General features: G+C 46.8%; 2 protein-coding genes and 1 non-coding gene across 4 annotated transcripts; 2 read left to right on the top strand and 1 right to left on the bottom strand.

The window, feature by feature from the left end:
- The first annotated feature begins 33880 nt into the window (after positions 1–33880).
- Positions 33881–43606, top strand: OSER1 (oxidative stress responsive serine rich 1). Of its 2 annotated transcripts, none has more exons than XM_061437656.1 (4): positions 33881–33966; positions 37708–37824; positions 40682–40795; positions 42780–43606. In XM_061437656.1, the coding sequence occupies exons 2-4, from the start codon at positions 37748–37750 to the stop codon at positions 43462–43464; spliced, it is 876 nt and encodes a 291-aa protein (XP_061293640.1). In that variant the 5' UTR covers positions 33881–33966; positions 37708–37747; the 3' UTR covers positions 43465–43606. The 2 variants fall into 2 exon arrangements, with proteins under 2 accessions (XP_061293640.1, XP_061293641.1); XM_061437657.1 differs by lacking the exon at positions 33881–33966 and adding an exon at positions 35867–35958.
- Positions 43607–53873: 10267 nt separating this feature from the next.
- On the top strand, positions 53874–128472 carry JPH2 (junctophilin 2). Its single transcript, XM_061437646.1, has 6 exons — positions 53874–54753; positions 79418–80198; positions 121326–121444; positions 123358–124088; positions 124799–124892; positions 126681–128472. Exons 1-5 carry the CDS (start codon positions 54375–54377, stop codon positions 124877–124879), a joined length of 2091 nt encoding a protein of 696 aa, XP_061293630.1. The 5' UTR covers positions 53874–54374; the 3' UTR covers positions 124880–124892; positions 126681–128472.
- On the bottom strand, positions 65538–65610 carry TRNAE-CUC (transfer RNA glutamic acid (anticodon CUC)). Its single transcript has one exon. It is a non-coding gene; the product is annotated as a tRNA-Glu (tRNA).
- Positions 128473–137042: the final 8570 nt, after the last annotated feature.

Here is a 137042-nt window from a genome sequence, read left to right as displayed (position 1 = left end):
CATTGTTAAAATTTTACATTTGTTTAATTGGGGGGGGGTGCAGTGAGGACTTGAAGTATTTTGAAATAAATTATATGATATTTTGAAATAAATTGTATAATATTTCATTCATTAAATATTTCAGCATTACTTTGTATCTAACCTAGGTCATTTTTAAACATCATTTTCACATTTAAAAAGTTAAAAATAACATCCTAATATCTAGCTTAGACAGTAAGTCCCTTACATATGAATGAGTTCCGTTCCAAGAGCATGTTCATAAATCCAGTTTGTAAGTCTAACAAAGTTAGCCTAGGTACTCTATTAACACAATCGGCTATATACTACTACACTGTAACAGGTTTATAGTATCTTTCACATATAAATAACACATAAACAAACAGAAAATGAAGAAAACATTTTTAATCTTACAGTACAGTGCCTTGAAAAGTCATAGTACAGTACCGGGCTGTAGTACAGTAGTACAGTACAGCATCTGGCATTTGGGGCTGGCATCAAGTGTATGGTCAAGAAGCATTACTGACCAGAGGAAAGAAAGCAGGTGGGAGATGGTAGAACTGAGGGATCAAAACAATAGGAGACGGAGGGCAAGCTGCAGTTTCACTCAGGCCTGAGGTCAATGACACAGGTTCTGGTTCTTCGCTGGGTTCAATTCTACCTACCTTTCTGAAAAAAGGATCCAGCGATGTCTGGGTAGGAGCTCTCTTTTTGTCATCAGAGATGACACAGTAGCACCGGACTGCATTGTAAACAGCGGTTGCAACCTTCACATCCCATTCTACATTCAGGTCCTATATCTCAAAAACTAACAGTGCCTCCTCGAGTAAAGAAAATCCTCTTGCCATTTCCTGCATTGTGGATCTCTTTGACTCTTCAGTGACTTCTTCCTCTTGTCTCTCTGCGTCCTTTCTTTGGGCCTCCAATTCCATCAGGTCTTGATTGGTAAGTTCCTCCTGGTGCACGGCAAGGGGTTCAGTGCAGCTGTCCCCTTGCAAATGTAGTTTGAAATAAAGATATTGTACTACTGTACTCTACAATACTGTACAGTAGAGTACGCAAAAGCACAACCACTTGTAGAAGATTTACACGTGTCACAGTGTACACCAGACATATGAACTAGCTAGCGTGATTGGACATGTGAATGCATGTTCGAATAAACTTTGAAAGTTCACAGCTTGAAGGTTCGTATGTAGGGGACTCACTGTATTTGAATTTCTCCAGCTGTACCAGGATGTCTTTATTCAGTTCAGTTCAGTTGCTCAGTCATGTCCGACTCTTTTCGACCCCATGAATCGCAGCACGCCAGGCCTCCCTGTCCATTACCAACTCCTGGAATTCACTCAGACTCACGTCCATCGAGTCAGTGATGCCATCCAGCCATCTCATCCTCTGTTGTCCCCTTCTCCTCCTGCCCCCTAACCCTCCCAGCATCAGAGTCTTTTCCAATGAGTCAACTCTTCGCATGAGGTGGCCAAAGTACTGGAGTTTTCAGCCTCAGCATCATTCCTTCCAAAAAAATCCCAGGGCTGATCTCCTTCAGAATGGATTGGTTGGATCTGTTTGCAGTCCAAGGGACTCTTAAGAGTCTTCTCCAGCACCACAGTTCAAAAGCATCAATTCTTCGGTGCTCAGCTTTCTTCACAGTCCAACTCTCACATGTCTTTATAGCTGCTTTCAATCAAGGATCATGCAAAACAAGTTCTGTTCTAATTCTGTTAGATCTCTTAAGTCTCTGAATCTAGAATGGTTCTCACCACTCTCCTCCAACATTGACTCATGAAGAGACTGGACTGGTTGTCTTGTACAATGTCCCACTTTGGGATTTGCCTGATTGCAGGATTCTTTAACTTTTGGTGCGCCCCCACTTGCCCTGCCCCCTGTATTTCTTTAAACTAGTCCTTAGGTCTAAAGGATAGATTAGATTGAGGTTAAACTTTTTGACGTCAAGAATTTAATCAACACATCATGGGTGTTGCTGTTTGCTTTATCCTGTCTCTCACCAGGAGGTCCATGATGTCTTGCTGTCCCATTATTAATGATGCCAAGTCTGATTCAAGGGTAAGGTGGTGATCATGTCTCTCCCCAAATGTCTATTTTTCTTCTTCCATCAGAACCTGGAGTATCCAGTTTCTCATCCATGGATGGTCCTTGACTGAGTCAATAATTGGAGGTTGAACCGTGATTTTCTAATTTTGTCCTTTCAGTAGCATTTCTCAGCTGGCATTCTTCATTTGAATTTCATTAATTATGACTGGAGTTGACCATCCTCTCAAATGTTTAAAAGCCGTTTAGATTTCTCTCCCAGTGAATTACCTGTGTTTCCATGGGGACCTGGGCAATTATGGCACAGCGTGATGAGGGCTATGACCAAGATAGGAACATGGGGTTCAGATACAGCTGGGAAGGGACCATGGATCTGCCCCACCTAGATTCTGGACATGCCAGGGAAGGCTCTCAGGAGATGGAGGCTCCTGGTATGGGTTCCTCCAAAGCAGACCTTGAGACAAGAATTGAAGGAGAAGCAATTGATTTGGGAAATGAAGGAAATCCTGGAGGCAAGGGCAGGAAATGAGACAGGAAATCAGCCAAAGAAGGCGAGTTATCAAGTAACTTAGCACTGTGAATGTCTAGAGCTTAGTTGCCATGGGCAAATTCTAAGACCATTGTAAAGTATCTTGGCATTATCTGCTAAAGGAAGAGAACTCTTGTAATTGTACACCAAGTCCAGTTTGTCATTGGTTAAACGTTTGTCCTTGGGGGAGTGTTAATTTCCCAGCATTTCAGGCCTGCCTTGAAGTTGGCAGAGTGGATTCTAGTGACCACAAAAGCCCTTAGGCAACAAATGTGGGTGCTGCTAGCTGGGGTCAGCCAGCATGCACTGAAATGGTAAAAGTGAAGACATTAGGGCACCACCGGCATCTGCAGGGACCTCTAAGCAGAGACTTAAAGGATGCGGAGACAGGAGCCTGTTGAAGAGAAGATGGGGAACGGGATGTGTGCTCCAGGCAGAGAGAGCAGCAGATGCCAGAGCCCAGAGGTGAGAGTTTAGGTGAGCCTGAGGGACCAACGGACTTTCATGTGGCTGAGGGCAGAGGTGAGAGGTGAGGCCAAGTCAGACCTGTTCAGCCACTTTTAGGACTTGTCACGTCATGCCGTCATGCCGTAGGCACTGGGGAGTCACTGGAGAGTTGGTTTTTAAATTTATTTTTGGCTGCTCTGGGATTTTGTTGCTGCACACAGGCTTCCTCTAGTTGGAGAGAGCAGGGCTGCTCTCTAGTTGCGGTTCGCAGGCTTCTCCTTGCAGTGATTTCGCTTGTTGGCAGAGCACAGGCTCTGGGGCCTGCAGGCCCTCCGTAGTTGCGGCACGTGGGCTCCAGAGCCCAGCTCAGTAGTTGCGGCGCACGGGCTTAGTTGCCTCATGGCATGTGGGATCCTCCCAGACCAGGGATTGAACCCATGTCCCCTGCATTGGCAAGCGGATTCTTAACCACTGGACCACCAGGGAAGCCCACCTGGAGAGTTGTAAGCAGGGAAGTAACATCAGTTTAGGTACCAGAAACGTGCATACTGTCATGCCAATGGACTAATTCACATTGGAGGCTAGATGTTCCTTCCTCACTAGTGATGGGACTCCTGTCCTTCTTCCATGACAAGTAGGGATGGACTGGGCTTGAATGTGAGCTCAGGGCACAGTGAGATGGAGAGTCTTAGGGAAACATTTCACTTGGCCCCACTACTGGCAGATTTTAATGTATAATATATGTTTTGTACTAACAGCTCTGAGGGTTTCCCACGTGCCAGACACTGTGCTAAGCTCCGTACAGTCATTGTCTCAGTCGAGGTGACATTTTTACCATTCTGATAACACAGATGAGGAAATTGCTGCTCAGGTGGATGGAGTCATTATTAGGTCAAAGCCAGCAGCTAACAAACACCCAAGTCCATAGAAAATGGAATTATGATTGTCTAGACAATTGAGGGTTAAATATATGAGTAAATCCTTACAAGGGGACAATTTATATTCATTATAGGAGGAAGGTTACAGTTAAAAATGAGTTACAATGATATAAGTTACTATAAATTTTCTATGTAGCTTAGATTACCATAAATGTAAAAAGAAAATAAAAAGCAGGTTACCAAAAAAGTAAGTGGAATTCAATTTAAATTTTAAAAATATATGAATCAGGGAAGGATAGTCAATAAAAGTGGTTCTGTGGTTAGACTGAGGTGGGTGGAGACAGAGGTAAGAAGAAATGATGAATGATTTTTTTCCTTCTTAATTGGATTTGCTGGTTTTCCTACCATTATTGTCTGAATTTTGCATCACCACAAAAATTCATATGTTGAAGCCCTAAGCCCTAGTGTGACTGTATTTGGAGGTGGGGTGTTTATGGAAATAATCAAGATACCTAATAGGACTGGTGTCTTTTAAGAGGAAGAAACACCAGATCTCTCTCTCTCTCTCCCTTTTCGAGCACCACAGAAAGGCCATCTGGGGACATAGTGAGGAGGTGACCTTCGACAAGCCACAAGAGAGATCTCCCCAGAAACCAACTGTAGCAGGACTTTGATCTTGGACTTTCAGCTCCCAGAACTGTGAGAAAGTACATTTCTGTTTTTTAAGCCACCAATTTGTGATGCTTTGTTAAGGCAGCCAGAACAAGATTAATACGCCTACAACAGAAATGCATAATTTAAATATTTTCAAAAGAATTCAAAGTTGATTTTAAAAAAAAGATACTGCTGGATTTCCCTTTACTCCTGGAAGCAAAGCTGGTTTTGGTTCCCACACTACAGGCTTCAAAGAGGGAGGAATTAGCGTGGTTTGTGTCTGACTCTCTGCAACCCTATGGACTGTAGCCTGCCAGGCTCCTCTGTCCATGTGATTTTTCTGGCAAAAATACTGGAACGAGTTGCCATTTCATACTCCAGAGGATCCTCCCCACCCAGGGATCGAACTCGCATCTCCTGCATCTCCTGCATTGGCAGTCGGAGTCTTTACCACTGAGGCATCTGGAAGCTGCTCTGTGTCCTATTGCCAGACCCTTTACAGAAATCCCACAAGAAGAGTACTAATGTCCACACTTGACATGGTAAAACAGGCTCAGCAAATATGAAATGCCTAATCTCACATCACTATGTAGGGACCAGCCGAGCTCATGCTGGGCTCCAGGTCTACCGGATCCCCAGATACACCTGAGTTCTCTTCTCCTCCTACCACAGTCTGCATGGAGCAGGTGCTGAAATGGTCACAGACATGGGTGGTGTGGATGTGGCCGACATCCTTCGGCCAGTAAGCATCAGTCAGGAGATTTTCCTTCCAAGTTCTGGGTAGGATGAATGGTTCTCCTGAAAGTTATTAATAGAAGTCACCTGAAGGAATTCACTGGGGAAAATCCTAACAGCAAATGCACCTAATGGCTACATTTATTACATCAGGAGCCACTGACTCGGGAAGCTACAGGGATCAGGGAAATGCCATAAATGCCGTAAATATGAGGTTAACCAGGTATGAACCCACAGGGCGGGGTGGAGGCTGTGGCAAGTCATAGACCACAAGTCCCACCCTATGGGGCCAGACGCTTCCTATACTGCCTTATGGGAAAGCAACCCCAGTTGCCAGTTATTCTGGGTTTTCAAGAACTTGGAAATGCAGAGGTTTGTGGGAAATTGTTCAATTAAAATTTTTTTTTGTAGATCAAAAAAAAAGCCACAGGACAAGCATAACAAAACGACTTGTGAGTCAGAGTTAAACTCTCATACAGTTAGTTTGAAGCCTCTATTTTTGATAATTTAATTTTTCCATAATCCTGGAGGCAGTGTGTTAGTTAATGTAGCACTAGCCACTGTAACAGCTAAACTGCCAAGTCATAGTGACTTTACGCAGTTGAGGTTTATTTTTTCACTCATATTGTTCCAGTTAGCAGAAGGTGAGGAGAGAGGCAGGGAGTGCAGTCAATCTGCCTCTGTGGCTTCAAAGATCACCCAGGCATTGACATCCAATGGGCATTGATCACTAACGGGCAGATGGTGAAGAGAGAAAACTGAAGACCAGATGAGCACTCCTTACTCTGACCACCTACTGTTGGACAGAACGCTGTGGCCACCTCACTTGAACACAGATCAGAGCTGGGTATGTAAGTCCCTGGCCTGTGGCAGCCACTTTCCAACAACTCTATTCTGCAGACTCATCCACAGATCTTATCCATCCCTGCCTCAGGCAGTTATTATCATCTCTGGTTTATCAGTGGAGATCCAAATCCCAGAGAGGCAAATCGACCCATGAGAAGTCACATAGCCAGGAGCACTGTCTTTCCAATCGAGGAATCATTTTTCTATCTTAACCTTTCCCAAACTTGCCATCTCGTGAGCATATACAGATTGTTAATATACAGATTCCTAGCCCTCATCCCAGACCCTGAACTGAATGTCTTGGGGGAGAATGTGGTAACCTGTACTTTCACTGAGAATCCCAGGATGCACCCTGAAATTGTCTGGGGAACTTTGTGAAATGCTAATCTCTGGGTTCTAACGCCTAGAAACTCTGATTCAGTTGGTCCATAGGGAGGGTCCCTGACATGGACCTGTTGTCAAGCTCTCAGGTGACTCTGATGTGCAGCCAAGACTCAGAAACACTGCCTCTGGTCCCCAGTCTAATGGGGCTGGGGGAGATTTACAAACTAAAGCAGCAAGAGAGAGGAAAGAAGGAAGGGAAGCAATGAGGGAGGAAGAAAGGGAGGGATACCACATGATTCTCAATCTTCAGAATCAGCATTAAAAAAAACAACAACTTTTGGCCACACCACATGTGAGATCTTAGTTCCCCAAACAGGGGATCGAACCCATACCCTCTGAGGTGGAAACATGGAGTCTTAACCACTGGACTGCCAGGGAAGTCCCAGAATCAGCATTAAAAAAAAAACTCTTCAAATGATTCTAACATGCAATCCATGTTGAGACCTACTGAATAAATGGACCAGAAGATTCTGATTCAGTAGGTTTGGGGTGAGCCAAACTTTCCTTATTTTTAAAGTGGAGACTGTGATTCCACTGCTCTAGAGCTTTGCTACTCAAAGTCCGAGCTGAAGTATCAGTGCATCACTGGGAACTTGTAAGAAGTGCAGACTCTCAGGCCCTACCCTCGACCTGCTAAATTAAACCCACAATTCAACAAGACCCCGAGGAGACGAGCACATACATGAATGGGAGAGGCACTGCTCTCAGGCTCACAAACTTTTTGTCGAGAGGACAGCAGTTTAGTCCTTCGATCAGGGCCGGTCCAGCTTCTCTCCCATCTCCACTCACCCCCTTTTGAGGCTGCAGAACCTTTTCTAGTGTCACCAGCATAGTCTATCCTCAAAAGGTAGACTATTCTTAAAGGTCTGCTGCCCCCATACCATGGGCATCTGCTCTTGGACACTTTGTTAGAAGGTCTGGGCATGCGCACTGGTTGATGACTCAACAGGGGGCTTGCAGATCCCTCCTCCCAGGGCAGGACATCACAGATGTGAGACATTGACTTGAGGACCAGATCGTGGTTGCTTCACAGGAAGATCTCTTTATGGACTCCCCTGGTCTTCCAGGGGCTAAGAGTCCACACTTCCAATGCAGGAAGCCTGAAGTTCGATCCCTGGTCAGGGAACTAGACCCCACATGCGGAAACTAAGAGTTCATATGCCACGGCTAAAGATCCTGAGTGCTGAAACTAAGACCTGGTGCGTGTAAATTAATTAAATAAATATTTTTTAGAAAGAGGAAGACGATCTCTTTAGATCTGCAGGTTGGAGAAGGCAGACTTGTTTTGTGAGGTTCTGGGGCCAATCAGAGGAAGTCATAGGGATGGAGGTTGCGGTTAAATAGAAGGAAAAGTTTCAAACGAGCAGGAAGGGACTGAGTCAAGCAGAGGGAGCCTCTTGTTCTTGGAAGTTGAATGGCCTTCGTTCAGAGGCAGCTGGATGCAACCTCTGGATTGGATGTGAGCTTGGGGGAGACCCCTGCTTGAGGCTGAAACATATAGCCTTCCCTCCCCGGAAGGCAGGGAGGCTCGGTCAGGAAGTGAGAGGACCAAGATAATTCAGGGTTCCACTGTGCCCGTCAATCGTGAAGGCCATTTGGCTAAATACACACTATTTTTGGTGCATGAAATAATTTCGCTGTGCGTCTCCACTAGTTTGAAAGCTCAGTGAGGACAGTGGCTGGGCCGCTGGTGGGGTCCACAGCACCTGACATAGAGTCTGGCATGTGAGAGCATCTGCCCAGAAAATGTTTGTTGATGTAAATGTAAAGTGGCTGAAAGTGAAAAGTGAAAATGTTAAAATGGCTGAAAATAAGATTTAATCTTTTCTGTCTGTGAATGATAATTTTTGTGCACTCCTTTTGTGTCCTTTAAAGCGTTTTTTGTCAGGTGTTCAGACTGAATTTTTCTTGTTTTCTCATTAAGTTCTAATTTTTTTTCATCTAGCCTCTCTCTACATGGTGAGAGAGGCCACCGGAATGGAGAAACAACTGAAATATCCTAAATGGCCCATGAGAGGGAGTTTGCTAAATCATTGGTGGGGGGCAGGGAACTTCCTTATCCATCCCAGGGTTAAAACTCCACACTGCTAATGCAGAGGGGCTTGGGTTTGATCCCTGGTCAGAGAACTAGATCTCCCATACCGAAAGTAAATATCTGGCATGCTACAAAGAAGACTGAAGATCCCACATGCTGCAACTAAGACCCAGCACAGCAATATTAAAAAAAATTATTCCTGAACTCTCTTCCCCCAAAGGCTATTCACCAATATATATTAAAAACTTCGTAGCTGGAAGGAGCCCAACAAGACATCAACAGCATGGTCTCTGGGTGTATGGTAGTATGAGTGTTCTCCAGGAATTTTCTATATGCTAGTTTTTGCTTGGCTCTATCTTCTGACTTTTTCTGTTCTGAGCATCTATTACTTTTGAGTAAGAAAAACTAGCCAACAGGAGCTGGACCTGTTCTAAACTTGATTTTCAATCTCTCATTTATTTTAGCCAGCTTTATCTAATTGACTGTATATTGTCACCTTGCTTATTTAACTTATATGCAGACTATATCATGAGAAATGCTGAACTGGATGAAGCACAAGCTGAAATCAAGATTGCCGGGAGGAAGATCTATAACCTCAGATATGCAGATGAAACCACTCTTATGGCAGGAAGCGAACAAGAACTAAAGAGCCTCTTGATGAAAGTGAAAGAGGAGAGTGAAAAAGTTGGCTTAAAACTCAACATTCAGAAAGCTAAGATCATGGCATCTGGTTCCATCACTTCATGCAAATAGGTGGGGAAACAGTGGAAACAGTGACAGACTTTATTTTTTGGACTCCAAAATCACTGCAGATGGTACTTCAGCCATGAAATTAAAAGATGCTTGCTCCTTGGGAGAAAAGCTATGACCAACCTAGACAGCATATTAAAAAACAGAGACATTACTTTGCCAACAAAGGTCCGTCTAGTCAAAGCTATGCTTTTTCCAGTGGTCATGTATGGATGTGAGTTGGACTGTAAAGAAAGCTGAGCGCCGAAGAACTGATGCTTTTGAACTGTGGTGTTGGAGAACACTCTTAAGAGTCCCTTGGACTGCAAGGAGATCCAACCAGCCCATCCTAAAGGAAATCAGTTCTGAATATTCATTGGAAGCTGAAACTCCAATACTTTGGCCACGTGATGCAAAGGACTGACTCATTTGAAAAGACCCTGACGCTGGGAAAGATTTAAGGCAGGTGGAAGCCTGGCATGATGCAGTCCATGGGGTCCCAAAGAGTCAGACATGACCGAGTGACTGAACTGAACTGATCTAATTGACAATGTTTTTATTTGTGAAAATTTCACATTGGAAAAAAAAAGTTAATGTTACCAATAACCAATGAGCAAGGAAGCTGATAGCCAAAGAAGTAAAGGGCTTTCTGTGTCCCAGAGAAGCAGCCGGTCAGGGGCAGAACGCAGGCCCTGACTTGCTGATGGGCACTCTTTCCCTCACCGCGCTCCTTTCCCTGCCCTCTGGGAGCCTCCGACAGCGCGCTCTCTCTTCTTGTCTTCCTCCCTCTCTCTTTCATTAAGTCACAATTCAGGAGTGTTTCAGATATCCATCATCCATGGCTTCACAGGCTGGCCATTCTGCTGTGTGGGGTCTGTGTGGATTCCAGACACCAGACAGAGTCCTTAGCCCAGGCAGCCTCTTTCATCTGCCCTTTGCTGTGCTGTGCTGTGCTTAGTCTCTCAGTCGTGTCCGACTCTTTGTGACCCTATGGACTGTAGCCCGCCAGGCTCCTCTGTCCATGGGGATTCTCTAGGCAAGAATATTGTAATGGGTACAATACCTAGAAACTGAACCCGGTTTCCTGCATTGCAGGCAGACTCTTTATCAGCTGAGCTACCGGGGAAGCACTCATCTGCCATTACTTCCTGTAAAACCACAGCAGGCTGCAGAGCAAATGCACCGAACTGCTGACGGAAGTCCTGCCCACCCATCTAGCCCTAGGACAGGAGCTGTCTGCCCACTTCATAAAGCTTTTTAAAAATGTGTTTATTTTGGCCACTGTGCACAGCATGCAGGATCTCAGTTCCCAGACCAGGGATGGAACTGGTGCCCCTGCATGGGAAGCCAGATTCCTAACCACTGGACCACCTGTCTGCCCACATTTAAAGTCTGCTTTGGGAGCTCTGCAAAGGCTGAAGGCAGGCCTATGTATTTCTGCCACCCGGGATGTTACCTGGGAGGATCCAGGTAATACTGACAAATCCTCCACAGGCACTTCCTCTAGGCTGGCTGTGGCTTGCCCTGAGCCAAGTAAAAGGAATGGGGCTCTTCTTCCTTGGCATTTTGGGTTGGGCTTGGGTTGGGCTTGGGATGGGGCTGTAGCCCTTTTTTCATTTGGATAAGGCCCAGTGGAGGTCAAAGCTAATCAAAGCTATGGTTTTTCCAGTAGTCATGGATGAGAGAATAGGACCATAAGGAGATCAAATCAGTCAACCCTAAAGGAGATCAACCCTGAATATTCATTGGAAGGACTGATGCTGAAGCAGAAGGTCCAATACCTGATGTGAAGAGCTAACTTACTGGAAAAGACCCTGATGCTGGGAAAGATTGAAGGCAAAAGGAAAAGGGGGTGACAGAGGATGAGATGGTTAGATAGCATCACTGATTCAATGGACATGAGTTTGAGCAAACTCTTGGAGTTAGTGAAGGACAGGGAAGCCTAGTATGCTGCAGTCCATGGGATCACAAATAGTCGGATATTACCTAGCAACTGGAAAACGACGACAGTGGCGGGAACGTGAGAGTGTCCCTGCTGCTCCAGAGCCCATGCCAGCAGCCCCAGGCTCTGCAGAAGCCCAGTAAAGGCTGACCATGCTGCCTGGGAGATGCATGGGTGAGTGGATCTCAGGTTTCACAGCTGAGAAAGGCGCCTGAGGATTTTTTTTTTTTTCCTGGCTTCTGGGCAGATGAGTGCATGGCAGGTGTTCCGGGGGCCCTAAGGTCAGCCTGGGGATACATTTTGTCCTGGAGCCCTGGTCTGTGGTGAGGCATGTCTCTGGGCTAAAATGATTCTCGGAGGTGGCTCCTGGACCTGGGTGTCTGCTGGGAGAAGGTGCTTTGGAAGAGCAATCAAGAAATTCTGAAGGCAGAGGATGGGGGACTTGAACCTGAAATACTGGCAGCTTTTCTGTTCTGAGCATCTATTCTTTTTGAATAAGAAAAACTAACCAATAGGCACTGGACCTGTTCTAAACTCTATTTTCAATTTCTCATTTGTTTTAGCCAGCTTTATCTAATTGACCATATTTTTATTTGAGAAAATTGTACCCATGGGAAAATGGACCAGGCAGGAAGCAAGTTAACACAGACATACAAACCCCATCTAGGGTTTGTGGGACACCTCAGTTAATTTATTAACGTTATAAAAGGTAATGTATGTGGAAGTACCTTGGGCAGGAAACCATCTCCCACCAACTCAGAGAAATGTGTTAAATAAAAGTGACCTTATAAAAGGAAGGGCAGCCACAACAGACAGACTTAAACACACTCATCTCACTGATAGAGAGGGTGTAGGGAGGTGGGCCTGAGTGTGTAAATGGGCGATAATCTTTCATTCAGGCAACTTATCAGTGTGTTGCCGGAGACTTTAAACAGTTCATACCTTCTCACTCAAGTGTCCCAGGTATAAAATTCTACTCTAAACAAATAATCATTCTTACATACATATAGACACACACGCGTTTTTATGTGTGTGCATGTGTGTGTGCCAAGTTTCTTCAGTCGTGTCCAACTCTGTGCCATCCTGTGGACTGTAGCCCACTGGGCTCCTCTGTCCATAGGATTCTCATGCCCTCATCCAGGGGATCTTCCCGACACAGGGACTAAACCCATGACTCTTATGTCTCCTGCAGTGCCATCTGGGAAGCCCTTTGATGTGTGTGTGTGTGTGTGTGTGTGTGTGTATGTTAGTAGCTCAGTCGTATCCGACTCTTTGCAACTGCATGGACTATAGCCCGCCAGGCTCCTCCGTCCATGGAATTCTCCAAGCAAGAATACTGGAGAGGGTTGCCATTTCTTTCTCCAGGGGATCTTCCCAAACCAGGGATTGAACCTGGGTCTCCTGCATTGCAGGCAGACTCTTTACCATCTGACTCACCAGGGAAGCCCCCTTTTATGTGTATATGCACACAAACAAGGGTTTTTCAGCTCAGAGTTCTTCTCATTTTTATTGTTGTTTTTATCGAAGTATAATATACATACAAAAAAAAATGCACATGTCCTAAGAGTACAGTTTGATGAATTTTCATAACTAGGAAGGCCAATGGACCCAGCACCCAGATCGAGAAACTGTATGTTATGAGCATCCCAGACAGCCCCTCTGCTCCACTCTTCCAATCACTTCTGCCCCCACCCCCACCATGTAACCTTGACCCTGACTTCTTTTTTCTGACTTTTAAGAGCATTGATTAGTTCTATTTTTTGCTTTTTATATAAATGGAATATAAATGGTATGTGCTCTTTTTCAGAGTTCTTTATTATGAAAACTCACACACATACATCACACACACACACACAACTGTCTGAAAAATAAAGCAATGGTTAACTACAGAAGAAATTATATTTAAGTAATGGACTAGAATTCAGTCATTAAAATTAAAATTAAAGTCATTAAACTTAAAGTCATAAAGTCATTAACATTTTGGGGAATATTTTGTGCCTTGTAAGATGCTTCCAATAGTTAACAGGAAAAAAAGCAGAATATAAAACTGTATATAAGTTTATCGGCAATTAAAATAGATACACTAATAATAATAATAATAACAGCAGCTGACATTTGTTGGACACTCACCAGGAACCAGGCAATGTCCTCTTACATCACTCACTCAGTTCTGCCAAGTCCTCTGAGGTGGAGCCGCTATCATTAGCCCCATTTTTCAGAGCAGTAAATGGAGGTACCAGGCTTGGGCAGCATGCCAAGGCCACACAGAGGGGTAGATGTGGTGAAGTCAGACTTCTAACAGGGCCAGCCTGGCTCTTAGGCACATCACAACACTGTGACAAAATGCAGATGGGGGTCATCCCCGGGTACTGGCACTGGGGGAAAAAGTCTGCCGATGGCCACAGAGCCTCCCAGGGCTTCTCTCCTCAGAACCTGAATCCTGTGCAGAGGGACACTGGGGGAGGGTGTCACAAATGCGTGGCATCTGATGACCGTGCCCCAGAGAGGCTGCCTGCAAATTCCTGGCACCTGGGAAAGGCTCTGTCCCCAGCCTGATGAGGTGTGGCCGATTCAGCGTTTTCTTCTGTTGAGTGAGCTGACCGCCTTGCAGTCAATTCCTTTTCCACTCAAGCAAATCAGAGTGGATTCCTGTATGCTCTGACACAGGTTCATCCAAGGCAGTGAAGGGGAGGTAAGAAGCGTGGTGCGGGCAGGCCCCGGCACGGCAGAAGGGCGGAATAGGAGCCTGGGGAGGAGACACAACAGGAGAAGCAGCGAGGTTGGCCCTGGATGTAGGGACCACAGAAACTGGGAGGGGACTGAGTTAAGGAGGCCACGTCCAGTGTCGGAAGGTGCACAGAACTCGAGCAATGTTAAGAACTGAGAAAGGGGCTGCTGGATTCAGCAGCAAGGAAGCCTCTCCTGCCCTTGGCCACAAGCACTTCAGTGCGGATGGAAGTCTGGTTGATGAATGAGAATCAAAGAGGAAGAGACATTGACTGTGGTTCTAAAGTGGAGATAAGGACAGGTGTTTAAGGGAAATCCAGGTAGAAGGGGGCTCTGTGGGTTTGGGTTTTGTGGGTTGTTTTTTGTTTTCATTTTTTTTTTTTAATATAGGAGAAGACACATGGTGTGTTTACATGTACAGAAAAAATAGTGTGAGTTTCCCGAGAAGGTACGAGAGACAGGCACCAGAGTGACACTATGCTGGGGGCTGGTCTCGGAGGGAAGACCCTCTGAGGAGGAGGAAGGGGAAGAGAATGGCTGCAGAGACAGGCAAAGACGAAAGGACGAAGGACAAGATCTCCATTGGCGTCTGAGGACACATAAAAAAAAAAGGTGCACTTGTTTTCGTGTGAAACATTTTCCTTTTCCCTCAAGTAGAATAAGACGCTCATGAATTATAGGTAAATGTCAACACTTGAGAGGGCAGACTGGGTTAGAGCACAGGCAGGGCAAGGAAAGGATTCTCAGGAGTCAAGGCTGAGCCAGGAAACCTTGACACAGCAGCTCAAATTTATCAACAGAGTAAGCTGATGACTCTTTATTGAGACACAGCTTCATTCAAATTAAAAAAACAAACAAACAAAAAACAACAACAACAAAAAAACCGCCCTTGTGAAGTTGGTAGCTAAGTATGAGAGCCTCGAGGCTTTAGCTCAACAGCTTCAGAGCAGGACTTTTTAAATTTGCTGCTCTTGTTTTGCGTAGGTAAGACAGGGACAGGATTCAAAAATCAGAACACAAGGTCCAGGCAAAGAAGTCTGGCTGCCCCCACCCCACCCTTCTCTGACTTGCTTCTCTTGCTGTCCTGCACGTATTTTCATTCTTTATTCAGACATGAGTAACACAAATAAATATTCTTAGCTTGCATCTTTTTCCCTTCCTTCCTCCCTGTTTCTCCATTTCTCTTTTTCCTTTCCTTCCTTCCTTCCTTTCCCTTTTTCTTTTTACTGCCTGTATCTCGGAGGGCTCTCCTAAGTCCATGGAGAGCTTCCCATTTCCAGCTACCTACACTCCTGCACGCGGCTGCACCACAGTTTGGGTGTCTAGTCTGTACAGATGGACACCTGGGTTGTTTCCATACTTTTGCTCTTACAACCAATGCTGCAATAGCTAACATTTACACAAGTCATCGCATAGACGTACAGATGTCATCTGCAGGGTGGGGTTGCTAGACTTGTCACTTTAATACTGTAATCATGCAATCCCTCCAGCAATATCTGAGTTGCTTACTGCCCCCATGGCCTACCTCCAACCCCACCCGATGTGCAGTCAAACTTTGGGATTGCTGCCAACCAGAGGTTAAAATTGGTGTCTCTGTGCACTTTTAATAAGCATTCATCTTTTGCAAATTAAAACTGAGCATCTTTTCATGTTTGTCACTTGAATTTCTTTTTCTGTGAACTATCTGTTTACATCCTTGACTCCTTTTCTCTGTTTTGCTGCTGCAGAAGTTCTTAACCAGGGTTTTTTTTCAGAGGGTCTTGTGACTCAGATAAGGCTAAGAACTAAGGGATAAAAAGAACAATCACCCTAATCCAATACATATCTTGTGTTATACATAAGAGGATTTTTTTTAAGTTTTAAAAACATTTATTGAAATTTAATACATATACAGAAAAATGTAATTATACTATGTCACAGCTTGATGAATCTTCACAAACTGAACACACTCCTATAATCGACATGAGATCAAGAAACAGAATTACCAGCACGCCAGGAAATAAGTAATCCTCAATAAATAATCCCTCTGGTCCTCACCATTTACAGACTCTTTTCTTCTGTAGTTCTATTGCTTGATTCTATTTCTTGACCTTAATACCTTCCTGATGTCATCATTCAGTTTCCATGACAAAGCTGAACGAAACTTGAGCAAGAAGGCAAGTGATTCACAACTCTCAGTCTTCAACAGTTTTGAAAACCCACTCTACTCTGTAAAAGGGTTTTATCACAATTACAGAAGGGACGATCTTAGGGCTCCCCCTGCTGGTGACCAGTTCAGTTCAGTTCAGTCCATTCGCTCAGTCGTGTCCGACTCTTTGAGACCCCATGAATCACAGCATGCCAGGCCTCCCTGTCCATCACCAACTCCCGGAGTTCACCCAAACTCATGTGCATCAAGTCGGTGATGCCATCCAGCCATCTCATCCTCTGTCGTCCCCTTCTCCTCTTGCCCCAATCCCTGCCAGCATCAGGGTCTTTTCCAGTGAGTCAACTCTTCACACGAGGTGGCCAAAGTATTGGAGTTTCAGCCTCAGCATCAGTCCTTCCAATGAACACCCAGGACTGGTCTCCTTTTAGAATGGACTGGTTGGATCTCTTTGCAGTCCAACGGACTCTCAAGAGTCTTCTCCAGCACCACAGTTTAAAAGCATCAGTTCTTCGGCACTCAGCTTTCTTCACAGTCCAACTCTCACATCCATACATGACCACTGGAAAAAGCATAGCCTTGACTAGATGGACCTTTGTTGGCAAAGTAATATCTCTGTTTTTTAATATGCTATCTAGGTTGCTCATAACTTCCCTTTCAAGGAGTAATTTTATTTTTAAAATTTAAAATTTTTAATTTCATGGCTGCAATCACCATGTGCAGTGATTTTAGAGCCCCCCAAAATAAAGTTTGACACTGTTTCCATTGTTTCCCCATCTATTTCCCATGAAGTGATGGGACCAGATCTCATGATCTTCGTTTTCTGAATGTTGAGCTTTAAGCCAACTTTTTCACTCTCCACTTTCACTTTCATCAAAAAGCTTTTTAGTTCTTCACTTTCTTCCATAAGAGTGGTGTCATCTGCATATCTGAGGTTATTGATATTTCTCCCGGCAATCTTGATTCCAGCTTGTGCTTCTTCCAGTCCAGCGTTTCCCATGATCTACTCTGCATATAAGTTAAATAAGCAGGGTGACAATATACAGCCTTGATGTACTCCTTTTCCTATTTGGAACCAGTCTGTTGTTTCATGTCCAATTCTAACTGTTGCTTCCTGACCTGCAAATAGGTTTCTCAAGAGGCAGGTCAGGTGGTCTGGTATTCCCATCTCTTTCAGAATTTTCCACAGTTTCTTGTGATCCACACAGTCAAAGGCTTTGGCATAGTCAATAAAGCAGAAATAGATGTTTTTCTGGAACTCTCTTGGTTTTTCCATGATCCAGCTGGTGACCAGTAGTTACCAGGAAAAGCCTCCCATCTCCTCTCCAGGCTCTTGAGGATGCAGTTTGGGACTCGAGTCGCTGTAGACTTTCTGTGAACCAGTGCACAGGGGTGTCAAGTACAAATTGCCACTTACCTCTACAAGGATTAAATCATCTGCTGTTGCTGCTGCTGATTTTCAACACCCCCTGAAAGGAGTTCAGGGTGGAGAGCAGAAATGGGGCACTCTGCTCTGGGAAAAAATGGCAGAACAGGTCTTCAGATAGTTGGACACTTTGAGGAGCCCACTTTATGAGCCCAATTCCTGTATCTCTTCAAATCTAGAAAAGCACTAAAATCCTTCATGGTGACAACTACTCCTCATGATTAGCAGAAACTCTGCAAAAAGTATGTACTCGATTGCATGTACACCAAAATCACATATTTACTAACCTTCCCCCTGCCTCTTTGAGCCCTTTATCAGAGCTGTCTGAAATGCTGTCTCCTGGGCTGTAGTCCTCATTTTGCTCCAAATAAAACTTAGCTCACAGCTCTCCTGTTCTGCATTTTTTAAGTCAGCAGAGGGATACAGTGAGGTCACTTAGCAAGGCAACCAGAAATCCCCTTTCCCTTCCCATTCCCTCAGTCAACATCTGAGGAAGGCAATGATAACTAATGGACCATAACAGCTTTGGGGGCTAAGAACAGAATGATAAGAAAGTGCAGTTAATCTTTGCTTCCCCACCTCTTGCCTCAGTTCAGTTCAGTCGCTGTCGTGTCTGACTCTTTGTGACCCCATAAATCGTAGCATGCCAGGCCTCCCTGTCCATCACCAACTCCCAGAGTCCACTCAAACCCATGTCCATTGAGTCGATAATGCCATCCAACCATCTCATCCTCTGTCGCCCCCTTCTCCTCCTGCCCTCAACCTTTCCCAGCATCAGGGTCTTTTTCAATGAGTCAGCTCTTTGCATCAGGTGGCCAAAGTATTGGAGTTTCAGCTTCAACATCAAGTCCTTCCAATGAACACCCAGGACCGACCTCCTTTAGAACGGACTGGTTGGATTTCCTTGCAGTCCAAGGGACTCTCAAGAGTCTTCTCCAACACCACAGTTCAAAAGCATCAATTCTTTAGCGCTCAGCTTTCTTTATAGTCCAACTCTCAAATCCATACATGACCACAGGAAAAACCATAGCCTTGACTAGACTGACCTTTGTTGGCAAAGTTAATATCTCTGCTTTTTAATATGCTATCTAGGTTGGTCATAACTTTCAAGGAGCAAGCGTCTTTTAATTTCATGGCTGCAGTCACCATCTGCAGTGATTTTGGAGCCCCCCAAAATAAAGTCTGACACTGTTTCCCTATCTATCTGCCATGAAGTGATGGGACTGGATGCCATGATCTTAGTTTTTTGAATGTTGAGCTTTAAGCCAACTTTTTCACTCTCCTCTTTCACTTTCATCAAGAGGCTCTTTATAGTTCTTCTTCACTTTCTGCCATAAGGGTGGTGTCATCTGCATATCTGAGGTTATTGATATTTCTCCCGTCAATCTTGATTCCAGCCTGTGCTTCTTCCAGCCCAGAGTTTCTCATGATGTACTCTACATATAAGTTAAATAAGCAGGGTGACCTCTTGCCTATTCTTCCCCAAACAAGGGACTGTTGTGAAGGGCCCTGCTGACTAATATTAACTTGTCAAAGGAGCCAACAGCCCAAGTTATGGGTCTCAAAAGCCAGCAGGCAAATAATTATTTACTGAGCAAGATGATGGATTGATCAATTGGCGGGCTCTCACTCACGCGGTAGATTCTGTAGCATACTCTGTGCCAGGTACCCTGGTCACATGATGCAATGCCACCGACGATGGGGAAATGTGAGGGCCAGGGGAGCACCAGGTATAGGGACATTCAACCCTGCAGGGGAAATAGAGGTTGGGGTGGGGCGGGAATCGGGGAAAGCTGGAAGAAATATGCTTCTTGCTCTCTGGAAGCTTAGAATCTAGTTAGAGACACAAGAAATGTATGAATAAAAGGCTAAAAAAAACTAACTTGAGGCGGTGCCTGGAGTTGAGAAATGTCACTTGGGACTCCAGGCACCTCACTTTGGAGCCCTGGAGATGGAGAGGGGCCCTGGGCTGACAAAGCTGAGAAGGGGTAGACAGAAGAGCTGGAAGCCCTTTAGTTGCTGTGAAGAATCGAAAAAAAAAAAGATGTCTAGGAAGCCATCAGGCCACTAAGTGGGATCTCAGGGAGGAAAGAGCTGGGAGGGTCATCGCCACCCAGGATATGTCCTTAGGGCTGTGGGTCCAAGAACTCTGCCGTGTCAGGGGCCCCAGATCTGAACAAATTCAAGGACATGGACTCAATGAATATTGGCTGGTGACCTAGAGATCTGATGCCAGTTTATTCATGTACAAAGGAAAGGTACCTTCCCCACAACTGGAATGCTTACTGCTTGCCTCCCAGGGTTCCTCCCACCTTTTAAAAAAAATATTTGGCAAAATATGAATGGCAACCCACTCCAGTGTTCTTGCCTGGAGAATCCCGTGGACAGGGGAGCCTGGTGGGCTGCAGTCCATGGGTCACAAGAGTAGGACATGACTTAGTGTCTAAACCACCACCACCATGAAGTCTTAGCTACTGGAACTCCAAGGAAGTAACCCCCAGCCCCACTTGTTTCTTTCCTCCTGATAGTTCCCACCTCTCCAGCGGAGGGGGGAGGGCCTTACCCTCCCTATGGCTTCATCGGCCACCTGTGTGCTGACTCCACAATCTCTTTCCAGTCCAAATCTCTCACTTGAACTTCAGACCCATGTCTCTTCCTGATCCTTGGACACCTCCATGTGGCTGCCCCCAGAATCTCTCAAGGTCAATGTGTCTAAACTGAGCTCATCATTTAGAAGTATTCTATCACAGGAAGGTACAGCCCATGTGAGAGCAGACTCTAGCCTGAGCACCTCTGTTAAAATTCCAAATCCACCACTCAGCAGCTGTGTGACCTTAGGCACACAAGTTACTTAGCTTCTCTTGGCTTCAGTTTCCTCATCTGGAAAATGAAGATGATCCTTATTGCCAAATTCAGACTTAAATTGAAGAAAGCAGGGAAAACCACTAGACCATTCAGGTATGACCTAAATCAAATCCCTTATGATTATACAGTGGAAGTGAGAAATAGATTTAAGGGCCTAGATCTGATAGAGTGCCTGATGAACTATGGAATGAGGTTCGTGACATTGTACAGGAGACAGGGATCAAAACCATCCCCATGGAAAAGAAATGCAAAAAAGCAAAATGGCTGTCTGGGGAGGCCTTACAAATAGCTGTGAAAAGAAGAGAAGCGAAAAGCAAAGGACAAAAGGAAAGATACAAGCATTTGAATGCAGTATTCCAAAGAACAGCAAGAAGAGACAAGAAAGGCTTCTTCAGTGATCAATGCAAAGAAATAGAGGAAAACAACAGAATGGGAAAGACTAGAGATCTCTTCAAGAAAATCAGAGATACCAAAGGAACATTTCATGCAAAGATGGGCTCAATAAAGGACAGAAATGGTATGGACCTAACAGAAGCAGAAGATATTAAGAAGAGATGGCAAGAATACACAGAACTGTACAAAAAAGAGCTTCACGACCCAGATAATCATGATGGTGTGATCACTGACCTAGAGCCAGACATCCTGGAATGTGAAGTCAAGTGGGCCTTAGAAAGCATCACTATGAACAAAGCTAGTGGAGGTGATAGAATTCCAGTTGAGCTATTCCAAATCCTGAAAGATGATGCTGTGAAAGTGCTGCACTCAATATGCCAGCAAATTTGGAAAACTCAGCAGTGGCCCCAGGACTGGAAAAGGTCAGTTTTCATTCCAATCCCAAAGAAAGGCAATGCCAAAGAATGCTCAAACTACCGCACAATTGCACTCATCTCACACGCTAGTAAAGTAATGCTCAAAATTCTCCAAGCCAGGCTTCAGCAATATGTGAACCGTGAACTTCCTGATGTGCAAGCTGGTGTTAGAAAAGGCAGAGGAACCAGAGATCAAATTGCCAACATCTGCTGGATCATGGAAAAAGCAAGAGAGTTCCAGAAAAACATCTATTTCTGCTTTATTGACTATGCCAAAGCCTTTGACTGTGTGGATCACAAGAAACTGTGGAAAATTCTGAAAGAGATGGGAATACCAGACCACCTGAACTGCCTCTTGAGAAACCTATATGCAGGTCAGGAAGCAACAGTTCGAACTGGACATGGAACAACAGACTGGTTCCAAATAGGAAAAGGAGTACGTCAAGGCTGTATATTGTCACCCTGTTTATTTAACTTATATGCAGAGTACATAAGAAAACGCTGGACTGGAAGAAACACAAGCTGGAATCAAGATTGCCAGGAGAAATATCAACAACCTCAGATATGCAGATGACACGACCCTTATGACAGAAAGTGAAGAGGAACTAAAAAGCCTCTTGATGAAAGTGAAAGTGGAGAGTGAAAAAGTTGGCTTAAAGCTCAACATTCAGAAAATGAAGATCATGGCATCTGGTCCCATCACTTCATGGGAAATAGATGGGCAAACAGTGGAAACAGTGTCAGACTTTATTTTGGGGGGCTCCAAAATCACTGCAGATGGTGACTGCAGCCATGAAATTAAAAGACGCTTACTCCTTGGAAGGAAAGTTATGACCAACCTAGATAGCATATTCAAAAGCAGAGACATTACTTTGCCAGCAAAGGTCCATCTAGTCAAGGCTATGGTTTTTCCTATGGTCATGTATGGATGTGAGAGGTGGGCTGTGAAGGCTGAGCGCCGAGGAATTGATGCTTTTGAACTGTGGTGTTGGAGAAGACTCTTGAGAGTCCCTTGGACTGCAAGGAGATCCAACCAGTCCATTCTGAAGGAGATCAGCCCTGGGATTTCTTTGGAAGGAATGATGCTGAAGCTGAAACTCCAGTACTTTGGCCACCTCATGCAAAGAGTTGACTCATTGGAAAAGACTCTGATGCTGGGAGGGATTGGGGGCAGGAGGAGAAGGGGACGACAGAGGGTGAGATGGCTGGATGGCATCACCGACTCGATGGACGTGAGTCTGAGTGAACTACGGGAGTTGGTGATGGACAGGGAGGCCTGGCGTGCTGCGATTCACGGGGTCGCAAAGAGTCGGACACGACTGAGTGACTGATCTGATCTGAAGGATAATCACATGGGCCCATTGTGAGAATTAAAATGAGTCTTCTGAAAAGCTAAAGGAAAAGCATAGGATAAGCTAAAGAAGTATTAGCTTTTGTTGTGATATTGCACTTAATTGTGGTTCTTCGTCTGTCCTTTGTCAACTGGATTCGACACTGACATTAGAAACAGGCAACAGAAACTTCCCAGGAAGTACAGTGGTTAAGACATCACACTTCCAGGAGGAGCTAAGATGGTGGAGGAGTAGGACAGGGAGAACACTTTCTCCCCCACAAACTCATCAAAAGAACATTTGAACGCCGAGTAAATTCTGCAAAACAACTTTCGAATGCCGGCAGAGGACATCAGACACCCAGAAAAGCAACCCAAGTCTTCGAAAGGAGGTAGGAAAAAATATAAAACACAAAAAAAGGGACAAAAGTGGGAGGGACGGAGTTCCATCCCAGGAAGGGAGTCTTAAAAGAGAGAAGTTTCCAAACACCAGGAAACCTTCTCACTGCCGAATCTGTGCTGAGCCTTGGAAGCACAGAGGGCAACATAACAGGGAGGAAAAATAAATAAACAATTAAAACCAGCACATTGCGAGCCCTACGGTAACTCCCCCAGCAGAGAAGCAGCGCAGACGCCTGCACCCGCCATTAGCAAGTGGGGGCTGGGCAGGGAGGCGTGGCGCGGGCTGCATTGCAAGAATCTGGCCTAAATACCCCAAGCGCTATCTGAGCGAAATAATTTGGGCTACCAAACCAGATTGTGGGATATCTACCACGCGAAAAGCCAGCCCTAACCTATGACATCGCCAGGCCCGCGCATGGAACAAAGGACTGAACAGAGATAGCCGGCGGCAGACCATCCCCCTCCGGTGATAGGCAGCCAGAGCCGGAAGGGGACAATCGCAGCCCCAGAGAGACATTATCTATAAAACTGTAAGCAGGCTTCTTTGCTAACTAAAACTTCTTGGGGGTCTGGACGGTCAACATCTGCCTGAGAAGGTGTGCCGGTGCACACCTAGATAACCGAGCAGCAGGGAGGTGATAAGTCGCAGCAATCGCGCGCGCCAAACACCTCATCACCTGAGCTGCTCGGATCTGGGAAGGGCACAAAACGCAGGCCCAACTGAGAGTCTGCACCTCTGAGGACTACCCGAGTGCCTGAACCTGAGCGGCTTGGACCTGGGAAGTACAGGCAGCCCAGGGCCGGCCGCGGATGGTTCCCGGCAGAGCAACCTAGAGCCTGAGCAGCGTGGGCAGAGAGACTACAGGCGCCGTGAACGGGGGGCAGACCCAGTGTGGCTGAGGTGCTGCGAGCACACGCCAGTGTTATTTGTTTGCAGCATCCCTCCCTACCTCCCCTCAGCGCGACTGAACAAGTGAGCCTTAAAAAAAAAAAAAAAAAGTGTCCTCCACCATCCCCTTTGTATCAGAGCAGAAACCAGACACTGAAGAGACCAGCAAACAGAAGAAGCTATAACAGAGGGAACCGCATTGGAAACTACAGGCAATAGATTAAAACCATGTGGTTACTACCAACTACATAGGAAGGGGCCTATAGATCTTGAGAAATATAAGTCGGACCAAGGAACTAGCCAAAAATGAACTGAACCCAAAATACTCACAACAAAACTGGAGAAAGTCCTAGATATATTTTTACTATTTGTATGATCATTCTTTCTTTTTTTTTTTCAATTATTTTAATTAAAAATTTTTTTAAAGTCCTCTATTATTCCTTTAATTTCCACTTTTATAACCGATTACTTTGCAAAAAAAAAAAAAAGACCCTATTTTTTTTTAAGCAAACTTCATATATATATATATATATTTTTATAATTTTTTGACCTTCCCCCCCCTTTTTTTTTCTTTCCTTCTTTTCTTTAACATTGTATTTTTGAAATTCCAAACTCTACTCTAGATTTTTAACTTTTGCTTTTTGGTATTAGTTATCAATTTTGTACCTATATTTTCTTTATAATTTTTGCGACCTTGTTTGTGTTTGTTCATTTTTTCTCTTTCTTTTCCTTCTTCTTTTCTTTAACATCGTATTTTTGAAATTCCAAACTCTACTCTAGATTTTTAATTTTTGCTTTTATGTATTTGTTACCAATTTTGTACCTTTAAGAACCCAATCTTCAGTACCCATTTTTCACTAGGGAGCGAGATTACTGGCTTAACTGCTCTCTCTCCCTTTGGACTCTCCTTTTTCTCCACCAGGTCGCCTGTGTCTCCTCCCTAACCCCTCTCTACTCTACCCAACTCTGTGAATTTCTGTGTGTTCCAGACGGTGGAGAATACTTAGGGAACTGATTACTGGCTGGATCTGTCTTCCTCCTTTTCATTCCCCCCATTTATCCTCCTGGCCACCTCTGCCACCTTCCTCCTTCTTCTCTTCTATGTATAACTCTGTGAACAACTCTGAGCGGTCCAGTTGTGGAATGCACGTAAGGAAGAGATTACTGAATAGCCCACTCTCTCCTCTATTGATTCCACCTCATCTCATTCGGGTCACCTTTAACTCCCTCCTCACTCTTCTCTTCTCCATATAACGCTGTAAACCTCTCTGGGTGAAACAAGTTTCAGGGCAAGACGTACCAAGCAAATTCTACAGCAGCAAGGAACACAGCCCTGAGCTCCAAGATACAGGCAGCCCAAAGTCACCCCAAAACCACAGACATCCCATAACTCATTACTGGACATTTCATTGCACTTACAGCTCCACCCACCAGAACACCAACACAAGCTTCCCTAACCAAGAAACCTTGACAAGCCACCTGTACAAACCCACACAGAGCGAGGAAACGCCACAATAAAGAGAACTCCACAAACTGCCAGAATACAGAAAGGACACCCCAAACTCAGCAATTTAAACAAGATGAAGAGACAGAGGAATACCCAGCAAATAAAGAAACAGGATAAATGCCCACCAAACCAAACGAAAGAGGAAGAGATAGGGAATCTACCTGATAAAGAATTCCGAATAATGATAGTGAAATTGATCCAAAATCTTGAAATCAAAATGGAATCACAGATAAATAGCTTGGAGACAAAGATTGAGAAGATGCAAGAAAGGTTTAACAAGGACCTAGAAGAAATAAAAGAGAGTCAATATATAATGAATAATGCAATAAATGAAATTAAAAACACTCTGGAGGCAACAAATAGTAGAATAACAGAGGCAGAAGATAGGATTAGTGAATTAGAAGATAGAATGGTAGAAATAAATGAATCAGAGAGGATAAAAGAAAAACGAATTAAAAGAAATGAGGACAATCTCAGAGACCTCCAGGACAATATTAAACGCTACAACATTCGAATCATAGGGGTCCCAGAAGAAGAAGACAAAAAGAAAGACCATGAGAAAATACTTGAAGAGATAATAGTTGAAAACTTCCCTAAAATGGGGAAGGAAATAATCACCCAAGTCCAAGAAACCCAGCGAGTCCCAAATAGGATAAACCCAAGGCAAAACACCCCAAGACACATATTAATCAAATTAACAAAGATCAAACACAAAGAACAAATATTAAAAGCAGCAAGGGAAAAACAACAAATAACACACAAGGGAATTCCCATAAGGATAACAGCTGATCTTTCAATAGAAACGCTTCAAGCCAGGAGGCAATGGCAAGACATACTTAAAGTGATGAAAGAAAATAACCTACAGCCCAGATTATTGTACCCAGCAAGGATCTCATTCAAATATGAAGGAGAAATCAAAAGGTTCTCAGACAAGCAAAAGCTGAGAGAATTCAGCACCACCAAACCAGCTCTCCAACAAATACTACAGGATATTCTCTAGACAGGAAACACAAAAACGGTGTATAAACTCGAACCCAAAACAATAAAGTAAATGGCAACGGGATCATACTTATCAGTAATTACCTTAAACGTAAATGGGTTGAATGCCCCAACCAAAAGACAAAGACTGGCTGAATGGATACAAAAACAAGACCCCTACATATGTTGTCTACAAGAGACCCACCTTAAAACAGGGGACACATACAGACTGAAAGTGAAGGGCTGGAAAAAGATTTTCCATGCAAATAGGGACCAAAAGAAAGCAGGAGTAGCAATACTTATATCAGATAAAGTAGACTTTAAAACAAAGGCTGTGAAAAGAGACAAAGATGGTCACTACATAATGATCAAAGGATCAATCCAAGAAGAAGATATAACAATTATAAATATATATGCACCCAACACGGGAGCACCGCAATATGTAAGACAAATGCTAACAAGTATGAAAGGAGAAATTAACAATAACACAATAATAGTGGGAGACTTTAATACCTCACTCACACCTATGGATAGATCAACTAAACAGAAAATTAACAAGGAAACACAAACGTTAAATGATACAATAGACCAGTTAGACCTAATTGATATCTATAGGACATTCCATCCCAAAACAATGAATTTCACCTTTTTCTCAAGCGCACATGGAAACTTCTCCAGAATAGATCACATCCTGGGCCATAAATCTAGCCTTGGTAAATTCAAAAAAATAGAAATCATTCCAAGCATCTTTTCTGACCACAATGCAGTAAGATTAGATCTCAATTACAGGAGAAAAACTATTAAAAATTCCAACATATGGAGGCTGAACAACACGCTGCTGAATAACCAACATATCACAGAAGAAATCAAAAAAGAAATAAAAATTTGCATAGAATCGAATGAAAATGAAAACACAACAACCCAAAACCTGTGGGACACTTTAAAAGCAGTCCTAAGGGGAAAGTTCATAGCAATACAGGCATACCTCAAGAAACAAGAAAAAAGTCAAATAAATAACCTAACCCTACACCTAAAGCAACTAGAAAAGGAAGAAATGAAGAACCCCAGGGTTAGTAGAAGGAAATAAATCTTAAAAATTAGAGCAGAAATAAATGCAAAAGAAACAAAAGAGACCATAGCAAAAATCAACAAAGCCAAAAGCTGGTTCTTTGAAAGAATAAATAAAATTGACAAACCATTAGCCAGACTCATCAAGAAACAAAGGGAGAAAAATCAAATCAATAAAGTTAGAAATGAAAATGGAGAGATCACAACAGACAACACAGAAATACAAAGGATCATAAGAGACTACTATCAACAATTATATGCCAATAAAATGGACAACGTGGAAGAAATGGACAAATTCTTAGAAAAGTACAACTTTCCAAAACTGGACCAGGAAGAAATAGAAAATCTTAACAGACCCATCACAAGCACGGAAATTGAAACTGTAATCAAAAATCTTCCAGCAAACAAAAGCCCAGGTCCAGATGGCTTCACAGCTGAATTCTACCAAAAATTTAGAGAAGAGCTAACACCTATCCTGCTCAAACTCTTCCAGAAAATTGCAGAGGAAGGTAAACTTCCAAACTCATTCTATGAGGCCACCATCACCCTAATACCAAAACCTGACAAAGATCCCACAAAAATAGAAAACTACAGGCCAATATCACTGATGAACATAGATGCAAAAATCCTTAACAAAATTCTAGCAATCAGAATCCAACAACACATTAAAAAGATCATACACCATGACCAAGTGGGCTTTATCCCAGGGATGCAAGGATTCTTCAATATCCGCAAATCAATCAATGTAATACACCACATTAACAAATTGAAAAATAAAAACCATATGATTATCTCAATAGATGCAGAAAAAGCCTTTGACAAAATTCAACATCCATTTATGATAAGAACTCTCCAGAAAGCAGGAATAGAAGGAACATACCTCAACATAATAAAAGCTATATATGACAAACCCACAGCAAACATTATCCTCAATGGTGAAAAATTGAAAGCATTTCCTCTAAAGTCAGGAACAACACAAGGGTGCCCACTTTCACCATTACTATTCAACATAGTTTTGGAAGTTTTGGCCACAGCAATCAGAGCAGAAAAAGAAATAAAAGGAATCCAAATTGGAAAAGAAGTAAAACTCTCACTATTTGCAGATGACATGATCCTCTACATAGAAAACCCTAAAGACTCCACCAGAAAATTACTAGAACTAATCAATGATTATAGTAAAGTTGCAGGATATAAAATCAACACACAGAAATCCCTTGCATTCCTATACACTAATAATGAGAAAACTGAAAGAGAAATTAAGGAAACAATTCCATTCACCATTGCAATGGAAAGAATAAAATACTTAGGAATATATCTACCTAAAGAAACTAAAGACCTATATATAGAAAACTATAAAACACTGGTGAAAGAAATCAAAGAGGACACTAATAGATGGAGAAATATACCATGTTCATGGATTGGAAGAATCAATATAGTGAAAATGAGTATACTACCCAAAGCAATTTATAGATTCAATGCAATCCCTATCAAGCTATCAACGGTATTCTTCACAGAGCTAGAACAAATAATTTCACAATTTGTATGGAAATACAAAAAACCTCAAATAGCCAAAGCTATCTTGAGAAAGAAGAATGGAACTGGAGGAATCAACCTACCTGACTTCAGGCTCTATTACAAAGCCACGGTTATCAAGACAGTATGGTACTGGCACAAAGACAGAAATATTGATCAATGGAACAAAATAGAAAGCCCAGAGATACATCCATGCACATATGGACACCTTATCTTTGACAAAGGAGGCAAGAATATACAATGGATTAAAGACAATCTCTTTAACAAGTGGTGCTGGGAAAACTGGTCAATGACTTGTAAAAGAATCAAACTAGAACACTTTCTAACACCATACACAAAAATAAACTCAAAATGGATTAAAGATCTCAATGTAAGACCAGAAACTATAAAACTCCTAGAGGAGAACATAGGCAAAACACTCTCCGACATACATCACAGCAGGATCCTCTATGACCCACCTCCCAGAATATTGGAAATAAAAGCAAAAATAAACAAATGGGACCTAATTAACCTTAAAAGCTTCTGCACAACAAAGGAAACTATTAGCAAGGTGAAAAGGCAGCCTTCAGAATGGGAGAAAATAATAGCAAATGAAGCAACTGACAAACAACTAATCTCAAAAATATACAAGCAACTCCTACAGCTCAACTCCAGAAAAATAAATGACCCAATCAAAAAATGGGCCAAAGAACTAAATAGGCATTTCTCCAAAGAAGACATACAGATGGCTAACAAACACATGAAAAGATGCTCAACATCACTCATTATCAGAGAAATGCAAATCAAAACCACTATGAGGTACCATTTCACGCCAGTCAGAATGGCTGCAATCCATAAGTCTACAAGCAATAAATGCTGGAGAGGGTGTGGAGAAAAGGGAACCCTCTTACACTGTTGGTGGGAATGCAAACTAGTACAGCCACTATGGAGAACAGTGTGGAGATTCCTTAAAAAACTGGAAACAGAACTGCCTTATGATCCAGCAATCCCACTGCTGGGCATACACACTGAGGAAACCAGAAGGGAAAGAGACACGTGTACCCCAGTGTTCATTGCAGCACTGTTTATAATAGCCAGGACATGGAAACAACCTAGATGTCCATCAGCAGATGAGTGGATAAGAAAGCTGTGGTACATATACACAATGGAGTATTACTCAGCCATTAAAAAGAATACATTTGAATCAGTTCTAATGAGGTGGATGAAACTGGAACCTATTATACAGAGTGAATTAAGCCAGAAAGAAAAACACCAATACAGTATACTAACACATATATATGGAATTTAGAAAGATGGTAACAATAACCCTGTATACGATAGCAAAAGAGACACTGATGTACAGATCAGTCTTATGGACTCTGTGGGAGAGGGAGAGGGTAGGGAGATTTGGGAGAATGGCATTGAAACATGTATAATATCATGTATGAAACGAGTCGCCAGTCCAGGTTCGATGCACAATACTGGATGCTTGGGGCTGGTGCACTGGGATGACCCAGAGGGAGGGTATGGGGAGGGAGGAGGGAGGAGGGAGGAGGGTTCAGGAGGGGGAGCACGGGTATACCTGTGGCGGATTCATTTCGATGTTTGGCAAAACTAATACAATATTGTAAAATTTTAAAATAAAATAAAATTAAAATTAAATAAATAAGCAACACAGATATAATGTAAAACACAGGGAAATATAACCATTATTTTGCAATAACTTTAAGTGGAGCTTAATCTATAAAAATACTTAATTGCTATGTTGTACACCTGACACTAATACAATATTGTATACCAACTAATCTTTAGTTTAAATTTTTAGAAATAAAAATAAGACTTCTTAAAAAAAAAAAAAAAAAGACATCACACTTCCAATGCAGAGATGAGGGCATGTGGACTTGATCCCTGGTCAAGGAACTAAGATCCCATATTCTGTGCTGTGTGGTGTGGCCAAAAAAAAAAAAAAGAGAGAGAGAAATAGGCAACAATACCCATTCAGTCGCTCAAACTAGAAAGCAAATTGTTATTGTTGACTTCCTCTCCCTGCCCCTACTATTCACATGCAACTTCTGATTTTTTGAAAATCAAAAGCTTTGCTTTTAAAATAAATTTATTTTCAATCAAAAGTCATCTTCCTATATAAATTATTTCTGCAGTATAATTTGATGGAGTTAAGTCTCCTCTATTCAATCACTTTCCTGGAGAAGGAAATGGCAACCCACTCTAGTATATGTGCCAGGATAACCCCATGGACAGAGGAGCCTGGTTGGCTAGAGTCCATGTGGTTGCAAAGAGCTGGACACACTGAGCAACTGAGCACGCATTCAATCACTTATAAGATTCATGTAACAAGAAGGAAATACACTGTTGATGAAATTTTACAGCTACCTTAGCTTTCTGATGGGCTTCCCTAGTGGCTCAAACAGTGAACAATCTGCCCACAATGCAGGAGACATGGGTTCAATCCCTGGATTGAGAAGATGCCCTGGAGAAGGAAACGGCTACCCACTCCAGCACTCTTGCCTGGAGAATTCCCTGGACAGAGGAGCCAGGCGTGCTACACAGTCCACGGGGTTGCAGAGTTGGACATGACTGAGCAAATAACTTTCATTTCATAGATTCTGATTAGATGGCATTACTGTGTGCCTTAATACCAAGTCAATTTCCTGAACAGAAAGTCTCCACGTAAGTTCAGGGCCTTTTCTATGGCTAGAAAGATCCTGTGTTGCTGATGTAAGCGACAGACTGGGATTCTGGTTCCCTCAGGTCATGTGGTTTGTGGCTTCTCCGTCATTCTAAGTCAGGAGGTACCACACAGTGAGTCAGGCCTGTATCTAATGACTTGAAATTTCAGGCCACATCACTGAGGTATGAGTTAACAGACTTTTGTAGAGGCTCTCACCTTCCAAATACTCCCCGAGAAGTGAGCCACATCCTCAGAAAGTATCCAACTTTATGATGGAAACATGCTTACCTAAAATGAAGCATTTAAAACCACTTTTTAATATTTTAATGCCATATGGGTATAAATAAGATAAAATGAAGAATTCATCAAAACTGTATGGAGCACCTACTAACTTCCAGGATCTGTCTTAAGCTTTGGGAATTCAACTCATCTAGATACAGTCCTTGCCCTCAAGAATGTGTGGTTTTATCTGAAGCAATATTTTCAAACAGCTTAAGAACACATCTTTGGTCATGATGAAATTCACTCGGGAAATTCACTGAGGGGAAAAAAATGCATCATATTTTCCTGTTTCTTTTTTTTTTTTTTTTAATAATTTTGGCCATGTGAGGCAACTAGAGGGATTTCAGTTTCCTGACCAAGGACTAAACCCTAGCCATAGCAGTGAAAGTGCCAAATCCTAACCACTAGACCACCAGGGATACTTTCCTGTTTCTTAATCTTTTCTAAGAGATGTTGAGAGATGGGCAGCAGTGGATGGCCAGGCTTTTGAGACTGTTTCAATCCTTATTTTGTCACTTTCTAGCACTGTATGACACAGGAAAATGGGCGACAGAACAAGTTATCTGAGTCCCAGTTATCCTCATCTGTAAAATGTGCAAAAACCACAGGAATATTAAATGTGCAAACATGTGCATGGCTGTTGCATAATGGAGGACAGCCATTATTAGCATTATTAGGCTTGATGTTGGAAGTTCGCAATTAACAGGTTTTTTTCATCCGCTGTCAGTTACTGAGCCTCTCCCACTAACAAGGAGATTTAGAATGTTTTACCCAGCGCCCATGGCATGCTTTAACAACCTTATCCAGTGACCTGTACATAGGTCAGGCCTTCCAAGATCTAGCTGTAGGTAGGTTAAATATATATTTTCAGCAGCCTATCTAGCTAGGTGATTATAGCTAAGGTATTGGGGAGTGGGAGGGTCCTGTTTTGGTTCTGGTGACAACTTCACATAAAGGTTGGGCCAGGACCAACTTTAGCTCATTCTATTGAGGAAAGCCATCTTTTCCCATACAGCGCTGATAGGTGCTCCGAGAGCTGCAGACGGGAGCTTGGGTGCGGTGAGGAGACATACAGCGAACTCCGAACTCCGCAGAACCACTCCTCCTGATGGAGGGAGTGGCAGCTGAAGGGAAGCCCACACCTTCTCAGCCTGTCATGAGTCATACAAATAGACAAGATACCTAAAAATCACCTACTTAGGTGACCTGCCTAAACCTTTTCGCAAAATTTAGTATGCATGTGCGTCTCTCTGTCGAAATGGTCTACAGTTCTCCCCAGATTCTCAAAGGAGTCCATGGCTGGAACAAAACAAAACAAAACAAAAACAGAGATTCGCTGAAATAGTCCGAATGGAGAAACTGAGGCCCAGAGATAAAAAAGTGAGTTGCCTCAAGTCAAACAACAGGGGTATAGTAAAGGCATTTCAGTTCCGATCCCGGTGTCACGTTCACGGTTCTGACCGTGTCGAATACCTCCTTGATTTCTCTGCAGCCCTGGAAGATCCTTGGGAGGCGAGGGCTCTCGTCGGAGCTCTGGAGATGTCGCAGCAAGTCCAATTCGGGCGTAGAGGGGGCTCTCGCCAATCGCTCAGACGGGGTCCATTGCCGTGGATTCCCCCATCATGGCCTCACCCGGAGGAATCCCGCAGCCTTGTCAATTCCAGGCACCAAACACCAGGAGACCCGCAGAAGTGCAGGCGGCTGGCTGGTGAAGCACGCCCACTCGCTCACCTGACCAAGCTGAAGAAGCGGGCAAGCCCCAAAATCCCATCCCCAGCGAACCCTTCGCGGAGGGAGGAGCCAGGGAAGAGAATAACAGGAAATGACGTCAGGCGCACGTGTTTCACGAGGGGCTGGCGCCAGGCTTTTGAGACGCGCGGCCACGACCTCGCGCCTGCGCAGCCGCTGCCCTCCCCCGTCGCCGATTTCCCCGAGATGGGAGGAGAATGAGAAGGGGGCGGGGCGCGTGCCTGGGTGACGCAGGCGCAGTGCGACTTCGGAGGCGCTGGTCGTCCCTCCGCGGATTTGGATCCGGGTCAGTCAGGCTCCGCGATCCGGGAAAGACGTTCTAAACTGACCGGACTGGCTTACCGGAGCGCCCCTGCTGCGAGAAGGTGAGTACCCTGACGTGACGCGGACGCGCCGCGTCACCGCGTCTGGGCCTCCCGGCCCGGCCTGGCCACGGGCGGCTTCCTTTGGCCCTCCCGCCGCACGTCGAGCCGCGTCGCCCGCCGACGCTGGCCGCCTGGGCCGGGCCGTCCGGGCCGGGCCTGCGCCTCTCCGCGCCCCCTCGGCCACTGCGGCCTGGCCCTGCCAGAGGCTCTTCTCTCTCGCCCCTTCCCGCCTCCGCGGCCCCCGCGCCGTGCCTCCGCCCTCTCCCGCCGGTCCATAGCTTCCCCTTTTCGCCCTCCTCGGCCGCCCTTTGCCCCTTCCCGCCCTTTCTCGCTGGTTCCCGAGCCCCAGTCTCGTTGGCTGCCTCTTCGGCTCTGTTCCCGCCTCCTTCTGGATCCCTCACCCCTTTGGCCCGACGCAGGCCTCTCATCTTGGCCGGGGGAGTATCCTCAAGGGGAAACTTTGCAGCGGGAGAGCCCGGGCGGGTTCGGGCGCCAGACAGATCCCCACTTTCCGAACCGCCCCCCCAGGCCCTGACCTTTCCCCACCCCATCTTGTTTAACCTCGACCGACCCGGTTTCTGGGTGAAAAGAATTAACTTTGTGCTCTAGCAAAGCACAAAGCTCTTCTACACCGAGGGTGTAGAAGTTGAGTGGGTAGAGAGAGACATGAACGTGTTTTGTCTCCGGGGCCGATTGTTGCAACTTCGTCTTGTTCGCGTCTTCCAGAGTTGCTGGACAGGATTTTCTTTTCCCGGACTCCATGCTTTCTGCTGGGCTGGGAAATTTTCTAAAAGCTTTATTTAACATTGTGATGACACGCTTACGCGCGGATCCTTTATTGATCGTTCTCAGGTCTTTTCAGGGTCCGGGAAATTTGGACCTAGGCTTGTGGTTGTTAGGTGGGCTTGGTTAAAATTGCAAGATATAAATAATATTGTGAGACTTACTCTTCGTTTGAAGTCAGAGAAAAGTCAGGAATTTGCCCTTTTGATGGATGAACTTAGAAGAATTTTGTGTTTTTGTTTTGGTTTTTTGAAAGGTTAAGGGAAACTCCGAATCCCCGTGTGATTTGACTTAAAGTAACTTTAAAAGTTTGACCTTTGCGGGGATTGTTCAATTTCAAGAAGATAGTGCAGTAAAAATCGTCAAGAACGCCTCCCATAAACTTAATGAAGATAAATCAAGTGTAAGATCCCCGGAGTTGGTTGTGCAGCTCTCGATTTGAGTGAATGGGAAGAGGGAGGAGCATGGTAAAGCCTTTTAAAGTTACAGACACGCTACTGTTTAGCTGTTAAGGTCATACCTGAGATTCACCTTTGCTCTGGGTTAATTTAACTGAGGGAAAAGATGAGTAATCAAAACGCTCGAAGTCTGAAAATAGTTTAAATGGAACTTCATTCCTAGAGTTTTAGTCGGTAGCCAGTCTTATTCTGGCCTGTTTTGGTTTGTAAATGATGGCTCTTTTAGTGTGCCAGTAAGAATGTTAGTGGAGTTTGTATTAACATCTGGAGGTCACTTACAGTATATAAATTAGCCCTGTATAATTAAAAGTTCCATATCTGAGTGCAAAACATCTTAGCACAGTGTTAGGGCAGGAGTGGGGTTCATAGTCCTGAGTTCACACCTACATGCCTTAGCATCCGGACTAGTGCTAAAAGCACAGCGTAGGGATTCTGTCAGTATTTGCGGAAGGAGTGGATTCCTGCCTGTAGAATTCAGCAATGCATGTGTAGATGTGATGTGTGCTGATTTCTAGAGAGGCCCGGAGAGGGATTGTGTGGGGTCCAGAGGAGTGGGGAGACTGGCTCATATGATGTTCCTCTGTGAGGGCCAGCGTTTGGTCATAAAGTAATTGAGGAAAACTAATAAAAACTTTATTTTAGTTCTGCCAGCAGGAGGAATTTGTTTACAGCCTACAGACAGCACCGTTTTAGATGCTGTGGAGCTTCAAAAATAAGAGAATATCTGATCTTTGGCCATCCCTCTCCCCAGGTATAAATATATATATATATATATATATATATATATATATATAGAAGACGTTATTGTGTATCTGGGAGAGGATCCTCCTCTAAATCTAGAACTGAATTAGTAGCCAGTGAAATACGGAATTGATATTGTTTCTTCACAGTGACGTACTGGTTAAATAAACCAGCAAAAATATCTGTGGGGAGTGTATTTCAATATTTTAAGAAGTTGAGGTGAAAACTAGATAAATTCTTTTGAGACTGTTTTCAGTGTTCTCAGAGAAGTCTGCCTAAAATACCTTCTACACATAAATAAAACAAATAGTCTTGATTACTTGCTTCCTAATTCTGTCTCTGGTACTGCGTGGTTACATTAACAAACGTATTATGACACTCTGACCTTTAGAATATTAGAGGTCTCACAATAACATCAAACCCACCCCTGAGAAATGAGCAGATATAAAATCAAAGAGGCTCCAAGGATCCAGGCACTATTCACTGGGAGAGTGCCCAGGGCGGGGTGGGGGTCGGGGGGATGGGGTAGCAGGTTAGAAATAGAGAAGGTGAAGTGAATGCTTAAAAAATTCCTCATTTTCTTATTTTTTTGTTTTACTTTTTTCTTTCTGATTTCCAGTAATATGTTTATAGAAACCATTTTCATTCTGGATTTGGTATCAGGAAATTTTTTACCCCAGAAGTAAAAAAAATGGAGAGATTAGAGTCAATGAATTGATTAACTTCTCTATTGTATCTCTTGTTGTTTTGGTTGGTCTGGGGCCCCCCCGCCCCTCCCCCCCACCTTTTTGGTTTAAATATAAAAATCAGGGTGGGAGAAATGGAGAACTTTGGTTAATCAAGCTAGTTGATTAGGTAGATATCATTTAAAGGCATATCTGTAGAACAATTTTAGTTTTTTTCCTTTATTTCCTGTCTCTTCAGCTACCTTTAAGATTTTGAGTTACAAGTGTAGTTCATCTATTTTTGTGAGAGAGTATTAGAAGCTAAAGAAAGCAAAGGTATCAACCTTATAGATAGTGTGTGGAGTAAGTATCATTGAAACAAGTTTGTAATCCTGCCTTGACAGTGGTAACAACTTGATATCTATCTGTATGATTATTAGGATGAGTATAAATACTCATATCTGCATCAGGATTGCTTTAGAGAAATGCTGTCATGTGTCATGTAGTTATTCTTACCTGAAATGTTTAGAGTTAGATGAGACAAATACTCAGTAGTGGGTTTTTTTGTTGTTCAAAAATTTTTGTTGAAGTATATATAGTTGATTTATAATATTGTATTAGTTTCAAATACACAGGAAAGTGAATGTTTGCATATACATATATACACTTTTTAAGTAGCATTTTAAAGATCAGAATCTTGTAGACTAAGCTTTTCCCTTTTATTTCCAATGCAATGATCATCTTTTCTGTAGGTTTCTAGACTTCTACAACTGGAAGGATTTCCCTTCCTGTTAAAAAGTATACAGAAACACAGATTTTAGGTAATGTGATCTAATTTCCAAAACTGTGAAACAAGATGTTGTCTTCAAGTATTTGGACAGTTTAAATACCATCATAATAAACACATGTTTTCTGTATCATTTCATTTGTCTCCTCTTAAGAAATAAAACCTGCAGTTTCCTAATCATTGAAACTTCCTTTTAGAAATAGAAATTTGCACTCTATCCCACTAAGAAGCAATGGTAGTATCAGGAATACAGATTTTAACCTGTTTTCACTTTGCTCATTTAATTTTTCTTTTCTTTTTTTTTTAGTATTAACGGGAACATCCATAATAGTGTAAAAACTTTCACAATGAAATCGGAAGCCAAGGATGGAGAGGAGGAGAGTCTACAAACTGCTTTCAAGAAACTAAGAGTGGATGCATCAGGGTAATTAAATATGAAGTATATTATTGGGGAATTGTTTACTAGATTTAAGTAGACATTTCCTCAGGGGAGCTCTTTCTCTTCTAAAGTTTCTTTTTATTTGTAGGAAGTATAAATGTTAATAGTGTGATATTTTACCAAATTCTGTATAACATTGTTATAAAAGAAACTCTTCTGTTAAATTTTGAGAAGTAGCTGCTCATTTGTATTCCAAGGTTGGGAATTATCCTTAACTTTAGTAGAGTACCGCTTTCCCTGCCCCCTGCCTCTTTTTAATCACACATTAGCAGTCAGTGTCCCATCAGAGAGTTCCTCCTACACCTCTAGGGAATCACAGTATTTTTCACTGAAAGTGAGTTGGTTCAATAGGAATCTCTGCAGACATTGTCAATTTCATGGGCTCTGATCGCTGAGCCTATCACTATGGAAACCTCTATTCATTAGGGTTCTGTCACTGAGATCAATAGTCTTGGACCCTTTGGTCAAACTAATTAGAGCACCTGCAGACCAGCTGCTGTCTGAATGTTAATATTTTCACCCTTTGCAAAATGTTCTATGCAGGACTCTTTTCATCCCCATTCTTTGCCCCAGGCCAGAAGATATCTTAAATTTTAATGGATATAACAATATTTCATTTCATGAACGGAAACCCAACTCAGCAAGGAGCAGTAATGACTGTTAAAATTTATTACTTATTTTACTATGCCCTCAATACTGAAGTACTCTGTACATATCATCTAATCCTCACTACCAACTTAGAAGATAGACAGTACAGAGTATACTGTATAGTTTACAGAGGAGCTACAGATGAATTGTCTTATAAAAGGTCACATTGGTAAGACGTGGTAGAGCCAGAATTTGAACCCAGATAATTTTTCTCCAGAACCTCTGCTCTTAACCATTTTTGTGAAGACAACATGAAGAAACACATTCAGTGCCTGGTGCATAGTAAAATTAAATAGATGTTAGTTGTTACAGCTGCCTGCCTATTGCTAATCCTGTTTTTGACCTACCAGATGAGAAAATTTATACTCATAGATTTGCACAGCAGCTGTTACAGGTGCTGACATTGTTTCCATGATACAGCAAGTAAGTAGCTTCTAGTGATTTTGCCAATATGATCATCTTGCCATTAGAATTGATTAGTACTTGCTATTTTGGGAAGCAGAAACAAAGCAGAGAAACACATAGTTCCAGACTCTAGTCATAGTGTAATTTTCTGTGATTTCTGGTATAGACTATGCAAATCTATGCAATTTTTTAATCAGGAAAATACTTACAAATGCACAGGTATATGTAAATCCCTTAGTGTATAAATTTACTTAACTCTTGATACACAGACTTTTTTCCTGGTATTTTCATTGGAACATAAAATTAAGCTATTTCTGTGCCCCTAAAAATTACTTGGAACATAAAATCTTTTAAAATACTCTGTACAGTTTACGGTCCGATACTGTGTATTTGTAGCCTGCAGTCTACTGTGTGTGAAATTATAAAGAGGAGGAGCAGTGGAGAGCATTTCAGAAAACCAAGTAAGAGTGCAAGGGGTGAGTCATTACTGTGACTAGGCAGAATAAGACTTGTGTAGTGTGTCATGCAGTTCTAGTTGGTTGTTTGGAATTGTTGCTGATTTACAAATGGAACATGTGAGGTACTGACTCATAGGCTAACCAAGCCTTGCCAAGGAATTCAGCATGATCCTGTTGAACAGGTTTTGGTTCCTAATGGTATTTGTCTTATCAGGATAGACTCTATATATTTAATTGCAAAACAATATAGTTCTTTTTTTCAGACTATATATATATATGTTTAGCATAATACATGCTTATTTATAAATCATAAAATGGATAAAAAAGTAAAAATCACACCTTACCATTACCACTGTTAGTATCTAAATCATCTGTAATATCACTGTTTTTACACAGTTGAAATCATAATACATGTACAGGTATTCATCCATGCTGTTTTCCCTTAATATTATAAGCATTCTCCCATGTCATTAAAGTTCTTTGTACGCTTAATTTTTAATAAATTCCTAATATCCCATTGTGTACCAGACACCACTAATTTTATATAGTATGGTATTTTCTGTTATTAGACATTTAGTTATTGCCAGCTTTTAAATTATGTTTCAGTGAGTGAGCATCTTGTTACTTAGTAGACTGTCTCTTTCTATAGGATACTACAGTGCTGCAGCATGTATAGTAGGAGCCCTGTGTGTGTGTGTATATTGAAAAGGTCCAGAAGAATTTGATGTTAAATGTTAATGTTGATTTCTGGATTGTGAAATTAGAGTTGATTCTTTTCTCTTTTAAATTTTTTCATCTTCTTTACTGAGAACCCACGTTACTTGTGTAGTTTTAAACTGTAGAGATTTAACTGAGTAATATTTCAGGTTTATTGGTTGTAAAAATCAGAATATTTTTGTATAAGTCGTATACTATTTGAAAAAGGATTCATTTAGATTGAGTCTCCCAGAGTTAGATTGAGTCTCCTAAAGTTTATCCTCCTGAACTTAGTCTCCACAGCTCTGGTTTGCCCACATAAAGTAAGCGGTCAGTGTCATTAGCATTCTCCCTGGACATACGGCCGATCTGCCCCAGATAAACAGTCTATTTATATCCCGCTGCTGGTTATACTTAAGAATCATTCTTTGGCTTACAGTTTTGCAACTGTGGGCTCTTAGGGATCCTCCAAATTTGGTTTTGAAGGACAGTTTACAGTGAAAGCTGAGCAATTCTTGAGAAAAGCAAACTGAAAAGGCAATAAAGGTATTAACACAAGTTGCATTTGGGTTGGTGAGAGCAGTGTGTTCTTCTTGCGTGGTTTTCTAAGCAGTAAACTCTGTTCTTGTCTTCAGGTCCATAGCATCTCTGTCTGTTGGAGAAGGCGCAAGTGTCAGAGCGTCGGTCAGAGCAGCAGTAGAGGATGCCAAGCCTAAGTCCGCATGTGCGTCTAAAGACAGTTGGCATGGGTAAGAACTTCTCACTGCACATGGTTTTTATCCCAGCACCTTAACGTGGTACTGGATTTTCTTTGCTGAAAATTCAAAAGAGAATGTCTTATGATACAGAACCCAAGATGCACCAATTAAAGAAGAGTCTTTCTTCTCATTGTGAATTTGCTGAGACTTGCTGTCTGGCCTGGTTCGTAGTCAGTTTTTATAAATGTTCTATGTGTGTTTGAGAAGAATGGCTCTCCTCTAATCATTTTTAGGTTTTATAAATGTCCATTAAAGTAAGCTTTTAAATGTCTTATTTATAGGATCTTTTTTCAAATAATTTTGTTGGTGGTGTTAGCTTGGCCTATTAATAATTGAGGGGCTTGTTGAAGTCTCCCCCAGTGGAGTACATTCGTTTATTTTCCCTGTAAGTTGTATATCTTTGCTTTATCGTTTTGAAGCTGTTTTGTTTATAGCCTAGGTTCATGCCAGTTTAGAATGTTTTCTTCCTGATGAATTGAGACTTTTACTGTATTTAGTGACCTTCTTAATCCCCCATAATGGCTTTTGTCTTAAAGTCTGTTTTGTCTGGAGTTAAACTTACATTTATTTTGATTATTGATATATTTGGATTTGTTCTGCTCTTTTATGCTGTTTGTCCTGCTTTTTCTTTTTTATTTCTTTTGTTCCCACCTTCCCTGTCCTCCCCATTTGAAAAATTGTTTGAAATGTGTTTGTTTTTCTCCATACCAGTTTTCCTTTCATTGGTTTGGAAATTACATACTTTGTTTCTCTTAGCCCTCCTCCTCAGAACTGTTTTGCTCCAGTCCCCTCCCAATGGATGGCCTGGTACTTTAGTTCTGTCAGTTATTTTTGTCTCACCAGTTCAGTTTTATTTACCCTACTTCATTGTATTTAATTAGAGAGTGTTGGTTTAGATTCATCTCATGTATACTTCCTTTACTCTCACCATTGTGGCATCAGACCTTCCGTATAGGGTCACTTTCTTCCTAAAGAAGTCTGTTATTTAGTTAAAAAGGCGCAGTGGGGGTGTTTGCTCTCTGTTAGTTGTCCATATAGAATGTTTCTCTGAAAATGTCTTTATTTCATCCTTTTTCTTGAAAGTTATCCCTGCTTTAGTGAACCTGAAATCGTGGTCCTAGGTGGCAGTTGTTTTCTCTTAGCACTTGAAGGTATTGTCTTCTGGCTTCCATGTTGTTGTTGAAAAGCCTACTTTCAGACTTAATTTTTCTTCTTTTGGCAATAATCCATCTAGTCTCTAGCTGGTTTTAAGATGTTCCTGTTGTTTTTGGTTTTCTCCAATTAGTTGTCCTGCTTGTGTGCTTCTTGTGTTTGTATTCTCTTGCATCAGTTCAGAAAATTGCTCGGCCATTATCTCTTTCAAGTTTGCTTGGCAATTTTGAACTTTTTTCTCTTTGCACAATTCTTATTAAATATTTTTTATAAAAATTACATAATGTGCCTGATAATTCCCAGTATCTGAAAACTTGAGAGTGTCTAAATCTGTTGTTCAGCTGTTTCCAGTGATAGAAATGAATTCTAAATCTGTCATTCTGTTGAACGAGTGATTATTTGTAGCATTAGCTACCCCCCCCCCCCCGCCCCGCCCCGTGGTGGTACTGAAACTGCCTTGTTCAGAGCATGGAGCCCAGCATTGAGGTTTTTCTAAGTTGTCTGTGCAGGGTGCTTCCCCAAACCACTGGTCAGAGGTTCCTAAGACAAGGGTTGGGACAGGGCAGACAGGTCTTCTGCACCAAATGTTTGGTCTGAGAAACGTGACTTAAAACTACCCTTCACCTCTCCTATAGTAAGGGGGTGTTGGAGTTTTTGAGATGCACAGGCTCGGGCAGCTTGACAATGGAGGTGGGCACACGTCTTTGTGGAGAACTTATTTCCACTCATTCACCAGAGAGGTGGCAATTTCCCAACCATCTTAAAAGATCTCTTTAGAAGAACACTGTATCCCAACATCCTCTTGTGTGTTTTTTCCTCTTAGGTCTACAAGGAAGTCTTCACGAGGAGCAGTGAGAACCCAGCGTCGCCGCCGTTCCAAGTCTCCTGTCCTTCATCCTCCAAAGTTCATACATTGCAGTACAATAGCTTCTTCCAGCAGCCAGCTCAAGCACAAAAGCCAGACTGACTCCCCTGATGGCAGCAGTGGGCTGGGAATTTCAACCCCTAAAGAGTTCAATGCAGGAGAATGCTCATCTTCTCTCGATACTAATCACACAGGGGCGGTTGCTGAGCCTTTGAGAACTTCGGTTCCAAGGCTCCCATCAGAGAGTAAGGAGGAAGATTCCTCTGATGCTCCCCAAGTCTCCCAAGCAAGTCTCCAGGCCAATGATCTCTCTGACTTTCAATCGGTTTCCAAGCTAAACCTGGGCAAGCCATGTGTATGCATAGGCAAGGAGTGCCAGTGTAAGAGGTGGCATGACATGGAGGTATATTCCTTTTCAGGCCTGCAGAATGTCCCCCCCTTGGCCCCAGAACGAAGATCCACACTTGAGGACTACTCTCAGTCGCTTCACACGAGAACTCTGTCTGGCTCTCCCCGTTCCTGTTCTGAGCAGGCTCGTGTCTACGTGGATGACGTGACCATTGAGGACCTGTCGGGCTACATGGAATATTACTTGTATATCCCCAAGAAAATGTCCCACATGGCAGAAATGATGTACACCTGAGAGCAAGAAGCTCCTTACTGTGCTTTAACCAATGAAGGGTTGTCAGAGAGTTAGTTAACAGCAGACCTTGCAGCTACTTTGTGTGAGAAGACATCTCCTTCTGCTCACTGTGCTTGCAATAAAAACTTTTCTTGGCATCTCAGTCAGTTAATCTTCGTTCTTTAAACTTAACTTTCTGAGTTCTTACATACCCACCAAGGTGAGCAGATCATTTAGAAATGTCCCTGGGGGTGAACAAACGGTCATTGCTTGACTGGTAGCAGCATGTTTATGGTGAAAGCCTTTGAAAAAACAGTGCATTTTTCAGATCTGTGTTAAGATTTGGGTGCCAAGGAAAATGAAATGTGGTTTTGTAACTGGACTGAACATTTGTCATGCTGTAATTGCCAGCCCAGCGGTATTAGAAGTTACATGACAGGTTTAAACCATCTCTGATTTACCTAAGATTTATTGTGTCTTTAAAGGTTTCCTATGTTATTGTTAAGTCAGAGATCTAAGGTTTAGATTCAATATAAATAAACTGGCTGGCCTGCCCTATATTGTTTGAGAGAATCATTAACCATCACCAAGCAAACCCCTGCTGGTGCTCTTCGCCCTGAGACACGTCACATAAGGTTTCTTCCGTGAGAAGCAGCTTGGAGTGGGCTGCTGCTTTTCGGGAGAGGGGTGTGATGTTGGACACTGCCATGTATCTGCTCCATCTCGCATTCTGGTATATATGGCATGTTTCAGTCACTTGCAGTATAGCTCTCATACCTCAGTTTCAAATGTTCTGGATGGATATCTCTTTGTACTGCCCTCCTACCCCAGCAGGCCCCAAAGAGAATTTTATCCATGCCGTGTCCTGTAATTAAAGGCCGACCAGGCCACAGCTCCCTCTAAAGTTTCGAACAAAAGTCTGTCCACAGTTTCCACTGGAGGAAGAACCCTCTCTTGTCTGGGTGGTTCCAAAGTGACATGCTGCCATATAAGGGAAGGGTACTAGTTTGCCATTCTCTTCTCTGATTGAATATATCCAATGAATATACTCCAATGTTCATTGGAAGGACTGATGCTGAAGCTGAAACTCCAATACTTTGGCCACCTGGTAACAAAAAACTTTTATTGGAAAAGACCCTGATGCTGGGAAAGATAAAAGGCAGGAGGAGAGAAGGGGACAACAGAGGTTGAGATGATTGGATGGCATCACCGACTTGATAGACATAAGTTTGAGCAAGCTCCAGGAGTTGGTGATGGGACAGGGAAGCCTGGTGTGCTGGAGTCCACAGGGTTGCAAAGAGTTGGACACGACTGAGCAAGTGAACTGAATCTAGGCCATTAGGGCTTCTGGTTATAAGGGCACCTATGGCCCCTCCCCCCACCCATTCCCCAACACAGCTAGTGTTTTGCTTTACCTTTTTTACTAGAAAGAAGTGGAGTAAATTGAGCTGAACATGTTACTTGAACTAAAATAGTTCTAAGTCTGTTAAGTCTTTTAAGGTTTTAGTTTGCTTTTCAAAGCAGCAGTCCAATTATTAATTCTGTATATTAACAGAACAGTCACAGGAGAAAGGTGAGTGAGGCCCGTTTTTTATTCAGAGTTGTTAGGAGGAGAGTCATAACTGAAAAGGACCAAGTTCCAATGGCTGAGTAACCTGTTGGAGAAATCCACACTTGGACAAAAACTTGGGAACTCCAGATTTGCAGGAATGAGGTGTAAGATTTACATCTCAGTCAGAATCTTCCTTTAAACGTGAATCTTGGAAGTCCAAGATCACTCAAACCCAGTTGGGCCAGCTTTAATATGTGTTCCTAATTGGAACAGTTGACCATTTGTGAGTCCAACTTAGGGGACCAATGTTTGTTTGTCAGATGCATCCTGGAAAACAGATTCAAATTGTGGTTTGAGGGATTTTTACTCTGATGTTTTGGAAAGTAGCATCCTGATGTGTAACTTCATTGAACATATCTTCACTGAGTGCTGTCAACACAGTCATGCTATACCAGGTGCTGGGAATAGGACATCATATCCTTGGTGGAGAAAATGCTATGGAGAGGAGGATTAGGAGAGAGCAAGGGCTAGGGCAGTGGGAGGAGTTGCTGTTTCATTTGGGGTGGTCAGAGAAGCTTCCGTGAGGAGGTGACATCTGAGCTGAGACCTGAAGATAATGAGTGAGCCATGTGGATATTTGGGGGAAGAGCATTCCTGGCAGCATTCCTTGAAGCAGGTGAGGTCACAGAAGCATGGGTGACGGGCAGATCATGGAGACCCTCGGGTCGTTTTAAAGGCTTTGGTTTGTGAGGAGACAGGGAGCCTTTGAGGGGGTCTGGAGGACAGGAGAGACATCAGACTTGTCTTTTATAAAGACCACTGGCTGCTCTGTAGACTTAAGAGGGGAGCTAGGAAAAGGAAAGGAAGGAGGCAGGCAGGAGGCTACTGCAGTGAATCAGACAATGATTTCAAGTGGCTCAGACCTTGGCAGTGCAGGAGAGAAGACCTATTCTGGAATTATTTTGAAGGTCGAGCTAAAGGGATTTACTGATGGATATAAGTGATGGATATAAGGATATGGGCTTCTCGGGGGGTGCTCGTGGTAAAGAGTGAGTGAAAGTCGCTCAGTCATGTCCGACTCTTTGCAACCCCCTTGTCTGTAGCCCGCGAGGCTCCTCTGTCCATGGGGATTCTCCAGGCAAGAATACTGGAGTGGGTTGCTGTTCCCTTCTCCAGGGGATCTTCCCAACCCAGAATCGAACTCAGGTCTCCCGCATTGCAGGCGGATCCTTTACCATCTGAGCCACCAGGGAAGTTCAGTGGTAAAGAACTCACCTGCCAATGCAGGAGACATAAGAGACATGGGTTTGATCCCTAAGTCAGGAAGATCCCCTGGAGGAGGGCATGGCAACCCATTCCAGTATTCTTGTCTGGAGAATCCCATGGATTCTCTGCCATGAAGCCTGGCAGACTTCAGTCCATAGGGTCTCAAAGAGTCAGACACGACAAGCAATTTAGCATGTGTGCACATAAGGTATGAGAGAAGGATTGAAATTAAGGATGATTCCCAAGGTTTAATACAGTGGGAGTTGGCTGGAGGAGCAGATTTGGGAGGAGACTTTGGGAGTTTGGTTTTGATATCATGTAGAGATGCTGAGTCGGTGGTTGGATATGCAACTGAAGATCAGGGGTGGGACAGGCTGGAGATCCAAAGTTAGGAGCCATCAGGGTGTGGGTGTTACTGAAAACTCTGCTGGCAAAGGAGATCACCTAGAGAGTAAATGTGGATTCTCAGTAAGAGGACCAAGCTCTGGGTCATTTCCAAAGTCTAGAGCTCAGGGCAATGCGGAGGAACCTGCAGAAGACTTGTGTGGGAGCAGCTAATGAGGCAGGACAGAACCGAGAGACAAGCCCTAGGAGTAGAGTGAAAAAGCATCTCAGCTGCCAAATAAGAAGGAAAGATGAGGGCACGTAGTTTGTGAGGGTGCTGGGCACAAAAAGATGAGCTGGAGTGCCAGGCAGGCACTTAGGAGGTATTCTGGCTTCTTTTTTTTTTTGGAATGAAGATAATCTTTGCTTCAGACAGCTCATAGGTGGGGGAAGGAGTCAGCGTGTCGGAAGGCATGTAACCCAGCCAGATAACTTGTCTGGGAAGGTGAGGCTTCTTTAACTAAGTCTTCAGTGCTGAGAAGGAACGTGAGACCCGAGTAGATTTCTGTGTGCATTCCTCTCTGTTTTGGATTTTCAGTCCCTTCCTCTCCTCCCTCCCTAGGAAGCAGTCACGCTAGAGAAATTGAGGAGACAAGGGAAGCAAGTGACTGCACCTTCTGACCCAAGAACAACACTGTGGAGTGAGAAAAACCTGCGAAAAAGAGAGAATGGGATAGCTACCTTTTAAAGCAATTTAAAATTCGTTCCAAGTTTAGTATATACGTTTCAAATGTAGAACTTGGTTTTTCTAAGAAAAATCTGTTGTAATGCACATGTGGCCACAAGGGGTCTCCCTTTCCCTGAAACTCACTGGTTTAAAGGGAGAGGCAAAGAAGTGATGGCTGGTCAGGTAAGGCCGGTACCAAATTGACCGGAAAAAAATTGACCGAAACTTCTGGCTGTGCTGCACGGCCTGTGGGATCTTAGTTTCCCAACCAGGGATTGATCCCGTGCCCCCTGCGTTGGAAGCGCAGCATCTTAACTACTGGACCGCCAGAGAACGCGTCACTTAAACGGTCAAGAAATCAGTGTCCCTTTGCCAATAATATAATTTATTAGTTTGAAAAGGGGAAAACCACACAGGGTAATGTTGAGTAAATACACATTGGGAAAAGTAAGGAGTGCTTCAGTGTTAAGGTACTTAATATTTAAGGGGTGACTCTTCCCTTAAGCTTCCCTGGTGGCTCAGAGGTTAACGCATCTGCCTGGAATGCGAGAGACCCAGGTTCGATCCCTGGGTCGGGAAGATCCCCTGGGGAAGGAAATGGCAACCCACTTCAGTACTCTTGCTTGGAGAATCCCATGGAGGGAGGAGCCTGGTGCGGTACAGTCCATGGGGTCACAAAGAGTTGGACATGACTGAGCGACTTCACTTTCACTTTCTTCCCTTTGGTAATAATTTTATTAAGCATGATAGTGTGAAAAGCTACTTATTTTTTAAAAATTTATTTTATTTTATTCAAGTATAGTTGATTTACAACAGTGTGTTAATTTCTGCCATATAGCGCAGTGATTCAGTTATATGTACACATGCATTCTTTTTCATATTCTTTTCCATTATGGTCCATCACAGAATATTGAATATAGTTCCCTATGCCACAGTAGGACCTTGTTGTTTATCCACTCTATATACAATAGTTTGCATCTGCTGATCGCAAACTCCCCCCACATCCCTCCCTCACCCTGCCTGCTGCCTTGACAACGGTGAGTTTATTCTCTACGTCTGTGAGTCTGTTTCTGTTTCATGGATAACTTTATTTTTTGTCATATTTTAGATTCCACACATAAGTGATATCATATGGTATTTGTCTTTCTCTTTCTGACTTACTTCAGTTCAGTTCAGTTCAGTTCAGTCACTCAGTTGTGTCCGACTCTTTGCAACCCCATAAATTGCAGCATGCCAGGCCTCTCTGTCCATCACCATCTCACGGAGTTCACTCAGACTCAAGTCCATCGAGTCAGTGATGCCATCCAGCCATCTCATCCTCTGTCATCCCCTTCTCCTCCTGCCCCCAACCCCTCCCAGCATCAGAGGAGTCTTTTCCAATGAGTCAAGTCTTCACATGAGGTGGCCAAAGTATTGGAGTTTCAGCTTTAGCATCATTCCTTCCAAAGAACACCCAGGGCTGATCTCCTTCAGAATGGACTGGTTGGATCTCCTTGCAGGCCAAGGGACTCTCAAGAGTCTTCTCCAACACCACAGTTCAAAACCATCAATTCTTCGGCGCTCAGCTTTCTTCACAGTCCAACTCTCACATCCATACATGACCACTGGAAAAACCATAGCCTTGACTAGACGAACCTTTGTTGGCAAAGTAATATCTCTGCTTTTGAATATGCTATCTAGGTTGGTCATAACTTTCCTTCCAAGAAGTAAGCATCTTTTAATTTCCTGGCTGCAATCACCATCTGCAGTGATTTTAGAGCCCCCCAAAATAAAGTTTGACACTGTTTCTACTCTTTCCCCATCTATTTCCTATGAAGTGATGGGACCAGCTGCCACTTACGGAGTGATAATTTCTAGCTTCATCAATGTTGCCTCAAATGACATTATTTCATTCTTTTTATGGCTGAGTAGTATTTCCTTGTGCATATGTACCACATCTTCTTTATCCATTCATTTGTCGATGGACATTTAGGTTGTGAAAAGCAACCTATCTTGTGAGGATAATATTAATAACAGCAAACATTTGTTAGGTATTTAGTGTCTTCTGAGCCATTTTACAGGCTTCCCCAGGTGGTGCTAGTGGTTAAGAACCTGCTTGCCAATGCACATAGAGGTAACAGACCCAATGCAGACTTCCCTGGGTTGGGAAGACCCCCTGGAGGTGGACACGGCAACCCGCTCCAGTGTTCTTGCCTGGAGAATCCCATGGACAGAGGAGCCTGGTGGGCTATGGTCCATAGGATCACAAAGAGTCAGACATGACTGAAGTGACTTAGCATGCATGCACAAGTCTTTTTACACCATTAACTCACTTAATCCTCATCCAGCCATATAAGGTAGATACTATTATCCTTGAAACTGAGAATCCTTGGGAGGGATATTCAAGAGGGAGGGGACATATGTATACCTATGGTGATCCATGTTGATATTTGGCAGAAAACAACAAAATTCTGTAAATCAATTATCCTTCAATTAAAAAATAAATAAATTAGAAAAAAACCCTGAGAATCCTTTGAGATAGGTGCTTTTACAGACAAAGAATTTGTGACTTAGAGAAATTAACAGATAGTCCAAAGCCACACAACTTGTGAGGGTCAGACCTAGGATCTGAACACAAATCTAATTCCATAACTATCTACCCTACACAGTGAAGGCATGGATCTGTACATTATTATGAAACTGTTTCTTAATTTGAAAACCTACAGTGGTTCTTTACTGGGAATGAGAGTCAGATTTGTCCGAGGAGATTTTAAAAAGAATGCAAGTGCTGGAGCCTCCTCCCAGGACAATCTGGTAGGTTGGGGAGGGGGTGGGATTCCGGAATCTGTTCCCATTTTTACGTGTCACAGGTGATTTTTACGTGTACCAGCCCTTGGGAGGAACCACTGTAGGGAGGCGTATGGATGAACAGTTGCTACACTTGGAACAGCTTGCTAGGACACAGCAGCCAGCCGCCCAGCCTTAGAACAGGATTATGCCGATTTGTTGGGCATTTAAACTACAAAGGGTTTTGAACTCAGAGTCCTCTGGCTTCCAGTTGGAGATGCTCTTTCCTCTCCCCTGGAGAGCAGAGGTGGAAAGAAACACGTGGTTTTCCAGGGTTGGTCAGAAGTGGCAGCAGCAGAGTTCTACAGGGGCAGCATTGAGATGGTCTCAGCAGTGAACTGGGCGACCAGGCTGTCAGGCAACCTGCGGGGCAGGGGGCTGGGGTGAGTCAAAACCCAGATGAGACAGTCTTTATCTGCTGCTTTTTGCTGCATGTCTGCTTGGCAAAGAGCTCCGAGGCTGGGTGTTTCTATCCGGGGGTAAAATGTGGGCCGAGAAGGGTTCTTTAAGGCAGGGGACTGTGAAGAAGGAAGGAACCAAGTGGTAATAAGAACCAGGATCAGCTAAGGGTGAAGGGATAGAGGCTTGTCTGTCCATTTCTTAAACAAGGACACATCTTTGGTGGTGACTTGGTCTTCACAACCCAGATAATCACAATGATGTGATCACTGACCTAGAGCCAGACATCCTGGAATGTGAAGTCAAGTGGGCCTTGGAAAGCATCACTACGAACAAAGCTAGTGGAGGTGATGGAATTCCAGTTGAGCTATTCCAAATCCTGAAAGATGATGCTGTGAAAGTGCTGCACTCAATATGCCAGCAAATTTGGAAAACTCAGCAGTGGCCACAGGACTGGAAAAGGTCAGTTTTCATTCCAATCCCAAAGACAGGCAATGCCAAAGAATGCTCAAAGTACCGCACAATTGCACTCATCTCACACGCTAGTAAAGTAATGCTCAAAATTCTCCAAGCCAGGCTTCAGCAATATGTGAACCGTGAACTTCCTGATGTTCAAGCTGGTTTTAGAAAAGGCAGAGGAACCAGAGATCAAATTGCCAACATCCGCTGGATCATGGAAAAAGCAAGAGAGTTCCAGAAAAACATCTATTTCTGCTTTATTGACTATGCCAAAGCCTTTGACTGTGTGGATCACAAGAAACTGTGGGAAATTCTGAAAGAGATGGGAATACCAGACCACCTGAACTGCCTCTTGAGAAATTTGTATGCAGGTCAGGAAGCAACAGTTAGAACTGGACATGGACCAACAGACTGGTTCCAAATAGGAAAAGGAGTACGTCAAGGCTGTATATTGTCACCCTGTTTATTTAATTTATATGCAGAGTACATCATGAGAAACGCTGGGCCAGAAGAAGCACAAGCTGGAATCAAGATTGCTGGGAGAAATATCAATAACCTCAGATATGCAGATGACACCACCCTTATGGCAGAAAGTGAAGAGGAAATAAAAAGCCTTTTGATGAAAGTGAAAGTGGAGAGTGAAAAGTTTGGCTTAAAGCTCAACATTCAGAAAACAAAGATCATGACATCTGGTCCCATCACTTCATGGGAAATAGATGGGGAAACAGTGGAAACAGTGTCAGACGTTATTTGGGGGGGCTCTAAAATCACTGCAGATGGTGACTGCAGCCATGAAATTAAGAGACGCTTACTCCTTGGAAGGAAAGTTATGACCAACCTAGATAGCATATTCAAAAGCAGAGACATTACTTTGCCAACAAAGGTTCGTTTAGTCAAGGCTATGGTTTTTCCTATGGTCATGTATGGATGTGAGAGTTGGACCGTGAAGAAGGCTGAGCGCCGAAGAATTGATGGTTTTGAACTGTGGTGTTGGAGAAGACTCTTGAGAGTCCCTTGGCCTGCAAGGAGATCCAACCAGTCCATTATGAAGGAGATCAGAACTGGGATTTCTTTGGAAGGAATGATGCTAAAGCTGAAACTCCAGTATTTTGGCCACCTCATGTGAAGAGTTGACTCATTGGAAAAGACTCTGATGCTGGGAGGGATTGGGGGCAAGAGGAGAAGGGGACGACAGAGGATGAGATGGCTGGATGGCATTACTGACTTGATGGACGTGAGTCTGAGTGAACTCCGGGATTTGGTGATGGACAGGGAGGCCTGGCGTGCCTCCATGCGACCCTTCATGGGGTCGCAAAGAGTCGGACACGACTGAGCGACTGATCTGATCTGATCTGATCTGAAGTGGCCTAAGTCATCGTGGATTTCAGAGTATGACAGATAAGTTTGGAGTCAGATAATAATAGTTGAATGTTCTCAAATGCCTTCTGGGCTTTTTTTTTTGGTGATTTCTATCCTCCTCACTGCCACCCCCACTCCCCCATCTCTCACACACACAGACACACATACGCACAGCTTCCTGTGCTTGCTGGCTCCTCTCTTTCACAGAATTACTGTGCTCCTATTAACCCTGGGTTCAGCTGGGATTTCCATTTTTAAAAAATAAAACCCTAAATCTGTTATTTATTTATTAGTTTTGGCTGCACTGGGTCTTTGTCACTGCTTGAGGGCTTTTCCCTAGTTGCGGTGAACGGGCTTCTCATTGCGGTGGCTTCTCTTGTTGCGGACCGTGGGCTCTAGGCGCTCAGGCCCAGTAGCTATGGTGCATGGGCTTAGTTGCTCCAGGGCATGTGGGATCTTCCAGAACCAGGGATCAAACCTGTGTCTCCTGCGCTGGCAGGCGGATTCTTAACCACTGGACCACCAGGGAAATCTGAAATTTCCATCCCTAGGTCTCGGCCACTGTCTCTCATCATGGAGATTTATTTGTCCCTCTTCCTGGAGTTCGGTGGGAACCTGAGGGCTGGTCAGTCCCTCTGCTGTTGACCTTGCCCTAGGAGCTTTCTGAAATCTGGCCTCCCAGGCTCTCAGGAGAGCACAGCAAGAGAGAGCTTGGAAAGAGAATTAAAAAAAACAAAAACATGATCGTTGAGTATTTCTAAGACGATCTCCTGGCGATACAACCAGTCCTGCTGTGTCTTGGAACTAGAGAGCAGAGGGTGGGCTCCTCGCCCTTGAGAAGAGAGAAACGGAGTGATCCAGATGATGCTTCTTGAACCGGGCTCTTCCCAGGGGTTTTCCCAGGGTGCGGGGGCAGGGCGGGAATTGGGTTGTGTCAGACTTAGATTCACTTTTATCTAACCCTACTCTGTTTGCAGAACTTCACCTTTCTTCCCGAGTTCCCTCCTCCGCTTTCAAAAGCATATGTGACCCCATGCCCGTTCCTTTCTCTTTAGGTCACCAGATTCCTTTATGGGGTTGGCAGCGATGCTCTGATAGCCCCGGGTCCTGTCGGGGCATGTGAGTGGCGCTGGGGCTGAGGTTCGCCAGCTTCTACACTCAGGGGGATTTGAATGTGTTTCAGGACTGGGTCTTCCTCTCCCCTCCCTGCTGGACACTCCAGGGACCGGGAAGGTGGAAGGGAGCTCTTCTTTACCCAAGAGAAGAAAAGCCGCCCGATCCGCCCTCCACGGCTACCCACACTTGGTTTCAGCTTCCCTTCCTCATCCCTCCAGCCACTCCCCGAGTCTGAAGCGCCAGCCCAGTTTGAAACACCCCTCCCGCTTTGAAGGAGGCTGGGCCGGCCGGGGGGTTATTTTGGGAGCAGCCTCTGAGATCCAATGGCCTTGTTAGGGCAACACTGACCTTTCCATCCCAGGAGGAGGGTAGGATTGGAGGGGGGCGGGACAGGGCGCGGAATCACAGCCCGGCACACCCAGGGGGGTGGAGGAGAAGGGGGCCAGCCGGCTGCCGGGAATTCAGCCTCTGGGCTGGGGGCTGTCACAGAGGAAAAGTTCTCCTTTTTGAAGACAGACTGGGGACCCCTCCACCCCACCCTTCCCATTGCACTTCTTAAAGAGATCACAGTACTTTTTCCTTTGACTCCATGGGAGCCAGGTTGGGGACACTCCGTGGAGACTTCAAACCTTTCCTTTCCACTTCCTCCTCGGCTGGCAGCCTTCCTCTGGCCGACTGAGTGGGGGCCTCCCAGGCATGGCACTGACCGCCCGACCCAGTGCTGACTTGGCTCCTGGGTTCCTGCAGCCTCGGGTGGCATCTCGCTTCCCTCCTCCCGGGGCGCGGTGAGTCAGGGGGGCGCCCAGCCCTGAGCTGCTTGGAGAGAGTTGCTGGCACCCCCTCTCCCCATCACCTTCTCCCCCAAAGCTGGAGAACGGTGAGGAGGTCCGGGGCTACGATGAGATGAGCGGGGGTCGCTTTGACTTTGATGATGGCGGGGCATACTGTGGGGGCTGGGAGGGGGGCAAGGCCCACGGGCACGGCCTGTGCACGGGCCCCAAGGGCCAGGGGGAATACTCGGGCTCCTGGAACTTTGGCTTTGAAGTGGCGGGTGTCTACACCTGGCCCAGCGGAAACACCTTCGAGGGATACTGGAGCCAGGGCAAACGGCATGGGCTGGGCATAGAGACCAAGGGACGCTGGCTCTACAAGGGCGAGTGGACACACGGCTTCAAGGGCCGCTACGGGACCCGGCAGAGCAGCAGCAGCGGTGCCAAGTATGAGGGCACTTGGAACAACGGCCTGCAGGACGGCTATGGCACTGAGACCTACGCGGATGGAGGTGAGCCCGGCCTGCAGCCTGCAGACCTGGGGAGGGGCCAGATGGGGTGAGGAAGGTGGCGCAGAGTGGGGCAGGAGGAGCCAGGATATGATTTGCTGTGTGGCATTGGGCAAGCAGCTCCACCTCTCTCTGCATCCATTTCATTGACAGGAAAAGTGAGGCTAATAACGGAGCTGTCGAGAAAATTGGCAGACATGCTTGGTACAAGGCCTGCCATAGAAACACACGTTCAAGACACATTCAATAAGACACCACTGCGACTGTGGCAGGCTAGGTGTACAAAGAGCTCTGGAATATGCTCCAGAAGAACTGGTGTCTAATGTCAATTTTGCTATGAAAATTATTTTCAGCCAGTAGATCATGAAGTGTTCGTTCATTCATTCATCAATCCACCCCCGCACCCACTCATGCATTTACCCATCCATCCATCCACCCACTCAGCCATCCATCCACTCATCCATCCATCCATTCACTCATCCATTCATCCATCTATCCATCCATCTACTCATCCATCCATCCATCTATCCACCCAAGCATACTTTTGTTCAGTGAATATTTCTGTAGTACCACATTCACCAGGCATTGTAAAAAGGGTTAGAGGTAGAGAGAAGTAGGGTAGAGTCCATGGGTTCAAAGATATGCTTGCAGACAAACACTTATATGCAAGTACTCATAGTGTGCCGTGGCAGTAAAGGGAAGTTAGGTCTGAGGAGGTCATTGGAGGCTTTAGAGGAGGTGACATCGGAACTGCATCTTGATGGGAAGATTGTGTTTGTGAGGCTTGTAGACAGTGGTCTCAGGTATAGGACAAGCTCCTGACTGGGTTACCTACTGCTGGCTATCTGGTGAGGGCTCAACCTCCAATGTACCTGGATGTTAATAGGTTGTTAACAGAGTTTTCGTGGCACAACGGCTGGCTGGAATTGGACTAAATCTGGCTTCACATTTCCTAATTTGGTGACCTTGAGCTGTTTGCGGAACCTCTGCAATTCAGTGCGATTCAGGTGTTTATACTGGTCACTGCACAGAGCACTGGGGGTGAGCAGAGAGCAAACCTCACATGTTCCAGTTACCAAGTGGAGATGGTCCCCGCAGGCTTGCTGGGCATCAATGAGCCAGGCAAAGTGGTGCAAATATGCATGTGCAGAAAGTTCCTCCCCTTCCCTACCCTATTCCTCCTCCCCACACAGTGTGTGTTTGTGTGTGGGGAGCATGGATATGAGTCACAGGGGCAAGCAATATTTCTGGGAAACTACAGGCTGATGTCCCAGTATGTCTAAAATAGGGAAAACCCATTCATTCCTTCATAGAGTACCAATGATGTGTCAGGCGCCCTCCCGCAGCAAGTCCCAGGGTCCGAGGCAGTGAGCAAGCAAAGTCCTCAGGAAGCTCCCTGTCTAGTGAAGAAAACAGAAATAAACAGGAAAACAAACACAGATGCAATTTCCAAAAGTTACCTGTGTTACGGAAAAACTAGCAGAGAGGGAAGAGGGTAATTTTTTTTTTTTTTGGAGGGCGGGTGTCTGAGTACTAAGGTAGGGAGGACGGGAGAAGGAAGGAAAACCCCAGGCAGAGGGAATGAGATTGAAGAGGCTCTGAGGCGGGACTGGGCTTGGCACGTACGAGGAACAGCAAGAATGCCGGGGCAGTGGGAGAGGCGTGAATGAGGGGCACAGGCTGGGCTGCCGGGGCTGCTGCTGGAGATGTGGGCGGGCCAGGGCACGAAGGTTTGCAGGGCCCTGGGTTTTAGCCTAGGTGTGTCCAGGAGCCCTCCAGGCTAGGTCATCGGGAGGTCTGCCCCTCTGGTTTGTCAGAAGCCCATATTCTCCTCTCGAAAGAGACAGCCCCACATCCAGGGGGTCTGGAAACCTCAGAGATCCTCTCCCCCAAGCACAACCCTCCAAAATTAGACGTGGCCACTGCTTCGGAAAATCTCTTTAATCAACCTGTCATCAGTTTTCCCAGGGGTTGTTAAGGACCTGCCCTTTGCCCCATCCTGGGTAGCACTGAGGGGAATGTGGACAAATAAGATCCTGGGATTAGGGACGGCTGGGAGCCGGGCAGCCTTGGATCACCACCCTGCCCCTATCGTATTCTCTTGTCTCTTGGAGCTTCAGTTTCCTCATCCCTAAGATGGATTTATGCTAACCTCTCCTAAGCTTTCTCATGGGATGAATGTGCAGTTGCCATTATTACTATTAACTATCACTAATTCATCCAGTAAATATTTATTGAGTGATTATTAGGAAGCCAGCACTGGGTGGGCGGTGGCGGGGGATGGGGAGAGTGTAGAACTGAACAGGATGGGAGAGGTCACCCCGCCTTCCAGGGAATGTAACAAAAAATTGTGTTGGGTGCCAAGCAGGGACATGCTGGGGGCTAAGCGAGCAAGAAGCGGGTGGCTAATGAGACTGAGGCACTCAGGGAGGCCTTCTGGAGGAGGTGACAAGTGGGGTTCTGAAGTACAAAGTCAGCCAGGTGACAGCGGTGAGGACGCTTGCCCCGGGTGGTGAGAACACTGTACAAAGACTGAAGTCCAAAGCTTGCTGTCCAGCGGAGATCAAGCGGAGATTTGTGTCTCATTCTCAGTTTTGAGAAGCATTGATCCAAGTGATAACACGTCTGCTTTCCTCCATTCCCTGGCTTACCTTGCGGTCTGGTGTTACAGGTGTCTGCCTGCTCCAAACCAAAGAGTAGCTTTCCAAACTGGAGCTGTCCACCCATTTGGCCAAATCAACTTAGTGGGTCATGACCTGCATTTTAAAAGAAAGGAAAGTATAGAACAGAACAGAATAGAAAATATCAGAGTGTTTCATAGAGAATGAGATTAAAGTATTGATTCCTGAAATGTTTGTTCAGTTGGAGATTATATATCTATATTTTGTGTATCGAAACATCTGTTTATGTGTATATCATGATTCAAATGTATTTTTTGTTGCAGATCACAGTCAAAAAATAGGAATATTACTTTTGTAAAGTGACTTGACCTGACATCTTCATGGCTGCCCCAGTCATTCCTAAACGCACAGACCTTCCCTCTGCCCCTCTGCTTGTTGCTTTGGCTGGAAGTTCCAATGCTCTGGTAGGAAGGGGAAGGTAGTCCAGGCAGAGGAGTCTTCCAAACCCTGCCCTAAGCCTCCTGGCACCCCTCCCCCATCTATAGCCCCACATTCCTCCCCTGGCCATATATAGCAAAGCTAAAAATAGCTGCTGACTTAAAGCCCAAAGCCAGCACACCCAGCCCTTAAGTAGTAATCCACAGCTGCATGGCTGCCTGGCGGTTCCCACCCGAGACCCACAGACTCTAGGACTTGAAGGGCCACTAGTGATCTTGGTTTTCCTCTGATCTTGACCTGGGCCTGAGCCTAGGATTCCAAGGCCCACGAATGGCCTGAAACTGCAGGACTCTGTGCGTGGACTCTCTGTGTTTTTCTGGGAGATATTTCCTGCAAGAGCCATCAGATTCTACAAGTAATCTGGTGCTCAAATAAATTCCAGGACCATGGATCTAATTCAATAATCCCCTCCCCAAAATGTGCAGCAGGAAAAACAAGCCCAAGGTTGACTTTTTTTTCCTCCTAAAGCTAATAATAGTTAACATTTTTGGAGTATGAACGATGTGCTTGGTCCTCATCTGGGCACATGGCAAGCATTGTGTTACTTAAACTTTCACTATAACCCTTACAGGGAAGTATTATTATTATTACCCCTATTTTATAGACAAGGACACTGAGATCGACAGTCCTCTAACTGATAAGAGGCCGAGATGGAATTTGATCATCATAAGTGACAATTAAATATTTTATACTGTAAATCAGCATTTTAACAAATGATAAACAACTACACAAAATAATCAAGACTGGCTACATAGTTTAGGGACACGGTGCACAACAAAAATGCGGGGCCCCTTTTTCAAAATTAAGAATTTCAAGATGGTGACATCAGAGCCTTAAACCAAGGTCAGGGCCCTTCTGAGCTCAGAGTCTTGTGTGAGTGTACAGGTTGAATGCCCATGAAGTTGGCCTTATTAAGACCAAGTAGCAACAACTGTCTTCTCCACTATTTGTTGAATCTTTACCAGTTTTTATTTTTTGGCTCCATTGGGTCTTAGTTGTGGCACTCAGGCTTAGTTGCCCCAAGGCTTGTGGGTTCTTAGTTCCCCAACCAGGGATAGAACCTGTGTCTCCTGCATTGGGAGGTGGATTCGTAACCACTGGACCACCAGGGAAGTCCCGAATCTCTATTAGTTTTTACCAGACTCCGTGACAGTAGTAATAACCATCTCTACCATTTATGGAGTCTTTACTAGTCTTTATCAGACTATGTGCTAAGAATCATACATGTCTTATATTATTGAGGCTTCTTAATTCTCTCTTCTACTACACTGCTGCTGCTAAGTCGCTTCAGTTGTGTCCGACTCGGTGCGACCCCATAGAAGGCAGCCCACCAGGCTCCCCTGTCCCTGGGATTCTCCAGGCAACAACACTGGAGTGGGTTGCCATTTCCTTCTCCAATGCAGGAAAGTGAAGAGTGAAAGTGAAGTCACTCAGTCATGTCTGACTTTTAGTGACCCCATGGGCTGCAGCCCACCAGGCTCCTCTGTCCATGAGATTTTCCAGGCAAGAGTACTGGAGTGGGGTGCCATTGCCTTCTCAGTGGCTTTCAAATTTTTATAATTATAACCCACTTTAACATATGTATTTTCTATTATAATTCAATGCATACATATAAAAATGTAAAACTGAAACAAGTCATTATGAAGTAATATTTCTCTCCCTGTATGCTATACTTGCTATTTTCTTGTATGTGATCTTATTGATAGAATTGGGCTTCCCTGGTGGCTCAGCTGGTAAAGAATCCACCTGCAATGTGCGAGACCTGGGTTTGATCCCTGGGTTGGGAAGATCCCCTGGAGAAGAGAAAGGGTACCCACTTCAGTAATTCTGGCCTAGAGAATTCCATGGACTGGATAGTCCATGGGATCACAAAGAGGCATCATGACTGAGCGACTTTCAATTGATAGAAATGTTATTTTCTCTTTTTGAGAGAATTAAATGATGCATTGTTATACATTAAATACTTAGAACAGAATTAGGCCTGTGGTTAGTGCTTTGATTATTACATGCTGAAGTGATGATATTTTTATGTGTAAGTATGACAACTGGGTCAAAAAGGGAACCTTCTATGCTCTGGGTACAGATTTCTTTGTTTTTCCCAATGCTGACGGCTTCAGCTTATTTTAGCCTAAGTGAACACGGGAGCTAAATGAACTTTCCAAGCTAGAGCCCTAAGCAGCTCAGCTGGTAAAGAATCCGATGCAATGCAGGAGACCTGGCTTCAATCTCTGGGTGGAGAAGATCCCCTGGAGGAGGGCATGGTAACCCACTCCAGTATTCCTGCCTGGAGAATCCCCATGGACAGAGGAGCCTGGTGGGTTACAGTCCATGGGGTCGCAAAGAGTCAGACACGGCTGAATGACTAAGCACAGCACAGAGCCCTGAGTAATATCTGCTGTCACATGACCTGGGTCTGTGACATGTGTTCCTTGAAGAAACTTAACTTTCATATTTCTTTCTATATTCGCTCCCCAAAGGAATATCATTTTTATTGATCTAGGTGTCTATCTTTGTGCCGATATCATGATAGCATGGTTACTGGAACTTTAAAATAAGTTTTTATTTATTTTTGTTGTAAATTTTTTTTTGGGTATAGTTGATTTACAAAGTTGTGTTAGTTTCAGGCGTACAGCAAAGTGAATCTGTTATACACCCACTCTCTTCTAGATTCTCTTCCCACACAGGCATAGAGTATTGAGCAGAGTTCCCTGTGCGATGCAGTAGGCCTCTCTTAGTTATCTGTTTTGTATTCAGTAGTGCATATGTGTCAATCCCAATCTCCCATAAAACAAGTTTTTCAATCAGAGTAAATCCTCCGACTTCTCTTGTTCAAGACTTTTCAGGTTATTCTAGATTATTTCCATTTCTGCGTACATTATAAAATCAGCTTGTCAATTTCTACCAAAAAGGCCTGATGGAAATTTGATTAAAAACACATTTGATGGATCGTGAGGAAGTATATTCAGCACAACGTCACAAGAACCAAAGGCAATTTGTAAAGAAGTTATTATGTTAACTTTTCACTAGAGAATTTGAGAGACTCATCCATACAGATCTGTGCAAACTGTTGATCTTGTTGCTTTTTTTAAAAAACTATTTAATTATTATTTTTGGCTATGCTGGGTCTTCGTTGCTGCGCATAGGCTTTCTCTAGTTGTGGCGAGTGGGGGCTACTCTTTGTTGCAGTGCCTGGATTCTCAGGGCTTCTCATTGTGGTGCCTTCTCTTGTTGCGAAGCACGGGCTCTAGACGTGCGGGCTTCAGTAGCTGCAGCTCGTGAGCTCTAAAGCATTGGCTCCGTAGTTGTGGCACCCAGGCTTAGTTACTCCAAGGCAGCTGGGATCTTCCTGGACCAGGGATCAAACCCATGTTCCCTGCATTGGCAGACAGACTGATAACCACTAGATCACCAGGGAAGTCTTTTGTTGCTTTTAAATTCTTTTTTTCTATTTTTTGGATCCTAGTTAATTTTCTGACAATTGGATGCATTGTTCATACTGATGCATTCATTACATTCCTTTTATTCTGTCAGTTCAGTTCAGTTTATTCCCTCAGTCGTGTCTGAGTCTTTGCGACCCCATGGACTGCAGCACGCCAGGCCTCCCTGTCCATCACCAACTCCTGGAGTTTACTCAAACTCATGTCCATTGAGTTAGTGATGCCATCCAACCATCTCATCCTCTGTTGTGGCCTTCTCCTCCTGCCCTCAATCTTTCCCAGCATCAGGGTCTTTTCAAATGAGTCAGCTCTTCGAATCAGGTGGCCAAAGTATTGGAGTTTCAGCTTCAACATCAGTCCTTCCAATGAACACCCAGGACTGATCTCTTTTAGGATGGACTGGTTGGATCTCCTTGCAGTCCAAGGGACTCTCAAGAGTGATTATGAGTAAAATAGTTAGAGAAAAATGCATTTGATTTTTACATCAATTTGGAGGGAGTGGACATCTAAACAGCAGTGAGCCTTCCAATCCATGGACATGGTATATATCCTTTCTTACTTACGTCTTCTTTAATTTCACTCAACAATGTTTTAGCATTTTCAGTGTCTTGCACTTTTTTAAAAAGTAAAATTAATAAGTATTTTATTTCTTATGATATTATAAATGGCATTTAAAATTTCCTTTTTCCTATTGTTCATTGCTAGGTTATAGACATAAAATTATTTTTGTACATTAGCCTTCAGTCCTTTTACATTACTAAATTAATTTCTTAGTTTTGGTGGGATTTTTTGGGGTTTTTTCCTTCAGATTTAAAAGGAACGTCTTTTAGTTTAAAAATTCTTGATCGCTGTTAAAGCTTAAGTGTAGAAGACCTAAGAGAATCTGATGGGACTAAAGGCATGTGTTACTTAAGCACTTGGGGGTTCAAGTGGCCAGATCTGAGTCCAAGTCCAGGTGGAGCCACCTCTTCATTTTACACACGTGGGCATATCGTGTGGCCTCTTTTATCTTCCATTTCCTTTTTTTCCACCAAGGCTGTCAAAATCTCCCTCAAAATATGACTGAAACAATGAAACGAGATAATCCATGAAAAGGGCTTAGCGTGATGCCTGGCTCAGAGGAAGGGCTGAAACGTACACCTTCTTTTCCGAGTTTCCTTCGCAGACCAAAGGGCGAACTAATTCAGGATGGTCTGAACCACAGCTGCCTCTGGGGAAAATATCAAAACCCAGCTTTTGACTTTGAAGCACTTAAGCAGACAAGCCTTTGACTTGCTTAGCTCTGCGCTGGGTCCTGCCAGTGCAGGTGGAAGCCACGTCAGGTGGATTCCACTGCAAATGTAGAATCAGCATAATTGAACCTCATCTTGAAAATCTCACATCCCAGTTCACAGCCAGGGGTCAGCGTGACAGGCAGCTGGGCTACTGTGATGGCAGCTTCTTGGCATTTATCTGGGCCCCCAGGGGAGCAGAGCGGACCCTGAGTAAGACAGGGAAGTGGACGTCATTAGTCCTCCTCTCTGCAGCTTTGTTCTCTCGGATGCATGTGTCCAGCTGGCCAAATCTCCCCAGACGTGCCCCTGTCCAAGGCCAGGCCCTTGGCATTCATCGAGCTGGCATGTTTCCAGTGCCTGCTAATTCCGTGTCCCCAGCAGCTGTTCCCTGGACCAGCCCTGGCTGCCACACCTTTGTGAGGAATGTCCAGTCTCATTTTCTAAGGGCCCTGGTTGAGGGCAGAGTGTGGGGTGAGGGAGACAGGCTTGCTTCCTGCCCTAGACCTAGTTCTCTCCTATCCCTTCCCAAGCTGGAGCCACAGAGTAGGTGGGTTAAGTCTGGTCACGACTGATTCCCCTACTCACTCCTGCATAGCTGGGAGTCTAATGGCCCAGACCTGCCTGGCAGAATCCATAGGGCGACCCAGGGACAGTAGGAACTCCAGAAGCCCCTCTCCCCTGGCAAGGAGTGAGCACCTCGTGCCTGGAAGCATTCAAGCATATGATGTGCTGCTGACCACTGTTTGAACTGTGTGGAGTGGGGGCCACCCCAAGGCCTGACGGTGGCCCACAGCTCTGTGTTTCAAGCAGCATATTTCTCTTTCTTTTATTTGTAATACAACTTGAATCCTTTATGTATATCATCTTAACAAAGTGATCAAACTTCACATTGCTGATGACAGGACAACCTGGCAACAGGGCCCCTTGGTGGGATGTACAGAGAAGGCTGTCACTTCCCCTGTGTAATATTCCTGTGGGGCAAGTGTGGAGAGAGGGCTGTTCATGCAGAGCCTAGGAGGCCGTGGTAAGAATCTGGCTTTGATCCTGAGAATAATGGGGGCTATAAAAGTGACATGGTTTGGGATGGACAGGTACACTCTGGTATATTTAAAATGGATAACCAGTAAGGTCTCACTGTATAGCAAAGAGAACTCTGCTTAGTGTTATGTGGCAGCCTGGATGGGAGAAGAGTTTGGGGTAGAAGGGATACATGTACATGTATGGCCAAGTCCTTCTGCTGTCCACTGAAAACTATCAGAACATGGTTAATTGGTTATACTCCAATATAATATAAAAAGTTAAAAAAATTTTTTTAAGTAATATGAGGGAATTTCCTGGTGGTCTAAAGGTTAGGACTCTGATTCCACTGCAGGGGGCACTGATTCCATCTCTGATCAGGGAACTAAGATTCCTGCATGCCTCATGACCAAAAAAACAAAAACAAAAATGACTTCCTCTGCTTTTGTTTAAAGGGATTGCTTTGTGTTGGGAGACTGGGGGAGGAGACGGTGCAGAAAGGTAGAAGAATGGAGATCGATTAGAATCATTTATTGCAATGATACAGTTCAGATGCCATGATGCTTTGGACCAGCCTCTTGGGGCAGCAGAGGTGGGGAAAAGTGGTTGAACTCTGTGTCAACCACAGAGTTTGAAGGTGGAGCTGATAGATTGGCCTCATGGGTTGCAGAGAGGGTGTGTGGAGAGAAAGAGGAGTCAGGGAAGGTTTCAAGGCCTGAGCTGCAAAGGATGGCATTGCCCTGAGCTGAGATGGGATGAGGATTCAAAGAGGTAAGGTCAGGAGCTCAGTGTTGGATACTGAGGGTGAGGGATGCCTGTTACACAAGCCACGTGGATGTAAGGGTTGTGCGCAGGCCTGCACACAGACAGGGGCCTCGGAGCGACCAGTGGGGCGTCTGAACCCAGACCCTCTCCCCTTGATCCCTTTGCGTCCCCCACCCTCAATTATTCCTGGCTTCCTAGGCCTTCAGCATGGCCGAACTGACCCAGGACCTGGCAAAGTTGCTTTCCTCCAGGCTCCAGGATTGTCAGCATCCAGGCGGTGTCACTTGATTAATCCCCTGACTCCTGTGCAAGCTAGGAGAGCAGCCTCTATGTGTGGGGGTGGTGGAACCCTGCAGGTTACCGGGACCTGTTATATACACCCACTGCAAACTAATCCTGATCCCAGGAGCTGGTCGCCCATGCTCTCAGTCCCTCCACTTTGGGTCCCCTGGTGGTAATCTTGGAAAGTGGAAGACACCGGAGCTTTGATGGGAGGGAGCATTTGGAGGCCATGGGAAGAGACATCGGTGCCACCTTGCAGGCGAGCCAAAGAGCAAGGCCTTGGGATAGTTACAGCAAAAACGGAATGTTGTCTATACAGTCACCCAAAGGGACTGTTCAGTGAATCCATGAGACCATGCCAGGAAGGACTAAAACCATTAAAAAGACAGAGTTCCAGTGGTTAAGACTCCATGCTTCCACTGCAAGGGGTGTGGGTTGGATCCCTGGTCCAGGGAACATAATCCCACATGCCAAGTGGTATAACCCTCTGAAAAAAATAGAAGTGAAACTATACTTCAATAAAAACTTTTTTTTTTTTTAAGAGAGAGAGGGGAGGAAAAAAAGAGACAGATTCACCTATATTCATACAGAAAGGAATCTAAAGCATTTTAATCAAACAAGAGCAACTGGACGAATATTTATTGAGTGCCTACTGTGTGGGGGGCAGTGTTCTCATTGAGAGGGAGAGTGGTAGCGTGGGGAACAGCTAATCTTTTAGTCCACTTGTGCTATGCATAGGCTTGTAAATAAGCAGAAGAAATCCTGGAAGGACCAAAATTGTTAACAGTGATTACTCCTGGGGAGACAGTACAGAGAATTTTTTTTAATAATTAAAGAATATGTATTTATCTATTTGGCTGTGCCAAGTCTTAGTTGCAGCATTTGAGATCTAGTTCCCTGACCAGGAATCGAACCTGGGCCCTCTACATTGAGAGTGCAGAGTCTTAGCCACTGGACCACCGGGAAAGTCCCAGTACAAAATTTTTTAGTTTAAATACTCCTCAATTGTTTGAATTTTATGCAGTCAACCTGTGCAACTTTGTGATATTTTCAGAAGTGCCTTCCCTTCAACATATGAACAACACTTATGCTAAGAAGCCTTCAGGTACGAAAAGACTTTGGGAGCTCTAAGCAGAGCCCCCCAGAATCTAGGCTCAGATCCTAGATAGTTTCCCTTTGTTCCACCCCACTCTGGGGTAGGCTGCTCTTCAAGGCAAGGCAGGAGTGAAAGGGCAAGCCAGGCAGGTGATCTGTTCTTTAGTCCCAGCTGAGCCACTGCCTGGCTGTGTGACCTTGGGCAGGTCCCTCTACCTATCTGTGCCTGAATTTCCTCTCCTGCATAATGAGGGGCTGAACCACACTTACTCCTAGAGGTAAGTCAATTTCTCTTATGTGCAACATCAGCTACTTGACTGTGGCTTCTTGGAGACGCAGTGAAGGGAGACAGCATGGCCATGTTAGGAGTCAGCATCATGATCGATTAGCAGTGTCTGCTGTGGACACAGGATGGATGGGAAATAGGTAGCCCACATGATAGGTGACTTGTTGCCTTGGACTAGATGCTCTTCAAGCTGTGCCCTTCTTGGAAATGAAATAACGTCACTTACCCCTGCACTGAGGTCATCTATGACCACATGGTGCATGTGCAGATAGCAGGAACATGCAGTTAGTATTGGCTACAGGGCTGCCACTAGCTCCTACTGACGCATGACAGCCCATTGTTAAGTTTTCAGGAATGTTGCAAACTGGCTGTTTAACTGTTGGTAGCTTGATTGGCCATGGGAGGAATATTTAGATGACAGAAATTGGTTAACACTGTGAATGAGGGTAGGGCTTCCCAGGTGGCGCTAGCGGTAAAGAAACTGCCTGCCTGTGCAGGAGATGTAAAAGATGCAGGTTCGATCCCTGGGTTGGGAAGATGGAGCCTGGTGGGCTACAGTCCATAGCATTGCAAAGAGTTGGACATGACTAAAGTGACTTGGCATGCATGCACACACATGAATCAAAGTTGTTTTTCCAAGGAGCTGTTTTACCAGCATGCCATGAACACTGCACTAATTAATATGAAATGCCCTTGTCTCCTTCTCACCCAGATTTAGGTGACCAACCCTCCTGATCTGCCTGGGAACTGTCCTGTCCTGGCTTTAGTACTGAAAGTAGTAAAGTTTCTTGGGAAACTCCTCGATCTCGGGCAAATGGGGAAGACTGGTCACCCTGCAATCTTTTCCTAAGAAGTGAAGGGAGCCAACATCTGTTGAGAGTCTGAGGTCTCTGCTAGATAACTCATACTTTACTCACAGCAACCCTGAAAAGAAGCTGGCTCTGCCCTTGCTGGGTGGAGATACATTCAAAGAGAACTTGTCCAAGGCCAAGTACTCATGCACTCAATTGACAGTATCTGCTGAATGCCTAGGGGAGAAGGCAATGGCACCCTACCCCAGTACTCTTGCCTGGAAAATCCCATGGATGGAGGAGCCTGGTGCGCTGCAGTCCATGGGGTTGCTAGGAGTCGGACACGACTGAGCGATTTCACTTTCACTTTTCACTTTGATGCATTGGAGAAGGAAATGGCAACCCACTCTAGTAATCTTGCCTGGAGAATCCCAGGGACAAGGGAGCCTGGTGGGCTGCCGTCTCTGGGGTCACACAGAGTTGGACACGACTGACGTGACTTAGCAGCAGCAGCAGCTGAATGCCTTCTGTGGGCCAGTCATCACACTGAGGGTTGGAGATGCTGTGATGAGCAAGGCAGTCTTGGTCCCTGCCCTCAGAGCACACATTATAACAGTAGAGACCAGCATCAGACAGTTATTTAATTACAACATGGTATTTGTAATTTGAAGGATAAGTTAGAAGGGTTTATGAGCTGATGATGGGTGAACCTAATCTGGTTGGGTAATCAGAGAAGGCTTCCTGGAGGAAGTGATATCAGCCTTGATGCTAAGATCTGAAGGATGGGTGACCGGAGGACCACACTTTTGTGCCAGGCAAAAGGAATATTGAGGACTTCCCTGGTGGTCCAGCGGTTAAGAATCCACCTGGCAATGCAGGGGACACGGGTTTGACTCCTGGTCTGAGAAGATTCCACATGCCCTGGGGCAGCTAAGCCCAAGAGCCAAAACTACCAGGGCCCACACTCTAGAGCCTGCATGCTACAACTGCTAAAGCCCATGTGCCTAGAGCCCCTGCTCCACCACGAGAGAAGCCACTGCAATGAGAAGCCTGCGCACCGCAACTAGAGAGTAGCGGCCCCCGTCACAGCTAGAGAAAGCCCACACAACAGCAAAAATAAATACTGTTTTTATAATAAAAGGAATATTAAGTGTAAAGTCTTGGAGGTGGGAGCAGAGCATTTGTGTTCGAGAAAAGTGGGAGCACAGAGACTCAGAGGAAGAATGGCGTATATGAGACAAGGGTTGGCAGGACCCAGGCCATGAGGGTTTCCTGGGTCACCACGAGGAGTTTGAATTTCATTCTTACAGGGGAGGCTGTGGGACAACATCAGACATCCCTCAGGACCAGGGTCCTCATTCCCCTATTTGCCGGGAGTGTGGGCTGCTGATGGCTCATTGCTGGACACTGCCTTCTGACAAAAGGAGGCACCGCCCTCTGGGGTTAACCCATAGTTAATGAGCTGATGCTCGAGTACAAAGCCTCCTTGTTTCAATTTCAAACTACTCTGAAGGTCATACCAGCTCCAGTGACCCCATGGGATCTGTTCAGCTTCTTCCACTTATGGAAACCTGCTTCCTCCCTTACAGGTGTTTGTCCTGAGAGTCCCCCTCCCGCCAAAATCACCCACATGCAGTCTCAGCCTCAGAATCTGTTTCCTAGGGGACAATCCTTCCTCAAGGCACTGGGAAGCCATCAAAAACCAGGTTTTATGTGATCAGATCTGCATCTTAGAAGGGAGAGGACTCTGGTGGCAGCGAAGGGTGGATTGAAGTGGGTATCCCGGGAGGCAGAGACTAGGGAAGATGCTGTTGTCTCTCCAGGAGAACTGGTGCAGCCGGACTAGGTGGATGGGATGGAGATGAAGAGAAGGGTGTTTTGGGGTATTAAAGAGAGATTCAGAGTCAGGTTTGTTTCTGAAGCCCAAGTAATTTCCATTATTCTTTGCTGCCCCTAGAGATGCCTCAGGCTTGCTTGACTTGCTGTTGCTGGGACACAGGGTCCACAGTCATTACCAAGGTGGGTTAGACCTAAGCTGGGATGGGTCCCCTCTACTCAAGAGCATCTATGTGGGTGTCCATCGTGTGGGCATGTGTGTTGACCATAATGTGCATACCTGGTTTGCCTGGTCTGATTTGGGGGTGCTTGGACAAGAGCTATGACCATTGGACTTCCTGGTCCTCACTCCCCTACCTGTCATGTATACGCATGCCAAGTTGCTTTAGTCGAGTCTGACTCTTTGCAACCCTAGGGGCTGTAGACCCCCAGGCTCCTCTGTCCATGGGATTTCCCAGGCAAAAATACTGGAGTGGGTTGCCATTTCCTACTCCAGGGGATCTTCGTGACCCAGGGATTGAACCCACATCTCTTATGTCTCCTGCATTGGCAGGCAGGTTCTTTACCACTCACGCCACCTGGGAAGCTCCAAGAGTTGTCTTCCTTTGAGCCTTGAGAAGAACTTGGTGTGTGTGTGCCAAGTTGCTTCAGTCGTGTCTGACCCATCTGAATCTGTTGATGAGGCTTTCACCGTCCTGCCCAAAGATCTTGAGCTAACTCCTAAATAGAGGACCTGGGGAAAAGGATCAGGGAACACTGTTGGACAAAACAGACAAGATATTGACAAGATAGCAGCTCTTAGTGGTATGAAGTGATGAGTGTTTGGAGGAAGGAGGTGGCCTGGGTAGTTTTCTGAAGCAGGTGGCTTTGAAAATGGGCTTTAGTGGATTTGGAAGACAAAACTGAGAAAGTGAGCTGGGACCAGGTCATGCAGACACACTGGACTGTCAGTTGAGGACTTTCATGGACAGTGGGGACCCCCAGAGAGGAGCCTGTCCTGTTTCCTTCCTCTCCATCTCTCGTCAGTCTGTTAGGGACACTGATATTTGGATCTCAGACAGTTTCCTAGAAATAGGCAGGTGTCACTGGCCAGAGGGAATGGTTTTCTCAGTGTCTAGTCTGTATTTGGCAGAGAAGGCAATGGCACCCCACTCCAGTACTCTTGCCTGGAAAATCCCATGGACAGAGGATCCTGGTGGGCTGCAGTCCATGGGGTCGCACAGAGTCGGACACGACTGAAGCGACTTAGCAGCAGCAGCAGCAGCAGCAGTCTGTATTTGGAGGCAGAATTCATGGTCTGATCCACATATCTCTTCTCTGTCTCAAAGTGGACTCTGTGTCTTCTAGACTCCCCGAGGGTTTCTCTCTCTCTCTTTTTTTTAATCACACTTTTATTTTCTTTATATACTTTAAAAAATTTTATTTTTTATTGAAGGATAATTGCTTTACATCCCTGTGGGTTTCTGAATAGTTGTACTTCTTTAGGGCTGAGATTTGGGTGAAGGCTTCTGAACCTTTAACTTGTAAAGGGTGTTCTCAGGTTCTTAGAGGTGCCGAGGAGGCACTGGTCTGGTTACTCAGCTGTGATCTCCAACAACTGCCACACTAGTATGATCATGAGCAAGTCATTTACATTTTTTATTTCAATTTTCCCAGTTGTAAAATTAGAATGATTAGACCTGTATCTCTTAGGATATTTTTTTCTGTCTGTAAGTAACAGAAAGCGCTAACTTCCAAATGACCTAAAACTAACACTTCCCAATAGAAATATAATGTGGGCTCCAAATGTAATTTAAAATTTTCTAGTAGCCACATTTTAAAATGTGAAATCAATTTTAATCACATATTTTTTAAAAATTGGTGGAAAATTGCTTTACAATTACACATCTTCTATTTAACTTGTTATCCCCAAAAGTATCATTTCTACATGTAATCAATATATAGTTATTAGTGAGATAGTTTACATTTTTTTCTGTACTAAATATTTTCAATCCAGTGCTCAATAACCACATGCAGCTAGTAGCTACCATTATTGGGCAGCACAGATCTTTTTTAATAAGAATATTTCTGATTGCACATAACAACACTTCAGAGGTAAGGAAGTCTCAGGATCAGTTAATTTGAAGGTGCAATAGCACCAGCAAGAACCCAGACTCCTGCTATCTTTTTGCTCTGCCATCCACAGAGTGTGGGTTTTGCTCTCAGCTAGTTACCCTCTGGCCACTGCTCCAGGAGTCATGTCCACATTCAACAACAGCCAGCAGAAAAAGAGGGTATGTTTCTCCCCATGTATCTCTTTATAAGAGCTATGAAACCTCTCTTGTCTCCCTTGCCCCACCCCACTAGCCAACTTACCCTCAAGTCTCAAGGTCAGATATCATCACACGCTCAAGTCTAATCCAATCACTGGCAAGCTGGATAGACTTTAATGCTTGACTTAGAGCAATCAGGATTTGCCCCTGGATTGAGAATCTTTCTCAGAGACACATGGGAGGAATAGTGAAGAATTAAGAAAAATTCTTGAAGAATAATTCTTCTGGGGACTTCCCTGGTGGTCCAGTTGCTAAGACTCTGCATTCCCAATGCAGGGGGCCCAGTTTGATCCCTGGTCAGGGCACTGGATCCCACATGTCCCAATTAAGACCCAGAGACCCAAGCACTGCCATATATATATATATATATATATATATATATATATATATATATTATAATATATTTTAAATAGTTTATATAAAATATATAAAATAATTCTTCTGGCATAGTCTCACAGTCAGAAAAACTCATTTCATTTAACCTCCTCAAATTGTCTTGACTTCAGAATTTTTTTTCATGATAAACTATTAACACCAGTTTTGAGAAACACATTTTTTGAGAGCCTGCCTTAATAGATCATTAGGTTGTATAGCTGGGAGAATCTTCTAGGCTATATATCTCTAGTTTGGCCTCTTGTGGTCTGAACAGAATGACCTGCACCTACCACATTGGGAAAATTCCAACGGACCAGGTAGAAGACAGAGTCCCCAGTGACTCAGGTCAGAAGCATCCTTTACTTGAGAAAGAAAAACAAAAGTGCAGTGTTGCCCTAAATAAACTCATCCAAACCTTGGATTCACACCCTATGGGAAAGTCACACATCAGGGTACTGGCATACACAGGCTTTTATTCTCCTTGTCTTAGTTTCAGTTACCCATCTGGTATCTTCTTTCCTGAGATGGACCCATCTCTTGGTCACAGCAGATGTACTCACACTGATGTTTAAAATCGAAGTAGAAGCCCTCTAATCTGATGTCATTGATGCCAAATGCAACTTGGTTAACTGAATGTTAGTGAGAGCAGAGAAAGATTTTTAAATGATTTATAAACCTTAAGGGGAGAAGGCAATGGCACCCCACTCCAGTACTCTTGCCTGTAAAATCCCACGGACAGAGGAGCCTGGTGGGCTGCTGTCTATGGGGTCGCACAGAATCGGACACGACTGAAGCGACTTAGCAGCATAAACCTTAAGATATTCATTTTTTATTTATTTTCGCAGTGCACTGTGTGGCCATCGGATTTCAGTTCTCCGACCAGGGATCGAACCCATATACCCTACATTGGAAGCTCAAAGTCTTAACAATTGTACTGCCAGGGGAAGTCTCTTGTGATATTTATTTTAATTTATATCACATTTAGGTATGTGCTGTGTTGATTCTGTGACCCCATGGACTGTGATCCCCCTCCAGAGGATGTTGCCAACCCAGGGATCCAACCCAGGTCTCCCGCATTGCAGGCAGATTCTTCACCATCTGAGCCATGAGGGAAGCCTGAGAATACTGGAGTAGGTAGCCTATCCCTTCTGCAGGGATCTTCCTGACCCAGGACTTGAACCAGGGTCTCCTGCACTGCAGGCAGATTCTGCACCAGCTGAGCTACCGGGGAAGCCCTGTCACATTAGGTACAACGTGTAGATATTCAGTGGAGTTTCTCATTGTCTGCCTTCCGTTCCTGTAACATATCATTTACAATTTCTGGTTTCTGTTGGTTTCTTTAAAATGGAGCAAGAAATTAAATTAAATTTATAAATTAAAAATTTATATTTTTTTCCCATTCTTTTATAGTTAGCCCATTCATGGCAAGTTTGAGAGCGATTTTTAAGGAACTCTCTCCCTTATGAACATCCAAAAACATTCATCTTGTTTTTGGAGAAGTTAGACTCTCTCTCTGTATACTCATAGTACACTGGTTTAGAGAACAAATGTTAACAAATAACAATATTTCAATAATGAGTCCGGGGCTTCCCTATTGGTGGTTAAGAAGCTACTTTGCAATGCAGGGGATGTGGTTTCGATCCCTGCGCTGGGAAGATTCCACATGCCTTGGGGCAGCTAAGCCCGGGGACCGCAACTACTGAAGCCTACACACCCAGAGCCTGTGTTCCGCAGTAAGAGAAGCCACCTCAGTGAGAAGCCCACCCACTACAGCTAAAGAGTAGCCCTTGCTCACCACAGCTAGAGAAAGCCTGCACACAACAACAAAGATCCGGCGTAGCCAAAGATAATTAAAACAAACAAATAATGCTTACAATAGAAGTGAATACATTTAGGAACAGTTAAATAGACAACTCCACATGTGGGAACAGGGGCATGGATCTGCTAGAGATCAAGCTGCCAATGGGTGCATCAGGGTGCTAAGGGCCTCAGTTAGCAGGCTTTACAACAGAGGGACAGAGCATGCTGGCTGAGGTCAGTGGAGAACGTTGACAGAATGCATATTACAATCATCTGATATGCTTTCTAGTATCCAGGTCAATTAAGCCATAAACTCTGGCCCCGGAGGGGTGGATCTTATACTATAGATATGGTTTCCAGAAACTCCTCCATTCTGTGTGTAGGGGGCCAAGTCTCACTGATGAACAGATCCCCCAAATGCTCTTCCTCCCAAGGACAGACGCTCTGAGGCCTCCCTGATTCAGGAGTGTCCCCAAACCAGCAAAAGCTGGGCATCCCAGGACACAAGCCCGCTTTCTTACAAGCACGCAGACCTAGGGAGAAAACCAGAGCTGGTCTCATTCTCTCCCTCTAAGTTCTCTCTGTCCTTCCTGGCTCCTCTTCATCTTCCCAGTTAATCCTTTCTGGGCCAGCTTTTCTGAGCAAAGACTTTGACCTGCCAAAAAGCTAGCCTTTATTGAGCACTTGCTGTGTGCTAGCTGCCTCACATAGAGTTCACTTAATCTTTGGTCAACCAACCCTCCCCATTCCACTGCCAACCAAGAACTGGATGGTCATCTCTCTGGATCACACTGCTGGGGCAGCCTAACGTTTATTCCTGTGCTGCTGCTGCTAAGTCGCTTCAGTTGTGTCTGACTCTGTGCGACCCCATAGATGGCAGCCCACCAGGCTCCCCCGTCCCTGGGATTCTCCAGGCAAGAACACTGGAGTGGGTTGCCATTTCCTTCTCCAATGCATGAAAGTGAAAAGTGAAAGTGAAGTCGCTCAGTCGTGTCCGACTCTTAGTGACCCCATGGACTGCAGCCTACCAGGCTCCTCCGTCCATGCGACTTTCCAGGCAAGAGTACTGGAGTGGGGTGCCATTAAATCAAATCTATCGCTGGCACTAGACTCCAAGCCCCTTGAGGGCAGGGACCACATCTACTTATTTGCACTGCATCCCCAGCACCTAGGCCAGTTCGTTGCCAACACTTGATTCAAAGGAATGAGTGAAAAGCCACAGGAAGAAGGTATCATTACCTCCATGTTATAGTTATAGACATAACTGAGACTTAACTGGCTTCAATAACTTATGCATGTTTTAGAACTACCCAGTGTCAAGAGTTATGATTAAAACTCAGGTTATTCTTTTTACTATAATTTTATGTATTTATTTAGTTTTGGCTGGGCTGGGTCTTCGCTGCTGTGCAGGCTTTTCTCTAGTTTTAGAGAGTAGGGGCTACTCTCTAGTTGCGGTTCTCAGGCTTCTCATTGCAGTGGCTTCTCTTGTTGCGGAGCACGGGCTCTGGGTCACGTGGGCTTCAGTAGTTGTGGTGAGCAGGCTCTAGAGCACAGGCTCAGTAGTTGTGGCACATGGGCTTAGTTGCCCCGTGGTCTGTGGGATCTTCCTTGATCAGGGATCAAACCCGTGTCTCCTGCACTGGTAGGCAGAGTCTTTCCCAACCCAGGTTATTCTATACTAAACCTGAACAAGGATTGCAAGGAAAAGGCACTATTTCGGTTTTATTAAACTGAGGAGTCTGGTCTGTATATTAGGATGGCATTTACTGTGGTTATAGCCTTCCTCAGTTTTTTACAAATATCCCAGTAACTCCCAGAGTTAGTCGTGAATATTCTCGGCAGCCACTGCCAGTCCCAACTGAGAATTTACTATACGCTGAGTTGTGAGGGAAAAGACAAGATACAGTTCCTGACCATGAAAGAACAGTAAGGTTCATTCAGGAGATGCTCCCAGGTTCCCCAGATGTTCACTCAGGGCTTCCTTATGCCTGGGTACTGTGTAGATGATGAGATCATGGCAAATAAGCAAGATAGGATCCCATCCCTTCTTGGAAGCCACAGTCTGGTAGGAAAGGCTTAAGGTGAATAAACGATGATAAACATTGTTGGCTGTGACTGTACACAACGCCCAGAAGTACTGACATCATGTGGCAGTATCTGGTGGGGGATGGGGGAGGGCTCAAGAAATCATCCTAGGTGAAGTCAGATTTAAGCTGAAGCTTGAAATGTCACTAGAAGTTGACTAAGGGAGGAGAGAGGAGAAGAGCACACCAAGAAAAAGAGGGGAGGCATGTGCCAAGGCCCTGAGGTAGGAAGGCGAGTATTCCTGGAGAGCCATTCAGGATGAATCTGGAGAGGTGGGCAGGGGCAGCCCACGTCAGGCCTTGCAGGCTGCTGAGAATCTTGGTCCTTACCCTGCAGGCAAGCCCTGTAATGTCTACAAGTTCAAGTGAGGGGCCATCCCAAAGGGTATGAGGAAGCACTTCCTTACACAGAGGGCCCTTCTCAGCCAGATGGCTATGGGTGGGTTCCCCTCTCCCTCTTTGGATGCATTCTTCCTGTCCCCAGAGAGAACTGTCCTGTCTTAGAGAGAGTCAGGCAGGGAATGACCCCAGCACTTGGCTCTTCCCCTTCCCAGGGCCCTGTCACTCCCAACCTCCCCTGGGTGTCTGCGCTTCTTGTCACTTGCTTGTAAGTCTCCTAATATAGCCTGGCCGTTTCCTCCCCAACTGGAGGCCAAGAGACACTCTCCTGTTGCAATCTCAGTTTTTCTTAGGCTTAAAGGGGCCACGTCAGCCCATCTCATGCCAAATTTAAGCTAAAGGTAGATTGGTTGATTTGATTTCACAAGCTATTCAATCCAGAGATTAGCTTTTTTCTTTCCTCCAGTTTACTATCTTCTCTGTCCTGTTCTTGTCTCATTGTCTGTCCACAATGTGCTGTCTCGTCCACTTCTCTGTCTCATTTTTTTTCTTTTTTCTTCTGAGACTTTTGGAAGGAGCACAGTCAGATATGGATGTGAGTTGTGACACTCTGCATTTATTAACTGTGTCATGTTGGGTGAGTCTTATGGGAGCCATTATAAACATCTCTCTGGTCATTTTTGCAGATCCATTTTCAGCTGGCTAGAGCAGAAAGAAGAGAAAATAGTTACAAAATTCATGCTACTCACTCATTCCTTCAACAAATATCTATTGAATATTGTTATTCAACAATATTTATTGAATAGTATTATTATTTTAGGTACTAAGGATACAACAGTGAACAAAAAAGAATGGAAATCCTGCTTTTATGGAACTTACATTCTACTAGGGAGATGTGCCGTGTATGTGTGTGTGTGTGTGTGTGTGTGTGTGTGTGTGCTCAGTCATGTCCAACTCTCTGCAACCCCATGTAGCCTGCCAGACTCCTGTCCATGGGATTTTTCAGGCAAGAATACTGGAGTGGGTTGCCATTTCCTTCTCCAGGGAATATTCCCGACCCAGGAATCAAACTCCCATCTCCTGTGTCAGCAGGTGGATTCTTTACCACTGAGCCACCAAGGAAACCCAGGGAAGATAGTCAAAAAACAAAAGAAAAAGCAAAATATATATAATATTAGATATGCTATGAAGGAAAAAAAAGCAAAGAAGGAAGGGGAAAGAAATTTGGGTGGGTGTTAGCATTTTACTTATTTTTACAAACATTTATTTAGTTAGTTGCATTGGGTCTTGATTGCAGCACGTGGATCTTTGTTGCGTCATGCAGGATCTTTTGTTTTAGCGAAGGGACTCTCTAGTTGTGGTCTCGGGCTTTGTTGCTCTGCGGCATGTGGAATTTTAGTTCCCCGGCCAGGACTCGAACCTGTGTCCCCTGCATTGCAAGGTGGATTCTTAACCACTGGACCACCAGTGAAGTCCCAGGCAGATTGTAATTTTAAATAGGGTGGTCAGGTAAGCCTCAGTGAGCAAACACTTCAAGGACATTGGGAGGGAAAAGAGTTCTAGGCAGAGGGAACAGCCAGTGCAAAGGTCTGAATGGGAGCATACCTGTTGGGTTGACCTTAGGGGTCCCTTAGCAGCCATCCTGGAGAAGGCAATGGCAACCCACTCCGGTACTCTTGCCTGGAAAATCCCATGGACAGAGGAGCCTGGTAGGCTGCAGTCCATGGGGTTGCGAAGAGTCAGACACGACTGAAGCAACTTAGCAGCTGCAGCAGCCATTCTGGGTATTTGTTGGGAAGCCATTTGGTTGTTTGGTTAACCAGGGCTGCATATCAGCTTGTGTTTAAAACACAGGCTCTGAATTGCCCCCTCACTTCAGCGAACATGCTGTGTCAGGCACTGTTCTGTACTCCAGGCACAACGATGGAGGCAGAGAAATGGCTTTCAGGGGTGCTGCTGCGGGGAGGAAGATCCAGAAGGCAGAACAGGTGTTGGGGAGCTGGGAGGGGAGGTGACAAGTTGGAGATGCTGTGTCACATCTGGGGGCACCTGTCTTCAAGGTGGAGCTGCAGAGGGGAAGAGGTTGGGGATATAGTCAGGATAACCAGCAGGAGATAGGTGGCAGTTATAAAAGTACCAGATGATGCAATCCCCCAGGGAGGACAGGGGAGGGCGGGGGAGGTCTTAGATGGAGGGAGGTCTTGGATGGAGCCCCAGGGAGCACAGCCTCTTAGGATGGGGGTGGAATATGAAGTTATTTTGTAGCTTTGTATCAGCTTGTTCATGCAGCTAGGTGACCACACACACTAGCACAACTTTGCAGAATCACCAAATCACACTCATATCTTTTCCTTCATAGTTCATCAGCAATATTAACTCATTTAAACCTCCAACAACCCTATGAGGTTAGAGGCAACTGTTAATCTGTTCTAACGGGTGAGACAGCTGAGACACAGAGAGGTTAAGTCACTTGCCCAAAGTTACACAGCTAGCAAGGGCCAAGGCAGGATTCAGACCCAGCAGCCTGGCTCCGGAGTCTGTGCTTCTAACCACTACTCTCTTCCACCCCTCTATGCATGTCACAGTCACGTGCACAGATTCTAGTTCCCAGGAGGTCATGTGTTCATACTTATGGACACACAAGGCCTTCTTGCTAATAGCTCCCTGTACACGCCACTATCCTGCGTACATGTAGTGTCAATGGTCTCAGTTTCATTAATGCGCCCAACCTCACACCCTCACTCAGCATCGGGTGTCTCAATCTCAGATTACGTTGCACTTCAGCACTCAGATGGCCTTGCGTACTCAGACCTCACACATACCCGTAATGTCACCTCCGCTAGGCACTCACGCCATGTGTACACACGGCATCAGACACACATGAGCCTATACAGTCAAAAGACACTGATATTCATGCCCCCAACCGTCTTCTCTACACATGGCCTTGCACAAATACACACTTGCCCATGCCCTCCAACATTCATACCACCATGAAAACACCGCCTTAGCCATTCATGACCTTGGACCTTCACTTCACCTTGAACACCAGGATAACCATGCACAAACATTTAACCTACATACAGAGCCTTGCCTGCTCACAAGTTTGCACTTTTTGATCCTCTAAGTCTTGCACCTTTACAACTTTACCTGTCCTTGCACACTGAAGACCGCAGATGCTCTCATAACCTTACATACATCTCATGATGACCCGTTGGTGTGATCTCGGTCACCCTCTGTGCACACACTGCCTTGCACACTCATGCTTCCACATGCTCCCCTACCTTGCACACTCACACAAATGCAATTTTCACACTACCTCACAAACTCACTGTCTTACCCACTCTCCCTCTGGCACTTTTCATTTCTCTTGTGTGATTCCATTTCTACGCACGCTCAGTTAACTTCACACTCACAGAGCCTCACCTGCTCACTCTTCACTTAAAAAGGCTCTCTCAACCTCACTCTGTTTGGCACACTAAAGACCCTAGTGTGTTCCCACCAGCAGAAATATACACACTGTCTGCTCATGTCCTGGCACACTCGTGTAACTCCATGCACTCGAGGGACCTCGCCTGCTGGCACAGCTTCACACACTGATGCCCTGCGCCATTCCACCTCACTCCATCTGGCATGCTCGTGACCTTGACACGTTCCCACCAATGGGACTATTCACACCACTGCATCAACGCCTGGCTTTCAGGCATGTGTTCTCACACACTCAGGCAATCTCAACCCTCGGAGGCCCGCTGGCTCCGGTCACTCCACATCCCCTGCCCCTCGACGGCCTGGCCATGGCACGGCCGGGCTCCCTGGCAGCCCTGGGAGCCCCACTGACCGTCCTCTCCTCGCCCGCAGGGACGTACCAAGGCCAGTTCACCAACGGCATGCGCCACGGCTACGGCGTGCGCCAGAGCGTGCCCTACGGGATGGCCGTGGTGGTGCGCTCGCCGCTGCGCACGTCGCTCTCGTCCCTGCGCAGCGAGCACAGCAACGGCACGCTGGCCCCGGACTCGCCCGCCTCGCCGGCCGCCGACGGCCCCGCGCTGCCCGGGCCGGCCATCCCGCGCGGCGGCTTCGCGCTCAGCCTCCTGGCCAACGCCGAGGCGGTGGCGCGGGCGGCCAAGGGCGGCGGCCTGTTCCAGCGGGGCGCGCTGCTGGGGAAGCTGCGCCGCGCCGAGTCGCGCACGTCCCTGGGCAGCCAGCGCAGCCGCGTCAGCTTCCTCAAGAGCGACCTCAGCTCGGGCGCCAGCGACGCCGCGTCCACCGGCAGCCTGGGCGAGGGCGCCGACGAGGCCGCGCCCTTCGAGGCCGACATCGACGCCACCACCACCGAGACCTACATGGGCGAGTGGAAGAACGACAAGCGCTCGGGCTTCGGCGTGAGCGAGCGCTCCAGCGGCCTCCGCTACGAGGGCGAGTGGCTGGACAACCTGCGCCACGGCTACGGCTGCACCACGCTGCCCGACGGCCGCCGCGAGGAGGGCAAGTACCGCCACAACGTGCTGGTCAAGGGCACCAAGCGCCGCGTGCTGCCGCTCAAGAGCAGCAAGGTCCGCCAGAAGGTGGACCACAGCGTGGAGGGCGCCCAGCGCGCCGCCGCCATCGCGCGCCAGAAGGCCGAGATCGCCGCCTCCAGGTAGGACCCCCGGGCGGGGCGCGGATGGGCAGCGTCCCACTCCGGGAAGGGTCCCGGGCCAGCGCAACCTCAGAGGCCCTGTTCCTGCTTCTTTCACCATCAGGGGTTTCCCCCCAAGACTATATAGCGGGTTTATTGGCGGTGCTTCGGGATCTCATGTCACCTGTTCACCCATCCATTCATTGTCCATCCATCATCCATCCATTTATACACTCGATTCTTCCCACCCACAGCTTCACACACTTCACCAATCCCTCCCTTCACTTAAACCTTACGTTCACCCAACTTTTATAATATTGACCTAAACAACCATCTCTCTACCCAATTGCCCATCCCACCCACCCAGCCACTTAATTTTCTGTTTGCTCATTCTATCACCCAGTTACCCATCCAACCACCCAACAACCTATTCAACCACCTAGTCGCCCATCCAGCCACCCTGTCATTCATCCATTCATCCACCCACTTCGCTCACCTAACTTCTCTACTACTCACCCTAGCAATCCCTCCATTCGCCCAACTCCTCTATCCATCCATCCACTCAGCCCCTGTATAACATCCACCTTATCCACCCAACCATTTCTTCATCTATCCATTCAGCTTTCCATCTTTACACCCACTCAACCAAGCACTCACCCCCCCATCCATCCACAACCATTCTTCCAACCACCCAGACACCCGTTCAACCACCCATCCATCCGTTCATCCCCAGCACCCACATTCACTCAACTTCTCCCGTCTGCTGAACCACCAGCCATCCTAACATCCAACCATGCATCCATTTACCCGACCACCTTCATTCATCTGATTTCCTCCATTTATTCACTCACCCCTTTACCCAGTCATGCTTCTGTCTACTGAAACAACATGCGCTTCTACCACCTGCCCAGTCATCCAGCCATCCACTCATTATCCATCCATCCAACCACCTTCATCACCCAAACAGACCCAGCAACCCATCCACCTGTCCATTCTCTCAGCCACCTCCACTGACCCATCCCCCAGCCCTTCGTCCATCCACTCTCCATCCGCTTAGTACCTACGCTTTCATCCATATTCGAGCCCCTCTATGTCTTCTCACTGTACTTCAGAAAAAGTTCCAATATTACCTTCAAAAGTTTATAATACCTGCTGTGTGCATGGCATTATTTTAAGTGGTTTACAAATATCTACTCATTCAGTCTCCTTCATGACTTTGTACTATTTTTATCCCCATTTTACAGATGATATAAATGAGGCTCTGAAAGATAAAGTTGCAAATCACCCAGGTAGTGAGTGGCCAGGTAGTAAGTGGTTCCTCCCCTCCTATCCAGCCTCAGTTTCTACCATCGTATCCTAGGACCTGGATTTTTGGCTCTGTACTAGTCATACTGGCCTTTCATCATCCTTCTCTAGTTCTACCTGTCCGAAGGCTTTTGTTCCTGCTGATTCCTCTGTCTGGACTACTCTTCCTTCCTCTTGCTGCCCCTTAATTTCTATTCCTCCAGAGATCGGGTCAAGTCTGACCCCCATATAGAGCTGATGAAGCCTCACCCCCTGTCACAGCCTGACTCTCACTCAGCTGCATAGATGTCTTCTTACAACATTCACAGTTGCAACTTTATGCTGCTTATATTATTTGTTTATATTCTAACTCTTATAATGGGCTTCCTGTGAGCCAGTCACCATTCTGATGTCTTCACGTATGTGTGTTAGTTGCTGAGTCGTGTCTGACTCTTTGTGACCCCATGGACTGTAGCTCACCAGGCTCCTCTGTCCATGGGATTCTCCAGGCAAGAATACTGGAGTGGGTTGCCAGTCCCTTCTCCAAGAGATCTTCCCAACCCAGGGATCAGACCCAGGTCTCCTGCATTGCAGGCGGATTGTTTACCATCTGAGCCACCAGGGAAGCCATCAGGGATGTATCAGATCAGATCAGATTAGATCAGTCGCTCAGTCGTGTCCGACTCTTTGCGACCCCATGAATCGCAGCACGCCAGGCCTCCCTGTCCATTACCAAATCCCGGAGTTCACTCAGACTCACGTCCATCAAGTCAGTAATGCCATAAAGCCATCTCATCCTCTGTCGGTCCCCTTCTCCTCTTGCCCCCAATCCCTCCCAGCATCAGAGTCTTTTCCAATGAGTCAACTCTTCACATGAGGTGGCCAAAGTACTGGAGTTTCAGCTTTAGCATCATTCCTTCCAAAGAAATCCCAGGGCTCATCTCCTTCAGAATGGACTGGTCGGATCTCCTTGGAGTCCAAAGGACTCTCAAGAGTCTTCTCCAGCACCACAGTTCAAAAGCATCAATTCTTCGGCGCTCAGCCTTCTTCACAGTCCAACTCTCACATCCATACATGACCACAGGAAAAACCATAGCCTTGACTAGACAGACCTTTGTTGGCAAAGTAATGTCTCTTCTTTTGAATATGCTATCTAGGTTGGTCATAACTTTCCTTCCAGGGATGTATAGTAACTCATTTCATTTTTACAAGGTCATGAGGAGGTAGGCACTGCTGTTAATCCCGTTTTGCAGGTGTTGACGAACTGCGGGGGCAACAGAGGGTGTGGCAGGACAGCCGTGAGAGGTACCGGCCTGTCCTCGTGCCGAGAACCCTCCTGCTGGCGGCTCGACATGGCCTGGGATGGAGGCTTTCACACTGTAGTCTTAAGGGTTAAGCAGGAGCAGGGCTGAGTCTTAGCTCTTTCATCCTTCAGCTCAGACCTGAAAGACGGGCAACTCAGTTTGCCCATCTGAACTTCCGTTCCCTGTCTGCGATGCCACCATTTCTTACGTGTATGTTCTTGGCTAAATCAACCTCAGTTGTCTCATCTATAAAAATGGGTGGGTCTGAGGGTTAAGAAACATAGTCCGTGTCCAGTGGTTCACAGCTCTGTCATGGGACGAGTTCTCTCAGAAGCCAACTTTGAGATGGAGATGAATATGCAGGAGTTTACGGGCACATTCTGAGGACCAATATCTGGGGAAGGGAAGGAGGCAGGACTGGGCAGAGGGTCATGCTGGGCTGCAATGCAGTCTCCACAGTGCCTCAGCAGACCCCAAGGGGTGCCCTGCAGTGGAGAGGACCTTCAAAGTTCTCCCAAGTTGAAGTGAGGGAGCTGGATCTTTGGAGCCTCTGCATTGAATCCAAGCTGACCTCCAGAAGGCACATGACCTGGGGCTGGTCGGCTCTCTCTAGCTAGTGGCCGTCCCTGGACAGGACTGACAGTAGGCTGTACTCTGAGCAGCTTGAGGGCAGGAGGAGGCGAGAAATAAATCCTGGGTTTTGAAGGGGAAACTGGGTGGCACATCAGAGTACCCACTGCTGTGCTGGACACCTAGCCAAGGGCTCCACAGATGCTAGTTATCATGACCTTCTGTGAATCCGTTTTACAGATGTGGAAGCTGAGACCCAGAGAAGGAAGACAGTGCACTTCAGGCCACCCGACAAGCAAGTGAGAGAACCAGGGCTTCAGCTCCTGGATTTCTGGTTCCAAAGCTTTAACCGGCACATTTGCCCACTCTAAACATTGTAAACTTTCAGTTGCTAGGAATGTGTGAATAGTTACTGTCATTAAGGCAGAAAGAAGGTATGGGTGATTTTCTTAAGATTTCTTGGTCAGGGGCAGAGCCAGATAGTCATATGATTTATTGGATGCTTTTAGGAGCACTTTATAATATTTATTTGGCTGCACAGAGTCTTAGTTTGCATCACACGGGATCTTCAATCTTTACAGCATGTGGGATGTAGTTCCCTCACTGGGAATTGAACCCAGGCCCCTTGCCTTGGGAGCTCTGAGTCTTACCCAGTGGATCACCAGTGAAGTCCCAAGGGGTCACTTTTTAAAAATAGTACTTTGATGTTGGAATCATTGTAGGATTACTGAAGAGCTGCAAAGGTAGTACAGAGAGTTCCCATATACTCTTAAGCCATATTCCTCTAATGTCAACTTCTTTCATTACAGTGACACATTCATCAAAGCCAACATTCATACCTTACTGTTAACTAAACTTCAGACTTTCAGGTGGTGTCTGCTGGGTTTCTCTGCTGTCAAATTACCATTTTATCCTCCCCCTAATTTAATCTCTGGATCCCAGACATCCAGTTCAGCCCACACTCAGAAGGGTCTGGAATTAAACCTCTGCCTTTTTGGAGGGGAAAGTATCCATATACGTAACTAGAAATTCTTCTGTATGGAAGATTTGTCTCTTCTCTCCAAAGGAACATTTAAAGTTATTATGCCAAGTGTATATAGTTACGACAGGCATAAGCCAAGGCTGTCCTGTGCCAGCCTGGGGCTCCAAAGAGCTTAAATGAGGTAAGAGCTTAAACTCTTGATTTGGAAGTCTATGAGTTGGAATTCTGGCTCTTGTATTGAATTGCTGTGTGACCTTGCCCAAGTCGCCTCACCACTCTGAACCCTGGCTCTTCTTTCTTTCCTGGGTTTGTTTGGGGGAGTAGATGAGATAATGCCTGAAAAATGCCTGGCACAGAGCAGCCAACAGCAAAGCAGTCTTTACCATCGTTTAACATGTTCGATTTTAAAGGTGATGAAATGGAAGCTTGCAGAGAAGGAGGGATTTCCCCAAGGTCTTCCCCTGCTGGGGACAAAAGCTTGCCCCTCTCCGCCCCCCTTGCTTTCCCTACCCTCCCTGTCCTTTCTGCTAAGGCTGTGCCCTTGAACATGAAGACACTGAGCTCCCTCCAAGAAGGCTGCCAGACCCATGGCTGGGCACTGAGTCTCAGGAGTGAGAAGGTGGTGCCAGCTTCCTCCATGTGGTGCCACCGGGAGGGGAGGTTAGGATTCCTTATCCTGGATGCCCACAGAGCTGGTGGCACTGGGGTGGGGGTGGGGAGTGTGGGTAGCTGCTTGACTCGGTTTTAAGCTCAGATTGAATTTCCAATTAAGGGAATCTTTGGGTTAGGAGGAGCCTCGCTCCCGGGGGCTTTGTTGAGTAATCAGGCTGCAGAGAACAGAGAGCCTTTCTCCCAACCTCCTTGGCCCAGGCAGCCTGGGGTTTCTCTCCATTGTGGCCTCAGATTGTCTGCTCTGGGCTTGAAAGGAACTTCTCAGCTCAAAGTCTAGGACCAGGACTGCTTTCCCAGGGAGAAGGGAGAGAGCTGAGATGTCTCATTCCCTAAAATGTGCTCTAGATTGAAGGCGACTCTAGCTTTGCGCTGTCCAATATGGTAGCCCCTGGCCTTGTGTGTCTGTCGAGGTCTTAAAGTGTGGCTGATACAAATTGAGATGCACTGTAAGTGTGAAGCAGACCCTGGCTTTCAAAGACTTCATAAGAAAAATATGTAAAGGAACCTAGTAATAAATTTTTATATTGATTACAGGTTGAAATGTTTATATTTCTTGCAGGGGAGGGGGCGGGGAGGTGGACCATTTTTAAAGGCTTTGTTGAATCCACTTACAGTATTGCTTCTGTTGTGTATGTTCTGGTTTTTTTTTTTGGCCATGAGGCATGTGGGATCTTAACTCCCCAACCAGGGGTTGAACCTGCAATCACCTATGTTAGAAGGCGATGTCTTAATCTCTGGACTGCCGAAGTCCTGAAATGATTATATGTTAGATATAATGGGTTAGAGAAAGCATATTATTGTAATAAATTTCACTTGTTTCTTTTAACATTTTTGAATGTGGCAACTAGAAAAGTAAAAAAAAAAAAAAAAATTGCATGTGTGTCTCATGTTATACTTTTCTTGGGCAGTGGTGCTCCTAGACCCATTCAGGGCCCTAAGGAGATGGTCCAGCTCCTTCACTGACCAGATAAGGAAACTGAGGTACGGAAAGGGACAAAGAAAGGCTCATAGCCACTAGGTGGTCAAGGGGGTATTAGCTTCAGGGTTTCCGATTTTGTGGCTACTCTTGCTTTTTGTAATGCCTTTTAAGGTCATGGATGCTGGGCTGTGGAAGGAAGCTGGGATGTTTGAGGAGGCATCTTAGCCCTTCTGGTTGTCATGCCAACACCCTGATAAACGGCTCCCTTCTGGAAGGAGCACAGGGAGAGGTTCTGAGTGGAGCTTGCCCTCTGCTGCTGCCGCCCATATCTTGTCTTCTCTGCAGATTGCAATTCTCTTATGTCTAAAAGGAAATGAATGTTTACCTTGAAACGTTTTCACAAAAGTTAAACCAGATACTATATACGCAGCATTCAGGACAAGGGCCAGAAGTAGGAAGCACTCAATAAATATTAGCTGCTGTTGTCATTGTCTAGGATTCTTGTTGTTATTGCTGTCATTGTGCCACGGCAGCAGAGGCAGGGGCTGGCCTGCGGGAGTTCTCAGCCTCCCCGGGGTGTGACGTTTGCAACATCTCAGGTTCTGGACCATGGTGGCATCGGTGTGACCCTGAAGATAGGGTCCCCTGAACACATGTGTTCTCTGCTCCTCCACGTGCCCACCCCGATTCCCACCCACTCCCTGACTGACCCTGGAAGTTCCCAGGTTGAATGCAGGGTTAGAGTTGGCGTTGTGAGTTGCTGAGAGGTGAATTTCTCAGAAGAGCAGAAGCTAAGAGCTTGGCAAGCTTAGAGCCAAGAGCTTGGCTATGACATTGGACAGATCCAGGTTTGAATCTGCGTTCAGCTTCTTACAAACCGTGTGACCTTAAGCAAGTTACCTCACTTCTCTATGCCTCACTTTCCATTTCAGTCAACTAGGAATCACATTCTCTTTCAAAGTATTGTTGCAGAGGATAAAAGAGATAGCCCATGTAAAGGGCCTTTGCTTTGAAAGCGTCCAAGGTGGTGTACACTGTTAACAATGAATTGTGTTATAATGAGTCATTCTGCACTGATCTGAGTCTCCCTTGAGAATGATATTAATATCAGCTGGAGGGAGCCTATCATCTCTCACAGTCCCAAAAACAATTTCCCAGGCTTGTATTTCTGCAGGCCACAGTCCCAATTTTTGCTACATCCACATATCACCTCTGTTTTCCAATCTCAGTCATTTCAGTCACTCAGTCGTGTCTGACTCTCTGCGACCCCATGAACCATAGCACGCCAGGCCTCCCTATCCATCACCAACTCCTGGAGTCCACTCAAACCCATGTCCGTTGAGTCGGTGATGCCATCCAACCCATCTCACCCTCTGTCATCCCCTTCTCCTCCCGTCTTCAATCTTTCCTAGCGTCAGGGTCTTTTCTAATGAGTCAGTTCTTCGTATCAGGTGGTCAAAGTATTGGAGCTTCTGCGTCAGTGTCAGTCCTTCCAATGAATATTCAGAATTGATTTCCTTTAGGATTGACTGGTTTGATCACCTTACAGTCGGAGGGACTCTCAAGAGTCTCCTCCAACACCACAGTTCAAAAGCATCAATTCTTCGACTCTCAGCTTTCTTTATGGTCCAACTCTCATATCCATACATGACTATTGGAAAAACCATGCTTTGACTATATGGACCTTTCCAATTTAATCTCTATCTTCAAATCAACTTACTTTAACATATGTACACTTACTGAAAAGGAAGACTTTGGAACACTGTTAAAAATGAGAGACCCATATCACGGGAGGTTCTGAAAACAGAATGCTATTCAAGTCTGAGGTCAACCTGAGGTCAACCTTAAGGCCAAAGATGCTAAGCCTGAAGTCTGGTCCCGTTTTGCTGAAAAGAGACATTGGCTAGAGATTGACAGGTGTGAGAGACCTGTAAGCACCTGACCAGGGTTGGTCCTTGACTAACAAAAAGAATGGGTCTGGTGCTATTTCTTCCCTTTTTTTTAATGAAGAGTTTTTATTTATTGATTTAGTTTTTGCTGCACCGGGCCATCATTCCTGCTCACAGGCTTTCTCTAGTTGCAGTGAGTGGGCTTGATGTGGTGGTTTCTCTTGTTGCAGAGTGTGGGCTCGGTAGTTGTAGCTAACGGGCCTAGTTGTCTGGTGGCACGTAGGGTCTTCCCAGACCAGGGATCAAATCCATGTTCCCTGCCTTGGCCGGCGAATTCCTAACCACTGGACCCCCAGGGAAGTCCTGGCGCTGTTTCAGGCTGTGATTTCACATCTGCCAGCACTCATTTCCAGCCCCTCCAGGTTTTGCAGACCATCCTGGGAAGAGGGGCTGGCCTTGGACTAGGGCTAAGTTTTCCCATGTTTGCGCCCGATTATTTAATTTTTGTTTAACAAGGATCTATATAGTTCTTATTTTTAGGATCCAGAAGGATTCTAAGTACCTTAGTTATATTAACTTAATCCTCAGAACAACCCTATGAGGAAGGTACTATTATTCCCATTTTACGGATGAGGAAACTGAGGCACAGACAGATTGAGTATCTCAATCAAGGTCATTCCTCTCAGTAATGGCAGAGCTGGGAGTTGAGACCCCAGAGCCAAGAGATCTGGTTCTAGAATGGCCTTAACCATAACCTAACCTTTAGCTGGTTTTCTTTCAGAAGTGTTGATTAGCACTTACTCTGGGCCAAGCTTGTACTGGGACACTGGGCACCCAAAGGATCAGCATGGCTAGCCTCCTCTGGGGACTCACAGCCTAGTGGACAAGACAGGCTGGAATCTGACACGATCAGTGGTGTGTTAGAGGAACAAAGAGTAACTGTTTGCCCCAGAGGTGGTCTGGGAGATTCCCTGCAGGTTGTGGGTAAGTCTGCTTAGGAGTTTGCCAGGTGGAGAAGTGGGAGAGAAAGGTCATTCCAGGTAAAGCCACGGAGGTAGGAATGTGTGTGGTTTATTTTGGGAGCCATGAGTCATTGGCAGGGGTGCCATGGGTGGGGAAAACGATTAGAGATGAGGCTGGGAAGGCAGCTTAGGGCCAGGTGAGGACGGCTTTGAACGCCGGGTAAAGGAGTTTGGAACTTACTATGCAGCAGGCACTGTTCTAAATGCTTAGCTAAATCCACTCATCTAATTCTAACTGTGGCACATAGAGACTGTTAGAACATACTCCAAGTCACATAGGTAGACTAAGCGATAGATCCATTATTCTAGCCCCAGAGTCTGTGATCTTACCTGGGACAGTTTCTGCCACTTCAGATAGGTAATTTCTCTCTTTGCTCTTTTTCTTTTTTTTTTTTTTACGTTGTTCAGAACAGCATACTTGCTGAAATGTAAGGAAATTCAGAATGATAGAAGATAAAAACTAATAAAACATCTTTTCTACTTCCGTTTTGATTGTACCTTTAAAGTAGCCACTGTTAACACTTCACGCATAGCATCATTCCGTTTACCTATTCTGGTTTGAGATTTTTTGTTTTTATTTTCCACAACCGAACTACCTACATAGTGTTCTTCATTTTGCTTTTAAACTTCATTTTGCTTTTGTTTTGAGATCTCGTCATCGTGTGTACATACTGCCTTTGTCTTTTTAACAGTTGCATAATATTCCACAGTTTGGATGCGGCTTGGCTTATTTAACCAGATCTCTCATGACGGAGATTGAAAGCATTTCATGTTGTCACAATTACAAACAAGGCTGCATTGAACATCCTTGGACCCATGTTCTTGCTCATGGATCTGGTTAAAGGGATGGCTCAGCCAGGTACCCTATCCTCTCAGGGCTACTCAGGCATCATTTGAATGCATTGGAAATATAAGGCCATTAGCCCAGGTCTTTGCAAGGGACTGACTCTTGACATTCATGGTCAAAATGTAAATTCAGTGGTCTCTCCCCTGAAAAGATCTGTGATACCCTTGAGTGGATTAACACAAACAAACACCCCTATCTAAGGTCCCACTGCCCCCTCCCCATATATGTTCAATAGGTATTTAAGAGTAATCATTGCAAGGCATGCCAAGTTGTTAGCCTGCTGGGATGCTCCCATGTCTCTACCTGTCATCCTTGCTCACACAGATGTACTTTTATGGGTTAAATTCCTAGAAGTGGAATTGCTGAGTCAAAAAGAATGTGTGTTTTAATTATTATCAGAATCCCAGTTCATCTCCAAAAATGGTTGCACCAAATTTATAACCCAACCCAACAATGTATAAGAGGGTATTTTCCTCACACCATCATCAGCACCATGATTATCAGTCTTTTGCATCTTTGCCAAATTGTTTGAGGACAGTCGGGTGTTCCATGAACCCAGTGGTCCCTGTTAACTTGCCCAGGCCCACAAAAGCAGAAATTCTCCCTTGTTCTATTTCCAGCTGACCTCCAGAGATTCCTGGATATGGGGTTCCATCAGGGAGGATTAAACGCCCAGGGGGTGGCCTCAACATGTTGGAAGGGCCCCAAACCCCGGATTCCTGCCCCCGCATCCTATCCCTCTTCTGAGAAGTGCCAGATGGACAAAATCCCCTTGCTCCCAGAGACTGAAGCCCAGGATGAATGGAATTTCCTGAGTTGTCAGAGCTGGATTCTCATGATATACACGAGGCAGCTGTGACTCTAAGGCCTCTGAGCCCAGTGGTCTAGGGAGAGAGAAGAGATTGCCTGGGTCCCTGGCAGCAGGGCGATGTTCAGACTGTAGGGCAGAGTGTTTGGGGGAGCCAGGCCTTTGGAGCTCGGAGAGTGGAGGTGCAGAGAAAACACTCAGCATCACTCCCATCAGTCCTCAGACAAAGCTAGTCAGAGGATGCCACCCAACGTGTTCATTTAGCAGATGGAGAAACTGAGGCCTCAAAAGGGGCAATGACCCAGAGAGAGGAGCATGGCCAGAGGACAGAGTTGGGGGGCTCTTGCAAAACCTCACTTGGTTTCTGGGTCACGTTTAATAGATCAACCAGGAAGAGGACAGGGATCTGGGAAATGGAAAAGAGCATTTTATCTCCCCCCCGCCTGGCCCTATAAACTGTGGTTCAGTCTGGCTCTGGAACCTTTCCAGCTTGATATTTCAGCCTAAATAGCAGTCAGAGAACAGACAGGCCAACAGCCTGCACTTTGGGGAGAAAGATCACCTTTTTGTTGCAATGCCAGGGTTTCCCCATGTCCCAGTAGAAGGTCCAACCCTGCGGAGCCAGTGCGTGGCCCTGACCATGGCAGCTGAGCTGGGCCTCAGTGCAGCAGCTCCAGGGACTCGGGGGGCATCACTGGAAGGGCCTGGACACCGGGTGTTAGAATAACAGTAACGGTGAGAATGATAGTGGTGGCCATACGGCCAAGTGCTTGAGGGCTCAGACTCGGGGCCAGGCTGCCTGGGTTCTAGTCCTGGACACTTGATAGCCTTATGGGCAAGTAACTTCCCTCCAAAGTTTGTCTCTCCATTTCTGTTTTTTTTAATTTTTACCATTATAGTTTATTTTATTCATTTGGCCACAGCAGATCTTAGTTGCAGCACGTGGGATCTAGTTCCCTGACCAAGGATTGAGCCCAGGCCCCCTGCATTGGGAGTGTGGGGTCTTAGCCCCTGGACCACGAGGGAAGTCCCTCTATCCCTCCATTTCCTCATCTCTAAGATGGGGATCATGAGAGGACCAGCCTTGGGCGTATGAGAGGATCGAGCCCTTAGGATGGGGCCAGGCACAGGTCAGGGCCACGTTCTGACCACTGGGTACCGGACTCTGTGCTAATTCCCTTTTGTACGCATCATTTCATTTAATCCTCATGAAAGTGTTAGTTGCTCAGTTGTGTCCGACTCTTTGTGGCCCCATGGACTGTAGCCCCCCCACCCCCAGGCCCCATGGACTGTAGCCCAACCCCCCCCCCCCGCCCCCAGGCTCCTCTGCCAATGGAATTCTCTAGGCAAGAATACTGGAGTAGGTTGCCATTTCCTTCCTCCGGAGATCTTCCCGACCCAGGAATCGAACCTGGGTCTCCCGCATTGCAGGCAGATTCTTTACTGTCTGAGCCACCGGAATGGAGCCAAATCCTCATGAGGGCAGTGCTATTTATTATAGTAACCCATTTCACAGGTGAGAAAACTAGCCCAAAGTCCCCAAGTAACTGATACAACAAGGCTTAGATTTTCTGATCTGGACTCTACCCTCCTAAGCACTGTTGGAAGAAAAAGTCTTTGAGTGCTAACATTTCAGGTTACTATCCTGCCAGTCAGATATTCTGTGCCTTGACCTTGGTGCCTGGCCAGCCATCTTTTTGTATGGCAGAGCAGTTGAAAGCCTGGGGAGGTGAAGAAATTGAGGTTCAAATCCCACTCTGTTTCTCTCTCTCTCTCTCTCTTTTTTGGCTGTGCTGGGTCTTCACTGTGGCACAGGGCTTAGTTGCCCCGCAGCATGTGGGTTCTTAATTCCCCGATGTGGGATCTTAGTTCCCCCACCAAGGATCGAACCAGCGTCCCCTGCATTGCGAGGCAGATTCTTAACCACTGGACCACCAGGGAAGTCCCCCACTCTGTTTCTTGCAGACATTATGTCCTTTGTCCTTCCTGAGCCTCACTTTCCTCATCTGCAGAATGGAAACAGTTAACAGCCTGGCCTCCCACGTCATGATGAGGGCTAAATGAGATGATGTGTGTAGAGGACTTTATGCAGTCTCGGTGTTAGGTAAGGAGAGGCCCTGGCCAGCTTTATCATCATTCTTCTTAACCAGAGAGTCAGGCACGTGGAACTCAGTGAGGCAGGCTGGCATTTCCTCCAAGCTTCATCCTTCCCCAAGCGCAGGCTGTTTCACTCCCCTGGGTTTCCAAAGCCCAGTCCAACTTCCACTTGACTTCCTAAGTCCACACCAGTGGGTCCCTGCCATTGGGAGAGCAGTTAAAAATAAAGCCCAGTCTTCAAATCCTTCAAGTAAACACCCAGCTCTCTAAAAATAGCATCTTTTTGCCACAGGTCTCCAGAGCCAGGGCGGGCTTGCAGGATGGAAATTGGCGAGCCTGGTTCTCACAGACAGGCAGGTTGGGGCCAACTGTCCATCACCCTGCCTTGCTGCTGAGCTTCTCAGCCTGAGGGGCAGCCAAGGGCCCATTGGAGTCTATAGCCTTAAACTGGCCACCAGCGCCTCTCACTGTGCCACTGTAAGGGCCCCTCATCAGCTCTTCAGTTTTCTTCCTGCCCTAGACTCTGCTCAGTAGCTGGAGTGAGATTTTAAAATGTAGACCTGGGGACTTCCCTGGTGGTCCAGAGGTTAAAAACTCCAGGCTGCCACTGCAAGGGGTACAGGTTCGATCCCTGTTTGGGGAACTAAGATCTGGCATGCACTGTGGTGCAGCCAAAGATTAAAAAAATAAATAAAATGTAAGCCTGACCATACGTATCACTCTCACGAGCAAAACTTTCATGGAGTCTTCAGTTTGGTTTCCCCTGAAAGCAGAGCCTGAAACGAGGATCTGGGTGCAGGAAGTGGATTTGGGAAGTGATGCTAGGAAGGAGGAGGTGAGAGGAAGTGGGTGTGGGTAGAGAGAGACAGAGAAGAAGGAAAAGCAAATATAAATGTGTGTCATGGAGGCATGGTGGCAGCCATAGGAACTGGGTTGGATGGGGACTTCAGTACAGAATGCTCCTGAGACTGTGCCCCTGGAGAATGGCGGGGAGGGAAAGTGAGCAAAGCCGTATCCTCTGGCTCCAGTCTCCACTCACGGCAGGTTTCTCTGGGGCATAAATCCCCTGTCCTTTCGGGTGCGCTTGCATTTGGGGTGGGTTGAACGGGCCTCCCTCCTGCAGCATCAAGAGCAGGCTCTGGGCAGAAAGCCTGGATGGGACCCTGGCCATGCCAGAGGCATCTTCCTGTGTGTGGAGCTGTCCCGAAAAGCTATGGATGAAACTGGGAGTTAGACTGAGGGGGTGTGATGTGGGCATCATGGGTGTCTGCCCTTCGGAGAAATTTCAGATTCCTTGCTTTGGCCCCCAAGACCCTTCTTGTCTGGCTCAAGCTCACCCCCACCAGCCCCATCTCACACCACTCTCCCCATCACTCACCTCCAGCCTCAGTTCCTCCAAAGGGCCATGCTCTTTCCTGCCCTTGGTCCTTTGCACATTCTGTTCCATGTACCTAAAATGCTTTTCCCTTACTCTTGGTCTTGCTAACACCTTCTCATGTATCAGACCTCACCCAGCTCAATTGTTTCTTCCTCAGGGGAGCCCTGAGCTCTTTCCTAGTCTGGGTTCCCTGTTACATGTTTCCTGTGTGCCCCAGCCTCAGCTGCCTCCCCCACCATTGTCCTGACTCATTCTGTCTTCCCTGCTGCTTTGTCCATTTCCAGAGCACGGGGACCCTCACTGGCTGTGTTCACTGCCAGGTCCCAGCAAACGGCACAACACCCAGCACTTAGTGAGGCTCAGGAAGCCTTGTTGACTGATTGATAGGTAGGTCTCCAACAGCTCGTAAGGGGAGGCACCCTCCATTTGACTCAGTTAAGCTTTCAATAAAATTGAACAAATATGTATTGAAAAGCAGAGACATCATTTTGCCGACAAAGGTCTGTATAGTCAAAGCTATATATGGTTTTTCAAGTAGTCATGTACAGATGTGAGAGTAGGACCTTAAAAAAGGCTGAGCACTGAAGAATTGATGCTTTTGAACTGTGGTGCTGAAGAAGACTCTTGAGAGTCCCTTGGACTTCAAGGAGATCAAGCCAATCCATCCTAAAGGAAATCAGTTCTGAATATTCATTGGAAGGACTGATGCTGAAGCTGAAGCTCCAGTACTTTGGCCACCTGATGCGAAGATCTGACTCATCAGAAGAGACCTTGATGCTAGAAAGACTGAGGGGCGACAGAGGATGAGATGGTTGGATGGCATCACTGACTCCATGGACATGAGTTTGAGCAAACTCAGGGAGTTGGTGAAGGACAGGGAAGCCTGGTGTGCTACAGTCCATGGGGTCTCAAAGAGTCGGATATGACTTAGTGACTGAACGACAACAACCTACTGTGTGCTAGGGAGTGATGTAGATACTTAGGGAGGAAAACCTCAAGATCCTGGCCTACATGGAGTTGCATTCTAGCTGGGGAGACAGCACAGCAGACATGAATAAATTTTAGAGCGTGTGGGAGGGGGCAAGTTGCCTTTCTAAATATGTGACATGAAGGAGTTGAACCAATTAGCTAATGGAGTACCTGAGGGGAGAGCATCCCAGCAGAGGACAGAGCTAGGAGGTGCCTGGAATGTTCTAAAAGCAGCAAGGAGACCAGCGTGACTGATGTGGAGTGAGAGAAAACCATAGTATAAGAGGCTGGGGAGAGTGCAGGGGTGAGGTGGGGACAGGTCACTCTGCTAATGTGGGGGCTGCTAGCCACATGTGGCAATTTATTCATTTATTTTTAACTTGAGGGTAATTGCTTTACAGTGTTGTGTTAGTTTCTGCTGTGCAACAGCATGAATCAGCTGTGTGCTAAGTCACACCAGTTGTGTCTGACTCTGTGACCCTGTGGACCCACCAGTCTCCTCTGTCCATGGGATTCTCCAGGCAAGAATACTGGAGTGGGTAGACATTCCCTTCTCCAGGGGATCCTCTTGACCCAGGGATCGAACCCATGTTTCTTATGTCTCCTGTATTGGCAGGCAGGTTCTTTACCACTTGCACCATCTGGGAAGCCTTGGATCAGTTATGCAGTGCTGTGCTTAGTTGCTCAGTCCTGTCTGACTCTTTGTGACCCCATGGACTGCAGCCCGCCAGGCTCCTCTGTCCACGGGGATTCTCCAGGCAAGAATACTGGAGTGGATTGCCATGCTGTCCTTCAGGAGATCTTCCCAAACCAGGGATCCAACCCAGGTTTCCCGCATTGCAGGCAAATTCTTTACTCTCTGAGCCACCAGGGAAGCCCAAGAATACTGGAGTGGGTAGCCTATCCCTTCACCAGGGGAATCTTCCCAACCCAGGAATTGAACCAGGGTCTCCTGCGTTGCAGGTGGATTCTTTACCAGCTGAGTTACCAGGGATCAGCTATACATGCATGCTGATCATGTATACATACATGCCCTCCCTCACACAACACACACACACACACACACACATCTGCTCCCTCTTGAGCCTCTCTTCCACCACCACCCCCATTCCATCCCTCAAAGTCATCACAGAGCACGAAGCTGAGCTCCCTGTGTTATACAGCAACTTCCCACTAGCTCTCTATTTTACACATGCTATCGGAGAAGGCGATGGCACCCCACTCCAGTACTCTTGCCTGGAAAATCCCATGGATGGAGGAGCCTGGTAGGCTGCAGTCCATGGGGTCACTAAAAGTCAGACATGACTGAGCAACTTCACTTTCACTTTTCAGTTTCATGCATTGGAGAAGGAAATGGCAACCCACTCCAGTATTCCTGCTTGGAGAACCCCATGGACAGAGGAGCCTGGCGGGCTGCAGACCGTGGTCGCAGAGTCAGACGCCACCGAGCACGGCAGTGTGCATGTCACTGCTGCTCTCCCAGTCTGTCCTCCGCGTCCTCCCCCTGCTGTGTCCACAAGCCCGTGCTCTGTGTGTGTGTCTCTGTTCTTGCACGTGTGGCAATTCAAATGGCAATACACTGAAATGAAAGTGCCATTCTTCAGTCTCAGTAGCCACATGTCAAGGGCCCCCTGGCTATCGGGTAGGACAGCACAGATGTGGACTGTTGCCCTTATTGTTGAACGTGTAGACACAGCCTGGGTCGGGCCTTTCAGGTCATCGCAGGGCAGCAACCTGGCCCACACACGGCTGGGCACACATCCTGGGGTCCTTTCTTCACCTCTCAAAGTGGGCATGATTAAAGCATGCAAGGCCATTTGGTCCAGCCCCAGGCAATGTCAGAATGCCTTGCCCATCATCCTTGCCAAACGGCCCTTCGGTCACTGCCTCTGTGTCTCCAGGTGGAGGAAACTCACTCCTCTTGAGCTGGTCCAGACCAACTTTGGACAGCCTTGGCTTTAAGATTGGCTCAAACCAGGAGAATGCTCTGCTTCTCTGTCACTTCAGTTCATTGGTCCCAGTCCTGCCCTTGGGGACTGTGTGGGTTAGAAACGTGTTCAGCTGCGGGTAGCAGTACTTGTCTTAAGCACTCGACTTATCTTCTCCCAGACCAGAAAGACAGTGCAAGGCTGACGTGGCAGCTCCAAGATGCCCTGGGGGCCTACCTCCCTCTGTCTTTCCTTTCTGCTCTCCTTAGAAGGTGGTTTCTGGCCTTGTACTCAGACATGGCCACGGCACCCCTAGCTCCACCTTCATATCCGGGGGCAGAATGCACTGGCATCTCTTGATAGGGAAAGAAGCCCACCGGGGACTCACATCTTCTTCTGCAGAGTGGATCACATGGCCTTCCCTGCATGCAAGGGATCTGGGAAGGTGAATATTTTTAGCTGGACACATTGCTTCCCTGAGCAAGGTTACACTTCTGTTAGGAGGCAAGAAGGGGAAGAATAGATATTTGGTGAGCGATTAGCAGTGCCTGCCCCAGACGTCCCTGGGGAGATGCAAAGATTGTGATCTTAACACCTTCGAGAGTCTTCTCTGGTCTAAACATCTCCAGCCCCTTTCCTCAGCCCCTGTTTACAAGCCTTGTTGCTTTTTCCACATTCCCAGGTGGAGAAACAGAGGCACAAGACATCCTTTAGTGATCAGGAGCATGGATTTTGGGGTCAGATGACACTGCTTCATTCAACAGGTCACTCTTCTTGAGCTTCAGTTTCCCCGGCCTTATAGTATGGTGGCAACTTCCCAATGAGGGTGTTGTGAGGCTAAAATGAGATGGTTTATGTCAAGTACTAGCCACAGGTTTCCCAAATGGTGCTAGTGGTCAAGAACCTGCCTGCCAGTGCAGGAGATATAAGAGATGCAGGTTGGATCCCTGAATCGGGAAGATCCCCTGGAGGAGGGCACGGCAACCCACTCCAGTATTCTTGCCTGGGGAATCCCCATGGACAGAGGAGGAGCCTGGTGGGCTCCAGTCCATGGTGTCGCAAAGAGCTGGACAGGACTGAAGCGACTGAGCATGCGTGCACCCTAGCCCCGGCGCTTGGCACACAGGTGTCACTCAGTAGCGGCATTTGTTATTATTATGATAACCATGCTTCTTCTTCAGTGATTCCTTTGGGTGTTGTTGAATGAGGAACCAGAGAGCAGCCCAGACTGGGGACAGCCGTTCTCCTCCCGTCTCCAGGAGGGGTGTGGAGTGGGACCACAGTCTGGGGAGGGGCTGTGTTGGGGATCCATCTCTCTAAAGCCACCTTTGGCCAAGCTGCATCCCTGGTAAGGGCGATCGCATGACTGCCCCAGCGCTCTTCCCATCAGTCCCCACTCCATGCAACCCTGTCTGGGAAGGGGTATCACCCCAAGGTCACAGAAACCTGCTGCCAACCCTGTGACCCCACAGGACTGGCAGCAGCCTTGCCAGAAGCCTGGCCAAGGCTGGGGGCCCCTGAGCTCTGACCCAGCAGGTAGGCTCAGAAATGTCACCAAGCAAGTCCTGTAGGTGGGAATTTGTCAGATGCCCCCCGGGACAGCCCCCACCCCCACCGGGTGTCAGATGTACATAGTTCTTCCCTGAGCGCCCCAACTGGTGTGGTTATAGACACAAGCACTCCGTGCCAGAAAAGTTGGCCCTGGAGCTCCAATTATTCATTCTTTTATATTTTTAATTGGTTGTACATTCATGTGGTTCAAAACCCCACTTTTAGACAAAAATGTAAAGTCTCTCTTCTTCCCTTGTTGCCCTCTGGTTGCTTGCTCCACACTCCCTGGTCAACTGTTATTTGCCGTTTTTTCTTTTCCTTCCAGAGTTACTCTATTAAGGTGGAACTTCATTTGACCTGCAAAATGGCAGTGTCCTGTCGTGCCATCTAATACAAGGAAACCTGTAGGTTTCTGTTTTGCTCTCTCTGCCCCCAAAGGCAGCATGTTATACATTCTTGTCTGAACCTTTTTTTCTGTTTAATTTTATTTACTTATTCATTTATTTATTTTTGGTTGTGCTCGGTCCTCGATGTCGCTCGGGTTTTTCTCTAGTTGTGGCAAGTGGAGGCTACTCTCTGGTTGCAGGGCGCAGGCTCCTCATCGAGGTGGCTTCTCCGTTGCGGAGCACAGGCTTCAGGCTGTGGGGCTTCAGCAGCTGCAGCTCATGAGCTCAGTAGTTGCAGTTCCCAGGGCTCTAGAGCACAGGCTTGTTGGTTGCAGGTCACAGGCCCGTGCTCCATGGCACGTGAAATCTTCCTGGATTGGGAGTCGAACCCGTGTCTCCTGCATTGGCAGGTAGAGTCTTTACCACTGAGCCACCAGGGAAGCCCTGAACCTTGCTTTTTTCTCTTTGCTATGTTTATATATCAGAGAGCTTTCCTGATCTTTCTAAATAAAGAACTTTTCCGCTTGAACTCCCGCATAGTATTTCATTGTATAGCTGAATCATCGTTTGTTGAATCAAGCCCCGGTTGTTGCAGGGATTGTTTAGGTAACTTCCAGAATTTTGCTCTGCGAGATAAAGCTGTACATTCATCATTTCACCCGTGGATCAGTATATGTCTAGAATAAATTTCTCCAAGTACAGTTACCGGCCAAAGTCTCAATAGTGGTGGTGGTATTCTGTCATCCCATCCATATGGTGTGAGGGTGAGACGGCCTCTGCCCCAACCTGCTGAATGACCCTGGGCAAGTCCCTGCTCCCCTCTGGTCTCTGTGTCCTAGGTTGCTGAACCGTCCTTTCCTTGTTTTGGGGAAAAACAGCAGCCCAGATTTGCCTGTTTGTCTTGGCCTTCCCCATGCCCGACCACGTGCACATTGTTACCATGGCTTCTTTGGGAGATGACTTCAGCCCGGACTAAGGCCATGGGAGCCTCGTGAGGTCTGCATGGAAGAGCAGGCAGCGGGACCAGCATGAGCAAAGGCCAGAGGTGTGACCCTGGGGGGTGAGCCGGAGTTTCCCAAATGTTGTTCACTGATGTACCTTCCCAAGCCGAACCATGGCCATATATACCCTTTGGGTTACTATTTCTTTACTATTTAAAAAAAAAACCAACAATCTTCCTAAGCCTAAATTTATTTATTTTTAATTTTTTTGGACATGAACACACTTCTTTATTTATTTATCTATCTTTGGTTGCACCAGATCTTCGCAGCCTCACGTGGGCTTTCTCTAGTTGTGACGACTGGGGACTGTTCTTCACTGTCGTGTGTGGGCTTCTCATTTCGGTGGCTTCTCTTGCTGTGGAGCAAGGCTCTAGGTGAATGGGCTTCAGTAGTTGCAGTGCAGGGGCTTGTTAGTCGTGGCTCGTGGACCCTAGAGTGTGTGGTTTCAGTAATTGCATCGTGTGGCTCAGTAGTTGGGGCCCGAAGGCTCTAGAGCACAGGCTCAGTTGCTTGGTGGCATGTGCAGTCTTTCCGGACCAGGCATTGAACCTGTGCTCCCTGCATGGCCAGGCGGATTCTCATCCACTGCACCACCAGGGAAGTCCGAAACTTATTTTTATAAAGGATCTTTAGATCATTACCATAGGTCGAAATCCAGTGTTACATAAAGAGGAGTTAGTGGGAAAAAACAAAAAGAAATAATACCACAAGAACACTAGAACACACAACACAAGAAAAAGAAAAAAATACAGTGAAGCAAAACATCATTCAACTGTCCCCCCTAGGGTTGCCTACTAAAAGCTCAGATCAAGGCTACTTGCTGCTCTGGTCTCTCTCTGTTAAAAAATGGAATATAAGACTCATTAAGAATATATAAGGGACTTCCCTGGTGGTCCAGTGGCTGAGAATCCATGCCCCCAATGCAGGGGACCTGGATTTGATCCCTGGTAAGGGAACTTGATCGCACATGCTGTAACTAAAAAAAAGATCCTGCATGCTACAACTAAAGATCGAAGATTCAGCAAATAAGATCTGGAGCTGCCAAATAAATAAATATTTGCCAAGAGGGAAAAAAAAAAGATATATAAGCATGAAATGAGACTTTCTTTTTGAAGAAATCAGAATGGTTGACTTTGAATTTTAAAGGGCCAGTATTATCCGATGAATGTCCTGGTACCACCTATCATTTTTGGTCCTGTCAGTAGTAAGCTTTTGAGTCACTGGCCTGAAAGATTTCTCCTCTCCCTCTTTCCAGAGCCTGAAAGGGAGGGAAAGCCGGTCTTTAGAAGGGCAACTGGACTCTGGAGTTGTGAATGGGAGGAGCCCAAGCTTAGGCATTATACACAGTAGACGTTCATTAAATGCTCGGCAATGACCGACTCATTAATGAGCCTGTGGGGCTCTTTTGAAAGAGGGATGGGCATTCAGACTAACGGTGCCTTCCTGAATCTTGTCCAAGAAGAGGAGGTGTCCTGCTCTCACTCTGGCTTCCAATGGCGAACAGTTGACCTCCTGGCTGAGGCTCGCTGCAGGAGCCCTGGAACAGAAGCCCCTCTCCCTCAGGCTGGAGAGAAGATGCACAGGAGTCCCTTTGTCGTCTTTCCTCATCTGCTTCTGTCCCTCCGTTTATAGGAAACCAGCAAACACACAGACACAGAACACATCCAGCAAAGTTTATGTTTCACTCTTGTAAAATCCAAAATGGGTTCTCTTATCAGTGGGCAGCTCTGTTCCGTGCAATGATTCAAAGACCCGGTCTCCTCCAGTCTTGTAGCTCTGCTGTCTTCCACATGTGGCTTCCAAGATGATCACGCTCTTCTGCGTCCAGCCAATGAAAAGGAAAAACGCATTGAAAGAGGAAGTGGAAGGTTCTTATTGGCCAGGAAGTAAGGCGCATCATGTCTTCTCATATTCCATTGGCCAGCATCTGGTCCATGGCCACACTTCCCTGCAAGGGAGGCTGGGAAATAGTCCAGGCTTGTGTTCACGAAGCAGAGGAAAGCAGTTTGGTGAAGTGACATTGCCAGGTTATTTTTCTCAGTTTCATGAAAACTGTGTGTGTGTTTTAAACAACCTTTCTTTGCCTTGACTCCTGCCCTTCCCTCTATTTTTACCACCTTTTCTTCCCTTCTTTCTTTTCCATCTGACCAGCTCAGATGGAAATAAGAGTCAGAATTGAAAATAAGACTTTGTCATTTTCCCAGGACTACACGCAGGGAAAAGAAAGGATGCCTATATACAGCCTGGAGGGATCCCCTTCGCTTCCCCAGCTCAGTCACAGAGCAAATTGCAGGTTTTATACTCTGACGCCGTCTGAGACCCACTCAGAAATTGTCCTGTGATAAATAGGGAGGGGAGATTTTGTGCTTGGAGATGGCAAATTTAAGTGCTTTTTGTCAAGAGAGCTAATAACGTGTTTTTCAAAGGGATGGGGCGGGGTGGGGGATTGTCCAGGTAGGAGGTAAGACATAATTTGAGTCTGCTGAGACTGTTAACTTTTTTCTAGTTCATGTCTATTTTGAGAAGTAGTATGCTGATTAAGTAGCTCTTGGAGGGGCTGGCGAGTGGGGGACGGAGTTGAACTCTGCTTCCTGGAGTTTGCCAGTTTCCATGGTGTAAAGATGGCTATGGCTGATCTCAAGCTACCAGTGTCCTGTCAAGAGCTTGCCTAGGTCACCTCCAGTACATGCTTAGTACCAGGCTTGATTTCTCCATCTCTTCTCTGTTTCAGGCTGTAGCTTAGAGCTCTCATCTGCAGGCAAGTTTACTATGTTTCTTCCTCTTCTGGGTTCCCTGTTTTCAAAAGCCTGAACTTGGGACTTCCCTGGTGGTCCAGTGTTTAAGACTTTGCCTTTCAATACAGGGAGTGCAGGTTCCATCCCTGGTTGGGGAGCTAAAGATCCTACATGCCTGGCAGCCAGAAAACCAAACATGAAACAAAAGCCATAATGTAACAATTCAATAAAGACTTAAAAGAAAATAGTCCATATTTAAAAAAAAAACAAAAACAAAAAAAACCAAACCTGAATTTTCTCAACTAGATTATTTTCCTATAGATTTTCTTTACAGGTCTATAAGATCCTTAAGGCCAGATTTATGGTTTTAAGTTTCTTTTTATTCCCGTTATGTTGTCAGATGCCTGCACTTAGTAGGCACCTAGGGAATGCTTATAGAAGACAGGCGAAAAATAGGTAGGCCAGGAGGACAGAGAAGGTGGGGTTGAAGATCCTGGCCGGGAACCCAGACCCTGCTCTGTGACTTACTAGGAGAGTAACTTCAGGCAAATTCTTTCACCTGTCTCAGCCTGTTTCCTGTAAAAAAGCTCCTTTGTTTTCCTCTGCTCCAGCTCAGCCAGGCCTATTACTGGCTTATAAGTATTATCATAATACTTACGATAATAATATTTATAATGGCTGCTGTTTATTCATTCAACAAATTTTTATTAAGCACCCACTGTGGGCCAGGTCCTGTTTTTGGTGCTGGGGATTCATCAGTGGACAAAACCCCTTGTAGAGCACGTGTTCTCTGTTTGCGACCTGCCTGTGAACTGAACGGAATTTCACAGGCTCCATCGCATTTGGTATTCGGGCAACCCTGAAGGGCGAAGGTATTGTTTGCTCCATTTTATTGCTGTGGAAAGTGAGGCGATGTAGATTGTGTGAGTTGCCAGGGGTCAGCCAGCGCGTTAGGGGTGGAGATGAAACTTGGACCCTCAATTCTGGTCCAAAATCTGGTTCCTGAGGTCCCCTTCCTGCCCACCTCTCTGCCTTTGCTCTGCATTTGATCTGCCAATGGTTACATCCCTAGGGTCCACCTTTGACCTGACCCCTCCCTGATGGTGTCTTTTCTGTCTTGAATCCTGTCCCCAAATCCCCTCTTATTATCTGACCAACTATGGCTGGTCACCGGGAATGGAATCCTTTACTTCTTTATTTTGCTTCTTCTGATATTTCTTTCTCCTCCCCCTTCACCCCAGGGCCCAGGTACGAACCCACATAAAAAGCTCAATAGATATGTGTTACCTAATGCATTGAAATCCTTTATGTTTTTCTTTGACTCCAGCTCAAATTTCAGTTTCACGTGTCTTCCTCCTGGGAAATCTGAAGGCCAGATCAGTGTGCTGGATATGCTGTTCACCTCTTGCAGGGCTTGCTTACAAAGATGACATATGTAGTCGCTGGCGGTGACAGTTGGCACATTAGTTGTGGTCAAGTCTGGGACGACCACGCGGCCTCGTGTGCCCGAGATTGCCTTGGATTGTGCAGGGTATACTTATAAACAGCTCCCGCTTTCACCCTCAGGCACCCTGGTTTAAATGGTAGGCTCTCCCGTCGGTCACCCTGAACAAATCCTGAGGACACGACCTCCTCCTTGCTGCTCTGAGCACTTTGCAAAACCAGTGTACTTAGTCCTCCCGACCCTGAGGTGGGTGCTGTTATTCTCCCATTTCACAGATGGGGAAATGAAAGCCCAGAGTGGTTAGGTAACTCGTTCAAGGTCACACAGCTAGGAAGAAGCAGGGCTAGGATGGGAACTCCGGTCATCTGGTGCCAGAGTTCCCCTGCTCAACCCCTGCCTCAGCAAGAACTTCTCGAAGACGTCTTCCCTGGCCCCATGCTCTGGACTAGCTGTGTCTGCCTTCCCCCACCCCACCAGGAGCAGGTGTGAGTGCTGGGGCCTGGTGTGGGGACGGGGAGACAGCAGCATGGTCAGAATCTCCGCTGGGGCCCTCACACCTGACACAGTGCCCGAGGCCAAAGAATATCTCTGGAAATGCTTTTCGAACCAAGGGATGCAATTTTCCAGGGTTGGGGCTGGGTTGGCCCCTCCCTGCAGTTTCTTCCTCTCCATGTGGCAGCCGGGATGCCAGCCCCAGGAGCAGATGGAGCTGCCTGGAATTCCTCCGGAAGGCTCCTTAGCAGTTAGTTATCAGAGCGGCCTGGGCTGGGGGAGGGGGTGTTGGGGACTTTGGGGGCTGCTCTGGGAAAAGCTGGAATGCCATACCTGGGGAGGGGCCGGAGGCGGGGGAGGGTGCTGGGCAGGCGGGCTCAGCTGTCACATTCCTCCGGCTCGCAGAAAGCTCTCCTGGACGCCTTGTCCTTATTTAGGCAGGAGATGTCTGCTGACTCGAGTCTTCTGGGATGCCATTGCTGGCTGGCTCACCGGGGATGGGGGTGGTGGTGGGGGTGGTGGGGGTGAGCCGAGGCGGGGGGGGGCGAGTGAGGGAAGCAGAACACACCCACACCCAGGTCACCAGTAGACCCAGGTGGGAAGACCAACCCTGGGGAAGAAGAATCAGTCTCTAATAGTAGCAGCTACCATTTATGGGGTTCCACTATGTGCATGCTGGGCTAGTCTGTAAGTTCTAGGAGGTAGATTCTTCTGTTCATTGTTGTGCCCCTAGATCTAGCCCAGGACTTGGCATGCAGTAGGCGCTTAGTAAATGCTTGTCATGATCAAATGAATGTACACTTCGCATGGCACAGTTCACTTGATCCTCACGGTACAGTTCTAAGTGCAATTACTAACCTGAGTTGTTGTTCACTTGTGTCTGACTCTTTGCCACCCCATGGACTGCATGCAGCGCACGAGGCTCCCTGTCCTTCACTGTCTCCTAGAGTTTGCTCAGATTCTTGTCCACTGAGTCGGTGATGCTATCTTTCCATCTCATCCTCTGTCTCCCTCTTCTCCTATGGCCCTCAGTCTTTCTCAGGGGTCTTTTCCAGTGAGTTGGCTCTTCTCATGAGGTGGCCAGAGTGTTGGAACTTCAGCTTCAGCATCAGTCCTTCCAATGAATATTCAGGGTTGTTTTCCTTTAGGATTGATTGATTTATCTCCTTACAGTCCAAGGGACTCTCAAGAGTCTTCTCTAGCAGCACAGTTCGAAAGCATCAATTCTTTGGCACTCAGCCTTCTTTATGGTCCAACTCTCATATCTGTACATGATTACTGGGAAAACCATAGCTTTGACTATACAGACTCTTGTTGGCAAAGTGATTAACCTGAGTTACAGATGGCGAAACTGAGACTTGGAGGGGGTTCCATGACTTGGCAAAAGTCGTACAATTTGGACGTGAAGGAGGTGGGGTTTGAAACCAGGTTGTCTGACTCCAACACTAACACGTGCTTTCTTTGTCTTATTTTGGTGTTAAACACACTGGAATTCTCAGCTTTCCTCCTTTATTGACTGTGTGAGTGGGACAGATTACCTAACCCTGTCAGCCTTAGTTTTCTTGTAAAATGGGGATTGATAGTGATGTCTACTTTAGAGAATATTGTGAGGATACAATGAAATAATACATGCAAACGTCTAAGCACAGTGTTGACACATAGTAGGTACTCAACAAGTATTGATTATACTATAATGTAATCAACTAGTCCCCCCTTCTTGCTTTGGCTTCATTTCCAGTGTTTTGCTCTTACAAACAGGATTGCAGTAAATACCCTTGTATGGGTGTCATTTTGCACAGTTTGAGTATGTCAGTTGGTCGGATTCCCAGAAGAGGAAGCACTAGCACAAAAATACATGGATGTTGGGACTTCCCTGGTGGTCCAGTGGCTAAGGACTCTGTGCTGCCAATGCAGATTGGTATCAGGTTCAACACCTGGTCAGGGAACTAGATCCTGCATGCTGCAAGTAAGACCCGGTGCAGCCAAATGCATAAGTAAATACGTATTTTAAAAATAGGTAGATGTTAAATTTCAAAAGAAGAAAGGTTAGGGGGTCTGAAATGATAAACATGAATATGTGGAAACACGAAAAATTATGTAAGTAAGAAATGTATAATAGTGAAAGCTAACACTTTCATACTACTATAGGATAACTACTATGTATACACTGCATGTAAGGCACTGTTCTAAGCCCTTTCTGTATATTAATTCCTTTAATTTTCATAACAACCCTATGAAGTATTATGATCCCAATTGTATTAGTTGTCTATCACTGGATAATAACTTATGCTCAAACATAGCAGCACGAAACAGCACACATTTCTTATCTCACAGTTTCTGTCCATTTGGTATCAGGACACAGCTCAGCTGGGCCCTTTGGCTCAGGGTCTCCCACGAGGCTGCTGTTGGTCGGGGCTGTAGTCCCATCTGAAGGCCCCACTGGGGATGGATCCACTCCACCCTCATGTACTTGTTTGTAGGAGGATGCAGTTTCTTGTGGGCATTTGAACTGAGGCCCTTGGCTTCTCACTGATGTTGGTGGGAGGCTGTCTTCAGTTCCTTGTTATGAAAGCTTCCCCAGCATGGCAGCTTGCTTCATCAAGGCCAGCAAGAGTCTGTTATCAAAAGCAAAGTTGCCGTCTTTTGTAAACTAGTCATGGAAGTGACATCACCATTGTCATGGTCTTTTAGTTAGAAGCCCGTCACTGAGTTCAGCCCATACTCCGTAGTGGCAGGGGTTGGGGGCTGAATCCCATAAAGGTGTGAATACCAGGAGCCATCTGAAAAATCTTCTTGCCATGCTCACTTTTCAGAAGAAGAAATGGATGCACAGAGAGGTTAAGTGATTTGCTCAGGCCACACAGCTAATGTCTAACTCAGGGATTCAGACTTGGGTAGTGTGATTTCAGATTCCATGCTCTTAAATTTTGGGCTTTACAATTAACAGTTGTTCATAAAAGGCTCAAAAGAAGGCTCAAAAGCTAACATAGCCGTTGTTTTAGCACAGTGGGTTCACAGTGCTGTTGCTTTGATATTACTGTTCTCATAATTAACAAAATATGATTTTAAAATCTGGCTTAGGCTTTTTGTTTTTTAAAATATTTGTTTATTTATTTGGCTGCCCAGGGTCATAGTCATGGCCCGTGGGATTTTCGATCTTTGTTGTGGCGTGTGAACTTAGTTGCGGCATGTGGGGTCTAGTTCCCTGACCAGGATTTAACCTGGGCTCCCTGCATTGGGAGTGCAGGGTCTTAGCCACTGGACCACCAGGGAAGTCCCTGGCACAGATTTTTTTAAAAGGAAGCTTCTCTGTACAGCCAACTCATGCAGAAAAGGCCTCACTGCTGAGAGCTGGGCTTCAGATGGGACTGTAGAGCCCAGTCCCATGTGGGGAGGTGGAGCAAGGCCTCATGTCCCCTCTCTGTCCGTTCACTGGCTGCCATAGTATAGCCAGACCTCAGTCATATGTAGTCATCCAGGTGATCCCAGTTTCCAGTGGACTAGCGTTTCACTGGGGAAGTTGACGGTGTCCCTGCTGGTAACCATTAGCTCTGGACTCTCAGGCAGGCAGGATGCATGCTAGGGATGCCCAGGCCCCTGGGGGAAATAGCATAGTTGTAGCCAGTTCCAGCTGCTGGGCTCTTCTGGCTTAACTGCAGTGTGCAGCAGATGCGTGGGTCAGCAAAGGGTCTGGTGCCAGACAGACCTGGAGTCGTGTTCCAGCCGGCTCTGGACCTCACTAGCTATGTGTGAGTGATTGTGCTAGGTCGCTTCAGTCATGTCTGACTCTTTGTGGACCCTGTGGACTGTAGCCCACCAGGCTCCTCTGTCCATGGGATTCTCCAGGCAAGAATACTGGAGTGGGTTGCCATGCCCTCTTCCAGGGGATCTTCCTGACCCAGGGATCGAACCCACGTCTCTTACATCTGCATTGGCAGGCCAGTTCTTTACCACTAGTGCCACCTCAATATGTGCTGCACTCAGTATGCCAGCACATTTGGAAGACTCAGCAGTGGCCACAGGACTGGAAAAGGTCAGTTTTCATTCCAATCCAAAAGAAAGGCAATGTCAAAGAATGTTCTAACTATCGCACAATTGCACTCATCTCACACGCTAGTAAAGTAATGCTCAAAATTCTCCAAGCCAGGCTTCAGCAATACGTGAATCGTGAACTTCCAGATGTTCAAGCTGGTTTTAGAAAAGGCAGAGGAACCAGAGATCAAATTGCCAACATCCACTGAATCATCGAAAAAGCAAGAGAGTTCCAGAAAAACATCTATTTCTGCTTTATTGACTATGCCAAAGCCTTTGATTGTGTGGATCACAAGAAACTGTGGGAAATTCTTCAAGAGATGGGAATACCAGACCACCTGACCTGCCTCTTGAGAAACCTATATGGAGGTCAGGAAGCAACAGTTAGAACTGGACATGGAACAACAGACTGGTTCCAAATAGGAAAAGGAGTACATCAAGGCTGTATATTGTCACCCTGCTTATTTAACTTATATGCAGAGTACATCATGAAAAATGCTGGGCTGGAAGAAGCACAAGCTGGAATCAAGATTGCTGGGAGAAACATCAATAACCTCAAATATGCAGATGACACCACCCTTATGGCAGAAAGTGAAGAGGAATTAAAAAGCTTCTTGATGAAAGTGAAAGAGGAGAGTGAAAAAGTTGGCTTAAAGCTCCACATTCAGAAAACAAAGATCATGGCATCTGGTCCCATCACTTCATGGCAAATAGTTGGGGAAACAGTGGAAACAGTGTCAGACTTTATATTTTGGGGCTCCAAAATCACTGCAGATGGGGATTGCAGCCATGAAATTAAAAGACGCTTACTCCTTGGAAGGAAAGTTATGGCCAACCTAGATAGCATATTCAAAAGCAGAGACATTACTTTGCCAAGAAAGGTCCGTCTACTCAAGGCTATAGTTTTTCCAGTGGTCATGAATGGATGTGAGAGTTGGACTGTGAAGAAAGATGAGCACTGAAGAATTGATGCTTTTGAACTGTGGTGTTGGAGAAGACTCTTGAGAGTCCCTTGGCCTGCAAGGAGATCCAACCAGTCCATCCTAAAGGAGATCAGCCGTGGGATTTCTTTGGAAGGAATGATGCTAAAGCTGAAACTCCAGTACTTTGGCCACCTCATGCAAAGAGTTGACTTATTGGAAAAGACTGATGCTGGGAGGGATTGGGGGCAGGAGGAAAAGAGAATGACAGAGGATGAGATGGCTGGATGGCATCACCGACTCGATGTATGTGAGTTTGAGTGAACTCTGGGAGATGGTGATGGACAGGGAGGCCTGGCGTGCTGCGAGTCATGGGGTCACAAAGAGTCGGACACGACTGAGTGACTGGACTGAACTGAACTGAACTGAGTGTCACCTGGCAATGAGCCATGGGCAAATAATTTCCTGATCTTTCCTTTCTTCTACACAGTGAGTTGCCTGAGGATGGCATGAGATCACACAGGTTGCTGCAGTTTCCTGTTGCTTCTGTAACAAATGACCACCAACGTGGGGGCTTAAAATAGCACAGACTTACTCTCTTACTATTCTGGAAGTCAGAAGTCTGAGATCAGTCTCAGTGGGCTAAAGACAAGTTGATGACAGGGCTGGTTCCTTTTGAGGGTTCTGGGAGGAGAATCCAGTTCCTTGATTTTTTAGCTTCTTAGTGGCCGCTGCCATTCCTTGGCTTGTGGTCCCATCCTGCATCTTCAAATGGCATCACTCTCATCTCAGTTTCCATCATCACATCATCTTCTCCTCTCCTGTGGTCACATCTGCTCCTGCCTCCCTCTTATAAGGACATGTGTGGTTACATCTAGAGCCTGTTTGTCTAACCCAGGATAATTCTTGCATCTCAGGATCTTCAGTTTAATCACATCTGCAAAGCTCCTTTTGCCGTATAAGGTAACATTCACTGGTTCCAGGGATTTAGGACCTGGATATCCCTGGGGCCATTATTCAGCTGACCACATAGGTCAAGTGTCTGGCACATAGTTAGCACTCAGTAAACAGCAGCTTGTCAGTCTGCCTCCTGCATAGAGACTGGAGGATGGGAAGGAGTGTCACATACACACTCACACATGGTGAAGATTTCCCAGCTGGGCTGGTGATTCCTTTTCAAGAAGAGGAGAAAGGTCTTTGTAAAACATAATCTGGAAGTGTTCACCTCCACGGCCTGGGGATTTCAGTCTGGGCTTCCAAGGTGGGGAGGTTCTGCTTAAGGTCTTAGGGGGTGGTACAGCCCCCCAGACTCAAAACCCATACCCCTCCACTTCAACTAAAACAAATCAATTTTTTAAAATGTTAAAACACTTGCATAGAGCTTTCTATGTGCCAGGTTCTATTCTAAATACTCTATGTATGGTAATTCTACAACTCTGTGAGGCAGGGGCTATTCATATCCCCACTTTACAGATGGAAAAAAAAAATCAAAGTGCAGAGAATTTATGTCACCCACTGTGAAAAAACTGCTGTTAATCACCTCAAATACCAAAATATTTAAAAAAAATCTGTTTACTTTTCATATTCTTTTGTGCTGATGAAGCCATGTTATATTACATCTTTTAAAAAATTATTTATTTGGCCGCACCAGGTCTTCACTGGGGCATGTGGGATCCAGTTCCCTGACTGGAGATCGAACCCCAGGCCCCCTGGATTGGGAGCACAGAGTTTTAGCTACTGGACCACCAGGGAAGTCCTCTACTACATCTTTTATATATTTATAATATATGATATGAAAATAAGAAAATGCAGATTATGAACATGTAGCTCACCACATGGGCTTCCTCCTGCCCTGTAGCCTTTTGTGTATGTTTGTTCTCAAAACTTTTCACCTTGTCTTATCTTTCCTACCAAACTCTAGATCCTTCCAGAGCAGGGGCCATTTCTGGCATAATGTTCACAATAAAAATAATGGCCAAGTGACTTAACCCCACTGTGCCTCAGTCTCTTCATCGGTAAAATGGTTGTAGTGCCTGTCTCCTAGGGCAGTATGAACGCTTAGTTTATTTCCCATTTTTCCTTATTAGAAGTAGTCTTCCTAGATGTAAATGTAAAAACTGAACTATAAAGCTCTGAGAAGAAAATATGGTAGTAAGTTTTTGTGACCTTGAGTTAAGCAAAAGCTTCTTAGATGTGACAGCATCAGTATAGGCAACAAAAGGAAAAATAGATAAATTGGAAATCATTAAGCTTAAGAACTGTGCTTCAAAGAACACCATCAAGGAATTGAAAAGACAATAGAATGGGAAAAATATTTGCAAATCCTATATTTGATAAGGTACTTGTATCTAGAATATATTGAGAACTTTTACAACTTAAAAAAATTGAAAACAGGCAAAGAATCTAAATAAACATTTTTTTTCCTAAGAAGATAACATAAATGGTCATTAAACATTTAAAAACACACTCAACATCATTAGCCTCCAGGGAAGTGCAGATCAAAAGTACAATGAAATGAGCCTCACAAACCATTATGTGACTAAAATTTAAAAGTGGATAGTAAGTGTAGACAAGGGTGTAGAGATACCGGAACCCTCATGTTACTAGAAGAAAGTACAATGGTGCACTCAACTCAGAACCAGTCTGAAAGTTCCTCAAAAGTTTAAAAAGAGCTACAACATGACCCAGCAATTCCACGCCTTAAGGTGTACACCCAGGAGAAATGAAAACCTACATCCATCCCCAGACTTGCACAGGAATATCCATAGTAGCATTATACGTAGTAACCAGACGATGGAAACATTCCAAATGTCCTTCAGCTGAGGAACAGATAAACTAAATCTGGTTTATCCACAGACACAGTGGACCATTATTGGCAATGGAAAGGGATGAAGTACTATACTATGCTACAAACTGGGTGAACTTTGAAACAAAGTTTACATGACATATCCTGCTACAAGAATACCTATTTAAATACCAACTTGTTGGCAGTCCTTAGACTTTTGGAAGGGAGTTGCTGGTAAACTATCTTATGTGCCCAGTCACTTCAGTCGTGTCCAATTCTTTGTGGACTGTAGCCCACCAGGCTCCTCTGTCCATGGGGATTCTCCAGGCAAGAATATTGGAGTGGGTTGCCATGCCCTCCCTTCAGAAGATGTTCCCAATCCAGGGATCAAACCTGAGTCTCCTGTGTATCCTGCATTGGCAGGCAAATTATTTACCACTGAGCCACCTGGGGATCCCCAAACATTGTTATAATAATAACCAAAACTGTAACAATAATAATAGCTAATATTTGTTAAGTGCTCAGTTTATGCTAAGTACTCTTGTGCAATCTCATTTCAGACTCCCAGTAATTTTGTGAGGTAAATGTTATTAACCCCATTTCACAGTTGAGGAAACTGAGACCAGGGAGCAAAAGTCAGAATGTGATGGACTGGAGCTTGTACCCTTTACCCTTCTGATGAGTGTTTATTCATTTATACTCCTTATACCATTTCTCCAGGATAGGTGCTGTTATTATCCCCATTGTACAGATGAGGAGACTGGGGCTCAGGGGCCTCAGGCTTGCCTGAGAGTATAAGGAGCAGAGCCAAGGCTACCAGAGCTGTCCCTTCTTAGCTGCCCTGCCCTGTGGCTTAGCGACTTTGCTCTGCCCCTGCCCCGTCATCCGCTGATTTTCAGAGATGCTGCACAGTTGATTTGGAGGGGCTGCATTAGGTTGGGAGCTCTTCAGATGCCTGCTGGATCTAATTTATCCCCATCCCTAGTACCAGCATGTGGAGGACCTGGTCCAGTTAGTACCAGGAAAGCGCCAGCTCAGTGTAATGGGGAAGAGCTTGGGCAGGTACACTTTCTAGCTGTTTGACCTTGAGAAAGTGACTTCACCTCTCTGAAGTCACTTGTGTAAAGGTGATCACAGCACAGAACTGGGCACAAAGAGCTCAACCAATAGTAGACTAATATTATTAATTAGAATATTAGGAGAGACCATTGTTGAGTGGATGCATTAGAACAGAGGTGGGCAAACTTTTCCTGTAAAGCACCAGATGGTAAATGTTTTTGGCCTTGCAGGTCATGGACTGCTGTGGCAACTGTTTCAGTTCAGTTCAGTCGCTCAGTCATGTCCGACTCTTTGCAACCCCATGAATCGAAGCACGCCAGGCCTCCCTGTCCAACACCAACTCCCGGAGTTCACTCAAACTCATGTCCATCGAGTCAGTGATGCCATCCAGCCATCTCATCCTCTGTCGTCCCCTTCTCCTCCTGCCCCCAATCCCTCCCAGCATCAGAGTCTTTTCCAATGAGTCAACTCTTTGCATGAGGTGGCCAAAGTACTGGAGTTTCAGCTTTAGCATCATTCCTTCCAAAGAACACCCAGGCCCGATCTCTTTCAGAATGGACTGGTTGGATCTCCTTACAGTCCAAGGGACTCTCAAGAGTCTTCTCCAACACCACAGTTCAAAAGCATCAATTCTTCGGTGCTCAGCTTTCTTCACAGTCCAACTCTCACATCCATACATGACCACTGGAAAAACCACAGCCTTGACTAGACGGACCTTTGTTGGCAAAGTAATGTCTCTGCTTTTAAATATGCTATATAGGTTGGTCATAACTTTCCTTCCAAGGAGTAAGCGTCTTTTAATTTCATGGCTGCAATCACCATCTGCAGTGATTTTGGAGCCCCCAAAAATAAAGTCTGACAGTTTCCACTGTTTCCCCATCTATTTGCCATGAAGTGATGGGACCAGATGCCATGATCTTCGTTTTCTGAATGTTGAGCTTTAAGCCAACCTTTTTACTCTCCTCTTTCACTTTCATCAAGAGGCTTTTTAGTTCCTCTTCACTTTCTGCCATAAGGGTGGTGTCATCTGCATATCTGAGGTTATTGATATTTCTCCCGGCAATTTTGATTCCAGCTTGTGCTTCTTCCGGCCCAGCGTTTCTCATGATCTATTATGCATATAAGTTAAATAAGCAGGGTGACAATATACAGCCTTGACGTACTTCTTTTCCTATTTGGAATCAGTCTCTTGTTCCATGTCCAGTTCTAACTGTTGCTTCCTGACCTGCATATAGGTTTCTCAAGAGGCAGGTCAGGTGGTCTGGTATTCCCATCTCTTGAAGAATTTCCCACAGTTTCTTGTGATCCACACAGTCAAAGGCTTTGGCATAGTCAATAAAGCAGAAATAGATGTTTTTCTGGAACTCTCTTGCTTTTTCCATGATCCAGCGGATGTTGGCAATTTGATCTCTGGTTCCTCTGCCTTTTCTAAAACCAGCTTGAACATCTGGAAGTTCACGGTTCACGTATTGCTGAAGCCTGGTTTGGAGAATTTTGAGCATTACTTTACTAGCATGTGAGATGAGTGCAATTGTGCGGTAGTTTGAACATTCTTTGACATTGCCTTTCTTTTGGATTGGAATGAAAACTGACCTTTTCCAGTCCTGTGGCAACCGCTTAGCTCTAGACAATAGTAAACAAATACATGTGACTCTGTTCCAATAAAACTTTATTTATATGGACACACATTTAAATTCTGTATAGTTTTCATGTGTCATAAAATTACTATTTGGGTTTTTTTTCACAGCTTTAAAAAGTATAAAAAACATTCTTAGTTCACAGGTGATAGAGAAACAGGCTGGATATGGCCTGTTACCCTAATTTGCTGACCCCTGCAACAGAATGTGAGTTGTACAAGGGATTTAAAAAAAATCTTAATTTATGTTCTTTGGACTTCCCTGGTGGCTCAGTTGGTAAAGAATCTGCCTGCAATGCGGGAGACCTGGGTTCAATCCCTGGGTTGGGAAGATCCCCTGGAGAAGGGAAAGGCTACCCATTCCAGTATTCTGGCCTGGAGAATTCCATGGACTGTATAGTCCATGGGGTCGAAAAGGGTCAGACACGACTGAGTGACTTTCACTTAATTACTTATGTACTTTGGCTATGCCGGGTCTTAGTTGTGGCAGGCAGCATCTTAGTTCCCAGACCAGGGATCAAACCCGGGCCCCCTGTATTGGGAGCATGGAGTTTTAGTCCCTGGACCACCGGGGAAGTCCCCCTACAAGGGATTTTTAGATACTTGGCTTGCTATCGTAGCCACAGCACCCAGAAAATTCCTAACATATAGCAGGCATTCCATAAAGTTGCATTAACTGAATAAATCTGGAAGTCAAAGTGGGTCTGAAGCTGGCCCTTTAAGGCTGGGAGGTGGAAGGAGGGAAAGGAACATTCCAGATGGGGGAACAACCAGAGCAGAGGAGTCAGGGGTGCCTCCTGTGGGTGCCCCTGCTTTGGCCCAGTAAAGCCATCAGAGCTTGATGGAGACGCCTGGGCAACGAGGCCAGCTATTCCGGGGTGGTGAGGGGTCCAGGGTGGGGAAGGGAGACAAGACTGAGGGTCGACACTCTCGGGAGTGCTCCTACTGGGTTATGGCCCTGCCCTGTCCCGGAGCCACCACCAGCCTTATTTTTAACCTGCTGACGAAAGAAAATCTGATGAAATCAAGAAGGGTGACTGATCCTTGCCCCACCCCCTGCCCCAGTTACTGCTCCTTCCCTTCTCTACAGAAGGGGCAGAGCCCTCCTGGGAGACCCTCCCCAAAAGCCCCTCCCCAAGTGGTCATAGGAAAAGAAATGGTGCCTGCATTTCCCTCGCAGGCCCTGGATTCAGGGAGGGAGCCTGGTGCTTGAAGGGAGACCCTCAAGGCTCCTGGATGGTTGAGCAGGCTGGGAACTGCCCAAGAGAGAGCTGGATGTTTCTATCTGTCCAGCACAGGCTTCTCAAATTTTAATGAGCAGTGGAAGCAGCTGGAAGGCTTATAAAACACAGATTCCTGGGCTCCTCCTGAGAAATTCTGATTCAGTGGATCTGGGGTAGAGCCCCCCCAATCTGCATTTGCACCAAGTGCCCAGGTGATGAGGGGCTGGGGTCTGCATGGACCACACTGTGAGTGCCACTGGACTAGAAGATAGCCTCTGGACCGCAGCACTTCAGCCTGCCGTTTACCTGGTAAGCTGCCAGATACACCCCATCAGGGCCGCTTCAGCGCTTCAGGGCCGCTTCAAGGCTGCGTAGCCTTGAAGGCCGTGCTAAGCACTTTGGACTTTACTTTCTGCAAGATAGGAAGCCTTGCAGAGACTGTCAGCAAGAGGTGAGGCAAGCAAGCTGTGTGTGATAGGTTGTAGGGAGTGAGTCTGGAAGCAGGGAGGTTACAGAGGGCAGAGGGGAACCTGGCAGGAGGAGCCATGGAAAGATGGAGAATAGAGATCAAGAGCCTCGGGGGGAGCAGGAGAGACAGGAGTTGGTGGTGCTTGTTTGTGAATATTGAAAGATGAGGAAGGAGGGTATGGGAGACACTGGGATTCCTGGCTTGAGGGCTAGGGAGCTGAGGGGCCATTCCTGAGATCAGAGGCATTGGAGCGGGGCTGGTAAGGTATTCAATCAGTCAAGGGTGCTTCCTTCAAACCCAGCAGCCTTTATTACCTTTATTACAGAGGGGGCTGTGTGGCCATCCCCCTCTGACCCCTGTTCTGGTTGCCCTGGAGGGTCCATTGTTGATCCTCTAGAACCTTCCAGGGCTCAGTGTGAAGACTGCCATTCTGGCCTGAAGAGTCCGTCCTGCAACACAGCTTCCCAGGAAACAAGCCTCATCCAGCTCACACCACCAAAAAAGGACATTTTCTCAGTTTGAAGGTTTGCCCAGTCTTTCCCCTCCTCCCCCACCCAACCTGGGGTTTCAGGTTTCCAGGGAAGTGTCTCTGAAAATTTAGATCTTTGAATCACACATACCCATGTACAGGCAAACGTGTGTCTGGGGTTGTGCATGCACTACATTTTTTCTCTTTTTTTAGTTTTTAATTGTATAGTTGATTTGCAATATCATGCAAGTTTCAGACGTGCAGCCCAGTGATTTGATTATACATATGTGTGTGTGTATACTCTTTCAGATTCTTTCTATAGTTTCCTTTGCTATACAGTAGGCCCTTGTTGGTTCCACAGTTGGTTTCGGTGTAACAAATGTTATCTTTCTCCTCCTTTTTCTCCTCCTCTTTCTTCTCTACCGCTGCCAACACCCTCATCACACCATCATCATCACCATCACCATCACCACCATCACCACCACCACCATCACCATCCCTCAGCCCCATCCCGGGCTAAACACCTTCCTATGTTGCTTCTCAGCCATTCACATCAATTCCAAGAGGGGAGAATTATCATCCTACAGACGCAGAAACTGAGGCACAGAGAGGCAAAGCCATTCACCCAAGGTCCTAGAGTCCTTGTAGGGTTGGGACTAGGGGGAGGCGAGTGAGGTGAGTCGTAGAAGTGCACGGTCTGGATTTGGACTTTATTGACGTTTTTTTCATAACTTGTTCATCAAGGATTATTGCTGCATTAATTTTGACTTTAAAAAATATTGCATTCAAGTATTGTTTATCTGGATTACTGAGGTTTTTAATTTTTTTTGGTCAGCCCCCTAAATTTTGAGCCTGAGGTGAATGCATCATTTGCACCCTAGCCCCAGCCATGGCCGAGCCAAAGTTAGAATCCAGGGCTGCTGATTCCAAAAGCCTGTTCTTTATTCTCTATGCTGCCCCTTGCCCATGCAGGTGTACGTGTATGCATGCGTGCATTCTTTTATGGATTCTTTCGTTCAGTATAATCTTATTTTCTTCAGTAAACATTTCTGTGGCAGTGGAGGGGCTTAGAAACCAGACAGTTCTGGGTTTGAGCTCCACTACTTATTATTACTTTGGCTGTGCTGGGCCTCTAGTTGTGGTGCCCGGGCTTCGCCTTGAGGTGAGTGGGGCTTCTCTTGTAGACCAGAGATCTGGAGCCTGCAGGGCTCAGTAGTTCCTGTGTGTGGGCGGAGTTGCCCAGCAGCATTGGAATCTTAGTTCCCCGACCAGGGATAGAACCCATGTCCCCTGCATTGGAAGGCAGATTCTTAACCACTGGACCACCAGGGAAGTCCCCCACTACTTACTATTGAGTGGACGGACAAACCTGTGACAAAAGGCACAGACTCTAGGCCCAAGAAAGCCTTTGTTTGAAACCTTGCTTTCACTTGCTGGTTGGATGAGTTGTAGGTGGACTCCTTAAACCTTCTTGTGCCTTGGATTTCTCCTCTGTAAAGAGGGATGATGGGCCACAAAGAGTACTTGGGAAAATGAAATGGATTAATTTCTATAAAGCTCTTGGCATGTTGTAAATGCTTTGTAAATGTCAGTTGTTACTTAGCATCCTTGAGCAAGATATTGCTCTGAGACTCAGTTTCCCCACCTGTGGAGTAGATTCAATAAAAGCTACCTCCCAGGCAGTTTTGAGGATTGTAAGGCGTAACGTAGGCAAAAGGCTTGGCACCTGGAGGGAGCTTAGTAAACTTCATCTCTAGATGGGGCTCAATTTGTGCTGGAGATACAGGCAGATCAAATCCCCAAGGAAGTGACTCATCTGCTCATGGGGACACTGATTGGACCTTTCAGTTCCCCAAAGACATGACGCTTGTACCCCCTCTCAGGACCTTTGCACATGCCCTTCCCTCTGCCTGGCTCACTGTTCCTGCCTCAGTGCTGATGAGCCAATCAATGGATGTGTCAGTTTCAGGTCTCAACTGTCACATCCTCGAGGAAACCTTGCCTGATCCCCCCCTCCACCACTGATCTACATCAAGCCTTCCTGTTGGACATTTTCATCACATTCTATACTCTTCCTTTATGGCACTTCTCACAATGGCACTTAATTGTGCTGAGCTTAATCGCTCAGTCATGTCCGACTTTGCGACCCCACGGACTGTAGCCCTGCAGGCTCCTCTGTCGGTGGGATTCTCTAGGCAAGAATGTTGGAGTGGGTTGCCATGCCCTCCTTCAGGGCATCTTCCCAACCCAGGGATCAAACCTAGGTCTCTAGCATTGCAGGCAGATTCTTTACCGTCTGAGCCACTATGGAAGCCCAAGAATACTGCAGTGGGTGGCCCATCCTTTCTCCAGGGGAACTTCATGACCCAGGAAGTGAACAGGGATCTCTTGCATTGCATGCAGATTCTTTACCAGCTGAACTACCAGGGAATCCCTTTTATTTGGTTACATTATATTAAATAATTTTGGTTGCTTGCGTCCAGCCCATCTCCTCCTTTTGAAAGGCACTTGTCTTGCCCCTGGAATCTTGGCTCCTGACCAACCACGGCACACTCTTCAGAGCAGCACAGGGTCTGGAATCATCTTGCCTGGGTTCAAAATCCCAGTTGCTGCACTTAGGGACTCTGTGACCTTGGGCAAGTTACTTACCCTGCCTGTGCCTCAGTTTCCTTTTCTGTAAAATAGGGACAATAATAAGAGCACCAGCTTCCTAAGGCATCATGATGATTACATGAGATAATCTTTAATTTCTTTACCTTGAAGTCCATTGGTTAGTGGGGCTGTTAATATTTTTGTAGGTGCGTTTCCTAGTTAGGTTAGATTAACAGCTGAAATAAACATCCCCAAATCTTAGGCACTTAATGCAGTAGACATTTAAGGCTTGCTGAGTTTAATGTTTAAATTTAATGCTCAAATGTTGCATGTTTAATATGAAACTGTTGGGGAGGTGGGCTTTGCTCCATGCAATAATCATCTGTGGACCCGAGTTCCTTCCACCATGTTTCTTGACCCTGGGGGCCACGGGGGTTCTGTGGATAGAATTCAGCGAGTCTGTGAATCTGGATGCTGCCTTAGGTTAGATTCCCTAGAAGCTGAGTCTGAGATGAGGATTCTTGCACTGCCGATTTATGGAGCAAGTGCTCTCAGAAGCAAGGGAGAGTGAGAGAGGCAGGCTGGGACATAGAAGTAGCTAAGCAGGGATGTGTTCTGGAGTCCTTCAACCTCATCCCACGGTGGGGCTCTGGAGCCTGAGCGGTACCTCAAGAGTTGGTTCCTCTTGGGGCAAAAAGGGGCTGGCTGGTGTCAGTAGTCATTGGTTATAGGCTCCTTGGGTTGGGGAGGGGTATGGACCTTTGGAACAAGGTGGCTTCTTATTGGTTGCAATTCTCTGAGACAGCAGTGAGCCATCAGCAGTCAATTCAGCAGCCAAGGGTGGGTGCATTTGCCCAGTGAAAGGATCTGGACAGGGAAAACCACATCTCTATTTTTACTGACGTGTAACTGAAATTTAGTATTTTCTTCAATTACAGAAGTCGGCAATAAATCACAGTAGTATTAGCAGTATCTCTGACTTTGTCACTCATAGAAATCACATATATTTTCATGCCACATTCCTGTTGTTGCATGTATCCTTGAAATATCCTTTATGCTAATCTATACTTTTAAATTATGGTGGTCAATAGGCCTGCTGAATATTTTGTTTCATGTGTTAATAAAGAAGAATATGCATTATTATATTACAGATTTGTTTCTTTAAATATTCTGGTAACGGTGTGTCAGTGTAATTGCATGTCTTTGTAATCCTGTGTAATTTATGCATTTTAAAACAGTATACCGAGAAAGGGTCCAGAGGTGTCACCAGGTTGAAAAGAGCTGTGACACAAATGAGGTTAAGTCCCTTGTTCTGGGGGCTTGGCTTCTGCATTTTACCAGCAACAGCGGAGAAGAGAGAGGACACTGTGGATTACAGGACAGGTTTTTGTGGACCATGCCTGGAAATGGCATCATCCTGTCTTCCCACAATGCTTTAGCCAGTCACCTGACCACACCTAACCCCAGGGAGGCTGGAAAATGATGTCCGTCTGTGTGCCCTGAGAGAAGAGGAAATGGTCGGGGGAACGCACAACAGCCTGGACCACAGGGCTTAATAAATATTCATTGACAGCCCAAGTGAACAAAAGTGTTGTCCAAGGTGTCTCATTGTGGGTGGGGGAGGAAGGGCAGAGAGGGTTGGTTCTCTGGAGGGATCCTGAGACTCCACCGTGTCGTCTCCTTAGGACAAGCCACGCCAAGGCCAAAGCTGAGGCAGCAGAACAGGCTGCCCTGGCTGCTAACCAAGAGTCCAACATTGCCCGCACTTTGGCCAGGGAGCTGGCTCCAGACTTCTACCAGCCAGGTAGGGCCAGCCAGGGAGGGGACTGGCCAGGATGGGGTGGGGAAAGTCCGTGGGGTGGGGATGGGGAGGTGGACACCTTTTTCTTTGCTTGGTGGAAAGCTGAGATGCTCCACTGGGTCCACACATGCCTGTGAGCATCTGTGGGGCGTGGTGCAGGCATGGGGTGGGATGAGTCAAGGGGATTCAGGCTGAGATTGGGGTGGTAATAAGAGGTTTCCCCAACTGGAGCCTGTCTCCTTTCCCTGGGGAATGAGGCTGCAGAGTGAGGAGGACCTCCTGGCTCTGATCCAGACTTTGCCTTTGAATACAGTGGTGGGAGTCCATCAGGGTGGGCGACTGGTGCTCTCCATGTTGAAGGGTTTTGGAGTCGCTAAGAGTCCGGCACGACTGAGTGACTTCACTTTTACTTTTCACTTTCATGCACTGGAGAAGGAAATGGCAACCCACTCCAGTATTCTTGCCTGGAAAATCCCAGGGACAGAGGAGCCTAGTGGGCTGCCGTCTATGGGGTTGCACAGAGTCTGACACGACTGAAGCGACTTAGCAGCAGCAGCAGCAAGGCAGAAGGAAATGGCAATCCACTCCAGTATTCTTGCCTGGAAAATCCCATGGACGGAGGAGCCTGGTAGGCTTCAGTCCATGGGGTCGCGAAGAGTCGGAGACGACTGAGCGACTTCCCTTTCACTTTTCACTTTCATGCATTGGAGAAGGAAATGGCAACCCGCTCCAGTATTCTTGCCTGGAGAATCCCAGGGATGAGGAAGCCTGGTGGGTTGCCGTCTATGGGGTCGCACAGAGTCGGACACGACTGAAGCGACTTAGCAGCAGCAGCAGCAGCAGCAGCAGCAGCAGCAGCAGCAGCAGCAAGGGAGGCTAGATACAAGACCTCAGAGTGCAGATCTCAGCCCGGCAAGAGGAGTCGCGCGTCCCATCACAGTGCGCCCCCTGCTGGTCCCAGGAAGAGCGACGCTGGCTGGCAGCCTCCGCCTTGGGTAGTCATAGCAACAGCTGTCACCACGTGCCAAGTTCTGCGCTCAGCATTTCACAGGCATTTTTTTTTCCCACTCGATTAATCTTACAGTTAGTATTTATGAAATAGATATCATTAGGCCTGTTTTTCAGATAAGAGAATGGAAAGAGGCCGGTGTGACCATAAAGAGCATAAACTCTGGAGCCAGACAGCCTGTGTGCCAGCCCCGGCTCCGCTCTTGGTCAGCTGGGTGACTTTGGGCAAGGCATTTTACCTCTCTGAGCCTCCTTTTCTTCTTATGTGCTGCTAAGTCGCTTCAGTCGTGTCCGACTCTGTGCGACCCCATAGACGGCAGCCCACCAGGCTCCACCGTCCCTGGGATTCTCCAGGCTAGAACATTGGAGTGGGGTGCCATTGCCTTCTCCGAGTTCTTATGTGCAGTGGAGGCTAAATAATAGCATCCACCTCATAGGGTTATTCCGGAGAAGGCAATGGCACCCCACTCCAGTAATCTTGCCTGGAAAATCCCATGGATGGAGGAGCCTGGTAGGCTGCAGTCCATGGGGTAGCAAAGAGTCGGACATGACTGAGCGACTTCACTTTCACTTTTCAGTTTCATGCATTGGAGAAGGAAATGGCAACCCACTCCAGTGTTCTTGCCTGGAGAATCCCAGGGACTGGGGAGCCTGGTGAGCTGCCGTCTATGGGGTTGCACAGAGTCGGACACGACTGAAGCAACGCAGCAGCATAGGGTTATTCAAAGGAGTAAATGAGTTAGTATTGGGGAATGGCTTAAAAACAGTGTTCTTGGCACCTGGTGGCTGCAGGTCAGTGCTGGCTGAGTAAGTTCACGAGACTCAGCGGGGTTGGAGCGGCTTGCCCAAGGTCAGCCGGTGCGGGGACCCAGCTTCGAATCCCACCTCCCCTTGTGGTCTCCCTGCAGGTCCGGAGTATCAAAAGCGCCGGCTGCTCCAGGAGATCCTGGAGAACTCGGAGAGCCTGCTGGATTCCCCCGACCGGGGCCCCGGCGCCGCGGGCCTCCCGGAGCGGCTCCGCGAGAGCCCGGAGCTGCACGAGCGGGAGACCCCGGCGCCCGAGGGTGGCCCCCCGTCGCCGGCCGGGACGCCCCCGCAGCCCAAGCGGCCCCGTCCGGCCGCGGCGTCCAAAGACGGCCTGCTGAGCCCAGGCGCCTGGAACGGTGAACCCGGCGGCGGAGGCGGCGGCGAGGGCAGCCGGCCGGTCACGCCGTCCGACGGCGCGGGTCGCCGCAGCCCCGCCCGGCCGGCCAGCGAACGCATGGCCATCGAGGCGCTGCAGGCGCCGCCCGCGCGGCCCGAGGAGCCGGAGGTGGCTCTGTACCAGGGCTACCACAGCTACGCCGTGCGCACCGCGCCGCCCGCGCCGCCGCCCTTCGAGGACGAGCCCGAGCCCCCTGCCGCGGACTCCGTGCCCCCCTCCCCGGCCGCAGCCGCCGCGCCCGGGACGGCGCCCCCGCCCCGAAGCCCCGCGCCGGCGCCCGAGAGCCCCGCCAAGCTGGAACCCAAGCCCATCGTGCCCAAAGCCGAACCCAAGGTCAAGGCCCGCAAGACGGAGGCCCGAGGGCTGACCAAGGCTGGGGCCAAGAAGAAGGCTCGGAAGGAGGCCGCAGCGGCGGCAGAGGTCGAGGTGGAGGAGGTGAGGCTGCTGGTGGAAGTGGCGGTGGGGGTGGGGGGAGGGGGCGGGAGGGGCGGGGAGCTGGAAGTGGGATTCGGGGGGCAGATGACTGGGGGACCAGGATGATGGCACAGGACAGGGCAGGGGGGAACCCCTGCCGGGATGTGGGCTTAGTTAGGTGCAGCCTGACCCAGGGTTGCAGGCAGAGTGCCCCCACCTTGGGCAGGGGCTGGCCTCTGTACAGTTGTCTGGTCGCTCCTTTGGAGGAGGCGACTAGGAGTCCCAAGCAGCTAGGCTGTGGGCTGCTCCTGTTTATGAAGGATCTAGGCTGGGCTCCAATAGCCTCTACTACATGGTGTAGCAGGGAGGGCTTTGGGGGGATGGAGGAATGGTTCATTAAGGGGGTGAGTCCTGGCCCTCTGGCCTTGTTAGGGGAGCAGGAAGCTACAGTGCCAAAGACTGAAGCTGGGCTCAGAGGGCCTGAGAGATGCAGCCCCAGAGGAATTAGCAGTGGGTACGGCCATGTACTTGGATTCCAGTCCAAGCTCTGCCCTCTGTGTGTCCTGGGATACGTTCTCGATCTCTCTAGACCCTGAGCAGTTTGGTTGATTATTTCCTCCAGGAATCCTTCCAGCTCGGATGGTCTGTCCAGGTGCTGGACACTGCGGAGGGTTGGGGTGGGGGAGTGTGCTCTCCTGGGGACTCAGGCAGCCTGTCTCCGCTGTTCCCAGGTCCCCAACACCGTCCTCATCTGCATGGTGATCCTGCTGAACATCGGCCTGGCCATCCTGTTCGTTCACCTGCTGACCTGACCTTGTCCCCCAGGTGAGGCCGGGAGGAGAGCACGGCAGTCTCTGGGGAGGAGAGTAAGGGCCTGCTGGGCCACTGTCTTGTGGTTAATTGAGGTCCACCCCCCAGCAGGGGCAGGGACCTAGAGTGTGGATTTGAGAGATCATCTCTCCCCAGTGCGCACACACACATGCACGCACCCTCGTTGGCCCAACGTGCACAGAACACTGGCTGGCTGTCAGATGAACGCTGGGGGCTTCATTCATTCACGAACTCACCATTCATTTGTTGTGGTTGTTGTTTAGTCCCTAAGTCGTGTCCAACTCTTTTGCGACACCACAGACTGTAGCCCTCTAGGCTCCTCTGTCCATGGGATTTTCCAGGCAAGAATACTGAAGTGGGTTGCCATTTCCTTCTCCAGGGGATCTTCCTGACCCAGGGATCGAACCCGTGTCTCCTGCACTGGCAGGTGGATTCTTTACCCCTGAACCACCAGGGAAGCCCATTTAACCCCCCTTTACTGAGCTCCTGCTCTGCTGGGAATAGGGACACAGCAGGGACACATTCCTGCCCTAAGAAATGAGGCGAACGTGAAAGTAAACCTTTAACTTACGGCTCATTGTGTAAGAGTCTTGGAGTTTAAACATTAAGCAGAATAGTTCCTGACCTCCTCCCCACAGAGCCCCGGAAGTCTAGACTGAGGTCGCCCGGGATGGCCGGATCCTCTTTCCCTGTCCTCTGGTTCTCTCTTGCTTGCACTCTCCACCTGCCTCCCTCAGTCCTCTTCCTGAACCCTGCTGTCAGTCAGTCGGTTCCATCAGTTGGTTTTCTCCCCGTGATGGAGCTCAGGAGCTGGGTAAGGTCCGGTGAAAAGGAAGTGGGCAGGGCTGGGGTGAAGGAAAATGGCCCTCGCTGGTCTCAGGGTGAAGTAGCCACGTGCATGCGTGCTAAGTCACTTCAGTTGTGTCCGACTCTTTGTGATCCTGTGGACCGAAGCCTGCCAGTCTCCTCTGTCCATGGGATTCTCCAGGCAAGAATACTGGAGTGGGTTACCATGCCCTCCTCCAGGAGATCTTCCCGACCCAGGGATCCAACCCATAGTCTCTTACGTCTCCTGCACTGGCAGGCGGGTTCTTTACCACCATCACCACCTGGGAACCCAAAGTAGCCACAAGGCAAATCAAATCTTCCTCATACTAGGACCAGCCTTTACACTGTGAATCCTGTGTTTGGTGCTGCTAACAAGACTTGCTGCCTCTTGCCTTGCTCCCCTCAAAGATCCCCTCCCTTGACTCTAGCTTAGTATGGGCCGGGGGTTCCTACTCAGTCCCAGAGGAGAAGGAGAAGGGTAAACAGCCAGTGACAATATTAGCCTGGTAGGTGCTGCCCTGGGAGCAGATGCTGGCCCCAGCGGGGTCCGTGTTTCCTAGGGGATCTGGGAATGGTTGCAGCGGGGACTGCCAACTTCCTGACCTGAAGGATGGTGAGGGGCGAGCCAGATGGCAGTGAGGGAGGGGAGGAGAGGAGGGCAGCATGTACCAGGCAAAGGGAACAGGCAGAGGCAGCCTCCAGCAGGGCCTTGCATGGGCCAAGGAGGGGCCTCTAGGGCTTGTCTCTGGTCCCACTGAGTCAGAGCCCAAGGCCAAGGCTTGCGGGCTTGCAGAGGCAGGGATGGTGCTGGTGATAGAGATCTTGCCCCAGAGAGGATCAGGCCTGCTCCTTGAACCCTGCCCGGAGCCTGGCTCAGCCTCACCCCCACCCCCCGCCCCTGCCTTCATCCCTCGTCCGTCCTTCCCTCACCTGGACCTCTTTTCTTCTCTGCAGAGCCAGGAGTTCCTGCTGAGGATGCATGGACCCATCTTTTGCAGTGCCAGGCAGGGCGGCTGAGGAGGACTGGACCCGGTTGCTGGGGGTCCACTCGCATCCACACCACAAACATTGAAGGAGGCTTCCCATGGCATCTGTGCCCAGACACAGGCAATGCCCAGAGGAAGAGAAAAGTGCTGGGCAACGTCCGGGAGCTCTCTGCCCAGTGGCAGGGAAAGCCCTGAAAGAAGAGCCCTGGTCTTGAACTTCCCAATCTGCTCCATCCCCCATCCCCATCCACTCCCTCGCCTCCACCCCTACCCTAGGTCACCCCCTCCCCAGGCTTTTTGTGTTTTGGGAGAAGTCACCAAACCAGGATGTTAAATCCCAGCCCCCTCCTTCCTACCCTCCCTGGCTTTATTTTAAACTTCTGAGGCCTCCCAGGCAAGCGGAGGAAGTGACGAGATCCCTGTGGTGGGTCATGGCGGGTGATGCTCTCAGCCCACCAGCCCTTCTTGTCTCAGTCCCGACCCCTCCCATACTCTGTCCCTTGCTTCCAGATGCTCAGGATGACAACAGAGGAAATGGACATCTTCTGTTTGAATATCCCAGAATACAGTGCTTCTGTCTCCTCCTACCGGTCCAGTTAGCTTCCCTCTGGACCAGCAGGCGAGGGGGAGACGTGAGGGTTTGGGACCTTTGGCTGGGAAGCCGCTGACCAGGTGGCCAGGGGGCGGGGTGTGTGGGGAGAAGGGCTGAGGGGCAGTTAGGATGGCCCTGTTTCTGAGGGCGCCTGAGTCTGGGGCTGGCATTACACATGGGGGCTTCGAGGATGCTGAGGGTGAGGAGAGGTCACCCTGCAGGAGCCGTGGGGCCGGTGAGATAAAGCCTCAGGGATGCCCGTGAACTGGTTTGTCCGCTTCCGCTCCCAGGGGCCACCGCAGGCTTGATTGGTGGGGGGTGCTGAGCATGGAAGCCCAGGCAGCTTTCGCTGGGGCAGACTCTCAGGCCGACGCTGAAGAAGGCTGCTTGTCAGCCAGCGTGTCCCCGGGAGAGGGGAGCAGGTGTGGGGTCCTGCCATCTGTGATGAGCTCCTCGGCTTGCTTGGCAGGAGCCGGTCTTTGCATGTAGCCCCTTTCCAATGTGCTGTGTACCACGCTGGTTTCTCCTGTCCCTGGCGCTGGCTGGGAGTGGGTGGGGGCTGAGGGCTGTGGCCTCGGCGCTGGGGAAGGATGGAGGGCCAGTGGTCCAGGCCCCTTTGAGCGGGGGGAAGGACGTGACCAGGACATTTAAACTGAGTTGGAGGGGAGCAGCTGCTTTTCTGTCTTTGTTTCTCTGCTCCTTGGGGGCTGGGGCAGGGGTAGTCTGGCCTCCCCCCGGGCTTGCTCTTTGACCTAAAGTTTGTTTCTGATGGGGTCAGCTTTCCCTTCCTCCCTCAATACTTGGGAACCTTCCTTCCAACTCCACACTTACTGTTTCAAGCACTGCTGGGGCCTTGAGCTTGTTGGATTGCATTTCTGCCGAGAGGAGCCTGTGGGTTCTGCTGTCCTCCAGGGCCTCCGCCATCGTGTGTGGGCTTTTCTGGACAAGTAGGGCAAGAGGAGGGTGGGCCGGGGGTGCTTCTCAGGGGAGACAGGCTCCAGGCCTGGGCTCTGAGGTCGCTGTCTGGGGTTTTTGGTCTGGCTTAGGGTTGGGGATAAGCCTCTGGCTACCAGAGCTCCTGGGTGGGGTCTTGTTTGGGGGTTGGTATTTGGGGTGAAGGTTCAGGAAGCTGCCGTCTATGCAATAATAAACTTGCATCTGCTCACAGGCTCTGCCTGGGCTGTGGGGTCTGCTTGTGGCCTCAGGATGGGGGACTGGTCTGAGGAGGAGGAGGGAAGCTGAGGACCCTGGGTCATGCTGGGTCAGGCCCTGCCTCTCTTACAGTTTCCATAATACCTCCTGTGTGTGCACTTGCTCAGTCGTGTCTGACTCTCTGCAACCCCATGGACTGTAGCCCACCAACCTCATCTGTCCATGGGGTCAGCTCGGCAGGAATACTGGAGTGGTTTGCCATTTCCTCCTCCAGGGGATCTTCGAAACCCAGGGATCGAACCCATGTCTCCTGCAGCTCCTGCATTAGCAGGCAGATTCTTTACCATTGCACCACCTGGGAATACCTCCTGAGGGGTGGCTGAAAGGCTTCAGTCCTGACAGGGGCTCCCCAAAGGCCACAGACCTTCTAGGGAAGATCTTGGGTTTGTAAAGCCAACTTCTAAAAGATTCCCTGAGCAGCATATAGCAAAAGAAAGAGCCTGCCTTTTGGAAAAAAATCTTTGGCCACCCACCCCGCAGGATCTTAGTTCCCCAGTCAGGGATGGAACCTGTGCCCCCTGCTTTGAAAGTCTTAACCACTGGACCTCCAGGGAAGTCCCAAAAGAGCCAGCCTTTTGAGATTGGCTTCCCTGGGCTCTAGTCCTGCTTAGGATACTTACTTCACTTCTCCGAGCCTCAATTTCTCATCTATAAAACAGAGAAAATACTACTACCTCCTGGGGTTGTAGTGAGGATAATTTTAAACATTAAAGCTCATATAAAGCCCAGTAATTGAGAGCAGTAAGTGCAGACTTCCCATTTTGGGGTCATTATTGCTGTTGACCTGAAGTACAGTCATTAGCCCTCTCACAAGCTTCTTGCATTTTAATTGAAACCCCAGAAACCTCGAGTGGGTGGAGATGATTCGGGCTCCTGTCAGAAAGTCACAGAGCATCTCAGTCAAAGGAAGGACCTATAGGCCATCATCATAGCTTCCAGAGGCTTAGATGGGAGGAGAGACTTGCCCAAGTTCACACAACAAGCCAGGGGTGGGAAAGCAATTATCTTGACTTATTTTAGTGGCTAAGTCAAGCCAACAGCCCCCATGAGAATTGGAGGGGAGGGTCCCTCACCAGTAGGCTTGAGTTCAGGCAGGTTCCAGAGTTCTTTGGTGCTCAGGAGTCCTGGCTGTCTGCCCAGTGTCATCACTGACTTACTGCATGCCAGACACCCCCTCTTTGTAGGCCTTAGTTTCCTCTTTGCCAAGGAGACCGTCATCCCTGCCCCATTGCCTTCTTTACAGGTATCATGGTTGTGAGCATCCGATGAGGTAGCTCATGAGTGGTAAAGAGGTTGTCAAAACCCTGGAATAATCCAGGGGTCCCAAAGAAAAAAGATGGGTTTGGAAGGACCGCAGGGGCGATGGAGGGGGTGGGGGTGAGGAGGGAGGAGTTGTACTCTGCAGAGGTTTGAATAAAGTGCACCAAGAGAAGGGGGGAGTGGGCAGCCAGCCCAGTTGGGGGGATTTGCAGACTGGCCCTGTGTGTATGTGTGTGTGTGTAAAGTGGGAGTGTGAGGTGAGGGGGAAGGCAGATGACAGCCTTCTAATCCCCTTGAATGGTTTGGGGTGGTGGGGGAAAGCTCATTCCAGAGCCGGCTGGAACGAGGAGTCAGGTAAGGTTGGTTGGAGTCCGGCGCCCCCTGGGGGCTGAAGCGCAGCACACAGCCTGGCTGGTCCCCTTTTCAGCCTTGGCCACTGACACCTCTGAAAGTTTGTCCTCCGCTGCCAGGTCCAAGGTCCTTTGAAGGTGTCTTGTGCCATAGAGGAATTTAAAACCACCTCGTGGATGTTAACCAGGGCCTGTGATCACTACCACTGCCTTGGAGTCTTGGCAGGACTCTTCCAAGGCAGAAAAAAAGATGGGGGGCCTGGGAGCTGTGGGATCCAGATGAGGGATTTGTGGCAAGATGAAAATTTTCATAATTTCTGATGAACCAACAAAGGATCTGACTGTGCTGGGAGAGATGAAGGCCCAGATGATGACTTTTGGCGGCCTCAAGCCTGAAAAAGTTCTGTGGTGCACCCTCAAATGTGTAGCTCAAAATAAACACAATACCAAACTAAAACACAAAACTTAAATGTATGCTGAAATTCAGGTAGCTCATTTTTCTTTTGTCCAAAAGACTGTCTCTAGAGGTGAAACTTCTCCCTCATTAGTGCTTCTTGGCCGTACGGCCCCTCCTCTGAAAGCGAGCAGATTACTTCCTTCAAGGTCGCTTCATCAATATGAGCTGTTACCCTATTCTTAGTTCTCCACTTGGCAGTGGGGCAGCATGCCCAGGGAGCAAGTGGAGGCTCCTCTTCCTCGTTTTCCAGTTGGAAAGGGCTTCTGTTTGCCAGAAAAAGAGCCCAGGACCTTGTAATAGGTATGAGCAGGATATGGGAAGAGAAGCAAGGCTGACATGGGAGGAACTGTTTCAGAGGGGGCTGAAGCAGGGAGACCCTGTGGTCTGAGCCCCGGCCTTGCCTCGGGCTCTGCAGTGGGAGGGGGGGGCAGTGTGGAGAGTGGGGGGGGGTAGATAGTGAAACAAGTGAAGTATTTATTAGAAGGAAAAAAAGAGCACTGTATGTGTGGATAGACACACAGGCAGACTCAGTTGCAGAGTTGCACCCTCATGGCAGTTTAAATCACTTACGTGGAGCATTTCTTCCAGTTTTCCTTTGGCTAATCATTTTGATTTGCCTGGTTCCTATTTGGTATATCTCAGGGTCCTCTCATGTGCGAACATGCATCTCTTAGCCAAGATGGATTCTGCTGAAGAAGCCCCTGTGGGTAGCTTGGCATCAGCATTACTCCCCTTTTGACCTCTAAGAACCCTTTCTGCGCATGTGTAGTCAGGGAGGTCTCTTGACATTGAGAATGAGAAATATGTGATCTGTTATCTTCTGTCTGGGCAGGGCCCAGCCTCCTCGCTCAATTGTCCTGCCATTCTCATCTTGAAGTATCGGTCCACAGGGTACGAATCTCCAATTGCTTCCCCTGTGTGCAGGGGCATCTACCTCCTACTTCACTCCTTGCCTCTGGACTCTGAGAAGGAAGGAAGTCCCCTCTCCAGGCAGAACAGCAAGTGGGGTGGAGGGTGTGTGTGGAGCGAGCGGGAGGGGGTAATGACACACAAAGTGTCTCCCAGGCCCCTCTGGTCTGGGAGGCAAGAAGCTGGTTCATTCATCCTCACCTGGGCATTTGACACAGGATATTAGTTATCCTTCCAGGGGAGTTTTCACCTGAAAAGTGAAGTCTGGAGGGAGCAATGCATTATCCAAAGGAATATTTTACTCTAGAAAAATTTCAGGTATCCACAGGGTATCTTTTCTGGCCAGGTGCTCCGAGCCAAAGAAACAGCTCCACACTCCTACCCAAAAGAAGAAAAAATAAATAATCATCCACCCATTTCCCTTCTCACATGAGGGAGGGATATTAGCAGTCTGTGGCCAGTGGTGTTCTGGGTGCTAGGATCGTAGCCAGCACTTATTAAGAGCTAGTAATATCGCTTGCATGCCAAGTGATATTATATTGTCTCATTAAATTGTCAGAGCCATGGGCTTGCTTAGTGGTCTTGTGGCTAAGACTCCACACTCCCAATACAGGGGGACTGGGTTCGATCCCTCGTCAGGGAACTAGATCCCTCCTGCTGCAACTGAATTCACGTGCCACAACTAAGACTCAGTGCAGTCAAATAAATATAAAAAAAAAAAATAGAGCCACTCCATGGAATAATAAATTTTGGGAGCAGGGAATGGAGGATAAAGGTGAAGGTAAATGACCTGTGTTACCTACTTGTATCTGGCAGAACTGGATTCAAACTCCTTGTCTATTTGACCCTAAAGACCGCAGTTAGGCTGGCTACATTGCTTTGCAGTTCTTGATCATGACCACCAGGGGCGCCACTGCTCCACACATGAATGCTTTCATAAATGTGCTCAAGAGAACGCTTTTATTAAAAAAAAAAAACAAACACAACAAACCATCACCATTGCCATTCTGTGATTCACTATAACCATAAAAGCTACTATAAATTAAACACTTACTATGTGCCAGGCTTTGCCCAAGCACTTTACATGCATTATTTCATATATTCCTCACAACTGCTCTGTGATTTCAAATGCCACTGTGTTCCACAGGTTAGAAACTAAGATTTAAACCCAGGTCTGTCTGTCCATCTTCAAAGCCCATACGCTTAACCATACCCTCAATGGAAGGCACAAACTAAATGCTTGGAGGGTGCATTTGGCTGGCAGACTTTTGTTTGGACCAGGCTGGTACCTTAAAACACATTAAATTTAAATGCTTTGGGGAAGGGCATCAGTCTACATTTGTCGGCTTCCCCAGTGGCTCCACGGTAAAGAATCCACCTGCAATGTAGAAGATGTAGGACACCCAGGTTCGATCCCTGGGCCAGGAAATTCCCCTGGAGGAGGAAGTGGCAACCCACTCTTAGTATTCTTGCTTGGGAAATCCCATGGACAGAGAAGCCTGGGAGGCTACAGTCTATGGGGTGGCAAAGAGTCAGACACCACTGAGCGACTGAGCACACACACGTCGGTCTCTGCTTAGCCACAGTCCTCACCATGCCCTGTTGTCTCTTTTGTTTATCTTATCTGCCCAACTCTGACATCATTTGAATTTGCAACCCCATTTATGCCAATGACGGTGCTGACTCCATTTATACTAATAATATTTGGTGGACTGGAAAAAAAAACTGGGTGGAATCTTGGAGTTTTAGGAAGACAGCCAGGAAAGGTGACAAATGGTCCTGGCCCAGTGTCATTCCAGAGATGTGGGAGGCAGCACTGTCCGTCAGTGCTGTCCCGAATGTGTCAGTAAATGAGTTAACTGCAGTGTGCATGGCACACAGATGTGTGGGTTTCCTGGGACAGGTGACAGTGAGCTGGAGGTGGATGTGACATGTTTTGACGTCACAGCATCCTCCCAAGCAGGGTGATCAGGGTGACTGGCTACTGCATGGACCCATGCAGCATCTTGTCCAATTTGTGTGTCTTTTTAGATTTCCATTTGCTTGGCCCCTGACCCAGTGGTTGGACTTCATCAGCATTGTGGAGTTTCTAATTAATATCAATCACTCCATCTGTTAAGGAGTGAATTGTGTCTCCCCTAAAATTTGTGTGTTGAAGCCCTACCTTCCATACATAAGAATGTAATTGTATTTAGAGATAGGGCCTTTGGAGAGGCGATTAAGTTCAAACATTAGGCCATTAGGGTGGACCCTCAGCCAGTTTGACTGGTGTCCTTATAAGAAGAGGAAATCTGGACAGAGTTGGGGGAAGCAAAGGTGGAGACAGATGAGCCTAAATCCTCTCTTTTTCTACAAACAGAGGTGACTAAATTCTTCAAAGTGAGGTGCCCGAAATGTGTGACCACATCCCCACCAGCTACACTGGCAGCCAGGGGCCAGCTCTGAGGTTTGCAGGTTAAGACAAGACACAAATGGAGGCCCCCCCCGCCTCATACCCACCAGTTTGTCCTTCCCAGCTCGGACAAGCAGCCTGCAGTGGAGGGCCTGGAATTTGTGTCCAGACCACCTAGTTCAAATGTCCAGCTCTGCGCACCTCCCTCCAGCCTCAGCAACACCCTGGGCCACCTCTCAGGGGTAGAAGGACACTCTCCAGTAGCCAGGAGAACTGGCCACAAGCCCAGGCAGGCCGTGGGAAACAGAATGTTGTTCAGAAAGGCGGAAGCGCTAGGTAGGCATATCTCTTTGGCTCCATGGACTTCTCACACCGTAGGGAGAGCAGTGGCTAGAGAGGGGGGAGGCCCTCCAGAGGCCAAGCCTGGCTCCCCACCTAAGGCAGCACTAGCCCACAGCAACAGGAAGTCCAGCCCAAGCTTCTGATACATCAGTGGTTCTCAGCTGGGGGTGGTGTGGCCTCCCAGGGGTCATTGGCAGTGTCGGGAGGTATTTTGGGTTGTCACAAGTCAGAAAGAGGGATGTTACTGGCATCCAGTGGGTACCGGCCAGTGATGCTACCTAACATCCTGTGATGCTCAAAATAGTACTCCACCTCCTCCCCCAACTCCCATCCAACAAAGAATTATCCAGCCCCAAATGTCCATGTGACACTGTGGAGCAACCCTATGACATGTGAGTAAGTATGAAGGCTACAGGCTTGGGGTTCAGACCCTGACTCTGCCACTGACTTGCTCTGGGATCAATTATTTTTTTCATCTCTCTCTGCATCTGCTTTTTTCATTTGGGAAATGGGGTTAATTGCAACTATTTTACAGGGTTGTGTGAGAAATAAAACGGACTTTATATAGAATATGCCTGGCACAGAGTAGGTCCTCAAAAAGTATTATTGTTACCGACGGGGTTCTTGACCTTGTTGATTGATAGAAATTAATCAGAGGCCAAATTCAGGCAAGGCTTTACTGGGGCTTCTAAAGCATCAGGGTTTCCCTCGCTTGCTCCCCGAAGCGGGGCAAGCTGGTTCCTTATGTGGGGTGAGGGTAAGGGTGTGTTTTGGGTGCTTTGCACCCCCCTCCCTTAGGTGGTGTTGTGTGCAGGGGATATGCACAGTACCCTGCTTTTGCTCCAGGCTCTTCAAAAGCGGCAGTTGGGATTTTTTTGGTCTCTTTATATCTTTCATCCAGCGTTTGCCCCAACTCCACATGTATGCAGTTATTTTTAGTCCCATATAGTTTCTTTGTATTTCGGTGCTCAAGGAGGAGCGATGTATCCAGGTGCAAGCACTGCAGCAAAGGATGCCAGATCCCAGCTTGTCTCATTGTAAGTGTCCCTTAGATGGAGGGAAAGAAGTGAATGAATAATATTTTTAAATGGATAAATCACAAAATAGCAGTACAGCCATATTTCTGTGTGAAGCCGCAGAGGAAATACTAAAAGCCTTGAGGGTATGAGGGCAGGTGGTAGGAGTTGGGGCTGGAAGATGTGGAGAGCCGTGTTGTTACAAGCTGCGTGGTAGTTTGACCTGTTAAGCTCTATACATGTATGATTGGTTTAAATGTTGAAGTCGAGGACCTTGAATATTAACATCCTTCCTCCCGTGTCCCTGATAATTGCTGTTAGCAGACAGCATGAAATTACTGTGGATGTCCCACTGGCAGGATTTCATGCCACCGAGCCCTGCCCGGTTCTGCATGCCCCAAGCGCCAGGGGGTCCTGCCCCTGTTTTCCTGCCCCTCCAGAGCCCTTAATAATTCTCGGGGCATAGCAGTCAGTTTGGGCTGCCATGACAAGCACCGCAGACTGAGGGGCTTCAGCCACAGAAATCAATTTTCTCACAGTTCTAGAGGCTAGATGTCCAAGATCAAGGTGCCACCAGGGTCTGATGAGACCTGTGTCTTGGGGTGAGGATGTAAGGCTGTCTGCTCCCTGTGATCTCTGCTGGCAGAGAAAGAGGGAGAAGGGGAGAGGGGAGGGGGGAAAGAGAGGGAGGAGAGAGCAAGAGGAATTAATTACACCTCTTCCGTGTCCCTTCTTTGTTGTTGTTCGGCTGATAAGTTGAGTCTGACTCTGCGACGCCATGGACTGCAGCACACCAGGCTTCCCTGTCCTCCACCACCTCCCGGAGTTTGCTCAAGTTCGTGTCCATTGAGTCTGTGATGCCATCCAACCATCTCATTCTCTGTTGCCCCCTTCTCCCCCTGCCCTCAATCTTTCCCAGCCTCAGGGTCTTTTCTAATGAGTCGTCTCTTCGCATCAGGTGGCCAAAGTATTGGAGCTTCAACTTCAGCGTCAGTCCTTCCAATGAATATCCAGGACTGATTTTCTTTAGGACAGACTGGTTGGATCTCCTTGCAGTTCAAGGGACTCTCAAGAGTCTTCTCCAGCACCATACTTTGAAAGCATCACCTCTTTGGTGCTCAGCCTTTTTTATGGTCCAACTCTCACATCCATTCATGACTACTGGAGAAACCACAGTTTGACTATATGGACCTTTGTCGGCAAAGGGATGTCTTTGCTTTTTAATATGCTGTCTAGGTTTGTCATTGCTTTCCTTCCAAGAAGTAAGCATCTTCTAATTTCATGCCCGCAGTCACTATCCACAGTACCTCTTCCTATGAGAGCACTCATCCCAGCATGGGCACCCCCACCCCCGCCACATAACCTCATCTAAACCCAGTCACCTCTAAGTGCTATCACACAGAGGTTTAGATTTCAACATGATTTTTTAATTTTTATCTTTTACTTTTGGTTACACTGGGTCTTCATTTCTCTAGTTGTGGCAAGGGGGATTACCCTCTAGTTGGGGTACGTGGGCTCTAAAGTACACAGACTCGGGTGCAGGGGCTTAATTGCCCTGAGGCATGTGGCATCTTCCTGGACCAGGGATGGAACTCCTGTCCTCTGTGTTGGCAAATGAAAGTGAAAGCATTAGTCACTCAGTCATGTACAGCTCTTTGCAACCCCATGGACTGTAGCCCACCAAGCTCCTCCATCCATGGAATTCTCAAGAATACTGGAGTGGGTAGCCATTCCCTTCTCCAGGGGATCTTCCCAGCCCAGGGATCAAACTCGGGACACCTACATTGCAGGCAGATTCTT

The sequence above is a fragment of the Bos javanicus genome, chromosome 13 (assembly GCF_032452875.1).
Source record: "Bos javanicus breed banteng chromosome 13, ARS-OSU_banteng_1.0, whole genome shotgun sequence".
In the NCBI taxonomy this organism is placed as follows: Eukaryota; Metazoa; Chordata; class Mammalia; order Artiodactyla; family Bovidae; genus Bos; species Bos javanicus.
Note: the sequence above shows the minus strand (reverse complement) of the source record. Positions and strands in the feature narration are given on the sequence as shown.

What these genes read in the sequence shown, in the direction of transcription:
- OSER1 (XM_061437656.1), top strand. Translation starts at nt 37,748, where the DNA reads ATGAAATCGGAAGCCAAGGATGGAGAGGAGGAGAGTCTACAAACTGCT. An exon ending in CTAAGAGTGGATGCATCAGG is followed by an intron (nt 37,825 to 40,681) that starts GTAATTAAATAT and finishes TCTTGTCTTCAG; the next exon opens with GTCCATAGCATCTCTGTCTG. An exon ending in TCTAAAGACAGTTGGCATGG is followed by an intron (nt 40,796 to 42,779) that starts GTAAGAACTTCT and finishes TTTTCCTCTTAG; the next exon opens with GTCTACAAGGAAGTCTTCAC.
- JPH2 (XM_061437646.1), top strand. Translation starts at nt 54,375, where the DNA reads ATGAGCGGGGGTCGCTTTGACTTTGATGATGGCGGGGCATACTGTGGG. An exon ending in TGAGACCTACGCGGATGGAG is followed by an intron (nt 54,754 to 79,417) that starts GTGAGCCCGGCC and finishes CCTCGCCCGCAG; the next exon opens with GGACGTACCAAGGCCAGTTC. An exon ending in TCCAGACTTCTACCAGCCAG is followed by an intron (nt 121,445 to 123,357) that starts GTAGGGCCAGCC and finishes GTCTCCCTGCAG; the next exon opens with GTCCGGAGTATCAAAAGCGC.